Genomic DNA, 144,179 nt, shown 5'->3' on the forward strand with positions numbered 1-144,179 from the left:
GCCTGAGAAAACAATGGAAGGCGGCGGGAGAGTGGGGATGTCCCCTCCTACTGCTTGTAAAAGCAGTCTAGGGGCTAATTAGCCACTAGGATTGCTTTTACATGTAACCTGAAAAAAAAAAAACGATACCAAGATGATACCTAAACCTACAGGCATCATTCCGGTATAACCACTCATACCAGTACGTTGCTGGTCCTTGTTGGGCATATATTGTAATGTTCTTTTTTCATGCAGATTCCTCCATTCACATCGATCAATGTGAAATCTAAAAAGTGTGCGGTATGCCCACCATTTGAATACCGCCCTGCATCCACCTACTTCTAATGATGGGCATACATGCAATGTTCTTTTTTTTTCCTTCAGCCCATGGACTGAATGAAATAATAGGACCTTACAGATTCCCCCATTCACATCGATCAATGTGGATGAAGAAATTCCTGCCAAGAAAAGTGAAAAAAATATATGCGGAAGCATAGGGTCAATTCGTCCTCTGTTGATCCCAGTCCCTATGCTTCGGCATATATGCTTTTTTTTTTAACTGTGATGGTGAAATCACCTCCTACAGTGCTGGAGTCACTGATCTACGTATTGTGAGAGCAAACCCTGTTGCTGTCAAAATAAAAAAAATCAATGCTGCAGCTGAATGGCGTTACAATAAAACACAGTAACAATACAACATTGCAGTATAATAGAATACGGTACAGTAAAACAGTAGAATGGCGTACCTGCAAATGAAACAATGGTTAACAATAAAAAAACACAGTAACAATAAAAAAAAAATATTGATTTGATTGTGAAAGAAAAATACAAAGTTTTTTCTTAAATTGTTTACAAAAGATAGAAAAAAAATAATCAACTCAACAAAAACAGGAACACAAACAATACATTAAGCACTCTTTAAAGAAAATACTGTATTAATGTAATGTACCCCATATCAAAGTAAAGTACATCAGGTTCGCATTACAGTTTGTCTCTTAAAAGCTTATCTTCTTTCAGCTGTCAGTTTGTAAACAAATTGGATCAACTGATGTAAGTGTATTGTACAGTATGATGGTTATCTCCATCTAGTGGCAATGTGCACAATACTTAGTTTAATATTATCCATGCACATGATAAACCTCCAGAAACCTGCAAGCGGAGCCTCAAAGTTTCAACTGCCTAGGGGCCTCCATAGAGTTTAATCAGCACTGTTGATATGTATAATGGAACCGGACAGGGATATCCCCTATTGCCTCTATTATTTATATTGTGTCTAGAGCCGCTGGCTGAAGCCATTCGTACTAACAAGGACATACATGGTATCTTAGTATCATAGTCTCTTTTTGCTGATGATATTCTGCTTATCCTTACAGAACCTCAGCTCCTAAACCTACATGGTCTTTTAGATAACTTCCATACCCTATCAGGTTATAAACAGAATACAATGAAAACAAAAGCCTTACCTATTCATATAGGCTCAACATAGCTTGCATGTCTATATGCCAAGTATCCTCATCAATGGTGCCAGCATACTAAGAAATAGCTACAGTAGGTACCCATATTATAGTTTCTTATTCAGCTCTATATAAGGCTAATGTCCCTCCCCTGTTCCAGGAAATTGATAAGTTGCTCAGACAATGGGATACATAATAGTTCCTTATTTAATAGGATTAACATTATATTAACATGTATGAGAAGTGGGAATTTGGTCTTCAACATCCCATGCCACTAACTATATGCACTAAAATGTGTGATACAATGGCTCCTCTTTTTGTGTTTTATACAGTATAAATAAAATATTAAAAAAATCTTGATGTTGTGGCACAAAACCCAAGATGTACTTTATGCTTACAATTTAAAGATGTAAGAAGTGTGCTGGAGATATGGACTAGAAAAAAAAAATCCTTATTTTACATTTTTTGGTAATGATCATTGATCCAACCCTTCTTAGTTTAAGTCATGCAGATTTTAACTCAAATTTTAGAAGTATTCCTAGACACTGCTCGCTATTTACTTGGATTGCTGTTTTCAAAAACACACACATCCTCATGACCATTGGAAGACTTATTCCTTGGAGCATATTACTGGGCCTTGTGGGATCACTCTTATTATGGTATGCCACCACCCTGTCCATTTGGCACTGTCCCCTGACATTTACCGTGGATCGGGTGGACTGACTGTTGGGTGGGGATAGAAGGGGCCCAGCTGTCATGGTAGACGTTGCTACCAATGACAAAGTTAGAGGAAGGCGGAGCGTTCTAAAAAATTAGGAGGAATAGGATAGTCACTCAGCATAACAGAATGTTCACTCAGCATCAGCATAGGCAGTCTTCAAGGGATCTCACATTCATAAAAAACTGTATCGGTTACATCAGCATCAGGTGCTGGGTAGCTGCTGATCCAAGACTGATTTTTATGAAGGTAAGCCGATCAACCGACTCTGTGGACAGGTGCACTCTGTGATCGGTTACAAAGCCTCCAGCAGCACTGAATGTGCATTCCAAAAGAACGCTGGATGCAGGACAGGCCAGTTGCTCAATTTCATACTGTGCAAGCTCTGGCCAGTGATCCATCCTCAAGACCCAGTAACCCAGTGTTTTTTCAGTTGGAAAGGTCTCCAAGTCTGATCTTGCCCCTAGGTATTCCTGCACCATGTAAATCAGACGCTGGTCATAGTTGCTGAAACCGATCAGACCTTGGGGCTGCGGACTAAAAACGGCCACCTTCTCCACCGCTCCTTCTGTGACTGTCCGAAGCCTCAGCAACACGTTGTCCAGGAGGACCAGGAAATCGTAACCTCCCAGACTCTGGAAACACATCGCACAAACCTTTCTGCAAGTCCTCCCAAAGATGTTTCATTCTCTGCTCCCTCTGCGAAGGCTGGATAAGTTCCACACACCTTACCCTTGTAACATGGATCAAGAAGGTTTGTCAGCCAGTAATAATCCTTCTCCTTGATACCACAAATCCGAGGGTCCTTTCGCAGGCTTTGCAGGATCAGGGAGGCCACGCAGCATAGGTTTGCTGAGGCATTCGGTCCGGAGTCCTCTGGGTCATTAAGGATGACATGATCTGCAGCCATCTCCTCCCAGCCACATACAAGTCCATGGGTTTCTTAAGACAGAATACGATCCCATGAAGACTGCTGCTGATGCTGAGTGCTAGACCTCACCTCCATGCTTACACAATCCCCATCCTCCTCCTCCTCCTTGTCTTCCTGTGAGATAGGCAGGCCGGGAGGAATACTGTCTGGATAAAGGGGGCCTTGAGAGGTAAGGAAGTCCTCCTCTTCCTCCCTCTGTTCTGCCTCAAGTGCCCTGTCCATTATTCCACGCAGCGTGTGCTCCAACAGGTAGACAAAAGGGACAGTATCACCCCTCGTGGGCTCCTCAAATGGTGACAGGACAGTGCATCCTTGATCTTGAGCCACTGGCGTGGAAAAGAAAGCCAAGCTTCCCTGACCCTGTCCTGGTGCCATTCTCGCACAGGTACACATTCATGGCCCTCTGCTGCATGTGCAACCTCTGCAGCATTGCCAATGTTGAGTTCAACCTGGTGGGCATGTCACAGATGAGGCAGTTCTTGGGCAGGTTGAATTCCTTTTGGAGGTCAGCCAGCAGAGCACTGGCATTATATGACCAGTAGAAATGCCCACAGACTTTCCTGGCCTGCCTCAGGAGATCCTGTAAGCCCGGGTACCTGCACAAGAACCGCTGCACCACCAAATTGAGGATGTGAGCCAAACAGGGCACATGGGTCAAGTGTCCCTGTCGGAGGGCAGAGAAGAGGTTGGTGCCATTGTTGCAAACAACCATTCCTTGCTGAATCTGGCTGGGCGTCAACCACCTCTGAGCATGCCCCTGCAGAGCTGACAGAATCTCTGCCCCAGTGTGGCTCCTGTTCCCTAAGCAGACCAACTCAAGCACCGCATGGCATCTTTTTGCTTGAGTGCTTGCGTAGCCCTTAGAACGCCTATGGAGCACCGTTGGTTCCGAGGACAAATCTGCACAGGAAGAGACCATAGAGGAAGAAGAAGAAGAGGGTTTGGAGGAGAGAGGTGTGGCAGAATCACCACAACCAGCATTTTGGAGGCATGGTGGCGGAACAAGCTCCAACAATGCTGCACCCTGTCCTGCATCCTTCCCAGCTGCCAGAAGAGTTACCCAGTGTGCCGTGAAAGACAGATAACCTCCCTGTCCATGCCTGCTGGACCATGAGTCAGCGGTAATATGCACCTTACTGCTGACCGCCCTGTCTTCCACATGCCGGTAGAGAGCTGGAATGGCCTTCCGAGAAAAAAAATGGTGTTTGGGAACCTGCCACAGATGTACTGCACATTCCACAAATTCTCGAAAGTGGGCAGAATCTACCAACTGAAAAGGCAGCAGTTGGAGTGTTAGCAATTTAGCTAAGCTAGCATTCAGCCGCTGGGCATGTGGATGGCTGGGACCAAATTTCTTTTGATGGTTTAGCAACTGGGGTAGGGAAATAGTCGATTGCCCACAAGTGCTTGGGACAATTAATTCTACACCTTCATTCCTCTCAGTGCAGGTTTCTGAAGGGACTCAAGGTATAGTGGGGTTAGAGATCCCAGCTGATGAGGAGAAAGGAGAGGTCCGCCTTGTTCTTTGGTGTGGGTCTTTTAACTACTGTTGCCAATGGACTCCATGAGAGCTTGACATATGTCTGGTCAAGCATGTGGTGCCCAAGCAGCAACGCTTGATACGCTTCAGACGTATGTTACAAACACCAACAGTGCGATCTGTAGCAGACGTCTCAAAAAAGGCCCACACCAAAGAACTTTTGGAAAAACATGCAGTCAGTAGCGCCCTGCACATGCGGAGCTCTGCAGTGAGATGCAGTTGGTTGGTTGCCCTTAAGCTGGCCCCTGGAGGGCATCCTGACTCATTGGAGATGTGCCTCCTCCTCTCTCCTATCAAGCACCCACATAGAGTTGGTGACCTCATCATCGCCTCCCTCCTCATCACTGGAGCAAACCTGGCAGTATGCTGCAGCTGGGGGAACATGACTGCCAGTTTCTTGTCCTTCTTGGGCTCCCCCTCTCCCTGGGCTCACGTTACTGCCTTCCTCAACCTGGGTACCATCATTGGAGCCTTCAAAGCGCTGCGCATCCTCTTGCAGCATGTACCCAACACTGTGGTCAAACAGTTCGGGCGACTCCTCCGCGTATAATGGTGGAGCTAGGGAAGGAGTAACTGATGACATTGAGCCGATGGAATAGGCCGCTTTGGCAGCTGCATTGGCAGCCAAAAAGTACTTTGAGCCTGGGTGACAGAAGATGAGGACTGGGGTGAAGACAGCTTTGTTATCCACTCTACCAATCCACTCTGCATGTTGTGGCTCAACATGGCTAGCTGTTGGAAAAAAGGAGAAGCGCACCCCACGGCCACATGCTGAGGATTCGCTATGTCCACGATGCTTTAAAATTGGAATAGCAAAACACCGCCTGAAGTTTAGTAGAAACAGTACACTAGTAATGGCCTGCAGTCAGGTATAGGCTTGGCCGAACTAGAATGCAGTGGATATATATATATATACTGTATATATATATATATATATATATATATATATATATATATATATATATATATATATATAAGCCTGTATATATTTTATGCACTGCAGATCACTGAGTTGCCTGCCTGAAAGTGTCTTTGAACACACACCCTACACCCTTCTAGTCTAGCCAAGCCTACAGTCATGTATAGGCTTGGCTAGACTAGAATGCAGTGGATATATATATATATATATATAGGGGACTGTATATATATTTTTATGCACTGCAAATCAGAGTCACCTGCCTGCCTGAAAGTGTCTTTGAACACGCACACCAGGGATGGCCTACAGTCAGGTATAGGCTTGGCTGGACTAGAATGCAGTGGATATATATTTTATGCAATGCAACTCACTGAGTCACCTGCCTGAAAGTGTCTTTGAATACGCACTCCAGGAATGGCATACAGTCAGGAATAGTCTTGGCCGGACTAGAATGCAATGGATATATATGTAGGAGTCTGTATATATATTTTATGCACTGCAGCTCACTGAGTCACCTGACTGAAAGTGTCTTTGAACATGCACTCCAGGAATGGCCTACAGTCAGGTATAGGCTTGACTGGACTAGAATGCAGTGGATATATATGTAGGAGACTATATATATATATTTTATGCACTGCAGATCACTCAGTCGCCTGCCTGAACGTGTCTTTGAACACGTACTCCATGAATGGCCTACAGTCAGGTATAGACTAGGCTAGACTATATATATATATATATATATATATATATATATATATATATATATATATATATATATATATATATATACAAACCAGTGGTTGGCACCATTTTGCCTTTAAAAGCCAGCAGCTGCAGTAGCACTTTGCTGTCTGATCTGCATGTCTATATCAAGTGTTCTGTACTCCTGTTAAACCTGCTACCAGTACCGACCCGGCTCCGCCTGGCTATTCGAACCTCTCCGATCCGACCCTTGGCTTGTTTGACCCTGCTCTTCTTCTACTGCCTACCCGCTACCAGACCCCTTGCCTGAACCTCTGACCACGTTTATACCCGGCTTGCCTCACCTAGCTCCTGCTGCCGTTGTTTCAGTACCCGCCAGCTCCAGGATCGCTGACCCTCCACTTCCGCAACAGCTGTCTCCAGCCATCCCTGAAGGATCATTGTCCTGTGCCTGACTGCTGCCACCACCCAGGCACTCCTACCTCACTGTGCTCCCGAGCTCGTTGTTCCCACTCCAGTGACTCCTGAGCCAGGGCTGTAAGAGAGGCCTCCTCCTGCAAATCCCTACACACTACACACAGCCAACATGCAGGCGGCCTTATATAGTGTGGGGCATGGACTTAACCCCCTGAGCCATAATTGGCCAAAGGCACCCTGCCTTTGGCCAATTTTGTCTCTCTTTGCTGACGGTGCTGTGATTGGCTAAAGCATGGGCAATCATCAGCCATCAATGCACTGTGATGACGCAGTGCATTATGGGGCGTGAGGCGCCCCTCAAATATGGCGCGAACGCCCCATAATGTTCGAAATTCGGCGAATGAACGAACAGCTGATGTTCGAGTCGATGTTCGACTCATCCCTAGTGCAGAACTGAAAATTTTTGTTTTGTTGATTCATTTTGGAATTAGTTTAGTTTCCCTTTAGTTTAGTTCCATTTAATTTAGTTTGGTTTATTAATTTTCTAATGAATTCTAAATTTTTAAATTTGTGTCAGTCGAAAAATTAACCGATTCTAATTCTGTGTGGAGAATAGCAGGTTGTTAAGGATCGGGCCAGGAAGCCGGCCACCGTGTCCTTAACAACTGATAAATCATCAACTGTCAGCGGGCTTCCTCACTGACAGCTGAAATGTAAACAAAAGAATGCTAACAATCAAAAGTGCAGAAAAAATTAAATTGCATGGGGGTCCCCCAAAAATACTTACCGGGCCCTTATTCTAGCATGCAGCTCAGCAGGCCAGAAAAAGGGGGGATAAACAAGCACCCCCCTCCTGAACCATACTAGACCACATTTCCCTAACATGGGGGGCCCTTATATCCCACCCCACATGTGAATGAGTATGGCCTACTCATTCACCATTGAAGTGTAAAAAGTAAATAAAATGAAAAATAGAGTTCCTTATTAAAAATAAATGAATAAATCTCCCCAAAGTAGATCCAATGTCAATCATGATGTTTACTGCTACCGCCGACCTGAACAACAACAAAAAAAACTCCAGGTCATCAGATGATTCCACCTCTTGTAATGTCATCTGACTGGGGCATGCTGGGTTGATAATGTCACATAGGGAGCAGGGTGAACTGTCAGATGGCAGAGCTAGCGGATGACAGGTGCCTTCATCAGGATCAGAGTTATTTTTTCTTTTTTTTGGGGGTTGGCAGTGGGGCAGGTGCTGTGATTGACGATGGATCTACACCAGGGGACATTTTAATAAAGGAATTATCAAAAACTTGTATTGTGTTTTCCCATGGATTTTTTTTTTTAAATAACGTGGGGTTCCCCCCAAAATACATAACAGACCCTTATTCTAGCATTTAGCCTGGCAGGCCAGGAAAGAGGGGGGACAAGTGAATGCCCTCCCTCCTGAACCATACCAGGCCACATGCCCTCAAGATGAGGAGGGTAATTTGGGGCAGGGAGCTTATCAGAATCTAGAAGCCCCCTTTAACAAGCCCCAGATCCCGCCCCCCATGTGAATGAGTAGGGGTGGTACATAGTACCCCTACTTTTTCACCAAGAATAGAAAAAATACTATCCCCCAGTGTAGATGAATCGTCAATCACGGCCACCGCCGCCCCGAAAAAAAGAAAAGAAAAAGCTCCAGTCCCGACCCTTCTGCTGTCTACCAACTCTGCCGTCTGACAGTTCGTAAATAGCTAAGGGGTGGGGCCACTCAGTGACATCACAGATCCAGCATCCCCCAGTCGATGACATTACAAGGGGTAAGGGGTCACCCAATGACATCATCGGATTTCATTGTATCATCAGTAGTGCATCGCAGAATGTACTCTTGTGGCTAACAGAAGCCAGTATCCGAAAAAGACTAGAAAAACGTAACCCAAATAATAAATCACCAGCAACAGATGACTTACACCCAAGAGTCCTCAAAAAACTCAAGTCAGGTTATAGCAAGATCACTATTGCTAATTTTTATGGACAGCATACTGACAGGAATGGTATCAGCTGATTGGCAAAAAGCCCACGTGGTACCAATATTTTAAAAAGGGCAGAAATATGTTCCTGGAAACTACAGGCCAGTAAGTCTAACATCGATAATATGTAAACTATTGGAGGGGATTATAAGGGACTAACAGCATCATTAGTAGTAATCAGCATTTGTTTATGAAAGGCCGTTCTTGCCAAACTAATCTGTTAACATTCTATGAGGAAGTGAGCTACTATCTAGATAAAGATAGGCCTGTGGATGGGGTGTATCTAGATTTTGCAAAAGTATTCAATGCAGTCCCACAAAAAATGCTTAATTTAATCTGTAGGGATGGACCTTAGGGTCTGTTCTTGGATAGAAAACTGGTTACACAGGGTTTGTCCAAAGGGTGGTGATAAATAGCGAGAACTCAAGCTGGACTGAAGTGGTAAGTGGGGTACCCCAAGGCTCTGTCCTGGGACCAATTCTGTTTAATTTATTCATAAATTACACAGAGGTTGGAATAAATGGCTCAATCTCAGTGTTTGCTGATGATACAAAAGTAAGTAGGGCAATAACTTCACAGCAGAATATAGAAACTTTACAAGAAAACCTAAATAAAATAATGGGGTGGGCAACTACATGGAAAATGAGGTTTAATGTTGAGAAATGTAAAGTAATGCACTTGGGCACTAAAAATAAGGATGCAATTTACTCCCTAGAGGGAGAATCTCTGGGGGAATCCAGGATGGAGAAAGATCTGGAGGTCCTAGTAGAAGACAGATTGGGCAATAGCATGCAAGCAGACTATTAGAATGCAAAGGGGATTTACTCCAGAGATAAAACTATAATCTTACCACTTTATAAAACTCTGGCCACATCTGGAGTTTTCTGCCCAGTTCTGGTCACCAATCCTCAGGAAGAATGCACTGGAACTGGAGAAAGTCCAGAGAATAAATACAAAAAATACTGTATTTATCGGCGTATAACACGCACAGGCGTATAACACGCACCCTAACTTTAAGAGGGAAGTTTCAGGGGAAAAAAAATTCCACAGCCCCCTGCGTATAACACGCAGGCACAGTTTAACCTTTATTTTCAGGGTAAAAAAGTGTTTGTTATACACCAAAAAATACAGTATATAAAAACAGATGCTTGAGTGGAGTTATGATAGCGATTTATAAATACCTCAATGGTGATCCCAGGAAAGAAAAAAAAACTATTTAGTCTCAAGGAGTGTAAAAAGACACGGGGCCACTCAATGAAATTGGAGAAGAAGCGGTTTAACCTTAAGCTGCGTAGGGGTTTTTCCCTGTCAAGGCAGTAGGAATGTGGAACACTCTTCCACAATCGGTGGTGCCAGCAGGAAGAATTGATTATTTAAAAGTGGTCTCTGCAGAGGATTCGCCGCAAGATCACTTTTATCAACGGCGGGAGAGGGCACCCCTCCCGCCGTGCTCCGGTGCCTATTATGAAGGCTTATATGCAAATAATCGGCCATAAAATGGGAATGGGGTTCCAGGTAATGCCCTGAGGGACATATATCAATGCAATTTTTTTATTTTTAAATGATCATATTTTTTTTCAGGAGCAGTGATTTTAACCACTTCCGGACCGCCCGTCGTCGTTATACGGCAGTACTTTGAAGAGGAATACTGTTATGTTAGCAGCTAGCTACCATAACCCTGGTATCCTCTTCTTTAGCGGGCGGTCCGCTTTCGCATAAAAGTGGTCTCTGCAGCGGTTTGAACACTACACCAGTACTGTTAAATGATAGTATATTACATTGTAAATAAACTGCATCTACAATACTATAATTTTCCATGTTGATTATGTGTGTGGTATGTGTGTTGGGTGATTGGAGGACACAACCTTGTCATTGTTTAACCTTTAACTCCCTGGGCGTGAGTTATTTTTTACTTGGGAGCTGAGTTTTTTTTTTCGGGGGGGGGGGGGGGGGAATAAGTGATTTTGAAAGGAATCACTATTGTTGTTTGGTGTGAGATTTCTGAGTACACTGTATCATTATATTGAGAAACAATAATAACATGCACTTATGAATATCTTATTTGTTTTGGTCCTGCACTAAGCCCAAGATATGTTGTGATCACCTTATGGGTTTGCTAAACTGCAATACTCACTAAGGCCCCTTTCACACTGAGGAGTTTTTCAGGTGTTACAGAGCTAAAAATAGCGCTGCTATACTGCCTGAAAAACTCCTGCTCAGCCTTCTCAATGTGAAAGTCCAAGGGCTTTCACACTGAGGCGATGCGCTGGCAGGAGAGAAAAAAATCTCCTGCAATCAGCATTTTTGGAGCGGTGAGAGCAGCGGTATGTATGTAAGCCTTCACCGCTCCTTCCTATTTAAAACAATGGGAAACCGCGGTAATACCGCCCGCAATGCGCCTCTGCAGAGGTGCATTGCGGGCGGTATTAACCCTTTATCGGCCGCTAGCGGGGGTTAATACCGCACCGCTAGTGGCTAAATCCTGCGGCAATTCCGACGCTATAGCGCTGCTATTTTAAGCGCTGCTATACCGCCACTGCGCCTCCCGGCCCAGTGTGAAAGGGGCCTAAACGCTCACCTATCCACACACCTGCACACAGATCAAACTGCTCTCCTGATTTCAGTATCTGGTATACTCACACAATGAGGTAAACATTATTTCTGCATTAGCTTGATCAATCTCTCAGTGATGAGCTGAAAATGATATTTATCAAATATGTGTAACTGCTATGAGAGTACAGTTACTACATCATAAGGTAAGAGGTCATGTTAGGGGTTAGGTTAAGGTTAATAATTAGGGTTAAGTGCTAGGATGAAGGTTAAAGACTATGGCCCAGATTCTCATACATTCGCGCTGCTCCTGGGCAGCGTAATGTATGAGCTCTACGTTACACCGCCGCAGGTCTACAGGTTTAAATCCTGATTCTCAGAACACTTACCTGTAAACTTGCGGCGGTGTATCGTTAGATTGCTCGGTGCAAGCCCGCCCAATTCAAATGGGGCGGGCACCATTTAAATTAGGCGCGCTCCCGCGCCGAGCGTACTGCGCATGCTCCGTCGGGTAAATTACCCGACGTGCATTGCGCTAAATGACGTCGCCCCGACGTCATTTGCCTAGATGTATACGTAAATGGCGTCCAGCGCCATTCACGGACGTCTTACGCAAACGACATAATTTTGATTCAATTCGACGCGGGAACGACGGCCATAGTTAACATTGGTTGCCCCTGCTAATAGCAGGGGCAACCTTACGCGTCGGGTACGCTATGCAAACGACGTTAATTCGCTGCGTCGACCTTGCGTATGTTCGGGAATCGCCGTACTTACCTCATTTGCATAGACGACGGGGAAAAGCGACGATGCGACACCTAGCGGCGGGAAAAAAAATAACTTTTAAGATCTGACAGCGTAACAGCCTTACGCTTGTCAGATCTAATGGGTACCTATGCGCAACTGATTCTAAGAATCAGTCGGATAGATACCCGGGGCCAGATGAGGAGTTACGACGGCGCTAATGGTGTTGCGCCGTCGTAACGCCTTCGAGAATCTGGGCCTTTGCTTTTGATATTAGGTGTTATGTTAGGGGATAAGGTTAAGGGTTAACAGTTAGTTTGAACAATAAAGGTTAGATTTAAGAGTCAGGATATGGGTTACGAGTCAGGTTAAGTGAAAGGGGTGCCAAAATTGTAATGACGCATACTTTGCTTTCTATGGAGACCCCTTGTCAAGTTTCAGAATAGTTAGTGAGTAAATAATTTAAAAAAGACACAAAATGGAAATGAAGAGGAAATTACCTTTGTGGAGTTTTTTTTTTTTTTGTAAGGCCCCGTACACACGAGAGGATCGATCCGCTGAAATTGATCCGCGGATCGGTTTCAGCGTATAGATCCGCTGGTGTGTATGATCCAGCGGATATTTATCCGCGGATATATTTCGGGCCGACCGATTTCCAGCGGATAAAAATTTCTTAGCATGCTAAGAAATCTATCCGCTGGAATCGGCTCCAGCGGATCGATCCGGTGGTCTGTACAGATGAAGTCACATGTTGACGATACGCGTCGGGATTGGAGGGCTTGACACACTCCAGCATCCGACCACTGGATATACGAGTTCGCCACTCGTCGGATTGATGCAGCAATTTCGATTTTAAATGTGAGTTTTTAAGTGCTTTTAAAATAAACTTTTCACGTCTGACTGGGCTACGCTGTGGTTGTCTATTCCACTTCCCCCCATGTATGACTGCCACATCTGAGTGTCCGGACTGAGCCACAGATAGAGGGGAAGTGTTGGAGGCACAGATTTATTGCGAGTCCGCACTCGTGGAGGAAGGTCTTTTATGTTATATTGTTCATGTGAGTGCATCACAACCTGGGCATTCCTGGGGGGTTTTTGTTTATTGTTGATGATATCACACGATCAGGCTTGTCCTTCTCTCTTACCCCACATACACTACCGAGATCCTCATACATAACAAGAGCCGATTCGTGAACCATTGGGGACATGGGACTCCTAACCCTGGAGAATCAGTAAGGGAGAGGAAGGAGGGACTGACGAGCTCGGCGTTCGTGGATAAGAGCCCCAGTTTTTTCACCTACATGTGAGTGCATCTCCACTGGTTTAAATCAGAAGACATTGCTACCCCTCTCTGTGACGTTATCACACCATTTGGTTTCTACCCCTTTTTACTTTTTCATGTAATACACTTTATGGAGACCCGTATGTGATATCCAACAACGGACCACACCCATCAGGATCAGGCTGATTTAATCCAGCTTGCCAGATTAGAGGTGAGCTGCTGGGATCACTAGAGGTGCATATATGAGATCTTGGTTACGGCTCACTCTCTATCTTTCACCCTTTTTGGATACAAGGCCTCCTTCTTCTGAAATACTTTGACCCTTATTTTTATTTTTATTTTTATATTTATTTTTATTTCTATTTTTATATTTTATTTTTATTGTTGTGTTTTTCAACATTTTTCACTTCACAACGTTATTGATTGGATTAAGTATTGATGAACTGCACCCCTACATGGTTGGATTTTGTTGTACCTGGACCTCTTCAGCACCGTGCCCTGGATTAAGGACTATTCAACAATATTGTTTACTGGTATATTAGTGTCACTCCCCTTTTTTGGACTTTCCCCACCCATTTTTTGTACTTGTATATGTATGTGGTTATATGCACACACACATTAATTTGTATAACACTTTACAGCGCAAATATTTCACTTGTTACAGACTCACCGGATCGATCCGTCCGATTCCCTCCCTCGAATGCGTCGTAATGATTCGACGCATGCGTGGATATCCTTATATGACAGCGTCGCGCACGTCGCCGCGTCATCATCGCGGCGACGGCGCGACACGTCACCGCGGACGGAATTCCGCGGGGATTTTGATCTCCTAGTTAGTACAACCAGGAGATCAAAATCCGCCAGAGGATTTATCCGCGGATACGGTCCGGAGGACCGTTTCCGCGGATAAATCCTCTCATGTGTACCCGGCATTACAGTATGTTAAGCTCTATTCTATTTGAAGTATGCGTTAAATTTGCTGACGTTTTTATCTAAGATAACGTAGTTCTTTCTTATTTACTGTGGGAAGACTGAAGGGACGTGTATCAAGTTTGTTGCACAGCAAGGCAATGCTAAAGAGGAAAAGAGAAATGGGACAGATTTATTATAATTATTCAGTTTTATTCATAAATTCCTCCTGCCATTGCACTAAAGTAGCACTGTGACAGAATAAAACTGTCTCTTAATTAGGTTTTGTGTGAAAATCTGTTTCATCTTGATGAACATCTGTCTCTACTCCTGTTGCAGACATGTACAACTCTGTCTTACTGGCTGTCCAGGATTCCAGATGCCGAGGTCTCAAATACACTGAAAAGCCTTATAGGCTTTGTTGATTTATAGATTTGGTTTTCATTTAACTTTGTTGCTGAATAGCTTGAGAGATAAAATCCAACACTCAAATGGCTACTGCTAATAGTATTAAAAATGAGGATATTGAAAATAGGTTGTTCATATTTTGGGTCTCTTTGAGAAGGTGGAGGTTGGCCAACCCCAATGACTTGGTGGAGCAGTGGCTTATTTACATCTTTGTCAAAACAGCTTTTCCATCACTATTTGCTATGGCATGTGCACACTATATACCCATGCAACCTTTACCCCCTGGGGGTCCCCCTAGATGAATTCTGGCATGAGTGTTGAATTAAAAGAACATAGAAATACTAAGGCTGGCTGGAGACAGGAAGGAGAATATGTTTATTGGTGCCAAGCTGTCCCTCTATCTAGACTTCCTAGCAGAGTTGCAATTAAAGAGGGCCACATTTACTGTTCAAAGATTCCTTACACACCTCCACCTGGCCTATGCAATGCTCTAACCTGCTAGACTCAGAATCATTGAAGGTGCTCAGTACCAAATCTTTGAATCAGCAGTTGATGCCTCAGCTTAGCTTAACCTCAGCTAACCAAACTTACAAGATCATTGCAATCCACCTGCAGTGGGCCACCTTTATTCTGCTGAAGGGTCTATACACTTTAATTGCAATTATTGTTGCAGGACCAGGGAGCATACTTTTTTTTACGTCTTCTGTGTAATGTGACATATATTTACCTGCTGAAGTGGACCTTTTTACCTATTTGACCTTTTCTTCACAAGTTGTTCATATCGATTACAAAATCCTTTTAACACCACTTTCTCTGGTGAAATACTGGACTGTTTCCACTCATATTTTTCCAGGCACTGTTGTGCCCTTTCTGTGATTTCTTATTATTTTTAAAATAGACTGATCTTCCTAAGAATAACAGTTGAAATATTTTTGGTTGCAGCATACTTACCACTTTAAGTGGAGGTTCACCCTAAAAACGAATTGTTAACATTCGAGCCAGCATAGTAAGGGCATATACTTTCGGCAGGTTTGTTTTTTTTCTCTGTACTTACCTTTATATTCTGATTTGGTCCAGGGCTTCCGCGTTCTGATGACTCCGGGACTGAGCATTCCTATCCCTGCCTCAGGGTTCCGATGACTGCGGGACTGGGCATTCCTATGCTTCGGTTCGATGATTGACGGCTTGTGAAACAGGTGACCTGTCGCACAACGCGCGTCACCAGATTTACGGAAATAGCCCGCCGTTTAGAGCTGACTGCGCAGGCGCTGTATAGTGCCGACTCACAGCTCGGCTATTTCCCGACATCTGGTGACGCACGTTGTGCGACAGGTCACCTGTTTCACAAGCCGTCAATCATCGAACGGAAGGATAGGAACGCCCAGTCCCACAGTCATCGAAACCAAAATCGCTCAAGCCCGGGGAACAAGAGGGACAAATGGAAGGCCTCCAATAGTGTAGTACATAAATAAACAGGGCATTTATTGAAAAACAGTTGCGCTTACATGAAAATCGATAAAAACGAGCATAAAATTGAACAGTGGTGTCCACAGCGCCTTCTCATGTCACTCCTGGTGTACGTCTGTCCACGGCCAATCCCTGTACAGACATATACCAGAAGTGACGTGAGAAGGCGCTGTGGACGCCACTGTTCAATTATATGCTCATTTTTATCGATTTTCATGTAAGCGCAACTGTTTTTCAATAGATGCCCTGTTTATTTACGTACTACACTATTGGAGGCCTTCCATTTGTCCCTCTTGTTCCCCGGGCTTGAGCGATTTAGGTACTCTGTTAAGGGACCAGTGTTCCATCTGCCTTCACCAGGGGATATCGAGGAGATTGATGTGTGGTGGTATTTCACATTGATTGCTGATTTTAGCCCTCATTGAGGTGAGAGTTCTGGGAGACCAGACTGCTGTCTTTGGTGGAGTTTCATTCCTCTTGGGATTAATGGACACCTCACATTAGGAGTTTATCTGCACTTTAATCTTTTGGACTTTGTCACTCTTATTTTCCAGTAGAATCAATTGATTTATTTTGATCACCCTTTTCACTTGCTTTATACACCTATCTATGTGTCTTGAGATATATCATTTTTTATGTATTATTAATTTTTCTGCGCAATAACCCATTCACCATTGCTTTATTTTTGTTGTTGTGTACACACTTCATTGTTATTTCTGCAATTATTCACTCTGTCTATATAGGAAGACGTCACTGAGTAGCGCAGAAGCCTTTTCACATGTATATGTTAATACACAGCTCTTTGAATTTCCAGGAGATGGACTTTTTTTTGTACTGTAGTATATGTAATTACTGTGGTGTATATTCATCCTCCTTACTCTAGGAATGTTCTCTGCTTTTTGTTGACATACTTACTTGACAAGCTTGAGGTACCTCTCAGTCCACAGGATGACTTCAATTGTGTATTAGACGAGGAGAAGTCAACCCTTAGGCCCCATACACACGAGACGATTTATCCGCGGACCGTATCCGCGGATGAATCCTCTCGAGGATTTACGCGGATTTCCATGCGATGGAGTGTACTCACCATCAAATCGAAATCCGCGCCGAAATCCTCTGGCGATGACGTGTCGCGCCGTTGCCGCGATTATGATGCGGCGACGTGCGCGACGCTGTCATATAAGGAATTCCACGCATGCGTCGAATCATTACGACGCATGCAGGGGATCCCTTCGGACGGATGGATCCGGTGAGTCTGTACAGCCGCTGGTCTGGATTCCAGCGGATAGATTTGATAGCATGTCATCAAATATTTATCCGCTGGAAATCCATCCCAGGGGATAAATATCCGCGGAAACAGATCCGCTGGAGTGTACACACCATAGGATCTATCCGCTGAAACCCATTCGCTGGGATTTTTCAGCAGATGGATTCTATCGTGTGTATGGGGCCTTAGCCTCTGGTTCATAGGCAGCAAGACCATACTAGCTAGATTCTTTAGAGAGGTGGGGAGGATGGATCCATGGAGGGATCTATACCCCAATAAGACAATTCCCACATTTCTCTAAAATACAAATGCCGCTCTCAAAGGTTGATTTGTGCATTCGATCATCTGGGATGGTCCCCCTGGTTAGCTGAGTGTCCCATGAGAAAGGATGTGTTTTTGACCATTTCCCCTCTTGTATCCTGCCTACAAGTTCAATCATATAGTACCCTTGTTTTCAGTGCTTTTTGGCTCCACCACATTCCCATCCATGATTCAATTTTGTATGTGAATAGAGAGTCCTCAGATGTCCCTCTTTGCTTTGATGCATTTAAGTCTTATCTGAGAAGTCAGTTTTTTATGAAACGAATGCTGTCAATTTGCAACGACTTAGGGAGAGCAAAAATAGCGTAGCAGGTGCATCAACCTGATGGGGGAATGGGGGGGGGGGGAAGGTTAGGAGGTAAAGTGGAACTAAATATAAAATAATAATAGTGCAGCGCAAAACAAACAAATTTAAACTATACATACAGAAAGTTAAAACATATGATATATGATATATAATTAAAAATTATATAATAGAGTCCATATAAAGTGCTCAAGTGCAAAAAGATGATCCAAATCGGAATAGAATAGTGCAAAAATCCAAAGGGTGATATCCAGAAGGAACCTCCACCAAATAGCAGGAATGGCCTCTCACCTTACAACTTCGACCTGCAATAGGTCACAAAGCATAATCAGAGAACCACCTGTTCTCAGAGGACAGCAAGCAATGCAGCAGTAGAACCACGATATCAGTCAGACTCAGGATCAGGACATGGCAATCAGGGCATAAAAAACAAAGGAGAGGAAATCTAGTGCTCTCTGAAGCCAAAATACATTTATTTAAGAATAAAAAACGAATACACTCACTGTATAAGCACTCTCAAACGAGTGCAGCGAAACAGCATAAAACATCCATAAGAGCATGGGTTTCAGTCTAGGTCGGCGATCGCGGGTGACGTCACATGTGGCCCCTTCCCCTCGTACGACGTTACGTCCCTATGAGCGGGACTTCATCAGCGTGGGGTGAAAAAAGGCAGCATGCAAACGTCCCGCTGTCTAGGTATAAGAAGCCTGTGGCTGCCATGACACACCCACTAGTAATCAAGCCCTCCCATCAATCCTAATTAGACAACAAAGACTGTCAGCAAAGGAAGGCACAAACTGCACCATGATGGAAAAAAGTGACAGATTCGATCATAATGGGAAAAAGGAAACACATTCGATCGGAATACTATTAAAGGGCCGACTCCTAAATACCAAAAGTTATATATATGCAATAAGGATAGAAATCCTCAAAGGCAAAAAAGACCCCTTTAAAAAGAAATCTTACATAAAAAATATAAATGACGTCAGCCACGATCGCACACCCAAATTACATAAAATACATCAAAAACACATATGTAAATCCTTATATATTAACCCATTAAGGTCTCGAAAAGGAACACTACATGTAACAGATAGATACTGGACATAAATGTTAAGAATATTAAAAATAAAAATATTAATAATAAAAATATATATATATATAAAATATAATATATACAAAATATAATTAAAAATATTTAAAAATATTAAAAAATATACAGATACATAAGAAAGGGGGGATTATCTATTGGAAATGAAACAATTAAGGTCAAACTCTACATTTAAACCAGCTGGCGAGGATACTTTAGTCTCATATATCCAATAAGACTCACGCCGACTCAATTGGCGGATGTAATGTCCCCCTCGCCAATGTTTTGTAACTTTTTCAATGCCCCAGAATTTTAACCCTTTGGGATTCCTCTGGTGACACTGCCTAAAGTGTTTAGATACACTGTGACTCCTAATACCCCTTTTGATATTGCTGATATGTTCCCCCACTCTCACATGCAATGCCCGTGACGTGCGACCCACATACTGCAAGCCACACTCACACTCAAGCATATAAACTACGCCGATAGTATCGCACGTAATTAATTGCTTGATGGGATACTCTAACTGGGTCACATTGGAACAGAAAGACTTCCGTTTCTTAATATGCTGTTTGACATGCTTGCAGGTCGCACAGCGACCGCAAGCATAAAATCCAGATAGGAAGTCAAAAAGTTTTGGCTGTGCAACAACTGGCGGGTCAATTACACCAGGGGCTAGACTATCCCTCAGAGAGGGGGCTTTTCTATAGATGAATTGTGGCCGATCCGGAAGGGCCGGACCCAAAACAACATCGCCCTTCAAGATGGGCCAGTGTTTGGCCACTATTTTTTCAAATTTCTTATACTGAATGTTATAGTCAAGCACCATTTTGAAGTTAGATGGCTCCTTATCAGTAATGGGTGGTTTGTCAGCTACAATAACACTCCTCTCTAACAGCCTAACTTTTTCAATTTCTTGCATAATCAAGGGGCGAGAGTAACCTTTAGACACAAATCGATTAGATAATTCCTGCGACTGGGCCAGATAATCCGACTCCAGGGTGCAATTCCTGCGGAGCCTCACAAACTGGCCTTGCGGGATATTGCATAGCCACAAACGATGGTGACAACTTGACAAAGTAATATATCCATTACGATCAACTGTTTTAAAATAATTTTTGGTTAAAAGCACATTATCTGACTTGAATATCTCAAGGTCAAGGAAGTTTATCTTATCATGGGAGACTGTCCAAGTTAAAACTATATTCTTGGTATTAGAATTCAGTTTATCCATAAATAATTGTAATGAGGGCAGGTCAATCAATGTACCTACGGTAACACCGCAACTGGTGCGGTCTATCTTGGAAAACAACGTCAAGCTCCCAGTGCGCCATAAAGAGATTGGCCACACTGGGAGCGAAACGGGCTCCCATAGCAACTCCACATTGCTGAAGAAAGAATTCTTTATTAAACCAAAAATAATTTCTTAACAAACAAAATTTAAGGCAATCCAGCAAGAACTGCACATGATCGTAGCTAAGGTCGGAGGACTCTAACGCCCAACGAACCGAAGTCAAGGCTGCTTCGTGATCGATGATGGTATAGAGCGACCCTACATCTGCAGTCACAAGAATGGTATTGGGAGTGCAGGGGATAGTATCCAACATCTGAATGATCTGTTTAGTATCCCTGAGGTAAGCAGGCAACCTACATACAAGGGGTTGTAGAAAAACATCAAGATATTGTCCCAGTCGGGAACTGACGGAATCTATGCCGTTTACAATAGGGCGGCCAGGAGGCCTTTCAGCATCCTTATGTAATTTCGGTAGAAAGTAGATAATGGGAGTCCGGCAGTAAAAAGGATCTAAATAAGAGGCCTCCTTACTGTTCAGAACACCCTTACCCTTACCCACTTCCACCAAAGAATGCAGCTCATTTTTATACATCACCATAGGATCACCCCGCAATACAGAATAAGTACTACGGTCGCTCAAAAGTCTGCTCATCTCCTCAAAATAATAAGCCTTACTGAGCACAACAAGCCCCCCCCCTTATCAGCGGGACGAATCACTATATCATTCCATTTTTCTAGTGATAAAATTCCACGCTTAATACATTGAGAATCTTTCACTCTCTTGATGTTGAGACTTTCCAAATCTTTACACACCATATTGCGAAAGACATCAAGATGCCTAGTATCTGTATATTGTGGGTTAAAAGTAGAGCGGTTCCTAAGATTCGAATGACCCGGAGTAATCCCAGAGGAATTCCTCTCTATTGGATTAGACAAGAAATACTTTTTCATATTCAGACTTCTGGTGTACTTTTGTACATTGACATAAGTCTGAAATTTGTTCATATTCCGGATCGGGGCAAATTTTAAGCCTCTATCTAAAACTCTAGTTTCATCATCGGTCAAAGGAACTCCGCTAAGGTTAAAAATTCCAGTACCTATCAGGACCTTGGCCTTTTGGGCTCTTCTACCGCCTCTGACCCCTCTAGATTTTTTCTCTTTAGGGTGGATTTCCCCCTTGGGGTCTGACTTGGAGGAGGAGGACCGTTCTCCCCCCAATCCCCTATCCAAGGAGGTGGGTAAGGCGGAGGTCCCCTCCAAGGGGTCCTCCCCTGCCCTAAAAAATGCTGATTGGTAGGTGGAGGTCCTTCCCAATAGTTCTGCAAAGGTGCATAGTAATTATAGGTGGGCAGAGGTGGGGCCCCCCCTGGGACGCCACCCCTCCCACCACCCTGTCCGTTCCCCCTGTTAGAGACTGAGCTAGAGTGGAACTAAACTCTCACAATCAACAATAATTATTTTAATATTTATGCATCTAGCTTTAGTAAAGAGATAGGAAACTATATTATATTTCCTTTTTCTTTTCTTGTGTTGCTTACTGGTTTCGGGAATAGGCCAAAATAATGTCATACAACCCAGGAGTCTTCATGGGCATTTTTTTTCTTGCATCTGGAGGAGAGGAGGGGGTACTTTCTCAGCTCAACACCCCCTTCTGCAGTAGTGGGATAACAAACTGAAGCCCATGTAAATAGCATGGTAAGAAAATGAAAACAGATTGATAAAGTAATGAATTTATTAGTTGCTCTACAAGCTGTGTAAATAGGAAGTAGGAAAGTAGTTATTAGGAAGTAGGAAACATCAATTTGAATCATGCAAGGTGTCGTTTCAAATGTAGAAAGACATGTTATTCATAAAATATAACAAAAATTCCACGGTGATCAACCACGTTTCTTATGGGAAAATAGAACAATGAATCTGACTGGTCACCATAGCTAAATGTTCTATAAAAAATAAAAATTGCAAGAATATTTGGTACAATTTGTCTAATATTCTTCTTGTCCATTGACATTATAAAAGATTATGGCCCGGATTCAGATACATTTTCGTATCTATCGGCGGGCGTAACATATCTCAGATACATTACGCCGCCGTAACTTAGGGCGCAAGTTCTGTATTCAGAAAGAACTTGCGCCCTAAGTTACGGCGGCGTAGTGTAAATGTGTCAGCGTAAGCCCGCCTAATTCAAATGTGGATGATGTGGGCGTGTTTTATTTAAATTACTTGTGACCCCATGTAATTGACGTTTCTTACGAACGGCGCATGCGCCGTCCATGAATGTTTCCAAGTGCGCATGCTCCAAATTATGCCGCAAACTGTCAATGCTTTCGACGTGAATGTAACTTACGTACAGCCCTATTCACGAACGACTTACGCAAACTACGTACAATACAACGCTGTTCGTTCGTTTCCGATGTCCATACCTAACATGACTAACAGAAGTCATTCGACGCATGCGAGGGACGGCGGGCGCTCGGACATGTACGGTAGGTCTGTACTGACGACCGTACATGTCCGAGCGGGCAGGATTCCAGCGGACGGTTTTAAAACACGTCCAGGAATATTTGTCCGCTGGGAAAAGGCCCGGCGGGCAAATGTTTGCTGGAATTCGGCCCGCTCGCGTCCACACACGACCGAACATGTATGCTGAAACTGGCCCGCGGACCAATTTCAGCATACATGTTTGGTCGTGTGTACGGGGCCTAAGTTGTACGTACGGCGTAAAGTTAAGCCCCATAAAGGAGGTGTAACTCAGCAGCATCCATGCAAAGGGCTGCACCAGGGAACACAAGCCCGCATATTTTACGTAGTTTACGTTGGACGTGAATATGACTAGGCGTAGGTTACGTTCACGCCATAGGCAGTGATCCAGCGTATCTTAGGCAGTTGTTCTGACGTGATTGTGAGCATGCGCACTGGGATGCGTCCACGGGACGGCGCATGCGCCGTTCGTTATACGTATCTGTCTGGCGCTCGGCCCATCATTTGCATGGGGTCACGCCTCATTTGCATGGCTCACGCCCACTTCCACCTACGCCGGCTTACGCCTAGGAAACCCAGCGCAGTTTTGGGAGGAAGTGCTTTGTGAATTCCATGCTTGCCTCTCTGCGCTGCGTCGGCATAGCGTAAAGGAGATACGCTACGGCAGGCATAAATGTGCGCCAGTGTCTGTGAATCCGGGCCATAGTATTCTATATTTTTTTGGGAATAACTATGTATATCTAATTATAGCTAGTGTTGAGTTAACTGGTTGAGGAAAGCTGAGAACTGATCTGTTGATGATTTGGCTGTTGAAATTATCCATAACAATTTTGGTGATTTTTTTGCTAAAGGGTTTATTATCTCTGTAGTTCCTGGTGGTCTTTTGCAGGCTCTCGTATAATGACTTGTATGCTCTCTTATATGCACCTGTGTCTGCCACAGGTTTTGTGTCATCATACAAAATCATCACATAAAAGTATATAAGGAAACAGTGGACACCATTTTCTTATTTTACTGGTTTACTGGTTCTAAACTCTCATTGCCATCAACTGTTACAATACACGAGGCTGCTTTCACTCAGTGACATAATGTAATCTCTCTCATTTATCACAATCAGTCCAATAACATGAATTTGTCTTAATATAAGGCCTCAGGTCCCGTACACACGTCCGAGAAACTCGACGAGCAAAACACATAGTTTTGCTCGTCGAATTTCTTGTGAAGCCGCCGAGGATCTCGGCGAGCCAAGTTTCCTCATTGACTAACGAGGAAATAGAGAACATGTTCTCTATTTGGCCCGACGAGATCCTCGTCGGTTTCCTCGGCCAAAAGTGTAAACACGACCGGGTTTCTCGGCTGAATACGGCTCCGATCAAGTTTCTGGCTGAATTCTGCCGAGAAACTCGGTCATGTGTACGGGGCCTAACACTCACTGGTCACTGTTATCTGTTAGAAATACTTCTCAGTTCTTTTCACTCACTGGGTGTTGGTGTGTAGGGATGAGCTTCATGTTCGAGTCAAATCCATGTTCGACCCGAACATTGTATGTTTGACCGTTCGTGGAATTACGAACGTTGCGGGCCGTTTGCGCCAAATTTGAGTGTCGTGTCACGGCCCATACTTCACTGCGGCATCGCAGTGCATTGCTGGCTGATGATTGGCCAAGCATGCACTATGACCCGCATGCTTGGCCAATCACAGCGCGCAAAAAACAGAGAGCCAAAATTGGCCAAAGCCAGGGTGGCTTTGGCCGATTATGGCTCAGGGGGTTTAGTACACGCCCCACACTATAAAAGACTGCCTGCAGGTCGGCCTTGTGTAGTGTGTTGCGATGGTGGTTAGAGAGAGTGTCATTTTTTGTAGGTAGATAGAGCAGGCAGGCTAGTCAGTTAAAGTTACAGTGTGTAGAGGATATATATGCATCCCAGGTGTTGTATATATATTTATACACTGTATAGTTTAGCTAGATCCGCTCTTCCTAATTTACTGGCATGCAGGTGATTGTGCTAGCTGCAGTATTCTCACATGGTGTATTGCCTGTGCCCTCTGTAGTTTGCACCTAAAGCTACGTAGTGTGTACTGCCTGTGTCCTCTGCAGTGTGCACCTAAAGCTACGTGGTGTGTGTACTGCATTTGATCTCTGCAGTTTGCACCTAAAGCTACGTGGTTTGTACTGCCCGTGTCCTCTGCAGTTTGCACCTAAAACTACTTGGTGTGTACTGCCTGTGTCCTCTGCAGTTTGCACCTAAAGCTACTTGGTGTGTACTGCCTGTGTCCTCTGCAGTTTGCACCTAAAGCTACTTGGTGTGTACTGCCCGTGTCCTCTGCAGTTTGCACCTAAAGCTACTTGGTGTGTACTGCCTGTGTCCTCTGCAGTGTGCACCTAAAGCTACGTAGTGGGTACTGCCTGTGTCCTCTGCAGTGTGCACCTAAAGCTATGTAGTGTGTACTGCCTGTGTCCTCTGCAGTGTGCACCTAAAGCTACGTGGTGTGTACTGCCCGTGTCCTCTACAGTTTGCACCTAAAGCTACTTGGTGTGTACTGCCCGTGTCCTCTGCAGTTTGCATTTAAAGCTATGTAGTGTGTACTGCCTGTGTCCTCTGCAGTGTGCACCTAAAGCTACGTGGTGTGTGTACTGCCTTTGTCCTCTGCAGGCCATTCGTATGTCTGGAAGGACAACAAGGAGAGGCAGAGAGTCACAAGCCGATAAAAGAGGGCAAGCAGGCTCTGCGTCTAGAGGCAACAGTGCTGGTCGTGGACACGGTGCATCCTTATCAGCACAAGCTGCTGCAGCGCCGAAAGAAGTTCTCTCCCAGCCATCCACATGCCCAACGGTTGAATGCTAGCTTAGCTAAATTATGAAAGGAGTGGTACTACTGCACTACCAAAATATAACTAATTATAAGAAAAAACCAACAAAAATAAATGAATGATAAAAGCTGCGTATCAAAAAGGTGAACAAAACCGAAAATTATATGAAATGAATAAGAGATAGCGCTAATATCAACTAGTGCTGATTATATACAGTATAGTGTGTGATAATAATTCAATTCCAGTGAATAATGAAAATATTATAAGTATGAAACAACAACACCTAAGAGATATATACTCTCTCTAATGATAATAGACAGTGAGTTTGTGATGGGTTAAAGAAACTGATCCCATATGCAGCCCTCAAACCCCTCAGCTGATGTCTCCTTCCCACTGCTTCTCATTAGACAACGACCTTCTTAAGCAATTCAGTCAGAAACACTCCAATGAATATGTAAAAGAAAAAAGACAGAGGACAAGCCTCATAGTACAGTACTGTATGGCCAGAAGGGTGAACAAGATACTACACCGACGGTGTATAAACTCACACATCCGCCGATAAACACAGGCTCAGAGTCAGAAAAGTTGCCGCTCAGTGCGATGGTCTCCTCACAAGGATTGTAGTCCCGTCACATAGGCTCCTCCCCCACGCGTAACGCCACTCGTCACGTGGCTTAGTCATGGGTCTCCATGTGACTGTGAGAACGGCTGAGCTATTTAACAGAGCCGCTGCGTGTCATTTCAACAGGAAGTGAAACCAAGAAGGGAGCTGACATCTACATCATTGCTGGCAAACAACTCAGGCACTATGCAAGAAACAAAGCAGCTCACATGCCCGTTACATATACAATAGTGTACAATACCATGGTTTAATACAAAAAGATATAAAATAAGTTAAAAAGCATATGTTAAATTACACCATATCTGCTGTTTACTCAATTTAATTATATCACAAGGAAAAACGTATTTAAAAACTCAGAGAGATCCCTGCCATTATTTATTTTAATTACACATCGCCCCCTTCTTGTGATTTATAGGTACTCCATACACATAAAATGCATCTTCCACAGATTAATACATCTTGAAGGGGTGTGTGAGAATTGCAGCTACATAGTAAAATATCCGCATCACCACCTAGAAACAGGGTGCGAATATATAAAATTATATATATATTAATATATAAATAAAAATGATCTTGCTCAGAACATATATATAATTAAAATTAAAAAAATTCCAATTCTTATGATTGTATATATACTTCATCATGCTCACTATGTAGGCACGACTATAGGCACCTAAAAAACCAAAAAAAATGCCCATTCAAGATGTAATAATGGTAATAATACAACCAAGAATACAAAAAGATTAGACCCATCAATCTGTTGTAAAATAAGATCTAAAAATTCCCTCAAATTAAAAATCCGAAATAAAACAATTCAAATCAAATTCTACATTGAGCCCATTGGGCACTAAGGAACCCATTTCATGTATCCACCTAGATTCACTTTTACTAAGTTCACGGACTTTATGGCTACCTCTCCAGTGAGGGTTATATTTCTCGATAGCCCAAAACATTAAATGTTTAGGATCTTGATTGTGACACAATGCAAAATGACGAGACACATTATGGTCGGGATACCCCTTTTCAATATTTTGAACGTGTTCTCTTATGCGTTTCCACATTGGTCTTTTAGTGCGCCCTATATATTGCAGTAAACAAGAACACTGCAACACATAAACCACACCCTCAGTACGACATGTAATGAGATCTTTGATCTCATATTATTTTTGAGTTACGTTGGACACAAACTTGGAACATTTTTGGCCATTGAGGTTCGTATTTTTGCAAGCGTAGCACCGTTTGCAAGGAAAAAATCCCTTTGCCTGATAAAAAGTTAATTGATTTTGTTTTGTTGGGGGATCGGGAACATTTTTCGCTATCAAGTCCCTTAAAGTAGGGGCTCTCCTGTATACTATCTTTGGAATACTTGGCAAAATACCTTGTAGCTGCCTATCGGCTTGTAGTATCGGCCAATGCGTTCTGAATATCTTTTCCAACTTTTTGTGCTGGACACTATAGTTCAAAATAATGGGTAATTCCTATCCAACTCCATTATTTTTGATCTTATCCTGTATCAGGGATTCCCTAGGTGTATCATATACTTTTGTGATTTGGGTTTGTATAAAATCTTCATCATACCCCTTGTTCACAAATCTCTTACCCAGCATATTTGCTTGTTCTACAAAGACATTAGCATCAGAGCAATTTCTCCGAATTCTTATCATTTGCCCTTTGGGGATGTTGATCAACCAAGGATCATGATGGCAGCTATCTGTAGGTATATAGCTGTTTCTTTCTACTGGTTTGAAGTATGTTTTTGTTGTTATTTTTTGTGGTTCCAAAGTAATTTCCAAATCCAGAAATTGAATCGATTTGTCACTAATTTCATACGTAAGTTTAATATTCTTCTGATTCTGGTTCAATTTATCCAGGAATTGTATAAGGGAGGCCTCATCACCTTTCCAGATGATGATACAATCATCAATGTACCTTCTGTACAAAACTAGGTGATGCGGCATGTTTTCATAGACAGCCGTTTCCTCCCATTCCGACATATATACATTTGCGACACTTGGCGCGTATTTTGCGCCCATCCCTATTTCATTTAATTGCCGGTAAAAATCAGACTTATACCAGAAATAGTTATGTTGAAGGCCGTAGGCCAAGCACCTCAAAACAAACCGTTTCTGTTTCGAAATTAAAGAACCATACTTATTTAAGGCCCATTTAGTTGCCCCGATTGCCTCTTCATGATTGATTATAGTGTAAAGTGATGCCACGTCAGCTGTGGCTAACAAATACTTCTCCTGTACATTTATCACTATTTTATCAAGAATTTGAATGAGGTGCTTCGTATCTCTTAAATAAGCCCTTGTTGAAGGGACTAGGGGCTGGATAAACTTATCCACATACTCTCCCAATCGGGAGTTTATTGATTGTATCCCATTTATGATGGGTCTACCCGGTGGTCTAATTGGATCCTTGTGTATTTTGGGTATGGTGTATATGATTGGGACCCTACATACTTCTGGAATAAGGTATTTTTCTTCTCTTTTATTGAGAATACCTCTTTCTCTTCCTCGATAGATAAGTTCCCAAAGTTCCTCCTTATATTCCCTTGTAGGGTTTCCCCTGAGCTTGATATATGTATTGACGTCACTGAGCTGATTCTCCAGTTCTTCATAATAGTATTTCCTTGATAGTACTACAATGGCCCCCCCCTTATCTGCCGGCCTAATGATAATTTGTTTGTTCTCCTCAAGCTCTTTAATCCCCTTATGGATAGCTTTTGGATCCGGGATTTTTTTGATTTTCAATTGATCCAGATCTCTAAGGACCATTTTGTTAAAAACCTCTATATGCTGGTTATTCTTTACTTGAGGATTGAATAGAGGCAACAGTGCTGGTCGTGGACACGGTGCATCCTTATCAGCACAAGCTGCTGCAGCGCCGAAAGAAGTTCTCTCCCAGCCATCCACATGCCCAACGGTTGAATGCTAGCTTAGCTAAATTGCTTGCACTTCAACTGCTGCCTTTTCAGTTGGTAGATTCTGCCCCCTTCCGTGAGTTTGTGGAATGTGCGGTACCTCTCACGGAAGGCGATTCCGGCTCTCTGCCGGCATGTGGAAGGCAATGTCCATGCCTCGCTGGACAGGGCGGTCAGTGGTAAGGTGCATATTACATTTTCACTTTAAGCATCATTAAAATCACTGCTCCAGAAAAAACGACAGTTTTTAATACTTTTTTTTCCATTGATACATGTTCCCTGGGGCAAGACCCGGGTTCTCAATCCGGTTTTTCGACAATAACTTGCATATTAGGCTTTAAAATGAGCACTTTTGAATTCGAACGTTCAAGTCCCATTGACGTCAATGGGGTTCTAAATGTTCACGCGAACGTTCGGTCCGTTCGAAGGTTCTGGAGCGAACTGAACGGGGGGGTGTTCGGCTCATCCCTATTGGTGTGTTAGGCCTCGTACACACGACAGAGTTTCTCGGCAGAATTCAGCGAGAAACTCGGTCAGAGCCTGATTCTGCCGAGAAACTCTGTCGTCTGTACACTTTTGGCCCGATGGAGCCGCCGAGGAACTCGTCGAGAAAATAGAGAACATGTTCTCTATTTTCTCGTTGTTCTATGGGAGAAGGCGGCCCACCGAGCTCCTCGGCGGCTTCATCCCTGAACTCGACGAGGAACTCGATGTGTTTGGCACGTCGAGTTCCTCGGCCGTGTGTACGGGGCCTTATAGGCAGCTATGAGGCCAGAGCTAAGAGATTCAGGGCTAGCTTCTTGTTTGTCCTTTGCATAATACAGCAACCTTGAGCACTAAATAAGCTACTCTCAAAATATGTTCAAAAGTGACTAAGCGATTTTTAATAATTTACTACTGTTGCTGACTGACAAAGACTGTCATTTTTGTGTTCAACACCTACATTATCTGACTTTAAGGCCTCCTTCACACAGGTGATTATGTGCATACAGCAGATTCAAGCTGCAAGAATCAGCAAATTCTTGTTACTGGGATCACAGGTGTGTGCAAAAAGCTGCAGCCACTCAGCCAGTACAAAGCAAAGACAGGCTTAGAGGACCTGTCACTGTTCACGGCGCAACTAACCTGCAGTGAAGGACAAATGTCCAACACTGGATGTATCTGTCAGCATCCAGGTTCTTGTTTTTTAAATTTCCTTCAGACAAGATCAGTTGATTAAGCAAGCAGAGCTTTAGCTTATATACTAAGCGAAGTGAATATTTACTTTACAAAATGAACTTTCACTTTAAATATGCATTGGGGCAAAAGTGTTCTGATCTCACTTGTTCTGCTTACAGAGATTGCTTGTTAAAGAACTGCTCTGTGTACAATTTAGATTAAATGTAGCATTGTGGGCCAATAACAAGCTGCATCAATCTGTGGTTGATATATACAGTATTAGTGAATAACATTTGTATTCTCTCCCCCACTGCTAAATATTGTTTGTGACCCTTTTTTAATTTGCACTTTTGTAACAGTTGGATTTTCAGGAAGGCTTGCGAGGGTCAGGTGGGCAAACTTTTTGACTCGAGGGCCGCAATGGGTTCATATATTGGACCCGGGGGCCGGACCAAAAGTAGATGGATGGTGTGTATGTGTGAATTAATATAAATTTAATTTAAATTTGTAACATTACATTTTTAGATTAATTTAAGGTAGAAAAGCATAAAAAAAGTTATTTTACAAAACTGCAATTGATGGCACAGTGGCTGCATTTGATGGCATGGCACAGTGGTGACAATTGATGGCACAGTGGCTGCGTTTGATGGCATGGCACAGTGGCTGCATTTGGCATGGCACATTGGTGACAATTGATGGCACAGTGATTGCTTTTGATGGCATGGCACAGTGGTGACAATTGATGGCACAGTGGCTGCGTTTGATGGCATGACACAGTGGCTGCATTTGGCATGGCACAGTGGTGACAATTGATGGCACAGTGATTTAAAATTATTCTTTTTGGCCTCTCTTACCGTAACCATATCCTGCTGTTGGCGCGCTGTGTGATCACGTGACCGCCATTGTTATCCGCAGCCAGCTCCTTTTTCTGTGTCTCCCTGTGGCAGTGACGTAGGTGGCCCTGCCCTCTCAGAGGAATTCCCCAATCCCCCGGGGCGAGAGGCGGCCAGAGGCGGAGCACCCGCAGCCTATCTGCACTCGCCTCGCTCCAGCCCCCTCGAAGCATAGGCCGCAAAGCCGCGGCCTCAATTAGTGGCGATCGCGGCACGAGGAGATTGCGGGTGGGGGCCAGGTTAAAAGTTCCGCTGGGCCGTAATTTGCCCATTCCTGGACTAAACTCTTCTTCTAGAGGCCAAACAGTACTCATACACAATGTTTTAGCAAGATTTGCCTTACAAAAAATATGTGAAGACAACAATCTCTGGAAAATTATTTATAATAAAAAATGTTGTGAGATAAGGAGTAGAGAAGGGGCTTTGGAATGGGGATCAAAGTGTCCCAGAGATGAGAATGGTCATAAAAATATTAAATAGTGATTTAAGCACTTCAGCTCCGGAAGAATTGACCCCCTTTTCTGACTAGAGCACCTTTCGTGATCCGGCACTGCGTCACTTTAACTGACAATTGCGCAATTTTTACTTTTTGCTATAATAAATATCCCCCAAAAATATAAATATATAAAAAAAACACCTTTTTCCCTCATTTTAGGCCGATATGTATTCTCTTACATATTTTTGGTAAAAAAATTGCAATAAGCATATATTGATTGGTTTGCGCAAAAGTTATAGGGCCAGTTTCAGAAAGAATCGCCTATCTTTAGACGGGCTTAGCGTATCTCAGATACACTACACCGCCATAACTTAGAGCGGCAGGTCCCGTATTCAGAAAGAACTTGCGCTCTAAGTTACGGTGGCGTAGTGTAAATGGGCCGGCGTAAGCCCACATAATTCAAACTAGGCTGGTAGTGGGCGTGTTGTATGTAAATGATTCCTGACCCCACGTAAATGACGCGCTTTACGAACGGCGCATCCGCACGCATGCTCAGTATCACGTCGAATTTTCTCTGTAAATTACGCCCGCTCAATGCTTAGTCGACGTGAACATAACCTACGCCCAGCCCCATTCACGGACGACTTACGCAAACAAAGTAAAACGTGTAAAATTCGACGCTGTTCCGACTTCCATACTTAACATTGGCTGCGCCTCATATAGCAGGGGTAACTTTACATCGGTCAGACGCCTTACGTAAACTACATATATTGATACGCCGGGCGCAACTACGTCCGTGAATCGGCGTATCTTACTCATTTGCATATTTTTTAATGGGAACGCAGAATGCGTCCAACGTAACTATGCGCCCACGATATGCCGGCATAGGCAAGTTACATCGGACGGCTGAAGCCATGTTTTCAGGCGTATCTAGCTTTCTGAATCGTTGTAAAGATGCGACGGCGCACATTTGAAATTACGGCGCCATATCTGGAGATACGCCGCTGTATCTCCTTTATGAATCTGGCCCCTAGTGTCTACAAAATAGGGGATAGATTTATGGCATTTTTATTTTTTATTAATAATCTGCGATTTTTATCATGACTGCGACATTGCGGTGTTCACATCGGACACTTTTGACACTATTTTGGGACCACTATCATTTATACAGCGATCAGAGCTATAAAAATGCACTTATTACTGTGTGAATGACACTGGCCAGACGAGTCTGCTCTCACTCCCAGGGCGAGAACTGGTGCTAGTAGTAATCGGTGCACGCTCCTAGCAGTAGGACGTGTGGCTCCTAGCTCCAGACAGACAGGGTACTCCCAGCTCCCTGCTCCAGAACCCTGGACTAGTGCACTTTCCTTCCTTTTTCCTCCATCTTCCTTCGCAGAACCATCAGGCCACCACAAGGTAAGGGCTGCCTCTCTGGTCAATCCACCCCCGGGACAGTTTGCGGCCATCCTTTTCGGCCCAGCATAGCGACCAGATCATCATCCCTCCTCACCTCCCCCAGTCATATCCCCCAACCTGAGGGTGCTTGTCAGCCTCCACACGCCCCATCTAAGTACTAGCCGCCCCCGGTAGCTGCAGGCGTGCGTTTTTAGGACAGGCCGTGGCTGCGGCCCTCATCCAGCCCATCCACTGCTACGTCCATCCAGTGGCCCCATTGCAGGGTCGGTACTCCCCAGCTGCCCAGCGAACTGCCGCCAAGCGGGACAAACAGCCCCCATGATAGTTTCTGCGGCTGTCCTTTTGGGCACCAGTTCTCAAAAAGGATATCGGAGAACTGGAGAAAGTGCAGAGAAGAGCAACCAAACTGATAAGAGGCATGGAGGAGCTCAGCTATGAGGAAAGATTAGAAGAACTAAATCTATTCACTCTTGAGAAGATGAGAATTAGGGGGGATATGATCAACATGTACAAATATATAAGAGGTCCATACAGTGTACTTGGTGTTGAGTTATTCACTTTACGGTCAACACTGAGGACAAGGGGGCACTCTTTACGTCTAGAGGAAAAGAGATTTCACCTCCAAATACGGAAAGGTTTTTTCACAGTAAGAGCTGTGAAAATGTGGAACAGACTCCCTCCAGAGGTGGTTCTGGCCAGCTCAGTAGATTGCTTTAAGAAAGGCCTGGATTCTTTCCTAAATGTACATAAAATAACTGAGTACTAAGATTTGTAGGTAAAGTTGATCCAGGGTAAATCCGATTGCCTCTCGGGGGATCAGGAGGGAATTTTTTCCCCTGCTGTAGCAAATTGGATCATGCTCTGCTGGGGTTTTTTGCCTTCCTCTGGATCAACTGTGGGTATGGAGTTGGGTGTATGGGATTGTATTGTGTTTTTTTATTTTGTTTGTTTATTTTTTTGTGGTTGAACTGGATGGACTTGTGTCTTTTTTCAACCTGACTAACTATGTAACTAACTATGTAACTACGTCCTGTTTAGGACAGGCCGTGGCTGCGGCCTAGCGGAGAATCATCCAGGCACTCCTAATACTTCCCAATACCCCCTCACTCCCTGTGCCCCAGAGCCTCCTCCACCTAACGACCTGACGCACCCAGCTGCACAGGCCCCGACTCGGGCCTAGTCCCGGCCGGCGGCCATTCTTTGCTACACCCTGGAAACAGGGCATCCCTGTTTCACTTACCCCCACTCCCCTTCTGCAGCCAAAAACAGTAGCACCTACCTGTGAAAGTAAACAAACACAGTGGAGAGTCTACCTTCCCCCCCTCTCCCCCCTTTCTGCCCCCCCATCCGCATCTACTCTTCAGCTGTGACCACACCGCAAGACGCTCGGCAGAGAACACAGGACATAGGATCCATAATCATTAGCATTAACAGGTAATAAACCCGGGAACCACCCCATTTAGTAGTTGATCCAGGGCTCACCCGATCGCCCTCGAGGGATCAGGAAGGAATTTTTTTCCCTGTCGCTGCAGATTGGACATTGCACGGCTTGGGTTTTTCGCCTTCCTCTGGATCAACAGTGAGGGATGGCTTAGTTAGTCGGGGACCCACCTATAATTTTTCTCTCTCATCGTCATTGATTACCTCCGCGATCAACACTTAACCCCCATCCTCAGCATTTTGGCGATCATGGCTATTTTGCAATATTCTGCAAAAAACATCAGGGGTCTAAGGACATCCGCCTCACTTTTACCGGCCGTCACCAAAAAGGTTCTTAGAAATGAGCAACTGTTAAGAATTGTTCGACGATCAACAGTCAAAAATTGCACGGCTACACTGCAGCCAAAGCATATATCATGCGCATTGCTCAATACCAGATCGGTAGTAAAACACTGACAAGAAATCCATGATTTCATCTTACAACATGACATAGCCAGCTTTCTGTGATGAAGAGGCAGTCTAACAGCCGACTGTAACACCATTCTAGGAGAACTGGTGCCAGAGAATTATTGCATTCTAACAGAAAACAGAGTGGGGCAAAGAGGTGGAGGCCTGGCAGTGATCCATAAGACTCACCTCTCGATCACTAAACCAGACCTTCAGACCTCACTTCCATTTATGGAAACCCTCACTCTTCAACTGCAAACAAATCCCCAAGACACCGTTCACATACTACTCTGCTATAGACCAGCTGGGCCAAAAACGCAGCTCCTCACATCTTTGACAGAATTCATCTCAACCTATACCCTAAACATTAAACACCTCCTGCTGTTAGGGGACTTCAATCTTTGGGCCAACTCCTCACAGGACCCCTTCGCCGATGCCTGCATTGACCACTTGGAAGGATTAGGTCTGCAGCAACTAGTATGTGGGACCACACATGCTTCAGGTCACACACTCAATCTCATTTTCAGACAAGATTTAGAAATTAACATACTGGAAAATGAGCCTCTACCATGGACAGATCACCATGCAATCAAATTCACAATTACTAGAAATGTCCCCTCAAAAAAAACAATAAAACCGGTGACAACACACTGGACTAGATCTCAGAAGAAGCTCCACTCCCAACTCTTCAAAACTATACTAGGGAACAAAATAAAAACAATCCAACAACATCAAACAGTGACAAAAACACTTTATGGCACCAGCCAAGCAGATTCTGTCTGGAAAAAAGCGCCCAGAGGCGATTCAGTTCGCATGCGTTGCACTATACAAGTCATTCATTCATTCATGCCATCAACAAAGCGTTACTACAGACAGCAGACATAGTAGTGCCAAAACACAAAACGTGCATCCGGAAAAACAATTCCAGATCCTTTAACGACGAGCTCACGCTATTGAAGCAAGAGCGTAGGAGAGCGGAAGCAGCCTGGAAAAGAAGCTCCACTGAGGAAAAATACCATAAAGAAATCTTTAACCACTTAAGCCCCGGACCAATATGCTGGCTAAAGACCCAAGGGGTTTTTACAGTTCGGGACTGCGTCGCTTTAACAGACAATTGCGCGGTCGTGCGACGTGGCTCCCAAACAAAATTGGCGTCCTTTTTTCCCCACAAATAGAGCTTTCTTTTGGTGGTATTTGATCACCTCTGCGGTTTTTATTTTTTGCGCTATAAACAAAAATAGAGCGACAATTTTGAAAAAAATGCAATATTTTTTACTTTTTGCTGTAATAAATATCCCCCAAAAACATATATAAAAAAAAAATGTTCCTCAGTTTAGGCCGATACGTATTCTTCTACCTATTTTTGGTAAAAAAAAATCGCAATAATCGTTTATCGGTTGGTTTGCGCAAAATTTATAGCGTTTACAAAATAGGGGATAGTTTATTTTTTTTTTTTTTTTTTTTTTTACTAGTAATGGCGGCGATCAGCGATTTTTTTCGTGACTGCGACATTATGGCGGACACTTCGGACAATTTTGACACATTTTTGGGACCATTGTCTTTTTCACAGCAAAAAATGCATTTAAATTGCATTGTTTATTGTGAAAATGACAGTTGCAGTTTGGGAGTTAAACACAGGGGGCGCTGTAACATTTAGGGATCACTGTGTATGTGTTTACTAGTGTAGGGGGGTGTGGCTGTAGGAATGACGTCATCGATCGAGTCTCCCCTATAAAGGGGATCACCCGATCGATGCGCCGCCACAGTGAAGCACGGGGAACACACACACGGCTCTCCCCGTTCTTCAGCTCCGGGGAACGATCGCAACGGAGTGGCTATAAACAAATAGCCTCGCCGTCGTCCCGGATCGCCCCCCGAGCGGACCCGACCTCCGCATGTACCGGGGGGGTCCTGAACGGACCCCCCACCCACGTCTAGCAGAGGACGTACAGGTACGTGATTGTGCCTGTCCGTGCCATTCTGCCGACGTAAATGTACATGAGGAGGTCGGGAAGTGGTTAAAGCCAAAAAAGATAATTTTTCCAATATCATCGCAAATGCCCTTAACCGCCCCCGCAAACTCTTTAATTTGGTCACTTGGTCCATGAACCTAGTTTGCCTAGAGGCCCCGAATTTTGAATCACAAGAATTTGGAAAATAATTATCAGTTTATTTCATTAATAAAATTGACAAAATCAGTGAAACTATTCAGCAAAGTATAACCTCCATCGACCCCCCCTCTAAATCACAAAGCCAATACCCACATAAATTTGCGGCAATCAACTAATTTCACTTTAAAGCCCATCTCCATCGATACCACTAAAAATATCATCAGTACTCTGTCATGTGTCATGTGGAGTCCCTCAGGGATCCCCTTTGTCGCCTGTATTGTTCAATATTTATCTCCGCCCTCTTTTTGAAATCATCAGTAACCAGAAGTCACTTTACCACTCTTATGCAGATGACACAACTGTATTTTTGCATCTGCAATAAAAAGGATCATTATCTCGGACTAGAGAAATGCCTTACTTTGATAGAAAATTGGATGATGAAGAGTTACCTTAAACTCAACGGTTCAAAAACAGAACTTCTCCTGTTTCACGCCAACCAAAAGAGATGTCCCGCAACAACATGGACACCCCCGCCCATTCTGGAAAAAACCACCCCCCCTAGCACCAAAGTCAAAAGTCTCTGAGTCATTTTTGACACCCACATGACAATGGATGCACAAATCATATCATATATGTGAGTTATTAAATCTTAAATATAAAGTTACTGGTTAACACAGGGGATCGCACCATCTGCTGCACCTGCTACATAGACTCATTCCCTTTATCCCGAAAGAAGACATAGCAGTCGTGGTGGGAACAATTATCAACTCCAGACTTGACTATGCAAATGCCCTTTATCTCGGACTCCCACAGTACCAAATCACTCGTCTGCAAGTCGTTCAAAATACGGCCGCTCGACTTGTGACTGGGAAAAAACATGGGAATCAATCTCACCTTCACTGAGATCCTTTCAGTGGTTGCCAGTAAAAGACAGAATCACTTTCAAGGCACTCTGTCTGACGCATAAGTGTGTTCAAGGAAATGCCCCCCAATATCTATGAGAAAAATTAAAAGCTCACAACCCCAATCGCATTCTGCAATCCACCAATCAAAATCTACTCCAGATACCCAAAGCCAGATACAAGTCCAAAGGAGAACGAAGATTTGCAGTCCAAGGACCTAGACTATGGAACGCTCTACCAACCAGCATCCGCTCGGAGGTGAATTACCTGGTTTTCAGGAAAAGAATCAAAACCCATCTTTTCTGAAGGCAAAAGTTCTGTTAGGGAAAGGATACCAAGCACCCAGAGGCAATTCAGTTCGCAGGCGTTGCGCTATATACATTTTTCACTTACTCACTCACTCACTGGCAGGGAAGGAGTTAAACACTAGGGGGCGATCAAGGGGTTAAGTGTGTCCTAGGGAGTGATTATAACTGTAGGGGGGATGGTCTCACAACAACATGACAGAGATCACTGTTCCCGATGACAAGGAGCAGTAGATCTCTGTCATGTTGCTAGGCAGAACAGGGAAATGCCTTGTTTAGATAGGCATCTCCTGTTCTGCTGCTCCATGAAACAATTGCGGGCCCCTGGCAGACATCGAGTCTGCAGGACCTGCGGCCACGTGGCAGATGTGCACGCCCACAATGCCGTGATTTAAAGGGGACATTCAGGTACGCCCATTTGCCCACCGCTGCTATTGTGCCGATGTATATCGGCGTGCAGTGGTTGGCAAGTGGTTAAAAAGCTAATGTCCAAATTTAGTCTATTCAGTCTGTCCACTCCCTTATTTACATCCCATAAGTCAGAATTACGTTTCCTGCTGATTAAAGTGATATTAAAGTCTTGGGTTTTATTTGTTTAAAAATAAGTTATGCTTACCTGCTCTGTGCAGTGGTTTTGCACAGAGCAGCCCCGATCCCTTGCTCGTGCTCCTGCCCCCCCCTCTTGGTGAGTGCCACCACAGCAAGCAACATGTGTGTCCATTCAGATAGGAGCCACAATTTGGACCTGCCCCTCTCTCTCCTCATTGGCTCACTGACTTTCCCAGACAGCCGAGGCTTTTGTGCAACATCGCTGGATCGAGAGGGGGCTCGGGTAAGTATTAGGGTGGCTGCTGCACACAGAAGGTTTCTCATATTAATGCATATAATCTGCCTAGAACCACTTTAATTTATGTTTGCGGTGGTATCCTGAATGCCAGCATTTAGGGACATTGGGAGATTTATTTCAGTGCTTTGATTATCTTTACCTATTCTAATTCTGGATTGCATGTGGTTACTTTTTTTTTTTTTTGTTTGTTTTTCTGTTAATTTTGTAGGACAGTTTTTCTTTTGGATTACAAGGCAGTGTTTATGCTTGTACTGTACTATTGGTTTCATTGCTATAACCTTTATACTGGATCGATTCTGCTAGTGTGCAGTTTGTCATCCCTAATGGATGACACTGTGATATCTATCTAGGAAGCTGAAATATGTGCCTAAATAGTACAGTTTTAGTTTGGTTGTAGAATGAAACGTAATAAGCATTTTTCGGAATTATTAAGAAACATATTTGTTTGATTTTCTTCCCCATCTGCCTACATGATGAAAAATGTGTAATTATAAAGATAAGTATATATGGCTTTTGTTGTATGCTGTTAAGGACATAACTCTATAGATACAACAATATCAAAATGTAACTGTTAGCGCAAACAAAAAAATAATAATATTATGCTCATGACGTAACAGTCTTGTTGCAAGTGCACTAATACAACTACAATCACCCTAAGCTTAGTGTCTATCACAAAATCCTAACTTGTGCAGAGCCCTTGAGCCCAGAAGCTGTGCAGCTCTAATTTATTAACTACATATTAATGTGCATTTGACAATTGATTTTTGGATAATCCGTACCCACTTTCGAAATATCATATTCATGAGTCTAAGCACTCTTTGTACATAAAATGCTACTTTGCTTTGTATTTTCAACCTGTTCTATTTGATTAGAATTAAACTGTAATTGACATGGAAATAAGGTAATTTTCCATAAACACTATCTGCTTTTTATTTAAATGCAGTCACTCTTTATTTAACACAGAGATAAACAATACTGCTGATTTTCTTTAGACCAGACTTTTTTTTTTTCAGAAGAAAAACTGTTTGGTTTTTGAAATTGTCAACAGACTTACACAGCAATGTAATCTCCAAATACATCAGATGTGAATACAATTATTTGATGCACATTCACAATAATTACACTCTTACCTAATTTTACATACCTGCATATTTTAAGTAAATTGAAGTGTCTTAATCAAAGCATGGAAGTTATTAAATATGTTAATCTTTAAAGTTTATAGTAATTTCAGTCATTTTTTTATTAATTTGACACAGATACACTTACAATTCTAATGTTCCAAGCCAGCAACACTTTCAATGCAATTAAAAATGGTTATGAAAGTGTGTGGGCTCCTTTTGTGAGGGAAGAAATCATTCTCCTGATTAACATGCAAACGAGCTCATGCTGACAAAATAGATTGGGGTTTTAAAACCCCAATTACTTTAGTGTGATTATCTATTTACTAGTACACAGGCTGTTTTAATTTCTGATAAAATACATACAGTGCTTACATTTCAAGGCCAGTGATTTTTGTTGCATTTATTTGGAAATCTATTTTTAAGCATTTCTGCCTAAGTAACTGTATTCAGTAACACTGAGCATGTGCTTGAGACGCATGGCATAAAACAGGCCTCTCCTATCCAAATATTTGCTAAGAAGTCCAACCTGAAAAAGCCTAATATAAAATACAATTTTGTTTTTTAAAGCAGCCAATTGATATTTGTTTGTTTATTTTAATCTGAATCTATTTGCCTGAAATAAATTTGTTCATGGGCAAACATATTATTTGAGATTTTGCGATATGCAGCTTTGCATTGTTTCTTAAACTTAATTTTTTGATGAAATATGATAAATTGTACCATTTTTCTTTAAACAAATAATAAGGACAATTCCCAAGTCTAAGTAGCCAGCATTGATTTATGCTCGCTACAGTCTGCTCATGTACACATTTTTTTTCTGCAGACTTCTAAAGAAAATTATAATGCATTAATGACAGGAACCACAGTAATGGAAAAAGGTCACCATCTCTTGAACACCTTCTGTTTTAAACCATTATACATAAAGACATTTGAGAAAGCAAAAAATTAAAAGCCAGCCTTTGTGCAACCCATTACTGAAATATTATAGAAGAATAATCTATGTAAAATGTAGTGGAATAACAGATTCTTTTGGATCTAAATTAACTGCAGCCATAGAAACACTTTTATACATGTTATAGTCCTGCATGTTGATGCAATTATTAAAAGAACACCTGACATGTCAAACTTATTTAATTGAATTAACAAGGGTTGAAATGAGGTTTTTCCAATTTGAAGTTGTGAATAACACTAGCAATCCCAGGTGCATTATGTCCAAGCAGGGTTTCCTTAGGACTGACTGACAATTTGTAACCTTTACACTATAATTAAATGTCAAATACACATAATATTCTGTGTATGTTACATAGATAGATAAATAGATAAAAGGTATTCTGCAACATATATACAATAGTGAAAAGGGTAGAGTATATACAGAATCTCACAAAAGTGAGTACACCCCACACATTTTGATAAATATTTTATTATATCTTTTCATGTGACAACACTGAAGAAATCACACTTTGCTACAGTGTAAAGTAGTGAGTGTACAGCTTGTATAACAGGGTAAAGTTGCTGTCCCCTCAAAATAACTCAACACACAGCCATTGATGTCTAAGCAGCTGACAACATAAGTGAGTACACCCCTAAGTAAAAATGTACAAATTGGGCCCAAAGTGTCAATATTTTGTGTGGCCACCATTATTTTCCAGCACTGCCTTAACCCTCTTGGGCATGAAGTTCACCAGAGCTTCACCTGAGCTTCACAGGTTGCCACTGGAGTCCTCTTCCACTCCTCCATGATGACATCATGGAGCTGGTGGATGTTAGAGACCTTGTGCTCCTCCACCTTCTATTTGAGGATGCCTCACAGATGCTCAATAGGGTTTAGGTCTTGAGACATGCTTACATCAGAGTCTGCACAGACCCCCCTTACATCAGAGTCTGCACAGACCCCCCTTACATCAGAGTCCGCACAGGCCCCCCCTTACATCAGAGTCTGCACAGACCCCCCATACAGCAGAGTCCACACGAACCCCCCTTACATCAGAGTCCACACAGACCCCCCTTAAATCAGAGTCCACGCAGACCCCTTTACATCAGAGTTCGCACAGACCCCCTTTACATCAGAGTCCACACAGACACCCTCACATCAGAGTCTGCACAGACCACCCTTACATTAAAGTCTGCACAGGCCCCCCTTGCATCAGAGTCCACAGAGACCCCCCTTACATCTGAGTCTGCACAAACACCCATATTTTTAACAGAGTCAGCACAGGCCCATTCTTACATCGGAGTCCACACAGACCCCCCTTACATCAGAGTCTGCACAGACTCCCCTTGCATCAGGGTCCACAGAGCCCCCCATTACATTAGAGTTCACAGAGCCCCCCTTACTTTAGAGTCTGTAGAGCCCCCCTTACATCAAAGTCCACACAGACCCCCCTTACATTCTGCAAAATTCACACTTACTGTAAGGGGGAGCTCTGTGTACTTCAATGTAAACAGGAACCCTTATTGAAGGGGAGATCTGATCTAAAGTGGTGTTCTGAAAACCCTGATTTAAGGGGGAATGCTGTGGACTCTGGTGTAAGGGGAAACTCTGATGTAAGAGAGTCTCTGCTCACCAAAGCCCCCCTCTTGCAGAGAGGCACAAAGCCCATGCAGCGCAGTGTTAGCCCTGTGCAGGCCGCGGTCGCTGCTTACCTCCTGCTGTGTGGTCTGGTTATTAGCAAATGACCTATGGCCAGTCCAGGCCTGCTCCCCAAGAACCCCAGAGTCTATGCAAGGTTCCACTATTTTGCAGCTGGCATTCCTGGGAGACAGGATCCACAATAGGCTATAGACTCTGGAGGCTATCCAGGGACATGCAAACTGGCAAACTGGATCCACAAGACTGTAGACATAGATGAACTGAAAACAACTAATGGGAAAAGGTCTGTCTGCCCTTCCAAAAAGATGGCTTTAGCTTCAAATTTGTTCCTTAAACAGGTAAAATTGTCATTTGTGTGTGACATATTACTGAGGGACAGTGGTTGACTCCAAAGTGCCCCTGTTTGCTATAGCTGTCAATACATTTCTTTAACTAGTTCAAGACTCTGGACATGCTGCCTATGCCTAAAAAGTCATAATAGCACAGATCCAATCTTTCTGCCCTGCTGCTGGGAACCCCACTCCGCAGCAAGACACAGCTCTGATTCATCAAACTGTGTACACAGAGCAGCTCTGGCAGCTGCTGATGTGAATTAAAGCACTTTTCAGATGTGAAATAGAAAGATACAAAGCAACATAGTTACTTTTGTAACTATTCTGATTATTCATCTGCAGATCAAAGGGATGAACTTCGATCTTCAGATGATGTCAGTTAAAGTGATCTAACAATTAATTTATTTTACAATAAAATATTCCTTTGTTTAACCCCTTTTAGATGTTTTTTTTATTTAAAATATTTAAAGTGCCATCATCCATTTACAGAAATAGAATGGACAATGTCATTTAAACAGTGTGGCCCAGATTCACAAAGCACTTACGCCGACGTATAAAAGTGCAAATGTGCGCCAGCGTATGTGTGCGCCAGACCCACAAACCAACATGCGCCTAAAAACAGGCTACACCCTACGCCGACTTAGCTTGCACACGTCAGCGTAGGGTGGGCGCACATATGGGCTGGGCGCATGGTGCTGCTCCCATTGATTAGCCATTCAAACATGCAAATGAGGGAAATACGCCGATTCACAAACGTGTGTGTGCCCGACGCATGCTATGCGAGATGCGCGTAAGTTGTACGTCCGGCGTAAAGTTATTCCCCATAAATCAGGTGCAACCCGGCAACAGACATGCACAGGTCTGCACCAGGGAACACAAGCCGGCGTATTGTGCGTTAGACGTGTGTCTGGCTGGGCGTACGTTATGTTCACGCTGTACGCAGTGATCCGGTGTAGCTTAGGCAGTTGTGCCGGTGTGGTTGTGAGCAGGCGCAGGGGGTGCTGTGCATGCGTCCACGTCAGGGCGCATGCGCAGTTCGTGATACGTACCTGTCTGGCGCTTGGCCCATCATTTACATGGGGTCACGCCTCATTTGCACAGGTTCATGCCCACTTCCACCTACGCCGGCGTGAGCCTTCGAAACTCACGCCACGCTGGCGCAGCGTTGGGAGCACTGGCTTGCTGAATGCAATGCTTGCCTCTCCGCGCTGCGTTGGCGTAGCGTACAGTGTTTACTCTACGGCGGCGTAATGTGCGCCTTGCTCTCTGTGAATCTGGGCCTGTGTGTTTAGTATAACTTTAATATTTAAACTTTTTTGTTCTTGTTTGTTTTTCGTTCATTCTTGTTACCAGATCTGTTCCAGTCTCTTGTGTCTTGACCCGGCTTCACCCCTACCTGCCCTTGGACCTCCGCCTGCCTACCTGCAACCTTGGCTTGTGTTGACTCTGCTCCTGCCTTTTGCTCCTGTACAGTATGTGCACTTTAGGAACTAGCCTGCTCTGGTACATGTGTCTGAGAGGACCTTTACCACAATTGAGGGGGGAGAATTGTGACTGAGAAGCCTCATTTTAACGACCTAAGATGGAAGTGAGTGGTGCTTAGGTTGCATAGTGCTTGAAAAATTGTTTTGGGGGGGGTTGTTTTCAAAATATGTAATGAGGTACTGGGATAATAAAGGCAGATCTGGAATAAGATATAATTACTACAAACAGAAAACATTGAAAATACTAAGGCACGAGTTTCTGATTCTATGCCCTAAAGTAGCCAAAGTCTGCTAGTACCAAATCACCTAAACCCACCACATAATAGATCTGTAGTCAGTTTAGGTTGCCCAACCTGTGGCCCTCCAGCTGTTGCACAACTACAAGTCACATGAGGCATTGCAAGACTGACAGATACACACATGCTCCCAAGGGCAAAGGCATGATGAGACTTGTAGCTGGGCAACAGCTGGAGGGTGTTGGCTTTTAATTACGCAATCAAAATAAAAGTGTATGATTTCAGTAAAAACAATTATTGCATAGGTGTATATTTATAAAAAAAAATGTCTCATAACAATTTGTCATCTCCATCTAGTGGCTATAATGTGGTATTTTTCCGATTGCGGTATTTCAGGAAAAATATCACATAATGGCCAATAGACAAAGCTAACGATCATAGAAGTCAGCATGGTCAGAACGCACGATGCTTGGCAAATACTTGTCACATTTGTCCATTCTTTTTAATAAATAGGCCCCATAATGTTTCTTTAAGCAGTTAAGTAGGTTGCAGTTTAAGAGGGACAGACCAGGCAGGTGTTTACCAAAAATCTAAATTGAATTATATTATTTCACAGAACAACAGAAAAAGAAGAATCATACAGATTCAATTCAGACAATATAGGCCACAGTTTGAGAGAGTGGGGCCAGGGAGGTTTTAAGCAATAATCAAAACTATAGTATATTATTTCACAGAAAAAGGCATACATACTGTAGAGACTTCATGTAAGTCTTTAACCAATTTTACTAGGCAGCATTTTTATCAGAAGAGAGGCCAGTTAGATTGTAATCCAAAAATCGATAGTAGCGTATATTTATTTGGATGAAAGAAACAGCAAACTATTATTGTGACACTATGCACAATATTACTTAAAAGCTTTGATAAAGGATATACGGTACATCACTGTACAAGCTAAACATTGTGATTCTTGATATGCTCCAGAAACAAGCAATTTATTCAATTATTTTAATTTATATATGTAATACATAGTAATTTTAATGACATTACATCTTGTGTACTTAAATATCCAAATTTCTGAATAATATACAGATTTTTTTCAGATGTGGCACCTTTTCACCACCACAGAGCTGCTATGACAATATTTGCACAATATTTAGTCAATTTCCAGGGCCACATTTTAAACAATACGCACACTAACTAACTTTTAAATAAAACATCAACACAAGGCCTCGTACACACGATAGGTTAAACAGAGGACAACGGTCTGATGGACCGTTTTAATCGGTCAAAACCGATCGTGTGTGGGCCCCATAGGTTATTTAACCATCGGTTAAAAAAAATCCAACTTGCTTTGAATTTAACCGATGGGAAAAAACTATCGTTAGTAGGCACAACCATCGGTTAAAAATCAACGCATGCTCAGAATCAAGTCGACGCATTCTTGGAAGCATTGAACTTTGTTTTTTTCAGCACGTCGTTGTGTTTTACGTCACCGCGTTCTGACACGATCGTTTTTTTAACCAATGGTGTGTAGGCACGACAGACCATCAGTCAGCTTCATCAGTTAACCGATGAAAACGGTCCATCGGTCCGTTCTCATTGGATGGACTGAACGTGTGTACGCGGCATTAGAGTGTATTTTTTTTACTGGACAAAAAGCAGTATTATTGTGTTCACTGTTGAATAACTTGTATTAGGCCCTCTTTTAAAAAGGATCCTCACCAGCCACTTATTTAAAGAAAAAAAGAAAGAAATCAAAATAAATCAATCATACAATGTAATATATTCCCCGGAAAAATAAAGAAAAAAAAAACTAATATTTTTTGGTGCCCAGTATTTAAAATGATTCTAAAGCTTTCATTTTTTTTTTAAATATTAAACTTATCATACCTACCTACTTTGTGCAATGGTTTTGTAAAGAGCAGCCCTGATTCTCTTCTGAGGTTCCCCACCAGCGCTCCTGGCTCCTCCTCTTCTGTGAGTGTCCCATAGAAAGTTACTTTCTTTTTTTTTCAATTGTTTTTTACTGAGAAATATCGTTGGAACATAAAATACAACAGTGTCATTGCATGTTCTCAGAAATAATAGTTGTGAGTTTACAATAATTGCCTGATAGACAGTAACATGAAAAATCTAAAGGGCTAATTTTAAAGGCTTATATGCTTATATAAGTTATTGTCATAAAAAGTGTTTGGGGACCTGGGTCCTGCCCCAGGGGACATGTATCAATGCAAAACAAAAAGTTTTAAAAACTGCATTTTTTTCGGGAGCAGCAGTGATTTTAATAATGCAATAAAAGTAATAAATTCTTTTAAATTTTGTACCTAGGGGGTGTATAGTATGCCTGTAAAGTAGCGCTTGTTTCCCATGCTTAGAACTGTCCCTGCACAAAATAACATTTCTGAAGGAAAAAAAACATTTAAAAGTACTCGCGGCTATAATGAATTGTCGGCTCCCGGCAATACAGAGAAAAGTCATTGAAAGTCATTGATAAAAAAAATTGTGTGGGGCCCCCCCTCCCAAATTCAATTACCAGGCCCTTCAGGTCTGGTATGGATGTTAAGGGGAACTCAGTGCCAAATTTAAAAAAAAAATAGCGTGGAGTTCCCCCCAAAAATCCATACCAGACCCTTTATCCGAGCACGCAACCTGGCAGGCCGCAGGAAAAAAGGGGGATGAGAGCGACCCCCTGAACTATACCAGGCCACATGCCCTCAACATGGGGAGGATGCTTTGGGGTTATGTGACCCCTCAAAGCACCATGTCCCCATGTTGATGGGGACAAGGTCCTCATCCCCACAACCCTTGCCCGGTGGTTGTGGGGGTCTACGAGCAGGGGGCTTATCGGAATCTGGAAGACCCCTTTAACAAAGGGGACCCCCAGATCCCGCCCCCCCATGTGAATTGGTAGGGGATACATTGTACCCCTACCATTTCACAAAGAAAGTGTAAAAAATTGTAAAAAAAACCACACAAACACCGTTGGGACAAGTCCTTTATTAAAAATAAAAAAATAAAATAAAAAAAGATTCTAGCGGTTGTAATCCACTCTCGGTCTCCACTCCAAGAGAGAAGACCATCCATTGCTGGAGCCTGGAGAGGAGATCATCCATCGCAGGATACGACAGCATTGGAGTGGATTACCACCGCTGGAATATTTTTTTAATTTTTTTATTTTTCATAGAGGACTTATCCCAAAGGTGTCTGTGTGTTTTTAAAAAAATGTTACACTTTCTTTGTGAAATGGTAGGGGTACAATGTACCCCTTACCAATTCACATGGGGGGTCGGGATCTGGGGGTTCCCTTTGTTAAAGGGGTCTTCCATATTCCAATAAGCCCCCCGCCCGCAGACCCCTACAACCACCGGGCAAGGGTTGTGGGGATGAGGCCATTGTCCCCATCAACATGGGGACATGGTGCTTTGAGGGGTCACAAACCTGTGAATCATCCTCCTCATGTTGAGGGCATGTGGCCTGGTACGGCTCAGGAGGGGGCGCTCTCTCATCCCCCCTCTTTTCCTGTGGCCTGCCAGGTTGCGTTTGGATAAAGAGTCTTGTTTGGATATTTGGGGGGAACCCCACGTCATTTTTTTTTATATTTGACACAGGGTTCCCCTTAATATTCATACCAGACCTGAAGGGCCTGGTAATTGAATTTGGGGGAACCCCCACAAATGTTTTTTTTTATCAATGACTTTCAATGACTTTTCTCTGTATTGCCGGGAGACGGGAATTCATTATAGCCTCGAGTACTTTTAAATTACTTTTTTTCCTTCAGAAATTTACATTTTGTGCAGGGACAGTTCTAATCACGGGAAACAAGCGCTACTTTAAAAAAAAGCTAGGGAGCATACACATGACCGGGATTCCCGGCCAAATGCTCTCCTGGCAGTTTTCCTGCCGGGAAAACCGGTCGTGTGTACAAGGTTTGAAGACTTTAGAACCACTTTAAATCGGTTTGCCCTATACACAGTAAGACCCCACTACCCATTGCAAAATCTAGAAATCAACATTAGAGAGCAATATGTTCACAGAAAAAGTTCTCCAAAATATTTTGTGCACATATGCCTAGTATTTAATCTCTTTTACTATGCCCCACATTGAACAGGGCCCCCACCAAACATTTTAAAATAAATAAATATAAATTGTTGTGTTATTTTGCTAAAATAAATAAATAAATGCTGTAGTGCCTATGTGCAAAGTATTTAATCATTCGTAGCAGGCCACATTTTCAACAGGGCCCCCACCATCCATGTTAAAGCTGAATTCCAGGAATTCAGCTCCTTTGTAAAATGTAAAGGCACAATATGAGTTAAGTCCAAAGAGGTGCATGACATGCCGTGGGCATAGCTCTGTTATTTACATCATATGTTTCATTGCACGTTTTATTGCATGGAAGATGACTATAGTTGTATTTCCCAGAACCCGATGCTGATGCTTCAGGTCTAAGTATCTTCAATATTAGAGTTGGTGCAACTGCTATTCCACCACTCCCCTCCTGCCCAATCACAGAAGCCTTTATATTATGTGAACTCATTTACCAAATACAAAGGCTTCTCTGAATGGGCAGCAGAGGGGAGGGGTGGACATAGCTGCTCTTTGTGCCGCTATATCCTCTCTCACAGCGCTGAGTGTCAGACTATGCTCCAGCACAGCCATAAACCTGTACTTGCTTAGGCATTGCAGCATGAATGAGTCCATCCATTAAAAACAATTCTGGTGGCGGATAAACTTAGAGTCTTAGATGTCTAATGCCGCGTACACACCATCACTTTATGTGATGAAAAAAAAAGACGTTTTGAAAAACGTCAATTAAAATGACCGTGTGTGGGGGAAAACTTTGTTTTATGTCTTGTGAAAAACGACAAAAAAAATTGAAGCATGCTTCAATTTTTTGTGTCGTTTTTCAAAACGTCATTTTTTGTGTCAATTAAAATGATAGTGTGTGGGCAAAACGACGTTTTTAAACCCGCGCATGCTCAGAAGCAAGTTATGAAGCTAGTTTCAATGGAAAAGAGTGCTGAACGTAACCGCGCTTTTCTAGAGCATTTTGAAAAAATGATGGTGTGTAGGCAACGTCGTTTTTGAAAATGAAGTTTCAAAAACGTTGTTTTATTTCATGATTTAAAACGTCGTTTTTTTTCATCACATAAAGTGATGGTATGTACGCGGCATTAGATATCAACGAGGACAATGTTGTCCTTAACAATCCCATTCCACCCATGTACAACTCACAGTGTTTGGGAGGGGTGAATCATACCCCTGAAATCCTGCCCCATGTTCTCTTCCTCTTCACCACTGGTGACTTGTGCTGCCTCACAGGGATGAAGTCAGGATAAAGCAATCGCTGAGACAGTAGGAAATCCCTTGCTTACCTCCAGTGTCCGGTCTATTACACCACACAGTGTTTGCTTTAGCAGGAACACCATGATCATCGCTTCACCGTTTTAATTGCCTCTTCACATGGTGGCAGTCCTTGTTTCATATTCTAACAAGTACTAATTTTTTACATACTGATACGTCCCACATACTCTTTGGTTAAGTTCCTCCAGGTGGGCATATCAAGGTTAAAAAAAAGGGGGAAGATAGTGACAAAGGGATGGGGCAGACAGAGATCTCCACCTATAAAAGGAATTTACTTTATTGCCTAAATATAATATACAAAAATGGCATAGAGATAATGTGCAGAGTATATAGAATTAAAAGACATTAAGAACAAGGTGGCCATGAGTGTGCACACCCACAAGACAGAGAAGTCACACAATATTTACCCTAAGTTGCCTCTAATGTCACAAATATGACACATAGAGGAGGCACCATTGGCAGGATCAAGGGAGAGAGCTACACGAATGGTCTTAATGGGTGCCGGCCGTTGGCTAAAACATGCAGACATCCTGTAGACCTCGTTGCCTCGGAGCCTGAGAACCTCCAAAAATTGTTTCCTAGTACATTAATCGTACATAAAGTGTATGTTACAATATCTTCAGACGTTTGAACTAAACCCTATATGCAAGGGATCAGGAGGGAAGAGAACGGAGGAAATAATCATGTGGTGACGTTTACGAAGTACTGGCCACAACAGACCCACTGTAGAGACTCATTTGTCTCAAAACCCAGGATCTACCGAGCTGTCAGGTTTGTTTAACAGTATAACAAGTCCATTTATAGAAGACCCCCACAGGAATCTTATATCAGAGGGCAGGCATGAAAAGTCCCAAGCTGCTAGTATGGCAATATAGTATACAGAAAAGTGCCAGTGTTCTGGTTGAATAGTCACATAATAGCTAATATTATAGCCTTATTTGATAGTAATCCATACAATGATTAAGAATATAGCAGATTATCTCCAAACATCAATAGATGTTGTTACTCACAGTGAGTTAGAAATGTGGGGGAAACAACTGCGCTAGCTAACAAACAAACACAAAAGGAAATATAGCAGGTAGCACACAAACAAAAGCAAATAAGGAACAAAAAGTGCAGCGCTAAATACAATTGATCTGTGAAAATGCTGCCAAAATCACATGACATGCAAAAGTGAAATCCCAGGAGGGGTATAGAAGGAACTATAAGGTGTTGTGAAAGGAAAACAAAATCACACTGCATGGGAGCAGTGCTGCATAAAGTCCATAGGTGTGCTTCCAAACAGGTAAGTGAAAACACTACACAGGTGCAGTGAACAATGTGGATAGTTCATAGATATGCTTCCCAATAAAATGAATGAAACACTTCACAAATTATGTCAATTCAGATGAATGAAGACAATGGTCATGGCTTGTCTGCAGTAATCTTCAAATTAACATGTAAAGAAAATGGGTACTCTTACCAGCTCCGGTGGACTTACATGTTAGTATTAACAGCAAGTCAGATAAAGCATGGTGGTTTCAGCAGACCCTGGGCTCTGTGCGGATGGCTCTGTAGAGATGGACACCCCGGCTTGGATGGTGGAACTAATCTGGTCAGATACCTCTCCTCAGAAACAGGACTCCGAATGGATAAGGCCAATGGTAACATAGCCAGGCTCATAAATCAGCACAACATGTGTGGGGGCGAGCAGGAGTGTCAGGACGCCCACTAACACACAGCTCCTTTATCCTTTTTAGCTCTCTATCTGCAAAGTAGAGAGTGTCCTGACACTCCCACTCGCCCCCTCAAGAGGCTTTCTCCACACCAGGAAGAAAGCCACGCATTACTGTGTGTAGTTACAGAGAGAAGAACAGGAAGTGTTTCTCAGAAGAAATAAGAACATTTAAAAGCAAAATTAAAGAATGAGGTAAGTGAAGGATAGGGATGAGCTTCGCGTTCGATACGAACGTATGTTCGACTCGAACATCGGTCGTTCGATCGTTCGTCGAAAATTCGAACAAAACGGGTGGTTCGCGCCAAATTCGAGTGACGCAAAACGTCCCATAATTCACTGCGGCGTTGAGCGCTGATGATTGGCCAAGCATGCTGTATGTCCCGCATGCTTGGCCAATCACAGAGCGCAAAAAACAAAGAGCCATAATTGGCCAAAGCCAGGGTGGCTTTGGCCAATTATGGCTCAGGGGGTTTAGTACACGCCCCACACTATAAAAGGCAGCCTGCAAGGCAGCCTCGTGTAGTGTGTTCCTGTTTTTCGAAAGAGAAGATCAGTCAGACAGTTAGAGAGAGAGAGATAGATAGAGACACAGTGTCTTTTCTACCAGATAGATAGATAGATAGAGCAGGAAGGCTAGTCAGTATAGTTAAATTTACAGTTTGTAGAGAATATATCTACATCCCTAGGAGTTGTACATATATTTATAAACTGTATAGCATAGCTAGATCTGCTATTAGTATTTGTCAGGCAGGAGATTGTGCTTGATGCAGTGCTCTAACGTGTTGTCTTGCCTGCATAGTCTTTAGTTTAAACATAGTACCTAAACATAGTACTCAGTCAGTGTTAGTGGATGTGTGCTATTTAATTGCACATACACGCATTAGCTGTTACTGCACGTGTGCTATTTATTTGCACAGAAATGCAGTCGCTGTTAATGCACGTGTGCTATTTAATTGCACATAAACGCAGTCGCTCTTACTGCGCGTGTGCTGTTTAATAGCAACTAAACGCATTTGCTGTAACTGCGCATGTGCTGTTTAATAGCACCTAAACGCAGTTGGTGTGACTGCACGTTTGCTGTTTAATAGCACCTAAACGCAGTTGGTGTGACTGCACGTTTGCTGTCAAATAGCACCTAAACGCAGTTGGTCTGACTGCACGTTTGCTGTTTAATAGCACCTAAACGCAGTTGGTGTGACTGCACGTTTGCTGTTAAATAACACCTAAACGTAGTTGGTCTGATTGCACGTTTGCTGTTTAATAGCACCTAAACGCAGTTGGTGTGACTGCACGTTTTCTGTTTTATAGCACCTAAACGTAGTTGGTCTGACTGCACGTTTGCTGTTTTATAGTAGGATGGCAGGGTGCTGGAAGTGAGGATTGCTGGGAGCAGGAATGGCAGGGTGCTGGAAGTGAGGATTGCTGGGAGCAGGAATGGCAGGGTGCTGGAAGTGAGGATTGCTGGGAGCAGGAATGGCAGGGTGCTGGAAGTGAGGATTGCTGGGCGCAGGAATGGCAGGGTGCTGGAAGTGAGGATTGCAGGAGAAGTTTGGTTTGTGGAGAAAGCAGCAACTTTGAAGGTATTTTTATTTTGTTTTTGAGCAGCCATTAAAAAGGTCAGGGCAAGCACAAAGGGGGTGGGGTCAGGGGAGGAGCCAAGGGGGCGGCAAAATAAGGTTTTGCCTAGGGTGTCAAAAATCCTTGCACCAGCCCTGAACATGTGCCACTACTATAGACACCCAGCAGGTGTGATATTTAAAGGAATTTTTCAATTATTTTTTTTCACTTTAAGCATCATTAAAATCGCTGCTCCAGAAAAAATGACAGTTTTTAAAACTTTTTTTTCCATTGATACATGTTCCCTGGTTCAAGACCCGGGTTCTGAAAGACGTTTTCCAACATTACATTTAATATTGGTCTTTAAAATGAGCGTTTTTGAATTCGAACGTTAGAGTCCCATAGACTTCAATGGGGTTCTAAATGTTCGCGCGAACGATCGTACTGTTCGACGGTTCTGGTGCGAACCGAACGTGGGTATGTTTGGCTCATCTCTAGTGAAGGAGGACTGCACTAAGGTAAATGAAGCTATTTAGGGGAAACATTTTTTTCTTACAACCCCTTTAACTCTTATGATCAAATGTTCTTATAGCTATTTTTCTCCTTGGACCAAATGTTAGGGGATGTTGGATTCACCCAATGAAAGGCAACAAGGAAACTACTGTACTATACACATATTACAAACATTACAGGTATTATTTGTTATGCTTGCATGAATGTTGAGACATTTGCAAAGCAATTTTTTTATATGCAAACTTTGGCAGTAAAATTGGGGTAACCCCCACAAAAAAAAAAACGTTTCTAGAGTTCCCAGCAGAGAAAAAATCCTGCTTAGTTCTCTTGTTTATGAGGGGGCTTGGAAGCTATTTTCACTATAGTTAACATTGTCTGTACTGTGCAGGCAGATATCATCATCAGTTGTACTAGATTTAAAAAATGTCTGTTCTGACAAAGGGTTAAAAATTTCAAAGTTAGGAGTCTCAATTGTATGTTAATGACAAATGGACTCAGCCAATCCCCATCCTTTCTATTAGATAGATATATCACAAATAACTAGTTAAAGAATGTTGCACACAGTCATAGAACCTTGCCCTTATGCCGCGTACACACAATCATTTTTCGGCTTGTAAAAAACAACGTTTTTCAGCCTCTCGAAAAAACGAAGTTTTTTCCAACTTCATCATTAAAACGACGTTGCCCACACACGATCGTGGAAAAAAAAATGCTGTAGCAAAGCGCGGTGACGTACAACACGTACAACAACACTATAAAGGGGAAGTTCCATGCGGATGACGCCACCCTTGAGGCTGCTTTTTCTGATTGTGTGTTTGTAAACGACGATGAATGTGCTTACTCCATTACGAACGGTAGTTTTACCAGAACGAGCTCTCCCGTCTCATAACTTGCTTCTGAGCAAGCGCGGGTTTTTCACGTCATTAAAGCCCACACATGATCATTTTTTACAACCCGAAAAACGACATTCTTTAAAACGTTGTTAAAAATTAGAGCATGTTCGAATTTTTTTTTTTGCCGTTTTTCAGAACCCGAAAAATGCTCTGAAGCTCACACACGATCATTTTAAATGACACTTTTAAAAAACAACATTTTTTACAACCCGAAAAATGATCGTGTGTACGCAGCATTAGAAACATCTAAAAGGTCAGAATATGTTTTTCATTTGTTTTAGGTATGCTATATGAATACTCATAACAAACATATTGTAGATATTTCCCAAATGTGACTGCAATTGTGGAAATACACCTTAAATATTTCCCTAATGTCATAGACAATGTAGAACATACTGTTTGTGTGTCTGTGGCTGCATGTAAATTTAGAGAGATATTTCTTTTTTAGCAATAGGCACGGAGCACCAGCATGAACATTTACTTTCCTTGCCTTCTGTAAGCTTTCCTTAACTACTCCATATGTTGCAACATACAATAAGAATAGGCTCTTGGGAATTCTGACATTTATAGAAAGAGGGCTAGCACAAGAGAAAACACCTATTATTGCAGTTTTAATACCACCAGACCACAGATCAAAGGCTAGAAAATGCATGATTGATAATTTGTTGCTTTCACTGCAAACTAACATATTAGGCGTCTCCATAAACTGCGAGCAACTAGAATTTGAGTTGAACTCATGGTCAAACCATACTAGAAGCTCATAGCTGCTACACATCTGTGCACATAGTTTCCATCTTTAACTAATATGTGTAGCTACTGTATCCTTATACATTTAACAAGCTGAGGAAAGGATTACAGAGCAGGTTAGATAGTATCAGAAAAGTCTTGGAAATATGCAGAATGGCACATGGGGAAAAATATCTGCACACAGGCATAGAATGGCACATAGCCGAACATACGTGCGCACATATGTGCATACATATGTCACTAATGCTGGTGCCAAACAGCCTATTTAAACTGATCAGTTACATGCAACCAATGCTGTCTTGTCTTCAGCAGTAGTACGGGGATACCACATGTGTAAGTCTTTTTGGAAGCCTAGCCGTGTACGGGTTTCCCGAACACCAATGATTGCCTTCAGTTTTCAAAGGGCATAAATTGCTCATTTCACTTCCTAATTAGCTATCACAGTTTCGGAGGCCCTGATATGCCAAGATAGCAACCCCCCCCCCCCCCAATTATTCATTTTTTTTGGAAAGTAGACACCCCAAGGAATTTGATAATAAATGTGAATATTTTTCAGATCTAATTTTTTGTCTAAAGGTTTTGTAAACTAAGAGAAACAAAATGCATAATCATTGTATTTTGTGCTCCTCTACATGGCTAGACTGCCAAAAAATCTTTGACACGTGGTATCCGCTTACTCAGGAGAAGCAGCAGAATGTATTTTTGGGTGTAATTTTACATATACCCATGGCATGTTTGAGCAATATATCATATAGGTGACAACATTTTGTAAAAATGTTTTTTAGTCATTTGCCAACTTGTGGCAAAAAATATTATCTTCCATGGATTCAACATGGCTCTCAGTAAATAGCGTGGGGTGTCTATTTTCCAAAAATGGGTCATTTTGGGTGTGTTTTGAACTATCCTGGTATTTTCACAGCCTTCAAAACTGTGATAGGTAGCCAGGAAGTATAATGAAGAAATAACTCCCTTTAAAAGCCTGAAGGTGCTTATTGGACTTTGGGGTCCTGTATGTGGTTAGACTGCCAAAAAGTCTTACATGTGGTATCCTTATACTCAGGAGAAGTAACAGAATGTGTTTTGGGGTGTAATTCCACATATACACATGGCATGTGTGAGAAATATATCCTTTCAGGGAGTACTTTGTGCAAACAGCTTTTTTTGTCATTTTCCTGAAAACTGGTGTCAAAAAATAAAATCTTCTATGCACTCAACATGCCTCTCAGCAAATACCTTAGGGTGTCTACTTTCCAAAAGGGGTGTTTGGGGGGGGGGGTGTTTGAACTGTCCTGGCATTTTATACCCAACATTAGACAGACATAACTGCCACACATAACTGTAAGGTATCTGTAGTAGGTAGTGTCCAAAGTGGAGCTTGTGTGCTGAAGATTCCGACGAAAACGTCAGGCAGGTCAAATCAGCAACCGATCAGGCAAAGTGGTACAAAATCTAAATCCAAAGAATGGTCAGACAGGCGGAGGTCATACACGGCCTGGTGATGAAGTACCAAATCAGCAGGCTGGAGAATGGTCAATAATTAAGGCAGAGGTTCAATACATGGTAGTCCAAATCACAGAGTTATCGATATACCCAGGGAGCAAGTCCAAACAAACAGGCACTGAGTAACAGGAAGTGCTGCTATTTATGGGCTGCTTGATTGTACATTGTCCACAGCTGTCAGCAGGTGGGGCTAGTGAGTCCAAGGCAATGCATCAAGCTGGGAGAACATTGCAATAAGTCCAGAGCTCCTCCATGTCACAACAGGTAAGACTGCAGCTGTGGGACCAGGAACACCCCAGTTTGAAGACACCCAGGTACATGGCAATCACTTACTCTTCTAACCACTTGAGGATCAAGCCTTTTCTGACATTTTTTGTTTACATGAAAAAATATTTATTTGAACCCCCAAACATTATATATATATTTTTTAAAACATTTTTTGTGCACACTGAAAATTTTTGTTTTGGAATTTAGTTTTCGTCCGAAAAATACATTTATTTAGTTACTCCTGAAATTCATTTTTATTTATTTAATTTCATAAAAAAATGCATTTGTCTGATCCGAAAATCCGAATTAATTAAGGTTGAATCTGTCAATTGAAGGCTTATGGTGTCTGTCGAATGTTCTAAGAAGATTATACGAAGCAGCTAAACTGTACAACAGGGGTGGCCAACCAGTGGCCCGGGGCCACATGTGGCACGCAGAGCCCTCTGATGTGGCCTGCGACCACCTTATCTGGAATGGCGGGTTGGCAAGCAAAGAACGCAGGTTGCCAACCTGCCATACCACAGCATCAGAGTTGTGATGTAAAGCTGTTGGCAGAGTAAGAAAGCGGCTGCAGAGCAGAGCCCCATAAGCCGATGCTTCCTCTACAGCACCAGCTTTTTCCACAGGCGGAGTCTATTACAAAGTTCAGCTAACCCGCAGGATAGACACAGCTGCACTCGTGGTATGGGTAAACTGCAGCAAATCAGTGTGAAAGCCCTTTTCACATGATCAGCCCGACCAAATGGGACCCTCAATTCATCTCTACAGAGTGACAGATGTCCGTTTACGCCCGCCCACCTCCAATCCGAAAAACATTTGTCCCCTTCCATCTGGGCGGATGGGAGGGCCTACAGAGTAGCCGTGACCCATCATCCATCCACTCCGCTCATTGTGGCCCGCGACTGATTACCAAGTTGCTTAAGTGGCCCTCGCTCTTCAAAAGGTTGGGCACCCCTGCTGTACAACGTTGAAATCTTACATCTCTGGTTGAATGCTCTGCCCACAAACTAGTAGAATTCTAATGTTGTATGACTAGTAATAATTATATTTATTAATTATTATTACTAGTCAGCCAACATTAGAATTCTTCTATAGTCTATGGGCGGAGTATTTGACCATACATATCTGCTTGTTGCAATCGTATGTTTTTAGCTGCTTCGTCTAAACTTCATGTCTCTATAATGTCAAATCTTTTCTCTCTATGTCGAATAATCTTGGACTAATAGAGTTAGGTTAGGCATATTCAAACACAGGTTCGATAGACACCGATTGTTACTGTCATGTCGAATCTTCTATCTGTATCGAACTGTTATTGCAACTAAACAAAAATAAAGCATTTTTTATGTCAGATCTTCTGGATATCGTATTCTGTGCATTTGTTATCGTTTGTTAAAACGAACGTGAAAATCCCAAAAATTCGGACGAAAATGAATTCGGACAAAATCGAATGCACATGTCTATAAAATGGTGGGTGTTGCAATTTTATGTCACAAAGTATTAGCACTGCAGTTTTTTGAATGCAAATTTTTGTTAAAAAACAGACTTTTTAAAATTGTAATGCACAAAAACTATTTAGCCGGATTCAGAAAGACTTACGACGGCATATCAGTAGATACGCCGTCGTAAGTCCGAATGCGCGTCGTCGTATATTTAAGCGTATTCTGGAAACCAGATACGCTTAAATTTGGCCAAGATACGACCGACATAAGTCTCCTATGCCGTCGTATCTTATGTGCATATTTACGCTGGCCGCTAGGGGCGTGTTCGTGGATTTATGCGGCGAATATGTAAATGAGCAAGATGCGCCGATTCACGAACGTACGTACGCCCGTCGCAGTAAGCTATGCCGTTTACGTAAGACATACACCGGCGTAAACATAATCCACCAAAAAGATGGCGCAGCCCATGCAAGGTATGGACGATGGAACAGCCGTCGTATTTTACGTCGTTTGCGTAAGCGTACTTGAATGGGGCTGGGCATAGGTTACGTTCACTTTGAAAGCATTGAGCCGACGTCGTTACATAGGGGGTATTTGCGACGTGATTCTGAGCATGCGTGCGCATGCGCCGTACGAACGGCCCTCATTTACATGGGGTCACGGTTAATTTAAATGTAGCCCGCCCACTACATGCCTACTTTGAATTAGGCGGGGTTACGCCGGCCCATTTGCGCTACGCCGACGTAACTTACGGAGCAAGTGCTTTGTGAATACTGTACTTGCCTCACTATGTTACGTCGGCGTAGTGCAAATGGGATGCGTTACGCCGGCTAAAAGATACGCCATTGTATCTGAATCTGGCTAATAAAGATTATCTAATGCCAAGTAAATAGATACCAAACATGACATGCTTTCAAACTGTGCACGCCAGCGCAACGGTAACAAACTACGTACATTTTGAATATCCATAGGCGATGCTTTAAAATCCTTTACAGGTTTACTCAATAAAGTTTTATTGAAGTGAAATTTGAGCATAACAACTATACATACATTTTCTGTTGTATATAACGTATCAATAAGTATATAAAATTACAAGAATATGCAATAGACTGTAGACATTTTGATATTGATGTGAATTTTCTTTTCGTTCATATGGTATTCTAACAGACATCTTCAACCTTACAGGTCTCCCTGGCCACAATGACCAGACTCCCAACATAGCGTAGGTGTTGTTCATATAATGTTTTTAAACTTTAAAAACTGTTATGCCAACTGTAAAAGTTCTATTTTTATGCAACCTCTCAAAGTTGCGGAAGGTAGATAAAGGAAATAGCAGGTATAAAAGAAAGCCCAACAAAATCCAAAAAGTTGGCAAGAACCAGACCGCTCCCTATGTATTGTAAGGGAATTAAATTCTTCAGAATATTTTAATATGACCCATACTCTCCATATTGTATTAAATGTCTCTGTTGTTTTAGTAGCTATGGCCCTAGTTTCCTCCATGCCATAAATGTTGTTCACATTAAAGGCCATTATTTAATTGTGTGTGTGATTGTAGTTTTACAGGTTACCACTTTAGATTTACACAGGAGGTCTATTGCTAGAATTACTGCACTCGATCTGATGTGCACGGTGCTACCTCACATGCATGGTGCAATTGCTGTTTACATACTAACACAAGATCTATTTGTGGGTTTGCCTGTGAATATAAGCATGGGGGGACGGTGTTGCCCTAAGAAATTTGTATTATTATTTATTTGGTTAACCCATCCCCATTTTTAAAATGGAAAAGCATCTGATCACACTGATCTTTGTGTGATCATATGCTTTCCCAATTTAGAAATGGTGCTGTTTATATCCAGGGGAGGGGGGTCCCCTCCCACTGGTTGTAAAATCAATTTAGTGGCTAATTAGCCACTAGGATTGCTTTTACATAAAAGCTGACTGCCAACTGAAAAAACTTACCAAGATAATGCCTTCACTAGCAGGCATCATCCTGGTATAATCACTCAAAGTCCAGCAACGTACCAGTGGTCCATGTTGGGCAATGTGTAATGTAATAAAAAAGAGAACTTCTGCCAGAAAAAGGCTGTGGCATCCACCCACTTCTAATGATGTTCATACATGCGATGTTTTTTTTTGTTGAGTCCGTAGACTGAATGAAAAAAATAAATCCTAACAGATTCCTACATTCACATCGATCAATGTGGATGAAGAAATCTCTGCCAAAAAAGTGATTTTTTTTTTTAACTGCAGATGGAAAATCTCCTTCTACAGTGCTGCAATCACTGATGTATGTATTCTGAAAGCACACCCTGCTTCTGGCAGAATAAACATATCAGTGCTGCAGCTGAATAGCATTCTTGTAAAGCAAACAGCGGTTAACAATAAAACACAGTAATGCCCTGTACACACGATCGGTTCATCTGATAAAAACGGACCGATGGACCGTTTTCATCAGACGAACTGATCGTGTGTGGGCCCCATCATTTTTTTTCCCATCGGTGAAAAAAATAGAACCTGTTTTAAATTTTTCGTATGGTTAAAAAAACGAAAGAAAAAAACGATTGTCTGTGGGGAATTCCATTGGTCAAAAATCCACGCATGCTCAGAATCAAGTCAACGCATGCTCGGAAGCATTGAACTTAATTTTTCTCTGCACGTCATTGTGTTTTACGTCATCGCGTTGGACACGATTATATTTTTAACCGATGGTGTGTAGGCAAGACTGATGAAAGTCAGCTTCATCGGATATCTGATGAAAAAATCCGTCGGTTCGTTTTCATCAGACAAACTGATTGTGTGTACAGGGCATTAGAACTTTACATTAACTCAATAAAAAAAACAACTATGCTTGTTATTTTCTTTTATTTTTTAACTTTTTTTGTAATTTATAAACTGTAAACTTTCTAGGCTAAGGTCTCTTAATATGCAATAGCCAGTTTCCTGACTATCTAACATATTTTGAGACCCTGTGTGACTGTGCAATGCTATACTAATATTCCACTACTGTGTGTTGGCAAAAAAAGCAGAGACAATGTTGAACAGGACAGGAGGAAAAAAAAAAGCCAGTGTCTCTTCTTAATTTGTGTCTGCTACAGACACAACATCTTTTTTGGGTCAGGATACCAGGAATGGCATCCGGAAAATGTCTCTCATCTTCAGCATCTTGCTGAAATTTTAGGAAAGATCCACTTCTTCCTAATGCTTTGTGAAGTACAAAAGCATTGAACAAATTCAGTTTTAAATAAATATACAGACACTTTCTTGTACCAGCGTCTGGCTTTACGGGAAACCAAGTACTGCTTCATCGTTTAATCGTTGAAATCCACCCCTCCCATGTTAAGGTTGTAGTTGTGGACACAGAGGGTTTTTTCAACAACACCAACGCGCTATTCCTAACACACACATTCCTGTAGAGATGGCTGTATTTGTAAGTGGGTGCTGAAGCAACCACTGTCTGGAACCATGTGTAGTCAAAGAGAGTAATGTCACAGCAACCCAAGATCTGCCCATATATGAGGGATAACGCCATCTACGTGGACGAGTCTGTACATGGAGACACGGTGGGCTTAATATGACTGCAGCAGGTATAGAAGGATTCATTTTTGAGCCATCCAGGAAGTTGGGATTACTTTATTAATGGTCCCGACAGTGCTACACTTTCACCTGCTGAGCCTACATTGTCCCATACCGCACCATTGGGTCTGGACACCGCCGCTCACTATTTCAGGTACAGTAGTTGGTTTTGATCCTTTCTAGTCAGTGTCGGACTGTATCTCCATTTCCACATTTTGTACTCACAAGATTTTTCATATGAGACCACTCAAATTGAGCTAAAAAGAACCGTGACCGCACTGCTCCCTATCTGTGACCCCTGATGACGGCTAAACACCAAAAATGCATCGGGTACTAGGGAACAACCTTTTTAGGAGAGTCTTGATGTCATTGTTTTACATGTGCTGTTTTGTACTGTATATGTTGTATATTTACATACAAAAAAATAGGCGCTCAACCCCAAACGTTGTCAGTGCAAACACAAAGGGTGCATAAATATAAATCAAAACCATAAATGGTGATAGAAAACCATACACAAATAGAGTATATAAATGTACACCTTGTGCCGAATGATTCAAAAAGCAATGTGTGGAAAAAATTTGTCCCAATCAATATATGAATAAAATTGGCAATGGATAATGGAATATTGAAAGTCCCAAAGGAAACAATATGAACCGAAAAATTCCTGACAGTCAGACGCTTCCAAGCAATAGTTCATTAATTGTTGCAATTTTCAAACCGACATCTTGAGGTAATTTGAATTTTTACATTCAATCGAAATAATGAAAATACTGACTCTTACCGAATTGTTGGATCCCAGTATTAAAGAGGTCAGAAAGGTATGTGCATCAGCCTGCCGGCCCCGATGTAGAATCACTTAACTTGGGGAGGGGTGCTTCTATCTTGCAGGAAGAAGGAAAAAACTTCAACTATTTTTCCTGGCTGTATAGCACAGAAGACGGTAGTCAGATTCAGCTCGAAAGATGTCGGACACTAGTTTCTGAATACATAGACTCAGCAGGAACGGAAGGAAAAAAGATCCTCATAGTGTAGTAAATCCAAAAATGTATTAAAAATCACTTAAAACATCACAGCAAGTAATCATCCATGTAACAATCCACTTTAAAAAAATCCACTTAGAAAAATCACAGCAAATCACTTCACCCAAAAATATTTTCAAATTTGCCGCGTCGTATCTTTAGTTTGAATTCTCAAACCAAGATATGACGGCTTTAGGCTTCGATCTGACAGGCGTGCGGCTTTGTACGCCTTCGGATCGTAGGTGTAATACTTCGGCGCCCGCTGGGTGGAGTTCGCGTCGTTTTCCGCGTCGGGTATGCTAATTAGCTGTTTACGGAGATCCACGAAGGTACGCGCGTTCGTCGCATTCTCTTAAGTCATCGCTAGTCGGCTTTTCCCGGCGGATAGTTATGGCTGCTATTTCATGGCTTAGATTTAGACTGCCCATGTTAAAGTATGGCCGTCGTTCCCACGTCGAATTTTAATTTTTTTTTTTGCGTAAGTTGTCCGTGAATAGGAATGGATGTAACGCACGTCGCCGTTCAAAAGATTACGTTGCGCGACGTCATTTCGCGCAAAGCACGGCGGGAAATTTCAAAACGGAGCATGCACAGTACGTTCGGTGCGGGAACGCGCCTAATTTAAATGATACACGCCCCATTTGAATTAGGCAGGCTTGCGCCAGACGCATTTACGCTACGCCGCCGCAAGTTTACAGGCAAGTGCTTTGTGAATCAAGCACTAGCGCTTAAAACTTGCGGCGGTGTAACGTAAATGGGATACATTAGACCGCCGCAAATGTACCTGAATCTGGCCCAGTATTCTTAATGATGCCTCACCAAAGATCTATACAGGGGAATCAGGACCTCCTTCCTCCTGCTGTTGATCCCTCTTGTGATGCATCTTAAAATTATATTTGCTTTTCCCACCCCCTGGTCACACTGTTTGCTCATTTTGCAATCATCTAAACTAAGTGCCCCTATTTTTTTTTTGTTTCTGTAGTGCTAGCTAACACCGTACACCAATGTTGTACTCTCTCAGGAGATTCTTTTTCTCTGAGTGCATTATTTTACATTTAGAAACATTGAGCTGCAGTCTCCACTGCTTTGACCAATCTTGCAGCAATGCCAAATCATGTTCCATGTTACAGACAGCCCCAGGGATATCAATCCTATTACACACCTTTGTGTCATCAGACATATCTTACCCAACAAACCTTTAGTTATATCACTTATATATAGATTAACCACTTAAGACCTTTAGGCAGGTAAAGGACCCGGCCAGTTTTTGCGATTCGACACTGCGTCGCTTTAACTGACAATTGCGCGGTCAGGCTCCCAAACAAAATTGGCTTTTTTCCCCCACAAATAGAGCTTTATTTTGGTGGTATTTAATCACCTCTGCTTTTTTTTTTTTTTGCGCCATAAACAAAAATATAGCGCCAATTTTGAAAAAAATTCTATATTTTTTACTTTTTGCTATAATAAATATCCCCCAAAAATATATAACATTTTTATTTTTTTCCTCAGTTTAGGCCGATATGTATTCTTCTACCTATTTGTTGGTTTGCGCAAAATTTTATAGCGTTTACAAAATAGGGGATAGTTTTATTGCATTTTTATAAAAAAAAATGTTTTACTACTAATGGCGGCGATCAGCATTTTTTTCATGACTGCGACATTATGGCGGACACATCGGACAATTTTGACACATTTTTGGGACCATTGTCATTTTCACCGCAAAAAAATGCATTAAAAATGCATTGTTTACTGTGAAAATGACAATTGCAGTTTGGGAGTTAACCACTATGGGGCGCTGAAGGGGTTAAGTGTGACATCATCTGTGTTTCTAACTTTAGGGGGGTGGGGCTGGACGTGTGATGTCATTGATCGTGTTTCCTTATATTAGGGAACACACGATCAATGACAGCGCCACAGTGAAGAACGGGGAAGCTGTGTTTACACACAGCTCTCCCCGTTCTTCAGCTCCGGGGACCGATCACGGAACTCCAGCGGCGATCAGGTCCACTGGTCCCGCGGCCGCGATCACGGAGCTTCGGACCGGGTCGCACGGCTGGGCACTTAAAGAGGACGTACAGGTACGTGCTTGTGCCCAGTCGTGCCATTCTGCCGACGCATATCTGCAGAGGCCGTCCCTAAGTGGTTAAATAGAACAGGACCCAGTATAGAGCCTTGTGGTACACCACTAGTGACTGTTCTCCGTTCTGAGTGAACCCAAATTATAACCACATTCTGGTATCTATCGCTAAGGCCCCGTACACACGACCGGATCTGTCCGCTGGGATTTATTCGTGGATCAGTTCCAGCAGATAGATCCGGTCATGTGTAGGGCCTAGCGGACATTTCCCAGCGGATAAAAATCCAGCCGACGGATTCCCAGCGGATAAAAATTTCTTAGCATGCTAAGAAATCTATCCGCTGGAATCCAGTCCCTCTGACTTATCCGGTCGTCTGTACAGACTCACCGGATAAGTCCGCCCGATCCCCATCCCTCGAATGTGTCGAAGTGATTCGACGCATGCGTGGAAGTATTTACCTTCCACGTCGCCGCATCATCGTCGCGGCACGTCACCGCGGATGTTTTCCGCTGGGATTTTGATCTGATGGTGTGTACAAGCCATCAGATCAAAATCCGGAGGAGGAATGTCCGCTGGAAACGGTCCGGCGGACCGTTTCCAGCAGATATCCTCTCGTCTGTATGAGGCCTAAGACAACTGCATATCCACTGGACTCCCCAAGGGTTAAGTCCTAGCTTGTACAATTTTTGTATTAGATCATTATGTGCCACTGTATCAAATGCCTTGCTAAAATTAAGATATGCTACGCTATATAGTATATTTCATTCTGTTAGCCACAATGGTAGATCCAGTGACATGTTACTAACAATGCGGTCGTGGTTGTTATACCCATCTTTTTCCTGTGAGAAGACTGAGGAGAAAAAAGTATTTTCTGTAACCATCTTCCCTTTCTCATTCTTAATGGGGCCTATGTGTTCTGACTTTGTCTTTTTACTGTTAATATATTTAAAAATGTTTTGGGATGTTTTTACCCTCCTTTGCTATGTGTCTCTCATAGTCTTTTTTAGCCACTCTAATTGCAATCTTACACTTCTTATTGCATTCCTTGTAATGTTGGAATGCTGATAGTGACCCCTCCACTTTATATGACATTTTACATTATGGTTCAGCCACCCAGGCTTAGCTTTTGTTCTTCTAAATGTATTACCCATTGAGTTGCCCTCATGATTTTTCTTTTTAATATGTTCCTAAAGCACTTTATGTTCAATGTTTTAAGCATTTTGTCCCACTTAAAATTCTGTAGCATTAAGCACAGTTTAAAAAGTTTGCGCTTTTGAAATTGAGTGATTTTGTACTACCCTCATGCCTCCCTTTCCTATGATTTATTCTAAATGTAATAGTCATGTGGTCGCTATTTCCCAAGTTGTTCTGTAATTCCACATCTGCAATCAGATCTGTATCATTTGTAATAACTAGATCGAGCAATGCATAATTTCTAGTTGGTAAATCCACTAATTGGGACATGAAGTTGTCCTGTAAGACATTTAAGAAATGGCGGGCCTTTAATGAGTGGGCTGTTCCTTCCATCCAGTCAATGTCGGGATAGTTGAAGTCCTCCATCACAATAACATTTCCCTGCCTTGCTGCCACCTCTAACTGTGAAAGGAGATCCAACTCCACCTCTTTCTTCAGCTTAACATACCTGTAACATACCCCTACTATTATTTATGGCTTACTTACTATTGGAGTTCCACCCATACGGACCCCACCTCCCCCCTTGCCCCATCACTGATGTCATTCCTCTTTTCTATCTGTTAATCATTCCTGATATATAGACACACCCCTCCCCCTCTTTTACCATCCCTGTCCCTCTGATACAAGGAATACCCATGGATATTTGCCAGGCAGCCAGCCAGCCTGCACCAAAAGCAGATTGAATTAGCTCGGGTGCGGATATCACTGGATCCCTGGACAGGTAAGTGTCCTTATATTAAAAATCAGCAGCGACAGAACTTGAAGCTGTTAACTTTATTTTTTGGGGGAGACTGAAGCTCCTCTTCAATATTTTTACCTCCTGTGGCTGTGCACGGCCTCCTTCACACGATCCCTGTCTGAGGCTTTCTGTGTCCACCTCTGTATGTGTGGTGGGGGGGCCACCAATCTGTCCACTTCTTGGTTCGGGACTGTAGGAGGTAGGTACTGGGTCTCTCGCCTTGACAAATGTTGTGTTGTGTTCTTTTGATTTTAAAGATGTTTTCATATGTTTATTATCTGTAAAACCAATTGACTCTCTGTTTTGTATTTTGTGCTAGAGCTGGTCTATATCTTCTTTGGTGGTCTCAAACAATCCCCTGAGGAAGCCATCACTGACGAAACATGTTGAGATACAACATCAAATTGTGACCGGCAACCCACTCTATTCAATATGTATATACTCTATAAACCATTTTAATTGAACCCTTTGTTAATGTCTTTGTATTAATAAATATATATTTTTTATATATAACTTTTTTATGTACCAATTATTTCAAGCACCACTACAATCCCAGGTCCTCCTCTTTTGCTTTTTTTCATACAATGTATTTTCTCCACGAGCAAAAGACAAAGAGTGCTTAATCGAGCATTATGACTGGCTTTATAGTTTCTGTTATACTTAGGCATATGTAGGTTGTAAGCTTTAGAATGAGGATTTATATTCTATCATTTTGCATACTCCTTCTGTATATTGTATTTGACATCTTTTAAATATGTTGTGTTTTTTAGTTTATTTTACAAGATCCTTGTTATCACTGTAACCATATGAGAATTGAAATGATTAGGTTGATTATAATACATATTCTATCTAGTCCTTTAAAAAACTGAAATTCATTAAAAAAGACCCTGAAGGTGAAACATCACATACAGGCATAATTTGTGATGCAAATTATTTCATCATTTTGCACAGGAGCTTTGACACACACTTTTGCACAGTTTCTGCTGGGAAAAGAGAAAATAACCTATACTAATACAGAACAAAAAATAAATAAAAAATTATACAACTTTTCATAAAATTAAAACATAAATTCAATAGGACATTTTAAGAATATACTAACTATAGATAGAAAAGATATTTATTTATTTTTGCTTCAACAGTATATTTACATAACATAAATATACAGAATTACCTGGAACCTAGTATGTTCCTGGGAAACATTATTTTTTTTTATTTTTTTGAGAAGCCTTTGTGGCAAAAACATAACTTTCACTCAAGATGCACACTTTGTAAAATTGGAATCTGTTAAAAAAAATCTGTGAATTCTTAGACCCCTTTCACACTGGGGTGTTTTTCAGTCGCTTTGGGCTAAAAATAGCACCTGTAAAGCACCTACCCTGCAGTCCCAGTGTGAAAGGCATAGTGCTTTCACACTGAGGCGTTGCGCTGGCAGGACATTAAAAAAAAGTCTTTGGAGCGGTGAAGGAGTGGTGTACACATCGCTCCTCCACCGCTCCTGCCTATTGAAATCAATGGGCACCACTGCCGAAGCGCCTGCAAAGCACTTCGGCAGGGGCGCTACACAGGCACATTTAACCCTTTATTCGGCCACTAGCGGGGGTTAAAAGTGCCCCACTAGTGGCTGAATAACGCAGCTAAAATTATGGTAAAGCACCGATAAAACTAGCAGCGTTTTACCGCCAACGCCCGCCCACCCCATTGTGAAAAGGGTCTTAGTGAAAGTTGTGTGACTCATAAGTAAAAAACATTTCTAAATAAGCCTCTAAGTGTCAGCAACACTCAAAATATTCAGTATTAGTAAAAATCAGTGACCACACTACCAGCAAATCCTTTATGTAGCAACAGTACAAACAACAAGCTAGTAGAAGAGCTATAGGCACAGGAGATTTTTTCCATCAAATTTGAAATGATGTATGTCTCCTCATAGAGGGGATTTCCCTACTCTGCACCTAGGCAGAGTGAGAGGGCATGCCCATCTGTGCCTCAACCATGCCTCATTCATGCTCATCTGTGCCTCATCCGTGCCTCATTTATGCCCATATTTGCCTAATTCATGCCCATCTGTGTCTCATCCATGCCTCATCCATACCTCATTAATGCCCATCTGTGCCTCATCCATGCCTCATTCATGCCCATATGTGCCTCAATTATGCCCATCTGTGCCTCAACAATGCCTCATCTGTGCCTCATTAATGCCCATCTATGCCTCAGCCTTGCCTCATCCGTGCCTCATCCATGACCATCTGTGTCTTATCCATGCCCATATATGCCTCAATCATGGCCATCTGTGCCTCATCTATGCCCATATGTGCCTCAATTATGCCCACCTGTGCCTCATCCATGCCTCATTCATGCTCATCTGGGCCTCACCCATGCCCATCTGTGCCTTATTGATGCCCAAATGTGCCTCAATTATACCCAACTGTGCCTCATCCATGCCTCATTCCTGCCTCATTCATGCCCAACCGTGCCTTATCCATGCTGCCTCATTTATGCCCATCTATGCCTCATCCATGCCAGTCTGTGCCTCATCCACAACTCCTCCATGCCTGATTTATGCCCGTCTGTGCCTCATCCATGCCTCATCTGTGCCTCATTCATGCCCACATGTGCCTCGTATGTTCCTAGAGAACCTGACGGTGCCCCTGAATGTTGGGCCTCTGTATGTGGCCAGGCTGTATAAAAGTCTCACACATGTGGTATTGCCATAGTCAGGACTCAGGATGAGTAGCAGAATGTATTTTGGGGTGTAATTTGTGGTATGCACATGCTGTGTCTTAGAAATATTTTATAAATGGACAACTTTGTGTAAAAAAAAATGTGTTTTAATTTTCTTTCCACATTTTCCATAAACTTGTGGTGGGGTGTTTGCTTTCAAAAATTGGGTCATTGTGTGGGTGTTTTCATTGTCCTGGTGGTCCAGGGCCTTCAAATGTGTAATAGGTTGTCAGGAAATTATATGTGTAATTTATGTTCCTAGAACGCTTGGAGGTGCTACTTGTACAACTTCAATAAACTCACCATGCCTCCTACTAAATACCTTGGAATGTCTACTTTCTGAAAAGGGGTAATTTGTACTAACCTAAATAAGTATATATTATTTGTGAAAGTTATAGAGTCTACAAGCTATGATGGCAGTTATTGAAAACTGATCACACCTGATGTACTGACGGCTTTGAGACTCAGCCAGGAAGGCTTGTCAGGCCGCGTACACACGGTCGGTCAAAACCGATGAAAACGGACTGAAGGACCGTTTCATCGGTCCAAACCGATCGTGTGTGGGCCCCACCGGTCAGTTATCCTTCGGTCAAGAAAAAGAGAACTTGCTTTAAAATTTAACCGATGGACTGATAACCGATAGGTTAAAACCGATGGTTAGTATGCAAAAGCATCGGTTAAAAACCTGCGCATGCTCAGAATCAAGTCGACGCATGCTTGGAAGCATTGAACTTCGTTTTTTTCTGCACGTCGTTGTGTTTTACGTCACCGCGTTCTGACACAATCGTTTTTTTAACTGATGGTGTGTAGGCACATCAGACCATCAGTCAGCTTCATCAGTTAACTGATGACAACGGTCCTTCGGACCGTTCTCATCGGATGGACCGACCGTGTGTACGCGGCCTCAGAGTCTCAAGAAATGAGGCCATCAATGTGTGATCAATTTTTAATGATTGCTACCATAGCTTGTAAACTCTATAACTTTCACACAGACCAAATAATATATACTTATTTAGGTTATTTTTATCAAAGATATGTAGTAGTATAACTTTTGGCCAAAATGTATAAAAAAAAATACTAAATGTGCTACAACTTTATAACCGAAACAAAGAAAAATTAATTTCTTTACAAAAATGTCAGTCTTTTTTTATTTATAGCGCAAAAAATAAAAAACCCAGTGGTGATTAAATACCACCAAAATAAAGCTCTATTTGTGTGAAAAAAGGAAACAAATATAACCAATTCCCACCCAAGGACGTCATATGAGGTCCTAGACTTTCAGTGGTGATATCTGAAAGATGCCTGCAGCTACAGGCATCATTCAGATATTCATCTCTTCAGCCGGCGATCCTGTGCACCATAAGAATGATCATTGATCGTTCTTATAGACGACGGGAGGGGACGTCCCCCCTCCCGCCGCCATCTGGTGCTTCTCCGGGCTCTCCCATGCCATCGGAGACCCGGAGAAACGATTTGCCGGCGTCGGATGGGAGGCATAGAGATGACTGGTGACCAGATGGTCACCAGTCATCTCTATGATCGTCGGAGGCCTGGCGCGATGTTATGACGTCATGCCCGGGTACCAGTAAACAAAGCCGTAATCGTGGCTAAAAGCATTAGATCCGTGATTTTTTTTTCACGATCTCATGCTTTCCAGCCTGGAGGAGAGATGTGGGGTCTTATTGACCCCGCATCTCTCCATAAAGAGCACCTGTCACAAGCCATTCCTATTACAAGGGATGTTTACATTCCTTGTAATAGGAATAAAAGTGATAAAAAAAAATGTAAAAAAAGTGCAAAAATAAAATAAATTAAGTAAAAAAAAAAAGAAAATAATAAAAAAAAATGTAAACGCCCCTGTCCCCGGTAGTTCGCGCTCAGAAGAGAACACACACGTAAGTCCCGCCCACATATGTAAACACTGTTCAAACCATACATGTGAGGTATCGCCGCGTGTGTTACAGCGCCAAGAACAATTCTAGCACCAGATCTCCTCTGTAACTCTAAACTGGTAACCTGTAAAAAAAAAATAAGCAACGCCTATGGAGATTTTTAAGTACTGAAGTTTGGCGCCATTCCACGAGTGTGCGCAATTTTTACTGAAACTGGTCGGCGGACCAGTTTCAGCGGACATGTCCGGTCGTGTGTACGAGGGCTTAAAGAAGATTTTCACCCTCCCGTCCCTATTTTTTTTTTTTTAAACCCCCACTTACCTGGTGGTGAGTTCTGCTAAGTTTAGATACTCACCCACCCAGTGGATCCAGCTGAGACCCTTTTCTCTTCTGGCAGAGCTTTGTCCCTCGCTGACATGTTAATGTGGGGTCATTGATAGTTGGTGTTCAGCCAGCTTGCTTCCCTATAACGTAACATTAGGCCACCTTCTTCTTGTTTCCTCAATAAAAGGCCTAGGCAAATGATGTGCACTGTCCTCCCTTTGTCTCCTGGGATACGTATGTCACATGTTCCAGGAGTCAAAGGGAACGAATCCTTCCATATACACAAGCCACACTCATTTTGCTACATTTGCCAAGCAACTAGAGTAGTACGCCACTGTGTGTGTTTTTTTTTTATTAAAGCGGTGGTTCCCCCTTAAAAACAACTTTTTTTTATTCCACTGGCCCCCCACATTACAATCGAATTAAGGCTATTATTTTTTTTTGTCTGCTGTACATACCTTGATACAGCATCTTCACCCGTGCATCCGGGTTGCGAGTCCCGCGGGAGTGGGCGTTCCTCACATGTGTTTGATTGACGTTTTTCGGAAAAACGAGCTCCCCCCTGTCGCGTAAGCCGCGTCACGGTTGGCGAAAGGAGCCGAACGGCGAGTCGGCGCTATACTGCGCATGCGCATCGCCGTTCGGCTCCTTTCGCCAATCGTGACACGGCTTACGCGACAGGGGGGAGCTCGTTTTTCCGAAAAACGTCAATCAAACACATGTGAGGAACGCCCACTCCCGCGGGACTCGCAACCCGGATGCACGGGTGAAGATGCTGTATCAAGGTATGTACAGCAGACAAAAAAAAATAATAGCCTTAATTCGATTGTAATGTGGGGGGCCAGTGGAATAAAAAAAAGTTGTTTTTAAGGGGGAACCACCGCTTTAACTTCTGTTAAAATGTAATTGAACTCTTAAAAAAAAAATACTCAATCAATAAAGGACTTAATTTAAAGTGTAATTAAACAAACTAAAAAAAAAAGCTGACCATATTGGTGTTTTCTGTCATAAAACCTTCTTCCTGCCTTTCAGCATGTGCAGCTCACTGTATTTTTATGACACTGCTCTGTGCCGTAATGATGTGACTCTGGTGCACATGAGATGGAATAACATAACTGTAGCCCAGCTAACCAAGTGGCAGAAGAGTAGGAACCTGGAAGGAAGGCCAAGAAAAGATGACAGCACCGTGACCAATGGTAGCACTGGCAGCACAGTGCTGGAAGGAATCCCTAGCCAGGTAAGTCTGCCATATTGTGCTAATATGCTGTGCATACTAGCACATTATGGTTAAAAGCTCCTGGGGCCTAACAGAGAGAAATTTTAGAAGAGGTCTAATTTAATTTTAAAAATGAAAACAAATAGGTCTCTGACTATGTATCCACGGCAAATTTAAAATGTGTTGTTTAATGTAATGCTTACTGGTTTTACAAACATTAGAAGAAACTTTCTTCCTAATATCCTATCCACCAAGGACTGGTGAAATAATAATACATCATTGTTCACGTTACTTCATTTTTCCATTTACTGATTAGGATAAACAGTACTCAAAATGTAATTTACAGATGTCTACATTTACCTAACAACTACACAGATATGGTTTACCATATGCACATTGGCAGAATGCTGCTTTTAAAGCTCATATAAATATATACACATTTAGGGCCAGATTCACATAGAAATGCGTTACGCTGCGGCGGCGTAACGTATTCCCATTTACGTTACGCCGCCGCAAGTTTACAGCGTAAGTGCATGATTCACAAAGCACTTACCTGTAAACTCGCGGCGGCGTAGCGTAAATCCGCCCGGTGCAAGCCCGCCTAATTCAAATGGGGCGGAGACCATTTAAATTAGGCGCGTTCCCGCGCCGAACGTACTGCGCATGCTTTGTCCCTAAAATTTCCCAACGTGCATTGCAATAAATGACGTCGCAAGGACGTCATTGGTTTCGACGTTAACGTAAATGGCGTCCAGTGCCATTCATGGACGACTTACGCAAACGACGTGAAATTAAAAAATTTGACGCGGGAACGACAGCCATACTTAACATTGGTTAGTCCACCTAGAGGGCAACCTTAGTTTTTCGCAACGTATCTCTACGGAAACTACGTAAATTTAGAGCGACGGGAAAAGCGGACGTTCATGAATCAGCGTAACTAGTCATTTGCATATTCTACGCCACCTAGCGGCCGGCCTAGAATTTCAGCCTAAGATCCGATGGTTTAAGTCACTTACACCTGTCGGATCTTAGGGCTATCTATGCGTAACTGATTCTATTAATTAGCCGCATAGATACGACAATCGTATCTCAGAGATACGACGGCGTATCAGGAGATACGCCGTCGTATCTCTTTTGTGAATCTGGCCCTTAGTATATACAAGTCCATTTTATTCTGCATGCAAAAACATATTCTTATATCTGATTCTTCTTATAATCATAAATCACTGTAAGATAGTTAATTATAATAACACTGAACATTTTCATTAGAGGAAGTCCTTTAGCGGAAGGTGACCTTATAACTGTAACTTTTAGCAAAGTTTCCCACTATGTGTGTAAGTACATCTAAACATAGGTGCTGGCACACATTAACTTAAATGAAGACTGAATTAATCTCTGCATGAGCCATTCTAATGTTATGTACTAGTATAATGTGCTCATTGATTGCAAAACTAAAGACATTCTGGTTGTTAAATTAATGAATACATTAACTTGCAGTAAATCAAATCACTATGATGTATTCCTATTTGTGTGCATGTCTGTGAGTTGGAATAATCATGAAGAGCAAGCATAAAATGACCTGGATACAATATATAAAAATAACACCAGAATGTGTTGCCAGAAAATTCTAAAACTATTTGTAACATGAGAATGCCTTATGCCTATAGATAGTTAGTAGTGTTGCTCACGAATATTCGTATTGCGAATATTCGGCTCGAATATGGCATATTCGAGTATTCGCGATATATTTCGAATTTCGCGGTGAATATTCGCTATTCCGAATATTCAAATTTTTTCAATTTTATTTTTAGAACAGATCACATCCTAGAGACGTCTAAAAGCATTGCTGGTATGATTAGAGACCTTGGGCCGAGTAGCTGAAGCGATCATTTTATCTTGCCGAAAAATCGCAATGCGATTATTCGGCAATCGGAATATCGCGCGATTATTTTATTCGCCCTATCTTCCGCATCAGAGCGATTTTTGCAGTTTCATTTTTTTTCATTTTCAGTTTCATTTCATTTCAGTTGTCGAAATTCCGCAATAAATTATCACGAATATTCTGAGCCAATCAGAGTGCTCCTACAGCATTTGTCGAAATTCCGCAATAAATATCGCATTCGCATTTTGCGAAATTTCGATAAAATATCACGAATATTCTGAGCCAATCAGAGTGCTCCTTCCGCATTTGTCGAAATTTCGCAATTATGTTCGCATTCGCAATAGCGAAATTTCGCAATCATTTAATTTAGATAAAATATCACGAATATTCGAATTTAGCGAATATATCTCGAATATTCGACTATATATTTGAGATATATCGCGAAATCGAATATGGCGTATTCTGCTCAACACTAAGTTAGTTAGTATTAAAAAAAAATAGCATTATACAATAACTATGATAACAAAACAATAATTATCCATTAAAAGCACCAGTGCAAAATAATTATTTTTTTTATAGATTTCACAACTAGTTATGTAAACAGTTCATTCCTAATTTATAAATACAACTTATAACTACTACTACCGGTACTACTACTACAACTAATGAAAATAATATTAATAGTAATAATAATAATAATAATAATATCAATATTTTTTTTTATTTTTTTTGGGCTTTAGCAATGTGTCCATGTTTATTGGGTTAAACCTGTAAATACAAACTTTTTTTTTAAAGCATGCATGTCATTTGTCTGTTAAATTGCACATACAGAGGCCTTTTTATATGCAGTTTATCAGTATTGTGTAGCTTGACAGCTAAGTGGGAATGGAAACAGTGCCATCATGTGATACTTTTTAGTGCATTCCATTTATTAAACATCGCTGTGTTGTTGGCACATATTCAGCTATTCACGTTGCAAGTACAAAAATGAGAATGCAAGCATAAACAGAGAAAAAAAAAACTTTAACAAATCAATATGTATCTAAAAATGACAAAAGTTACAAAGAATGATATATAGTGAGACTGATTTACTAAAGGCAAATAAACTATTGACTTTGCAAAGGAAAGTTGCACTTTGCAAAGGAATTTTTTCCCACAGATTAGGGAATTAATTGTTCGATCACATGCAAGCAAAAATGCTGTTTTTCCCTGCATGTGATTGAGTATTATTTGCACAGTTACGTTTCACTGTATTCACCAAGCTATGAAAAAAATCCTCTCGCAAAATGCAACCTCCCTTTCAAAGTTAACAGCCTTTTTACTTTTTGTATATCTATCATGCAGTGTTGTACAGTGTAATGTACTTTCTTTCTCATAATATTTGAATTTTATATAAATAAATTGTACATGTTTCACATGAAATCATGTACAGTAAAACCTTGGTTTGAGAGTAACTTGGTTTGAGAGCATTTTTCAAGACAAGCAAACATTTTAAATAAATTTTGACTTGATATACAAGCGATGTCTTGCAATAAAAGTATTGTCATGTCACAACTGAGGAGAAAAGAGAAAAAAGGCACCTCTAAGTGTAGCAATATGGTTACATTTAATGAAGGTACAACATTTGGCAAACTCACGGTTGATGATTAAAAGAGGAACATCTAAGTATGCAGGCATCCGGGGTAAAGCTGTCCACATAGATTGTCTTCCTCACCTCCATCGATATCTTCCCTTCCACTCTGTGCTCCATGAGCTGTTCAAGCCTCGCTTCCAGATCGCTCTACTGCAGGGTAGTCTTCCCGATCATGATTGCTGACTGACAGCGGTGAGAGTGGGCGGTGAGGAGGATGGTCTATGTCACAGGTGTCAAGGCCCACGTGCCGAATCCGGCCCTCCAAGCCATTTCATGTGGCCCTCGCACCTCTCCTGCAGCTGCAGGAGAGCTCCAGCCCTCCTCTGGTCCTCCTTCAGACCCTTACGTTCTGCTTTTAAACAATGCATCCAGCTTCTTCCCAGAAGCAGCATAAGGAAAGGGGGTGCACTGTGATGTAAGGGAGAGTGGGGGACTCAACTTCTGATGGTGGGGTGGCTCTTGACATCTAATATAAGGGGAAGGGGATGCGCTGGACATCTAATCTTACAGATACAACCAGCCCTTTTGAGGGCAATAATAATGCTGATGCGGCCCACAATGAAATTGAGTTTGACACCCCTGGTCTGTGTGGACAGCTTTTCCCCCGAATCCCTGCATACTTAGAGGTGCCTCTTTTAATCATCAACCATGTGAGTTGCTAAATGTTGTACCTTCATTAAATGTAACCATATTGCCACATTCAGAGGATCCTCTCTTCTCTTTTATACTCTGTAGCTCCTGCTGGCTTTTGCTTCTAATCCCCTTGTGGGTGCTTCCATTTGTGGATGGACATTTTATGGTTACACAACCTAGTCACAGTGCTAAAATCTTTTTATATGGACTATAAACTGAAGGACTTATGAATAAGTGGTTGTGGAATGAATCATTTGAGTTTCCATTAATTCTTATGGGGAAATTTGCTTTGATATACAAGTGCTTTGGATGAGCTTAAGTATAGAGAATTATCCACCAGAGTTTTTAACCACATAGCGAACGCCGCACGCACTTTTACGTTGACACAATGGCACAGGCAGGCAAATGGGCATACCTGTATGTCCCTTTAAATTTGCCGCCCAGCGTGAGTGCGCTCGCGGGTCCCGGGAACTCAATGTTCCCGGGCAGCCCGCGATTGCGGTCGGCAAAGGCAGAACAGGGGGATGCCTTTGTAAACAAGGCATTCCCCTGTTCTGCCTAGTGACATGTCACTGATCTACTGTTCCCTGTGATCGGGAACAGTGATCAGTGACGTATCACTGGTAGATCCTCCCCCTAACAGTTAGAATCACTCCCTAGGACACACTTAACTCCTTCAGCGCCACCTAGTGGTTAACCCCTTCACTGCCAGTGTCACTTTCATAGTAACCAGTGCATTTTTATAGCAAAATGATGTGTCCACCATAAAGTCGCATTCACAATAAAAATCACAGATCGACTCCATAACTAGTAAAAAAAATAAGAATAAAGATGTCATAAAACTATCCCCTATTTTGTAGACGTTATAACTTTTGCGCAAACCAATCAATATACGCTTTACCAAAAATATGTAGAAGAATACATATCGGCCTAAACTGAGAAAAAAATTGCTTTAAAAAAAAAGAAATTGGGATATTTAGTATAGCAAAAAGTACAAAATATTGCTTTTTTTCTAAAATTGGCGCTCTATTTTTGTTTATAGCGCAAAAAACAAAATCTGCAGAGGTGATCAATTACCACCAAAAGTAAGCTCTATTTGTGGGAAAAAAAGGACGTAAATTTTGTTTTGGAGCCACGTTGCTCGACCGCGCAATTGTCAAGCAGTGCAGTGCCAAATCGCAAAAAGTGGCCTGATCTTTGGCCAGCCAAATGGTCCTGGACTTAAGTGGTTAAGGAATAGATACAAATCATATTGGTGTACCACATATAACAAACTACATAAAATGTAAAGAGCAAGTTTGGTCAGACTGTCCCAATAAATGTATTTCATTACACTCCTGGGCAGCACACAAAAGAGATTAGATTCACTAAAGACTCATTCCTTTTTGTCAATACATAGGTTTTTCCTGTTTCTTGAAGCATGGCACAGGAACAGAAAGAGTTCTTCCAGAAAGTGTTCTTCCAGAAAGTGTTCTTCCAGAAAGTGTTCTTCCAGAAAGTGTTCTTCCAGAAAGTGTTCTTCCAGAAAGTAAGAACTGACGGTCCTTAACAGAACTAACATATGCTTTAGTTTAATAATGCACTTCACTACTCATCTCACTTATACTTTTCTGCTTTTAGCCATGATTTGACCAACAGAAAATGTTTTCAAGCAAGACACAACCAGATCTTCAAATCTTATGGCAGTGGCTCAGCATTTGTCTGACCAAACTGTTGTAGACTTTAGATGTTGGTAGTGTAATATGGAGCTCTATAGCAAAGGGAAGCAAGAAGCCTGAAGGCTTGGTTATGTCTGGATTACCAACAGGACTGGCCAATGCAAGTACCGTATTTATCGCGGTATAACGCCCTCCCGCGTATACCGCGCACCCCTAAAGTGGCCCCCAATCCTGTGGAAAAAAACGTTTTTTTGTTTTTTGTACTTACAGTTTTGGTGTCTTGCGCAGCGTCCATCGGCGGCCTCGTCGGGTCCGGCGTCCTTCTGCGGCTTCGGGTGTCCTCTTCGGCGGGTCCGGCGTCCTTCTGCGGCGGGTCCGGTGTCCTCTTCGGCGGGTCCGGTGTCCTCTTCGGCGGGTCCGGCGTCCTTCTGCAGCGTCCTCGCGTCCTTCCCACCACGAGTTTGAATACTGCGCCGGCATATACCGAGCGCAGTACACTCGTGAATCTTCGGGCAGGCTCGGCAACTGTCGCGCTGACGTCCTGTACGTCAGTGCGAGAGGCGCCGAGACTGCCCGAAGATTAACGAGTGTACTGCGCTCGGTATATGCCGGCGCAGTATTCAAACTCGTGGCGGGAAAGCGGGTATCGGCGTATATCGCGCACCCACGATTTTGCCCTGATTTTCAGGGCAAAATAGTGAGCGGTATACGCCGGTAAATACAGTATGTCTTTGAAATCTTTATTAAGGGTAATAGCAAGAGCTTTGGGCTGGGTATTACTTTGAGAAGAGGATACTTCAGGATTTCTATATAACTGTCAACATAAATGGCAGATTGGTTTTATTTGTAATCATGGTGAAGCAAACACTTCAGGTCTTAATATATGCCTGACATTAAGAGTATGTCTGATCAAGACACAGCATGGGTTTTTTTTTTTTTTTTACAATTTTGGTACAGTTAACACCAGTGCATAATGAAAGTTAAGACTTTCAAAAGCTTGATCATAGGAAATGGTTTCACATGAAACAAAAAAAGAACATGCTTGTACCCATGAGACTTGACACCTTACTAGAGTAGCAGCATATTAATTCTTTTAAATATGTTATCCTATTGCCAATACACAGCAGGGTTCTGCTGTGTGTAGTGGTAAGAGGTTAGGACTGCGATATGTCTTTACTCCAGTTTTTTTTTAAACCTGGCATGTGATTTTTAGTATTTAGCTGTGCTTATACTTTTCCAACTTACCAAAATGAAGTAAATGATGTTCTGTAATAAAAATCAATATTTAAATATTGTTCACTTCTTTTAAAGCAGGTAAAAATGAAATATTTTGTTCTACAGGAACAATGATTTCCATCTTTGATTAGAGTTGATCGAACCCGAACTGTAAAGTTCGGGTTCGGTACGGACTTTGGGTTTTTCCCCAACCCGGACCCGAACCCGAATAATTGCTGAAAGTTTGGGTCCGGGTTCGGAGTTCGGGGGAAAAAAAATGCGCGGATGTCCCCCCAAATTCAATAACCAGACCCTTTAGGTCTGGTATGGATATTAAGGGGAACCCCGCCGTCAATTTAAAAAAAAAATGACGTAGGGTTCCCCCTAAATATCCATAACCAGACCCTTCAGACCCCCCCCTGTGTGAAATGGTAATGGGGTACACTGTACCCCTGCCATTTCACGAAGGAAGTGTAAATAGTAGTTTTCAGAAAAAACACACACACACACACCGTAGAACAAATTACTTTATTAATTAAACCAAATAAAAATCCAGTGGTGAGAATAGACGATCGATGCTGCTCGCTACTCCATCGAGATCACCCGACGCTGAATAGAGACAACGATGGAGTAGCGAGCAGCATCGATCGTTTTTTTTTTCACCGCTGGATTTTTATTTGGTTTAATTAATAAAGTAATTTGTTCTATGGTGTGTGTGTTTTTTTTTCTGCGGCCGGCCAGGTCAACGTGCTCGGATAAGGGGTCTGGTGTGGATTTTAGGGGGAACTCCACGGCATTTTTTTTTTAAATTTGGGGTGGAGTTCCCCTTAAAATCCACACCAGACCTGAAGGGTCTGGTTATGGATATTTAGGGGGTACCCTACGTCATTTTTAAAAAAAATTGATGGCGGGGTTCCCCTTAATATCCATACCAGACCTAAAGGGTCTGGTTATTGAATTTGGGGGGACCTCCGCGCATTTTTTTTTTACTAAAAGTCTGTGTCCCATTGACTTCAATTGGGTTCGGAGTTCGGGTTCAGGTTCCCAAACCCGAACTTTTTTTTTAAAGTTCGGGTTCAGGTCCGAACCTGAACATCCAGGTGTCCACTCAACTCTATCCTTGATACTAATCATTACAGACTGAAACATTTCATTACATCATCAAGATGGAATACTGTTCTACAGCAACACTTGTTTCTTCCTTGCAAAATGCTGACCATTCACACAGCCTTGATCTTTGAGGAGTTATGTTTACAGTCAGTTCCACATACTGTATATGTTATCTATTCCATTTGACACCCCCCAATCCTCTCCCAGATGACTACATATGTTTTTATTACTGAAATAGGACGAGATCCAAAAACAACACTCACTCTGAAAGAGAGTGATCACATTTTTTATTTTAAAACATGTCAAACAGGGATCAGGATTTACAATTTTAGCCATATGGTAGAGTACCTTCAATTCTTCAAAATCTTTTCCCTCAAACGTTCTCCCACCCAGTACTGGAGTGACAAGCGTACATATACCGTGGGAGTGCCCGGTACTTAGTGATTTCTCAGATAAAGTAGCAAAAAACATAATCAAATTAGCAAACGTGCATAAGAGAGGCAATTTGGCCACATTGTTCTTGAATCAGATACCCATACCTTAACGGGTTAATAAAGGAAAAAAAATGTCTTTAGAATAAAAAACATGTCATACTTACCTCCACTGTGCAGTTCGTTTTGCACAGAGTGGCCCCGATCCACGTCTTCTGGGGTCCCTCGGTGGCTGTCTCTGTTCCTCCCCGCAAGAACTTACCACATTCATGCGAGAGCTCGCATGGTGATGAGTCCTTGCGGGCTCTGTGTTCACTGTATCACTCGGCCCCACCCCTCAGTGCACCGCGTTACTGGATGTGATTGAGAGCAGCGCCAGCCAATGGCTGTGCTGCTCTCAATCCATCCGTTCTAGCCAATCAGCGACCAGGCAGAGCGGCGAAGAGGATCTCGGGACCGAGCGCAGGACTTTCGAGGGGTCAGGTAAGTAAAACGGGGGCTTCTTTAAAACCACTAGAAGAAAACATTATTTATACATTCAATAAATGCAGCATGGGTCTGTACCCCTGTGTTGGAAAAAAACCTAAACTCTACCCATAAGTTTATGGTGCACAAAAATAAAGTGTTCAAAATCATGGAAAATGTTGCCGCTGTAAGGTATCACAAGAGAGAAAATTTTCATATAACCCTGTTTTATTGGTATTATATTATGCAATCCTAGGAACCCCCCTTATATCAGTACCTCCCCCCCCCTCTTACCTTAGTGTATTCTTTCTGCGGAAGGTGGACTCTGGTCAACAGAGTCCCCCCACCCCACAAGTTTCGAGTTCATGGTGTCCTTTTTGATGATTGACCACTTGTAACTGTAATTTACTTTTATATAGAGAAAGCCCTATGTGCTTTCATATATGTCTTATCTATATATAATGCACTCTTCAAATGTGCTTTAAAATACATGGTTTCTGTTTCATGAACAAGAAATGCATGCTGTTGAGCTGTTATAATAATGCTATGGGGCTGGTATGAATTTCTTTCCAGGGCTGGTTTTATTCCCAGTCTGGCCCTGAGTAGAAGTTTCTAAACCTATTCAGTGACATTTTTTCTTATCTTTATGGAATTGGCTCATATTAAACTTTCCCAGCTTGTTTTGTACTCCTCTATTACAAGTCTTGATAGCGTGTCATTGTGTCATGTGTTATCTAATGTGCGTTTAAAATAAAGTAATAAAACATGAAATAAATTGCTTGTATGATATGCAGCGAGCAAGTGGCACACTGTATGCAATACAGTGATATCTGATGGCTCATTCTTACAGCTGAGTCGAACCCCTCTCACTTAACAAATGGTTATGCCTTAGGTAGTCTTTTACTACTAATAAATCTGTAACATTTTAAAATAATGAAACTCATTGTTTCAAATTACTTTTATTGCCTTTATGAACCTAAAGGGGTTGTGTTTGTTAAATCTAGTCTTGCACACTATTTTATTTATTTTAGAGGCTGACTCTGCTTCCAAACCATTTGCTTCTTTTTAAGGATATCATTTGCAACTAGCTTTTTCCTAGGATTAACATATATGATTCAATTATAATTTTTAGGAGATGACATCATGAAAGGTGGAACTGTACTGTGGTTTTATGTTTGGGTTTACCACAGCCCATACTTACCCGAGGTCTACTATTAGGGAGAGTAGCAGAAAACACACAATTATAGTTGTATTTCTTTGATTTCTAATATAGCCCATAATGTCTCCTTAGTATTCTGTATTGTGTGTCTTAAAAACATTGATTTTTTAGAGGAAGGGGTGGGCAAATACAATTCTTCCTTTTCCTGTCAATTTTTAGCAGGTCTGCCCACTCAGTTGTACATTGCTTTTACTTGAAAATACAGTTAATTAAAAATATTCCTATTTTCTGTAGCCTCTGGGAACAAAATATACAGTGGATATAACATGTCTACACAACTCAATTAAACAACAAACTGAAATCTTTTAGGTGGGGGGGGGAGTTAAAATAAAAAATAAAAATAATAATATGGTTGCATAAGTGTGCACGCCCTTAAACTAATACTTTGTTGAAGCACCTTTTGGTATTATTACAGCACTCAGTCTTTTGGGGTATACTTCCAAGTGGGTATGGTGTTCTTTTGGTAATGCACAGTGTTGTTTTTGCACCAAACACAAATTTTGGAATTATGGCCAAAAATTTCTACATTTTTTATCAGAAGCACATGCTTTTGGGAGACTTCAGGTGTGTTTTTGCAAAATTTAGCCAGGCTTGGATGTGTTTCTTGATAAGAAAAGGCATATGAACAACACGGGAGATTGTTGTCACATGTACTTGCCAGGTATTCCTGCAGCTTCTTTAATGTTGCTGTAGGCCTCTTGGCAGCCTTCCTGACCAATTTTCTTCTTGTCTTTTCAGTAATTTTAAAGGGACGTCCAGTTCTTGGTATTGTCACTGTTGTGCCATATTTTCTCCACTTGATAATAGCTGTCTTCACTGTGGAATATCTAATGCCTTACAAATAGGGTTGAGCGAACCTGAACTGTTGGATTTTTGGATTTTTGGTACCCGGTCCCGAAACTGAACAGTTTGCTGTAAGTTCAGATTCGGGTTCGGTGTTCGGCAATGTTTATGGCGCGCTGCAGGGCAGCCAATCAACATTCGTTTAACTTGTCGTGTGACCTAGAAGGCATCAGAGCCATGCCTACTAATGATATGGCTGTGATTGGCCAGTGCAGCATGTGACCCGCCTCTATATAAGCTAGAGGCGCACAGCACGTCACTCTGCTTTAGATAGTGTAGGGAAAGGCTGGCGCTGCTGCTGCTCTGAGGGAGACTTTTTTCCGAAGTTCGGCCGAACCCGTACATCCAGGTGTCCGCTCAACTCTACTTACAAATTCTTTTGTACCCATTTCCTGACTGATGCCCTTTAACAATGAGATCCCTCTGATGCTTTGGAAGCTCTCCATTTATTCCTAAAGAAGACATAGCAGTCGTGGTGGGAACAATTGTTAACTCCAGACTTAACTTTGCAAATGCCCTCTACCTCGGACTCCCAAAGTACCAAATCACTCGCCTGCAGGTCGTTCAGAATACGGCCGTGGTACTTGTGACTGGGAAAAAACCTTGGAAATCAATCTCACCCTCACTGAGAAGCCTTCACTGGCTGCCAGTGAAAGACAGAATCACTTTCAAAGCACTCTGTCTGTCTGACGCATAAATGTATTTTGGGAAATGCCCCCAAATATCTAGGCGAAAAACTAAAGGCTTACAACCCCAATCGAGTTCTGCGATCCTCCAACCAAAATCTACTCCAAATCCCCAAAACCAGATACAAGTCCAAAGGAGAAAGAAGATTTGCTGTCCAAGGCCCTCGACTTTGGAACACTTTACCAACCTCCATTCGGTTGGAGGAGAACCACTTGGCCTTTAGGAGAAAGACCAAAACCCATCTCTTTTGAGGTCAAATGAGAAATGGTCAACCAAGCGCCCAGAGGCGATTCAGTTCGCATGTGCAGCGCTATATAAGTTTTTCACTCACTCACTAACTCTTTGAGGACCATGGCTTTTGCTGTAGGATACAACTAAGAACATTTCAGGAATTACCTACTAGAACAGCTGAACTTTATTTGGGGTTAATCAGAGGCACTTTAAATGATGGCAGGTGTGCACTAACTCCTATTTAACATGAGTTTGAATGTAATTGCTTAATTCTAAACACAGCTACATCCCCAATTATATAAGGGTGTGCACACTTATGCAACCACATAATTGTATTTGTTATTTTTACTTCTTCGCCACGAAAATATTTCAGTTTGTTTTTCCATTGAGTTGTTCAGTTTATAGGTCACATTAAAGGTGCAAAAAAATTCTAAAATGATTAATCTTTGTCTCATTTTTTTACATCACAGAAACCTGACATTTTAACAAGGGTGTGTAGACTTTGTATATCCACTGTAGCTAAGTATCACTGCTGTGTGTTCATCTACTGGTGTATTGTGTTGTGTAGAGGGCTTTTGTTTTAAGACTGAAGTCCATAAGAACAGTTTTGGGGAATGTTAGTCATAAACTCTCAATTTTAAATCACAGTGTTTCAAGTTTTAAATCTTCAAATACATTTTACATTTTAGAAACAAAATATCTGAAATTCAATAACAATATTATTACATTTTTTAATAAGTGATGATAAATATTTACTACTGTTGACATCTCAGGTGGTATTACCATCTGCTGTGAAATAGGAGATGCCTATTGGACAATCTGAAGTCACAGATTAGCATAGCTCAGCATGATTAATTTACATAATTTAGTAGCAAAATGATTAACCACATTCTGTTTATGCTAATCCCTGTTACTTAAATGGCTGAGGCAAGAAACATCGTTTACATCAAAGAACATAGCCCTTTCAACCCATAGCTGTGTTATGTTTGACTTAATTGTTAGCATATACACAGCATGTAAGTCACTTTTATCAGAACTGCTTAGAATAGTTTACAGAATCTTGCAACATTTCATTAGGCTTTTACATTTTAAATAAGATCTTACTGGATTTTATGGTAAGCTTTGCTATGTCTTTCCCTGACCTAGACTCTGTACACAAAATAGAAGTATGATATATCCATCAAAGAATGTGCACTTGCAGGGGTTTTATGATTCCTTAGCATAAGAATTCTGAACTCCTTATTTTTGTTGGTTGGTACTTCTCAATATACTATATGCCGTATGTTCCAAAGTGATGGTGCTGGTATCATGACATTGTTGAAGGAGGATAGTTTGAAGTGACTGTACCAACTGACACCAGAAACCATACAGCCACAAGTGGAAGTTCTGCTAACAGTAGACTATGGCATTTTAAGATTGGTAGAGCTCTGTTCTACACTTAATGGGTAACTGCACTTTTGTAAAAAAAAATAAAAAAAAATATTATTAATAGCATATACAATTGCTACACACGCCATGTTGTAATGTTAAAAATGACCTTCCATTTTCATTCTGAAAGCCACTGCACTGCCACCTGGAGGCCTTCTGTACATCATTAGTCTACAGAACACCCTCATAAATATTTATTTATTTTTGCTTGTGTGATTGGCTCACGGATTTTTCCAGAAGTCTGTACTAAGATATAAGTCAAGTTTTAGGCATTCCCTGCAAAGTAAATTTCAGTTTTGATGAGATATTTCCCAATGGTTATGCATGGTTATGGAGATACTAAACACATAGCTTTTTTTCTATTAAAAAACTGTGTGTACAAGATGAATACAATGAACCAGACAGTCCTATTCAGATTCAGTCTGCAAAGGACATGGTGAAACAAACAGTTATTTCTTCAGGGAAACAAAAGGTTGAAAACTGCTACAGAGTTTGTTAAATGCCCTGTAATGTATATTGATCGCCCAAATGTGAATGTTTTTTTGTTTGTTTTTTAAACAAAAGTGGAGTTACTCATTAGGTTAACAGAATAATACAATACAATTTGGTAAATACAGTTAAGAAAGATGTTATGCATTGAACTTCTGATTCTCACTAAAAGTATAGGACAATGGCCTCGTACACACGACCGTTTTCCTCGACAGAATCCATTAAGTAACTTGGAAAACGGTTGTGTGTATGTTTTTCGTCGAGAAAACTGTCGTGGAACTCGACAAGAAAAAAAGAGAACAAGTTCTCTTGTTCCTCATCGGGAGTCTCAATTTCCTCGTCGTGTTTCTCATCGGGCTGGTTTACGGCGAGAAACACGTTCATGTGTATGCTTAGAAACCCACGCATGCTCAGAATAAAGTATGAGACGGGAGCGCACCTTTGGTAAAAGTAGCGTTCTTAATGGAGATAGCACATTCGTCACGCTGTAACAGACTGAAAAGCGTGAATCGTCTCTCACCAAACTTTTACTTAACATGCAGTAACATGAGATTAGTAAAAGCAGCCCCAAGGGTGGCACCAGTGGAATCAAACTTCCCCTTTATAGTGATGTCGTACGTGTTGTACGTCACCGCGTTTGAGAATGACAAGATTTTGTCTTGACAGTGTGTCCGCAAAGAAATCTTGTCAAGATTCTCGTCAAGCCTAACAGGCAACTCGTCGAGGAAAACGATGTTTCATTTACGACGAGTTCCTCGGTCGTGTGTACGAGGCCAATGGGGAAAATTAAGAAACACATTTTTTTTAACTTCATTTTTTTTAATTAGTTTAAAAAAAGAATTGACAAAACATGAGTTAAAGTACACAATGTACAAGAAAGATAACCATGAGCATGGAAACAAGTACATTTTGAAGAAAACGCACATTCTTAGGAAGAGCAATGTATACAATGTAAAACGAGCTACGGACAGAAAGGTAAGATTAAAAGGGAGCAAAGGCAGGAATGGAGTCAGAAATATATAACTATATTAGTCAACAAGCAACTCAGTATTGGCAGACCTCTGCTGTTTCAGTGAGAAGTGATAAGATAGATCATCCAGGATAAATGGTTATTTGAAGTCTTTAGGACTTCTAGGGTCAATTAGCCAGTGTTGTCACAGTGTTGGCATAGAATTTTGGTAATTGGAGATATGTTCCTGTGAAAGCATATTCAAGCTGGCAGTTTTCATTTAGTATAGAGATGAATTTCTCTATAGAAGGGGGGTATAAACATTTCTATTTTCTGGCAATGGCCAGTTGAATTGCTATGAAGATGTGAGTCACAATAGTTTTCAAATTAGGAGGCCAGAGTTGTAAATCCATGCCTAATAGTACAGATAGTGGGTGGGAGAGAAGGCTTTATGTGTTAAAGAGGTGATAAAGTGAGCTACATCCATCCAGAATTTAGAAATTTTGGTACAACTCCAACAAATGTGGAAGAAGGAGCCATATTCACTACATTCTTTCTAACAATTTGGAGAGACAGATAGGTAGATGTGGGCTAATTTATCAGGGGTTAAATACCAATTATGAAAAAAATGCACAGCTTCTTAGTGAGCTATACAGTGAGAAACTTTAAGTGTTGATGTAAGGGCTAGACATCATTGTTCTGTTTTATAAGTCAGGTTGATCCATTGTTCCCATTTTTACATGGGTGAGGTCTTGACATGAGGGAGTAAGCAAATGTTTATATATAAAGGCTATGCCTTTAATGTGTGGTCGTGGAGTATTGTAGAACTGTATTAAGTCTTGGAGCAAGGGGAATTGGGAGAGTTAGACCCAGTTCAAATCGGATCTGAGCTGGAGGAACATGCAGAGATGTCTAGCATTTAGATAATATTTCTGCCACAGTTGTTGGAAGGTGGTTAGGGAGCTAACTGTGTATAATTCTCTAATGGTTTTTATGCCTGCGTTAGGCCAGGAGAGGAAGGAGGTGTGAGGGATTAGAAGATCCAGAGTTGGAAAGCTTTTTCAGACTCTACTGTAGTTGAGGCTGTGATAGTGTCCAGAAAGGATTTGGTGGGTTGTAGTTGTAATAGTAGAACATTAAGAAAGTTTAGAGGTTGATGCCAAGGCTGTTTATCTGAAGCCACTTGGAAGTTGTTTTGGGTTCCTCCAGAATTTGGCTTGGTCCAATATCACCGCTCTGTAATAGGCTAAGACATCTGGGACACCTAGACAAAAAACATGTTTAGTCAAGGTGCATAAGGAATGCCTTTTAACATGAGGACGTTTCCCTTTTCATATGAAGGTGATGAGGTTGGCTTGAATTTTGGCCAGTTGGGCAGGTAGAATGGGTACAGAAATTGTTCTATAAGGTTAAAAAAAAACATTTTTATAAAGGCCATATGGCCAGCCCAGGAAGCACAAGTGTCTTGTAGTCCCTGCAAAATGTGTAAGAGTATGGAGAGAAAGATTTGAGAGGAGGGTCAGACAAGTTGGATGCTCAAATGCTGCGGGATGGAGTTAGGAGCCAATGAGAAAGATATAGGGCCAGATTCACAAACAGCGGCGCAAATTAAGTTACTCAAAACGTATGTCATTTAAGTTCCAGCGCCTTAATTTTTTGTCGTAAGTGCCGTATCCACAGCGCATTTGCGGCCCGAATTGCGCAAGCGTAACTTAAATCCCGAGGCGTAAGGCGGGGTTATTGCAAGTGGGAAGGAAGTGGGCGTGCTCCATTGTAATGAGCCGTGACCCCATGCAAATGAAGGGCCGGCCGTACTGCGCATGCGCGCACGAGTCAGCACCTCACTGGGCATGTGCAGAACTTGGTGCAATCAGTGAGATAGGAAAAAGGCCAAGCGTACTTAGTTTGAGAATCGCCCTGTGTATAAATAGCCCCAGACAAACACACTTCCCTTGCAAAAGTACATCCCTGTGTTCCCCTTTCCTAGAGCAAGTTGCTTCTGCTCTGTCGTCTGTTGGTGTGTGTTGGTGAGTTTCGTGTTAGTTAAAAGATTTGGAGGAGTAGTAGAGTGTAGTAGTTGTGTGTTTTTGCTGATTGTATTTTCTGTTTGTTTTTTCTGATTGTTTTTTTTCTGAGTGTATTTTCTGTGTGTTTTTTCGGAGTTTGTTTTTGAATTTGTAGTAGCTGTCTGCTTGTGTGGTTTGATTTTTGTGTTTGTTTGTTGTGTGAGATTTTTTGTTTTTTTGTTGTGTTTGTTTTTTTTGTTGTTGCTGAGTGGTGGGTATTATGGCACCGAAGCGTAGGAAGCTCAATTTTTCGAGCATAGAGAAGCAGATTCTTGCTAGGGGCATCGCCCAATATGGGCGTTATTTACATGGCCCTGTGAGCCGGGAACACCCCCCCGGCCAGGAGGAAAGCGATCATCCAGAAAATTACGGATCAGATCAATGCGACAGGGGGGGGGAGACGAGGACCCCCGGTGGGATACAAAAGAAGATCAACGATCTTAAGAGCCTGGTCCGTGAGAAGATGGCCAAGATCAATGCCCATGCCAGGGGCACTGGAGGAGGCGCACCCTGCCCCATCAGGCTGAGTGAGGAGGAATGGGCAGTGGCCCGGTGTTTCCTCCCACAGCAGGTGGTGGGCCTGCCTGGCTATCAATCTGATTCTCCTGTGAGGACAGGTAAGTTTTGGCTTTTTCTATCTGGTGATTAGCATGTGTGGGTGGGGGAAGGGAAGATGTGCCAAGTGTGTGGATCCTCCAACCTGTGATTGTTTTGTGTCCTCCACAGATGGCCAGGAGATTGCTGGCCCATCAGGCCAGGAGGTTGCTGGCCCATCAGGCCAGGATGCACCATCCCCTGGACAAGAGGCTGCTGAGGAGTCCCAAAAAGGGCAGGAGTCCCTAGGGGAGGGGAGTGGCCACACCTCCCCTCATGAGGAGGTTGAGGGGGGAGGAGGATCAGGGGGTGGAGGATGAAGATATGGAGATTGCCAGGCAAGTCCTTTTGGCCTTGGATTGACCCTTGAGGCTACCCCTGAGGCTGGCAGCAGTCAGGCCACCATCAGGGGTAGCCCCTCCCACTCCTCCCCCAACAGGCCTCAACCCACAAGGGTCTCTCTCTCCCCTCCTCCCAGGCCAAAAGACTCGGCTGCAGGCAGGATGGCGACCCATGAGACCAGGGGGGTGGCCAAGCGTCTGTCGGCCAGTCTGCAGAGGGACAATGCCCGGCAGACCCACAATCTGAGCCAGATGGAGGACAGCCTGGGTTCAATGAAGGAGTCACTCACTGATGTGGCCACAAACTCATGCATTTGTGACCTGCAGACCGCCACAACAGGCGTGGCCCAGGAGGTGAGTGCCCTGACCCAGGCTGTCCAGGACAATACCCGGGCTGGCCAGGCCAATACGGCTGCCCTCACAATCTGTCTGACCAGGATAGCAGTGGCCTTGGAGGGCAGGCCAGCAAGAGGACAGTCACCAGGGGAGGCTCCTCCTTCCCCTGCTCACACCCCCCCAGGATGATCCTCCTTCCCCTGCTCACACCCCCCCAGGATGAGCCTCCTTCCCCTGCTCACCCCCCCCAGGAGGATCCTCCTTCCCCTGCTCACCCCCCCCCAGGAGGCTCCCCTGGTTGGCCGTGGCCATGCCCGTGGGCGGCCCAGGCGTAGCTTACGCCGCCGCCATTAATTTTGGGGTACTTTTGATTTTTTATTTGCATTATTTTTTTTGGTATACTGTACTTATGATTTGTTTAATGTGTGTGAATGATGTATGAATGTGGGGGTGGCATTCCTGATTAAATAAGGGTGTCACCCTCAGTTTTGGTGGAGTAGGGATCCCCAGGACCAGGGAGAAGTGATCCCAGGTCCATGTGAATGGTGTATGAATGCACAGTGACATAATTGGAGCCGTGGTGTGGCGTTACTGCTCCCAAGTACCTTTGGGGGGGGTACTTGGATCTAATCCAATTAGATGTGCATGTGATGTGTCTGTGCTAGGGACCACAGTGGTGTGCATTCATGCATTCTCATTGTGACATAATTAATGTGTGTGTTTACTGTGCAAAGATGCATTCTGCGAGGTGTCTCCTGACTGCTGTTCCCTCAGAAGAGGGGGTACCCTCGGTTACTAAAGTCACTAGTCTAGCTATGCGCATGGATGCCCCTGGCATGTTGGCATACAGATTGTTGTCCTGCAAGTGTGTGTGCTCAGCTCTTCCTTAATGGTGTTGCTTTAGCTGACATTTACACGGCAGGTGTAAAGTTAGGGCTGCTTTTATAAAGTGTAATTTTACACCATGAAACTAACAGAAGCGCACAGGGCGTAATCTACGCCGCACACACTTAATTTTGTGGATCGCTTTATCTCCCTCATTTGCATCTTTGCCTATCAAAACAGCGGTGTGTCTAGCGTATTTTGCGTTCGAAGAAGCGCCGGTGTAATTTTTTTAGGTAGGACGGAAAAAACTGGATTTCAGGCGTAACTCGTTTTGAGGATCAGGCGCAAAAATATGCGCGGCGCATTTTTCAACTACGCCGCGCATCTCAAATTAAGTCGGCGCAAGTGCTTTGTGAATCTGGCCCATAGTGTCAGTAATAGCAGTTCTTATTAAGTGGGGTAGACAAATACCCAGAATGGAGGATTTGGTGTAATTAACTTTATATAGGGAGATTCGACTAAACTGGTCAAGTAAATTTAAAAGGGAAGGGAGTTAAAATGATCTGTGAGTGAGATTATGACATTGTCAGCATAGAGGCCAATGTTATGGGTTACAATACCCACTGATATACATGCAGTTGAAGGGTTAGTAAGGATGGTTTAAGAAAGGGCTTAATCACCCGGGCAAAAATCAGGGGGGCGGGGGGTACATCTGTCTAGTGCCATTGGTGATATTGAAAGAGTCAGCGAGAATTCCTGAAGTCTAGATCTTGGCACTGGGGTTAGAATAGAGACTTAGTATGGAATTTAATACATTACTGGTGAATCCAAATTTGTGTAGTACAGCTTTGAAATATTGCCAATGTACTCAGTTAAACGCCTTCTTTGCATCCAGAGAAAAGAGGAGAGATGTTCAATGATGTTTGACCCATTACAAGAGAAGGGTCGGGGGCGTGGCCGGAATGGCGGACTAAGCAGATGTGCTAGCTGAGCTCTGCTGGGGACTGATCCGAATTTTGATCCGTATCTGGGTAGACACTGAACTTTTACAGACCTTCAGCCCCTGCATGCCTTCTAGAACCCCTGGGGGCCCGAGGCGGGGCAAGAAGCTGAAGTTCCCACCGGGTACCGTGGCTGAAGAAAATCTGGTCTCTGAACAGCGGGACACGGCAGTGCGCCTACACAATATGGCGTCGCAGACGGACCAGGTAGGGAGTGTGGAAGCCTCCCCGCCCGGCATTCCCGAGGTGATGGCGGCTATTACATCCTGCCAGGCAGCTATCTCCACCTGCCAGACAACACTTACCTCAAATATTGAAGCTGTTCAGCTAGATGTGGGATTGCTGAGGCAGGAGTTGGATAAAATCCGCTCCAGGAATCACAAAGGCCGAGCAGCGTGTTGGGGATGTGGAGGATACTGTGACCAGCCATGAGGCCTCTATCCTGACACTACAGACTATGGTGCTGACGTGGATTTCGACGAAACATATGTCGGCGGCTAAGTTCTGACTACCCTGTCCACAGATGATCCCGTTGCTTGATATTGCAAGCAAGACCCAGGACATCTAAACCACTTGGTACCAGCATGGCAGAGCAAAGTCCATTACCCTAGGGGTGACACGCATGCAGTCCCAGTGCCGGGTAGGCACTTACTCAAGTAAGAGGCCAATCAGCCTGTTTTTATTTTATGCTTTTAATAAACGATAATATACTATGAGACCCCTTTTGTTTTCTGTGGTTGGATCTATTGGATACCATTATTGAAGGCATCGTTCCAGATTCTGATGTATAGTGTGCAGGCACTTAAACCTGCTCAGCGTATTAGACCAACTTTTTCATTAAAGTGGTCCATACATTTTGGTAAGCACATTCTATATTAGGAGCACTTCGGGTGAAGTCTAATGGATGGTGAAGGCTGCTTTATCACCTGGATACTATTTGCATGATCACTAATAGAAGAATCTTTACTTGGATTTTCCTTATGAACTGTTTCATTCAAGAATCACTATTATTGTGCTCATTTTTCATTTTTTATTTAATATCACAGATCTCTTTTTTGGACTTTTTGTGTTATATTAAGCTATTAATCTAGATGGAAGAGTAATCATTTGTTGTATCAATTTCATAGTGGAGTGTTTAACTTTAGTATTTACACCCTGTTGTCTAGATTCACTACAGCACGTGTATTTCTTATATCAGGATTTTTGTGCATTCACGCTAGGTGATTCACATAATAGCGCCCTCACCCACACCTATACCACTATTGCACAGTATATCTATATATATTTGTATTTTGAGGAGCAGCTTATTAATAATATTATATATTATTTTATCACTTTTGTAATTTTTAATTTATGTAAACCACGTTGGCACGGAAAACACCATACTTCTATTAAAGACAAATAGACTGTTCACTCTGCAAAGTGGTGTTGCACTCTGGAAGGGAAATTTCCCCAGAGATTAGTGAATGTAGTAAAGCTTCACATTGCAAAGATTACCCAATTATGTGCAAGGGAAATTAAAATAAGGTATTTCTGATTGCACATAAATGGATAATGGAAGTCATCAGAGCTTCACCTCATTCACTAAGCACTGAGAATAATTCCCTTTCCCAAGCGCAAATGTACTTGCAAACTGAACTGTCTATGTGTCTAGTACATCAACCCTAGTGTCTCTGGAAATGTTTCCTCCCACAGCCCCCATATACCTTCTACCTCCATAACTGGGACATTCACTTTGAAAGTTAACATGCATACTCATTTTAACATTTAAAACTCTTTCACTGGTTGAAAATAAATATGTTAGCCCTTTAATAACCATAGTCTGGGCACAGGTGTACTTCAATATGTTTTTTTTCAAAAAGGAAACATTTTAGAACATTAATATTTCACTACCCTGATGTAAAGCACTGCGCAAACTGTTGGTGCTATTTAAATCCTGTATAATAAAAATAATAATAATACAATGCATTGCATGTATTTGTAATATTGGAAGTGGAGGCAGCACACATATCTGTGGTAAGGGAAATGTAACTGTAAAAGAAGCTTAGGAGGCATGTAAATTAATTCTGACCCTTGAAGAAGCATTTGGTCAAACGTATCTTTTACAATCAAGGTCAAGTGTTAATGGCTCTAGCACTGTACATTAGAAATGTGTTAATACAATACATAGCACTCCCCTGACAACTGAAGAAGTACAGCTACCGTGGTGTATTTCCAAGCTATTCAGATACCTAGAAGGACTTCTCATTTACTGTTTCATGGTTAAAATTATGATCACCGCTCCAAACTAAAACTATACTGATTATCATGGTACATTTAAACTTATTGTTTAATGGTTATATGATACTGCCTTTTGGCAGTGCTCTTTTTTTTAGCTTACCTAGAACATAACAATATCCAGTACATTATCTTTGATTTAAACACTTTTTTTTTAACAGGAAGAATAGTTTATAAAACATATTTGTAAATTCTTAGTTTCCAATCTGCCCCCATGTCCGCAGACCCCCACAACCACTGACCATAATTGTGGGCTCCCCATCAACATGGGGACAAGGTGCCTTGGGGGGCCTGGTATGGTTCAGGAGGTGCGGGCACTTGCTCATCCCCTCCCTTTCCTGACCTGTCAGTCTGCATGCCCAGATAAGGGACTGGTATGGATTTTGGGGGGACCCCATGCAATTTTTATTTTTTATTTAGGCATGGGGGGTGCCTCAAAATCCATACCAGACCTGAATGGCCTGGTATGGGTTGAGGGGGGACCCCATGCCCTATTTTTCGCAACTTTTTAATTGTCTGAAATTTTTTTTTTTACATTTAAATGACAGCAGTGAACCCCGCTAACAGCTCATGATTCATCGGTTGTTAAGGACGCGGCAACCGCCCGCTCCTTAACCACTTAAGCCCCGGACCATTTTGTTGCTAAATGCCCAGGCCAGGTTCTGCGATTCGGCACTGCGTCGCTTTAACAGACAATTGCGCGGTCGTGCGACATGGCTCACAAACAAAATTGGCGTCCTTTTTTCCCCACAAATAGAGCTTTCTTTTGGTGGTATTTGATCACCTCTGCGAGTTTTTATTGCTTGCGCTATAAACAAAAAAAGAGCGACAATTTTGAAAAAAAAAACAATATTTTTTACTGTAATAAATATCCCCCAAAAACATATATAAACATTTTTTTTTCCTCAGTTTAGGCCGATATGTATTCTTCTACCTATTTTTGGTAAAAAAAATCGCAATAAGTGTTTATCGATTGGTTTGCGCAAAATTTATAGCGTTTACAAAATAGGGGATAGTTTTATTGCATTTTTATTAATTTTTTTTTTTACTACTATTGGCAGCGATCAGCGATTTTTTTCGTGACTGCGACATTATGGCGGACACTTCGGACAATTTTGACACATTTTTGGGACCATTGTCATTTTCACAGCAAAAAATTCATTTAAATTGCATTGTTTATTGTGAAAATGACAGTTGCAGTTTGGGAGTTAACCACAGGGGGCGCTGTAGGAGTTAGGGTTCACCTCGTGTGTGTTAACAATTGTAGGGGGGTGTGGCTGTAGGACTGACGTCATCGATCGAGTCTCCCTATAAAAGGGATCACTCGATCGATGCAGCCGCCACAGTGAAGCACGGGGAAGCCGTGTTTACATACGGCTCTCCCCGTTCTTCAGCTCCGGGGAGCGATCGCAACGGAGCGGCTATAAACGAATAGCCGTGCCGTCGTCCCGGATCGCTCACCGAGGTAAGCCGCCCGCAGCGGAGGGGGTCCCGATCGGACCCCCGACCCGCGGAAAGGCGGGGACCTATATATATACGCCCATCTGCCTGTCCGTGCCATTTTGCGGACGTAAATAGTCGTGTTGTTTAGTGGTTGTTAAGAACGCAGATGTCCACCCGCTTCTTAAAAATGTCTATTTATTAATGTTAACAAATTTGCCGGCTAGTGTCAGGCATTAGATTTATAAAATAACTCATGTTATTTTAGTAGTTTTTTTTGTGAATGCCAAAAAGTTTTTTGAAAAATGCTGAGCAGTATTTTACCGCATATTTTAAGGGGAACAATAACCCTTTTTGAATAGACCAACATGCCATGCAGTCATGTTACTTAAATTGGTAATAAACTCAAAACCCCAACTTGTATATATTGCAGCTTACCAATCATTACATGTGGTGGCTTCCTGTTTTAACCTGGCGATCCAGCCAGTAACACACCTTCTGTTTTGAAGGCAACAAAGCAGCATTGTCAGTCTAGGGAAGGGTAATGTTAGAATCACTAGTGGATTTGTAAACCTTAAACACATTGAAGCCAAACTCCAGCTAACCCTTTATCACTTTACAAGCTGTTAAAGACAAAGTTGTGTTCCTTTTGGGATAAAAGTTTTACATAAACAAATAAAAGCTGATCATTGTAAGCACCCTTGGCAGTGTTAAAGGGGTTGTCTCAACCCTCTAACTGCTACATCTGCAGGACAGCTTGTTGTGTTGAGAAACAACAAGCTTCCTTTCAGGTGGAAAGAAAGAAAGAAAGAAAGAAAGAAAGAAAGAAAGAAAGAAAGAAAGAAAGAAAGAAAGAAAGAAAGAAAGAAAGAAAGAAAGAAAGAAAGAAAGAAAGAAAATGAATGCCGCCATCATATCTAAGAATTTGTAAGCTGTAATATAATACATTATTGCTTTTGGGTTTAATATTGCTTTAATTCCTGCATAGATGTATACTATTTAGCATATACATCAAGCATGTATTTCAGTTCATACACTTTTTTTGTTTAAATCTTCAGTGTTGCTAAATGTTTTTAAAAAGATAGAACATTTGTACTTTGCAATTACAATATAATAATCTGAAAATTGGCAGGTTTAGTTATAAGAACCTCTCTTCCACCCACTGATAGTAATCAAACTTATTACAGGGTTAACTTCTTCTACCTCTCAGTCAGCAGAAAGTCTTCACCTTGGAAGAAGTTCACATTTTGATCCATACCCAGAAAGAAGGAGTATTTACCAAAGGCCACAATGAAGCAATCGCATGCTTGGAAGGTGATTATCAGAGAATGGGGGTGCTGAGTAACAGTCTCATTAACCTCCCTGGCGGTATGATTCTGTCTGGAATTACTTACCAAAAGCGGTACAATTATTTTGCAAGGAAATTTGGCGTTTTATACTGTAGGTCTGTAATTTTTAGGAATAACTCATTTAAATCTGACCAAACGAGAGTCTTGTAGGCATCCTGGGTATGATTTTTTTTTAAAACAAAATTATAAATTATAATATAATAAATAATTATAAATAATTATAACAAATAATAATATAATTATAATAAAAATTATTCAATAATGTAATCAACTCAAAATCACTGAAATTTGCTCAGTTGCAGAATTGTCGCTGTCATTACTTTTATTTTTTTATGACGTATTTCCCCACAAATCGCTATCGCACAATTCTGCAAGTGATTATAATTTATGATCGCTGTTTTCTAGCTGATCTAAAAAACATTTTTGACATAAAGGGACACTTTTGGACAATCTACAGTTTTTCAGGCAGAAAGAATAGTTTTTATTTTATAAAAGAACATGTAGGGCACTGGGCAGACCACTAGGGACAAGGGGGGTGTGTATTTTTTACATACAGTACTGTAATCTATAAGATTACAGTATACTGTGTGTATTGTGTTTATTTACTTTTTTTAATTTGGCGCCGTTCTCCGCCCCCGTGCGTCGTAACGTCACAGGGAACGGAGATCGGCGGCACACGTGGACACTGTGAATCGAGCGAGGAGGACCCGCTCGCTCACACAGCGGGGAGACATTGCAGGATCCAGGGACAAGGTGAGTAACTTGTCTGTGGATGCTGCGAGCAGGTAAGCCGCGCCGCTGCACACTCTGCACAGCTACCCCGAGCGTGACTCGGGGATACCGATCGCAGCATGAAAAACCCACCCCGAGTCACGCTCGGGGATACCGCCAGGCAGGTTAAATGTATACTGAGAAGCAGTTTTATTATACAGTAGAAAGATAAAAAATAAGAAGAAAAAACAAAACAAAAAAAAATAAAAAACATAGTTACATAATAAGTCTGGTTGAAAAAAAAAAAAAAAATTCATCTAATTCAACCAATAAAAAGGGACATTTTTTTTATACAATCCTACAGCATATACACAATCCCATACCCACAGTTGACATGTCCACAGCTCTTACTGTGAAGAAGCCTTTTTTCATTTGGAGATTGGGCAGTTATTTAGGAAAGGTTAATCCACTTTGCACTGAAAGTGCACTTGGAAGTGCAGTCGCTGTATATCTGAGGGGGATATGCAAGGGAAACAAAAAATTGCATTTTAGCTTGTGCATTATTGGATAAAAAAAATCAGCAGAGCGTCCCCTCATTTCAGAGCTTCCCCTTAGATCTACAGCAATCTACAATGACTGCACTTACAAATGCACTATTAAGTGTACTTGAAGTGCACTGGTAGTGCATAGTGGATTTGCCTTTAGTAAATAACCCCCTAAATCTCTTGTCTTCCAGATGTTAGGAGTGCCCCCTTGTCCTCTGAGATTACCTTAAAGTGAATAAGTCATAAAGGCCTTCTGCACTGTATGTCCAGCTCCTGGAGGTGCAAATAGACCTTCTATTAGGTTTCCCTTAGGTTTTACAACATGCTGGTATATATAACGTTTTTGTGAGAAATTTTTCACATTCAAATTAATAAATGTTGTTTGTGGTGATGCACTTGGCCGGTGCCCTTTTCTTATTCTTTCTGTATATGTATTCAATATTACTACAATCTGAAGAGGGTTGCAAGGCTGTGAGTGGATTTCTAGGCACAGAATTGATTTGATAGGTCAGCAAGCCTTTGCAAGATCGTTCCCAACTGTTTATGATAAAATTATCATATATAAATTATCATATCAATTCAATGTATTAATCATAATGCTTTCATCGAGTAAGAAAGTATGATTTCCCCTGTGATGCAAAAATAGACACAGTCATCTAGGGGAAGAGAGGGTTGGTTTGCTTTACTTTGGACCAAAACTGTAGAACTTATGACAGTTTGTCTTTTTTTAACAAGATAACTTTGAAACAACTATGATACTATAAATTACACCATCTTATTACCTAGATAAGGCGACTTCCATCACAGGTATTTTTTATATAAAATATAGTAGAAGGGTGTTGGACTGTGTTAGGCATGAACAGAAGCACTGAAATAAAGAGTCACTGACAGCTTTTGTTAGCTGAGTAAATTAATACTGCAGGTTTTTGATAGTTCAGATCTCTTCTTCCAGCACCTGATTTGTATTGAAAGCTTGCAGTTTTAATCTGCAAATTAGATAATGGAAGAATATTAAATAATTAATTTGCCTGTGTGAAATAAATACATTTATTGGATACCATTGTTATATCATTTTTAATCTTTATTTTAGCATTTCTTATAGAGTCTGGAATGATTAAAAGAATTGTGTCCCGTTCAGGAGATTGCCCCAGGGATATCACAGAAAGTAAGGCCCCGTACACACGTCCGAGAAACTCGACGGGCAAAACACATCGTTTTGCTCGTCGAGTTCCATGTGAAGCCGCCAAGGATCTCGGCGAGCCAAGTTTCCTTGTTGACTAACGAGGAAATAGAGAACATGTTCTCTATTTGGCCCGACGAGATCCTCGTCGGTTTCCTCGGCCGAAAGTGTACACACGGCCGGGTTTCTCGGCAGAATACGGCTCCGATCGAGTTTCTGGCTGAATTCTACCGTGAAACTCGGTCGTGTGTACGGGGCCTGAGAGGAAATCCTCTATTAGACAGCTGCCACTAAAATAGGTGTCCATGTTTGATGATTTCTCCTCTATTCATTAAAAAAAATTCACATCTGTTGACACATCAGAGCAAATGTCTTAAGCATCTCACAGATGACTCTTTTTTTTTCTTTGTTTAACCACTTAGCGACCCTTTAAATTTAAATTTTCCGCCCAGCATGCCTCGTGAGTGCGCCCGTGGGTCCCGGGAACTCGATGTTCCCGGGCGGCCCACGATTGCGGTCGACAAAGGCAGAAAAGGGGGATGCCTTTGTAAACAAGGCATTCCCCTGATCTGCCTAGTGACATGTCACTGATCGAATGTTCCCTGTGATCGGGAACAGTAATCAGTGATGTGTCTTTAGTAGCTCCTCCCCCTAACAGTTAGAATAACTCCCTAGGACACACTGAACCCCTTCAGTGCCACCTAGTGGTTAACCCCTTCACTGCCAGTGTCATTTTCACATTAATCAGTGCATTTTTACAGCACTGATCGCTGTAAAAATGACAATGGTCCCAAAAATGTGTCAAAAGTGTCCGATGTGTCCCCCATAAAGTCGCAGTCATGATAAAAATCTCAGATTGCCTGCATTACTAGTAAAACATATATATAATAAAAATGCCATAAAACTAACCCCCTATTTTGTAGACGCTATAAACCAACCAATATATGCTTATTGTGATTTTTTTACCAAAAATATGTATAAGAATACATATCAGCCTAAACTGATAATAAATTAGCTTTTTTTAAAAAAAATGGGGGTATTTATTATAGCAAAAAGTACAAAATATTGCTTAGTTCTTTTGTCGCTTTATTTGTTTATAGCGCAAAAAAAAAAAAAAACTGCAGAGGTGATCAAATACCACCAAACAAAAGCTCTATTTGTGGAAAAAAAAGGGCGTCAATTTTGTTTGGGAGCCACGTCGCACAACCGTGCAATTGTCAGTTAAAGCAACACAGTGCCGAATCGCAAAAAGTCCTCTGGTCTTTGGCCAGCCAAATGGTCCGGGGCTTAAGTGGTTAACCAATGGGTTAAACATAAAATCAATGTGGATCAGGGAACCCTGCCCACTAAACTATTACATTCCGACAGTGAGGAGACTACCCTTTTCATCATAATACACTGATCAGCACTGCTGGATGTAACCTGTGATGCTGATCAAGCTGGAAAAATCCAGCAGGCTGGTTGTACAGAAGTCGATCGATAGATCGGCATCTGTACAACCAGTCTGCCCATACTTGGATCAAAATTTGGCCAGTCCCTGCTGAACCGGCTGAAATTCGACTCATGTATGGCTATCTTCAAATAATTTTGGCATAATATATTTCATTAAATATGAACTTTCTAAAGTGGTTGCATTTTAGAGTAAGCTACACAGTTAAAGACCAATCCTGGAATTTGAATATACCTGTATTGTATTGAATCGTATGCAGAATAAAGGTGTACACTTTGTGTGTGATATTTATTCAGTTGATGAGAAAAATCTCTCTCACCATATCCCCAGATAAATTCTTTTTTCATAAATAGACCCTTTATATATGTCTCACTCTCTTCATACAATAGGCATGAAATTTGCCTTTACTATACTTATATAATGAATGGGCTTCTCCAAGCATAAAGTCAATGGAATTGGAGTTTTAACATGTTTTGTGAAGTCACAAAGGAAATATGCTGCTGTGCTGTATCGAAGTTCACCTTTAATTATATTTTCACCTTTGATAATATGAACTCTTTTATAGCATACATTTTATCATACAATTAAACTGTATATCAGATATGTCATATATTTTGTTACTACACATTACCACGAATGAAAGGGACCAGATATAAATAGACTTAGATACTGCAAGTGTTTTGGTGACTATGTTACAATTTAATCATAACAGAATAAAGCAAAGAATTAGATTGATAAAAATAGTAAACTTTTAGAAATGTACACCAACCTCGACATCTTTTTTGCAAGGACTTTAACAGATTCCTACCTCATTCTCTCATGGAGATATTAAAAACAATATTTCTGAGTTTCAGAGGAGTATAAAGTCAGTGGAAAGATTGTCAATTAGTGAAATAAACCAGCCACGTGTTATTTACTTGACCAATGTCTAATCTACCTCTTGTAGGTAGAGATAGCTCCTGACGAAGCAAAATAGCGAAACGTGTTGACTCACAGGGGCTCACTGCTGTCCATTTGGTGTCAACCTTCTGTTCACATTATAGTTTTATTTATCTTTCTGTGTTCAATGTATGTTTTTTTTTAACTCTTTCTATACTTGATCTGTTTGTAAGTGATTTGTTATTAATAAAATAATGTTTTTTTTATTATACTCTCGTCCATCTTGCCTACAAAGTGTGACCCAGAGTCTTTCACAAACTCGATCCTATACGGATGTGGCTTTAGGAGTGTTGTTCTATTTTTTGCTAGGTAGAGATAGCATACCATAATATTTCCTTTCATCCCCCCCCCCCCCTCAAGTTTGTTAAAAAATACATTTGGTTTTATTATTAATTACTGTCCAGTCTAGATGCCCCCCCCCTATTTAAATTACCCTGTCTATGGTTAAAGGATATGATCACATTTTGGAACGCGTTACATGTTACACCCATGTTTGAGCACAGCACAGCTTCGGGGGTTCAAACTGTTTGCTTGATGCCAGAAAGTCCAAGAAGCAACAGGTAAAGTGTGGTACCTGATTCTTGTGACCATTAGCTTGGATGATGGTATGCCTAAGCCATGGAAAAATAGTAGAATGAGGAGCTGGATTCCCTTTTTGTGGACAAGAAGGAATGACAAAAAAGAGAATCAGTTTTTCTAATGGATGTAGTGGTTGTGATGTAAACTTGCACTGTCTGAAATAACACAATTGAGGCACATCTCTTTCTAGTAAACTGGAGACAGACAGTGGGACAGAAGAACACTGATGAAAGTTGAGGTGAAAGTTTAAGTGTACCCTAGGAGGGGAGAAAGCTCTAGGCCTCAATACTGACCCTTGACAGTGTTAAGGACTAAATGCTGTTCTAGGCCATTTTCTAAAAGGCCAGAATTAGTCCCACAGAGAACTTCCTGTGGTGAAATCTTCTTTCCTCCCTACCAAGTGCAATATGCTTTCTACTGTATGTGAGGTGAGTAGACTTGCTATCATGAAGATCAATTAATGAGGCTTGGCTCACATATGAGCTGCATCCGTCGCACAGCAGGGGTCCGGTGCATGCTGGTTCAGCGCTTCAGGTCCAATTTTAGCCCAAATTTGAACCTGAAATGGACCAAAAAAACACACATTTTCCCTGCAAAAAGCACTGGAACTACTGCAGAGATATGTGAACCGGCTTCATAGAGAGCCAGTCACATTCTCTTGCTATGCAAATTGGACGCGGGGAAACCCACATCCAATTCACATAGGTGTGAACCCAGCCTCAGAGATGCCCCTGTTCTTAATAACCTAGGCTTAAACATCCACCCTGTTAAAGCAAGGGACCAGGAAGCAGGGTTGTAAACCAATCCTTTGCACAAGTGATCAGGACACTCTGAAAGAGTGGGGCATCCATTATTGGGCATCCATGGGGCATCTAATATTATTACTATACTACAGGATTTATATAGCACTTAGGCCCCGTACACACGACCGAGTTTCTCGGCAGAATTCAGCCAGAAACTCGGTTCAGAGCTGAATTCTGCCGAGAAACCCAGCCGTGTGTACACTTTCGGCCGAGGAAGCCGACGAGGACCTCGGCGAGGTAATAGAGAACATGTTCTCTATTTCCTCGTTGTTCAATGGCAAATTTTGGCTCGCCGAGATCCTCGGCGGCTTCACAAGGAACTCGACGGGCAAAACGATGTGTTTTGCCCGTCGAGTTCCTCGGACGTGTGTACGGGGCCTAACAGTTTGCACAGTGTTTTACAATATGAGGGCAGATAGCACAGTTACAGTACAATTCAATACAGGAGGGATCAGGGGGCCCTGCTCGTTAGAACTTACAATCTAGAAGGGAGGGTCAAGTGAAACAAAAGGTAACAACTGTGGGGGTGGATGAGCTGATGGAAAAAAAATTAAATACAGTTGTTAGGTGTGGGTAGGATGGGCTTCTCTGAAGAAGAGGGTTTTCAGAGATCATCGAAAAGCTAATTGAGTAGGAGATAATCGGACAGCTTGGGGTAAGGAGTTCCATAGGAGGGAAAAGGCTCTGGAAAAGTCCTGGAGGTGAGCATGGGAAGAGGTGATGACAGCAGGAGGTCTTGAGAGGATTGAAGAGAATGATTAGGTTGGTATTTTGAGACAAGGCTAGTGATGTAGCTGGGGGGGGAGAGATGACCAGGGAGTGAATTAAGAGATTTGTTGTGGATGATGAGGAGGTTGAGGCAGCAAGATTTGAACAGGGATTGAACGTGGGGCTGAAAGGAGAGTTTAGAATCCAGGACTACACCTAGGACCTTGGCACGCGGAAATGGGCTTATAGATGTTGTGCCATCGATTTTAAAAGAGAGACCAGGGGAAGGGGCACATGGGGGACGAAAAATCTATTAGGAGTTTTCTCAGGCTGGAGAGCTACATTCACCTGGGCCAGCCTGGAGCGATAAGAATCTGTGGAGGAGACAAGGTTTTCTCAATGCTACAAAGCCTCCAGAGCATCATTTTTTTTGCTAGAGGATCTCTGTACCTGTTGACAAACCTGTTCAGTTTATTATTGAACATGGGAGTCTAGAGGTCCACATGTGACACAAGTACTGGAGCACCTCCAAGTGTAGGGACCATTCCCCTGGGTCAAGGCTTTGCTGGCTGAGAAAGTTTGTTTGCCAGCTGTCCATGCCTGGAATATACATTACTTGTAGCCCCTGGTTTTAATCAAAAAGTTCAAATAAAATATTCAATGCTTGTTAATATTAAATTAAAAATCACACGCCACCATCACTACCAACATCTACCCTATGCTTTGACCTAAATCAATTGGGTAAAATTGCACCTATCTCTTTAGGAGAAAATATACCTTGATGTAACATACAGCTGGGATCCCCTCACAGTTCCATTGGACAATATATGCAATCCCAAAATTCCAGAGGTAGCGCTCAGAAATAAAGACATTTTAAACCATCATAGTGCTTTCTGTATTAAACCACAAATGTATTCAGAAACAAAAATAAAAATGCACTCACATAGTTATGTGCGCAAAGACTGGTGCACTGCAGATATAAACCATTCACGGTTCCTTAGGCCACCACAGGAGGAGATATAGATAGAGGTTACAGCTTGGGGATATACAATATTCAACATGTACATATTCTTATTATTGTCCCCTTTAAAACTAGGGTCTGCTGTGTGTGGCTAACAGTATTCCACAGCATTACCTTCCACCCTACTCCAAGATTGCATCTTACGTCAAAGGCTCTGCCCTGAACACCTGGAAAATCATTAGGGAATCAAAGACAATATCTCACCAGAGGTGTGGATTTTTATAAGCTAGCTCATTTATTAAAGAGAAGGCAGCTTTTTAGGCCATGAATAAGCACTAAGTGTGAAACGCGTCGGCAGTTTTTGATTTCTGCTGTGTATTTGCGTGTTTGCTTATGTTCCTTTAATAAAGACAACTCAAGAGTTCTTTGGTGTGCGGCCGTCCATCCGTCCTTTGCTACTTTCCATTGCCTAGTGCATTGCCAGCACCCACATCCACCTGGACTTATCCACAATTGCACTTGGGATTTCCCTGGAGCGGTGAACCCCACCTCGCTCAGCTTTTTAATTATAACAACAACAAATAAAATATACACATGTGTATATGTATATCAATGTTTTTCACTATTAAAAAGAATCTGCCAAAAGAAAACAGAAACACAGAAATATGCAGCACTGTTTATGTTTTCATTTCAAACATGGAAACAAAACCAGAAACATCCCTCCTAACTACTTTCCCCTAAGTCAATGCCGTCCACATGCCACCTCACCTCCCCACCAACCATAGTACATTCCCTCCTCAGCCACCCCACCACCCTTCATCCTTCCTCTGCCGCAAGAGCATCCTCTTTTTCAATTCACTTTAACTCTCCGTTCACTTCCTACTCACCTCCCAACTGCAGCAAATCTCTCACTAGCCACCCAAATTCTGATCACAGTGCATCCCTTCTAGGCCACCCAACATCCCCCCCACCTTTACTGCATTCCTCCTATCAACTTCCCAACACACTCCAGGTCACAGCACATCCCTTCCGACAACATTATGCATCACTCACAGTGCATCCAACCCTGGCTACGTCACAACTTTCCTTTCCTAGTCATTTTCGGTATTCTGCTTACAGTACATCTCTCCCTAGGAATCTAAATAAACCCCCCACACTCACAGTTCCTTTCTCCACCTTCTACTGCCCCCCAATGCCTGAACGTCCGCTGTAACAATTAGCTCTGCTCCACAAATTTGGCTATTCTGGAACCGTCACACTTTTATTAGCATACTGTATGTAAAAAAAAAAATCAGAAACACAGTATTATGCTTATACTTAGAAACAATGTTTAGCACCTAACTAGTCTAACGGTTTTTAGATATTATTTCAGCTATACAATTTCTTAGTCTATTATTGTTGACTTCAAATTTCCAATATATGGATCTAATCACTGGCTTTAAAAGCTACCCTTTTCATAATTACACCTTTTAATTTCTTATAAGTGCAGCTTATGCTATAGAATTGAAGATGCTTATACAACGTTCTTTGCCCTTTTGACACTCAATCATTTAAATGGTTTGTAAGATACTTAATTACAAAATGCCATGATCACTATTCATCTCATCATTTGATATTTAATGTCAAGTGAATTGCTTCCCTGGAGTGTAGTGTGTTTCACAGATCAATAATTTTTGTTGGAACATGAAGAAGATTTTTTTTTAAAACCACTCAAACATATAGAGAAAATTAGCACCCAACTATTGCAGCGTAGTAGCATCATAACATTTGTTGGAACTGTGACTTTTAGGAAAAAAAATCAATAAAATATAATAAAATAAAAAGGGTTATAATGAACTAGTCCAAGTTACAATGAATTGTATTATACTGCTTGTTTTAAACAAAAATACCTTTTATAATTAAATATCTATTATTACAAAATACATACCATCTCAAATCCTCCAAGGCTCTTAAAGCGGAGGTTCACCCAAAAAACAAGTATATAACATTACATTCAGTATACCTCAAACATGTACAGTATGCCGTTTTTTTTTTTTGGGGGTGTACATACAGTATTATCGGTATTTTCCTCCCGGCTTCCAGGTACTCGCTCCCGCGGGAGTGGGCGTTCCTGTGCAGTGCTACAATGTCATCTGGGACTTCGCCCATATGTTTGACGTGCCTGAGAAAAACTCCCTCGGCAAATAAGGCGCGCCACGACTTTCCGTAAGTAGCCGAACCGCGAGTCGGCTCTATACGGCGCCTGCGCACCGACTAGGAGCCGTTTAGAGCTGACTGCACAGGCACCGTATAGAGCCGACTCGCGGTTCAGCTACTTTCGGAAATTCGTGACGTGCCTTATCCGCTGGGGGGAGTTTTTCTCAGGCACGTCAATCATATGGGCGAAGTCCCAGATGACATTGCGGCACTGCACAGGAACGCCCACTCCCGCGGGAGCGAGTACCCAGAAGCCTGGAGGAAAATACAGATAATACCGTATGTACACCCCCAAAAAAAAAAAAAACGGCATACTGTACATGTTTGAGATATACTGAATGTAATGTTATATACTTATTTTTTGGGTGAACCTCTGCTTTAAGCTGTTGTTTTTAGCCAGATCAAGTGACAATGTCATGTTTATGGGTGCCACATACATCACTGTTGGGCCATTGTCAGTTGCTCTGTCATTTGACTGGACAAGTTAGACACCCAATTCAAGTTCATGGAATGTTTGGCAGGACTCTAAAGACTGTTTGTTCTTAGTTTGAATCATGTCTGCATGTCTATGCGCTCTGGCTAGCTTAACAAAGAGACATTACTCCAGTAACAATAAACCTGAGGAACTATTGTTACGTGTTTTAAAATTAAGGGACAAAACTAAAACTATAATTTTTTACCACATCCAGCCCGCAGGGATCTCTCTTATTCTGAATGGACGTCATATGATGTCTTCCTGATCAAGTGCCTTGCACGCACCCCATTGAGAGTGCTGCGGCTGATCTGATTACAGTTATTGGTACCTCTGTGATTGATCACAGTAATCACATGGTATAGGGCCAATTACAGCAGTCATACTCAGATGCTCAGATACTCAGAATGAGTAGCAGAATGTGTTTTGGATTCTAATTCTAAATATTCCCATGTTGTATGTGAGAAATATCTTATTAAATTGACAAGCCTGTGTAAAAAAATAATAATTACATTTTCAGTATGTATTTAAAAGACACCCCGTGCCTCTAAGAAAATTCCTTGGGTTGTTTACCCTCCAAAATGTGGTCATTTTATGGGGGTTTCTACTGTCCCAGTGCTTCAGAGTTTCCAAAAATGGGATCGGTAGTCAGGAAATTAGATGCAAAAATTAAGGCCCTTAAAAAGCCTGAACGTGCTCCTTGCATTTTGGGCCCCTGTGTGTGGCCAGGTTGTGAAAAAGGCTCACATATGTGGTATCCTCTTACTCAGAAGGAGTAGCAAAATGTGTTTTAGAGTGTAATTCTAAGTATGCCTATGATGTGTGCTAGAAATATCTTATTAATTGACAACTTTGTGTAAAATAATATATTTTCATTTTATTTTCTGCATTTTCCTCTTAGAAAATACCCTGGCTTGTTTGCCTTATAAAATTGGATAATTTTGTGGATATTTCTACTGTCCTAGTGCTCCAGGGCCTCCAAAATTGTGATAGGTCATGTATGCTCCTTGAAAGCCCAGATGTGTTTGTTTTGGGCCCCTCTCTGCATCTAGGCTGTAAACAATTCTCACTAATGTGGTATCCCCATACTCAGGAAGGCACATCAAAACATGTTTTGAGGTGTATATATAGGTATTCCTATCCTGTGTGTGAGACAACTTGAAATTGCAATTTTGTGGAAAAAAAATTACTTAAAGGAGTTGTAAAGGAAAATGTTTTTTCAACTTAATGCAATCTATGCATTAAGGTGAAAAAACATCTGATGCTGTGCCCCCCCCCCCCGAGCCCCCGTTATACTTACGTGACCTCTCGAAAGTCCCACGTGCGGTCCCGATATCCTCTTCGCCGCTCAGCCTGGCCGCTGATTGGCTAGAGCGGATGGATTGAGAGCAGCGCAGCCATTGGCTGGCGCTGCTGTCAATCACATCCAGTGATGTGGCACGCCGAGGGGCAGGGCCGAGTGATACAGTGAGCAGCTATGGCCGCTCGCTGTATCGCGGGAGCGCGCCCGCAATTAAATAGCCTAAAGTTTTAAAACTTAGAACCTTATAATATTCCCACTGAAGACCAAGATCCTAAATAAAGTATAGACAATCAGCCATAACAATGTTTTTGGAAGAAAGAAGATTTTCATAAAACACATGGCTTAGAGGGGAGAATGTAAGCAATTTGCTGTTGTACAGACTGCAAGACGTTTGAGTCTAGATAGAATAATGAGTGTTGAGTGAAATTAACTCTTTCAGTGAGATCTACTACAACTATTCCTCTCATAGTAAGTAACAGACCCCAATATATAAATATTGCCCAATTTCCATATTTATGATCAAACTATAAATCTACACTAAGGGCCAGACTCTCGTAGACTGGCTTAAAAATGCGACGGCGTAACGTATCTCATTTACATTACGCCGCCGCAAGTTTTACGGGCAAGTGCTTGATTCACAAAGCACTTGCCTGTAAATGGCGTCCAGCCCTATTCACGGATGACTTACGCAAACGACGTGAATTTTTAAATTTCGTCGCGGGAACGACGGCCATACTTAACATTGGTTGCCCCTCATATAGCAGGGGCAACTTTACGCATCGCAAATCGTACGTAAACGTCGTATCTTCACTGCGTTGGCCGGTCGTACGTTCGAGAATTCGCGTATTTTGCTAATTTGCATACTGGATCGGGAAAACGACAGAGGCGACACCTAGCGGCGAAAAAAAAAATTGCATTTAAGATCCGACAGCCAAAGAACCTTAAGCCTGTCGGATCTAATGGTTATCTATGCGTAACTGATTCAAAGAATCAGCCGCATAGATACGACGGCCCAGATTAGGACTTACGACGGTGCACATTGCGCTGCGCCGTCGTAGGCCCTTTGAGAATCTGGGCCTAAGAACCTAGCAAGTTGCCTGATTTTACACTCTCCAGTGATAGTAAATAAACCCCATTGAGTACTTAAAAGTGCCTGTATTTTCAATTTTCACAATTTTCATGTTTCATGTTTCCACCAGATTCCACCAATTTATAGGATAATAAAATAGACATTAAAAGACTAGAACAAAACTTGTGAGAACTGTCAAATGTACAGAATACAGAGGAAGAGGTATTGTAATATGGTGTTATAAACACGAGACCTTGGAAAAATATAAAAAATGATGGAATCTAAATATGCTCAACTCAGGAATAGAAATAGTACGCTTAACTTTTATACAATATAGAAAAGAATATTTAAAAAAGAAATAGAGGAAAAAGAGAAGCAAACTAATAATTTTGGAACCTTATAAACAGACCTGTGGTTACATTATAATTGTAATACTATATGAAGCCTGTTGGAAAATTGTTGGACATGAAAAATTAACTTTATAGGCATACCCATTAGGGCTGTGCAAATTAACTTTTAATTAATCGATTAATCTTTAATTTTTTTGATCGATCAAAATCTTTTTGATTGATTAAAATTCTTTTGATTGGTACTCACCTCTCCGCCGGCTTCTGGGCCTTCAGGGAGTTCTGTCAGAGATCCAGTAACGTCACGGACACCGGCGGGGCTTGCCATGTCCATCTGAAGGACTCCTTTGCTGTGCCTTCATATCTGCATGCCAGCGGGACCTTACTATCTGCCACACACAAGGGCTGTTAAACTTCCCTCTATCACTTCCCTCTATCAACCTGGGATTCTACAACCATCCACTGGGAGTTGTGATAGTTCCCTTCATGGGACATCTACATGCCGATGGACTGATGTTAACCTCTCCTCATCTGGATTCAGCAGTGGTATCGTTGTACACATTTTTATACCAGTATCATACTTAGCTACATGTTGTTATGACTGCTTTTGGTACCGTTTGGTATTACTCGCACCATTTTTACAGTTTATGTAGCTACATCGATTTTATTTCCAGTGCAATATTTATTTGGTTACCTACTTGAAGACTATAAACGTTTTAATGCTATTTCCATCGAGCGCTGCCTTTGTGTGTTTTTTGTATCCTGCTATCCATTTTTCCAGTGGTTGGTAGCTGCACTGGGAATCAGCCTGCAAGGAGATCAGCTAAAAGTAGTTGGATCTGTATGTGCGTTATAATTAATCGAAATTAGTCGATTAATCAATTAAAAAAACAAACGATTAATCGAACAGAACATTTTTGATCAGTAACAGCCCTAATACCCATACAACTTATTGAAAATATAATATATTTTATTTAAACATGGTTAAAACAGCATGTGCATACATATAATTAAACATTCTAGTAGTTGACCTAAATAGCACTCATACCACCAATGATACCAATTGTTACCAATTATGTAGAGTAAAAAAATCTAAATTAAATATATGGATGTTCAAAATTTTTGATACGGTTTGTGGTTGAGGCATGATAAAGGTATCTCTACATGTTTTACGCATCAGCGCTTCTTCAGGAGCTTGAGAATAATGCTAGAATCAAGGTGGTATTAAAATTCTAGGCAGATAACATAGCATAACAATCCCATGGCTATCCAGACATCTCAATCAATAATGAGAGAATATATATCAATAGGTCTGCATAGAAGTCTCAAAAATATCAAAAACACTCAAACTTGACAGCGGTTATCGTAGCGCGACCATTCAAATGACCAGAGTCATATACAGTAATAAGAAAAAGATTCAAAACAGTAGATTATTTATGATATCATAATTAATAAGTATCCAATGGCCAAAGCCAGGAGAAAATCATAAGTATCCAATGGCCAAAACCATAAGTATCCAATGGCCAAAACCTGCTAGAGTCCAATAGCCTTCAAGCTACTATCAACCATAGTAGTAGCAACTACCGCTGTCCATGAGTTCTAAAAGAAAATGAGAAGCAAACTAAAAATTTTGGAACCTTGTAAAAAGACCTGTGGTTACATTATAATTGTAATGCTACACAAAGCCTGAGTTTTTGTATTCCTAAGCAGACAACTTGATATTAAATGTACTTATTATTTTCCTCATACAAGCAGTAAAATCAACATCTTGAAAAACATGTTAACATTCTGTTCTACATCTGAACAATCTCCATCCCCTGACTGACTGAAAGTGTTTAAATCAGCTCAGTGTATTATTTTGTGGCATCTTTATTTATTTACTTGTACTTCAATAAAATGGTTCATTGACCATTCACATCTTCAGGAGAAAAGTTTCATTATGCTTTGTGTCAATTGTGTCAATCAGCATTACACCTACTGTGCTCCAAGATGAATTTAGAAGGCAGAAATCAACTAGGCACAAATGAATGAACAGACAAGATTTACTACAAAAGCAGTGATCAAAGCAAAGTCTCCTGGGATTCTGTAACAACTCAGTAAACTAAAATATTTCTTCAGTTATTGATAGTAATAAAGTTGAATAGTCAAAATGCAGCCACTGTTTTCCTTTACAGTAAACAGAATATATTGAAAGTAAACATTACTATTTTCCTAAATGTGCTGAAACAGACACCATTGAAACAGAGTTAATAAAAAATTGATACAACTAATTTAAAGCTGGACATACATTTTACAATCGATTTGTACAATCTATGTGAAACATCCTCTATGTTTGCCAAAACAACCGTTACTAAACAATCTCTTAAATCAGGTAGTACCTTGCAAAATATAGTTATTGCTAAATTGCTAAGAGACTCTAAATCAGGTTACATAGTCAATCTGGTTAAAAAAAAAAGGAACAATGGCATCCAGTTCAGCCAACAGACATTCAGACTGTAAATTCAAGATGTGGCCATTTAAAGCCCAACTTTAGGCTTAAGCCAACCATAGATGGTTTGAAATTCAGCCGCTTCAGCAGGGACTGGTCGAATTTCAATCCATCTACAGCTGTTCTTGCTTGACAGAAGTCAATCTATTGACTGATTAGTGGGCTTCAGACAATCGGCTGCATCTCTGACCAGTGTATTCTCAGTGTAGAAGTCCCCAAAGGTTAGAATACAACAGCCAGTTGGATTCCTCCATTTTAGGTATTTCTTGCACACTTTGGGATGTAGGACTGGCATTTTGGCTAACGCCTACTGTAAAGGGCCCATTGCTTGTTTTCCAAATTCACCTTAGGCCTTGTACACACGACCAAACATGTCCGCTGAAACTGGTCCGTCGGACCAGTTTCCGCGGACATGTCCGACTGTGTGTAGGGCCTACTGGACAGTTTTCCGGCCTAGCAGACAGGTTTCCAGCGGACAAAAGTTTCTTAGCATGCTAAGAAACTTGTCCGCTGGAAGCCTGTCTTTTAGCCAGGTACCAATAGGATCCCCTGAAGGAGCTTTTGGCGAAACGTGTAGTGATCCATTGGTGCTGATACTGTGATTCCAGTAGTTTGGCCTCCAGTCAGAAGGGATCTTCTTGGACTACATTGATACCATTCTATGAGCCATCTATGTGGTTTTCCATGTTCAGCCTCCCTATATACATATGGAACAGTGTACCAATAAGACATGTCTACTTACTCTTTTTTATCATATGTTTTAAACGTGATTCAATAAATTTAGATTTATTAATTATAATGATGGAACCATTTTCTTTCCTAGTGGCAACCTTAAAAGTCAGTTTTCTATTTTTCCCTTTTTTCTGTGCTTATGAGTGGCACTGGATCGGTAAGTTGGTGAGTCTGCCAAATTTGTAAAGACAACTGTCCATTTAATAATAATTAATTGTAAATATCCTCAAATCCCAAGAATTGTGTTGATTGAAGATAAAATAAGACTTGAGTATGCAGATGATTTACATACAATATACTAAAATCGCTTTGTGCGTTTACCAAATATTCATTAGCCCTAAATGAAAGAATAATCTTTCTTCAGCTTGGTGGATATTATTAGAGCATTTTGCTATTTCCAATACAAAATATGCCATATGAAACCCAACTTTTATCCATTAGACAACAATTAGTAATCTCCTGGGGCTGTTCTAATGCTTTACAAAAAGAACTTACTAAATCCATAGGGTAATGTCCATTCCTTCTAAATCAGTGGTTTACTAAGTACCCCCAGCTTGACATGTAGTTGTATTTCTAGTTCTTCACCATTGGGGGCAGTAGTATATGGTGCTCTCTGCTACATATCAATGTGTTGCATTAAAGGGGCATTTCTGTGGTGCCAATATATAATTCAATACCCCTATAAATAACCAATAGCAAGTGAGTTGTGCTAACTACTATAGTGTTATATTTGTTTATATAACACCTCTGTGATTTAGTAAAGTACCTAAAATGTGTAAAACACAAATTTAATAATGTTCGATGGCATGAGAGCCAATTTAAAGTATTGATCTCATTATAAAGTACATGCTGTTAGCTCCTGTAACAAAATGACTGGACAGTTAATATATAACAGTTTCTGGAATATCTTGTGTCTTTTAAACCCCGGGGAGTACAAAATACAGCCATATGGGCATTTGGAACAACCTGTAGCCAAGGATAACCTTTTATGAGTATCACTTGAGTAATTACTGTCTAGGTCCATTAAACTGGAGTGATCTTTCTTTCCTGAGTAAGGAGAATTCTTAGAAAATAACTTGCCATAAAGAAAATAGAAAAAAATATGATCTATGGGATTGCAGTGCTTTAGAAAATAGTAATATTCTGTGTTGTAACAAAATAATTTATACACCGAAATACATTATTTGCTTGAGATTTAAGGTACCATTTGCATAACTTTTGATTGACCCAAAATGAGAAGAACACTGTTAAAATGACACTTGTAATTAGGATTTCCCTGTAACAGCCAGAGACTGACAGCTCCTCAAACTATTATTTGAGAATTGCTCACCATCATCACAGAGTCAGATTAGCATTTCAACATTTTGCAATCCAATTTGCTCACAGCTGTCTTTTCTTCCTGTATTTTTGTGGTCTGTGTTTTGCTAAATTTAATTCTAGGCTAGTGGTGTATGTAACTAAGGGAGCATATGTGGAATACATGGAAGCAGTTCTAGGTACCACTACACAAGAACAGCTCAATTCTTACATTGTGTAAATCAGAAGAATGCAACACAATGGGAGGGCGATTATAATATGCCTAATTAATCAAACTTCCTGAAAGAATGGTCTTAGACAGCTGAAGTAGCCTCTTAGTAACCAATTAGATGTATGTGCACTGAAAAATGGTAGTTGAAAGTTTAATTTGGTTGCTATGACGCCATAAAGACTGACTGAGACATATCTTCTTTCATAGGTATTAAGATATATATATATATATTAGGACACCTGCCTTTACACGCACATGAACTTTAATGAAATCCCAGTCTTAGTCCGTAGGGTTCAATATTGCGTTGGCCCATCCTTTGCAGCTATAACAGCTTCAACTCTTCTGGGAAGGCTGTCCAAAATGTTTAGGAGTGCGTCTATGGGAATGTTTCACTATTCTTCCAGAAGCACATTTGTGAGGTCAGGCACTGATGTGGACAAGAAGGCCTATCTCACAGTCTCCGCTCTAATTTGAGTCAAGTTCCTCCACCCCAAACTCGCTCATCCATGTCTTTATGGACCTTGTTTTGTGCACTGGTGTTTCCACAATGTTGGGAGCATGAAATTGTCCGTAATGTCTTGGTATGCTGACCCCTTAAAGTGGGGGTCCACCCTAAAAAAAAATAGCCAAAAAGGCTCAATAAAATTATTCTTACCAGAAATTGCTGTTACTAGGCAGATCGTCCTAATCTGCCTCTTTCTCGTCCGCAGTGAGGTTCTGTTCTCCTCCTCACGTTGCCTCCTGGGAAATGGAGGTGCGCTGCCTTCTTGGACACACAGGACGGTGTGAAAAGAAGGGAATAGCAGGTGTTGGCACCTACTAATGTATATAAAGAATAAATAATAAATAAAGATGCAATAATGTAGTGAATAAATAAATAAAGATGCAATAATGTGGTATTAGGTAATAAACCCTCACTCCTATAAGTGCACGTGTTGTGTTTGTATAGAAGTACACAAGTGCATATATGAAAAATGAAAAATCACGGCGGTTGGTAAATCCACAGAATCATACACATATAGACAAGTGATTTAAAAAAAAACAAAAAAAAGAAAAAAATGAAAACAAAAAAAATATATATAAAAATAATCAGTCCATGTGTCTTTAAGGTGCTATATAATTGCTAGTTGAATAGTTTGTGCTGCAATATAAAGTGCTAAATAGTCCATGCAAAAAGGTGCTACGTGCCACACTTGATAATCTATTAGGGTGTTCCACTCTGTGCCCCCTTCCTCCGTGCTCTGGTATGGCCCGCACTCACCAGATCAAGACCCCCTCCTGGGGTAGCAAGCTTTCACAATGTTTGCCCTGTGCTGCACTCTGGCAAATCTTTATCCCCCTGTATGGCTCTGTCCAGTTTCCGCTCAAAGAGAAAAGGATGCCCACATAGTGTAATACCGTAATGTAAACATATTTTTATTGCTTAAAAAACACTAGGTACTCACATTTAAAACTTTTAAAACAGGCGTTGTATTGGATCATGGAAGTGTATGTAGACTGCATACTCAGTAGGAAACTGGAAGTGAAGCCGCAAGGCGATGGGACCTGAGAATGGCGGCACCGGGACCTGGTCCGATGGATGGATCGCGGGCAACCTGGACAGGTAAGTGTGCTTATTAAAAGTCAGCAGCTACAGTGTTTGTAGCCGCTGACTTTTATTTTTATTTTTTTACCACCAGGCCTCCACTTTAAGAGTTACCTTCATTGGAACTAAGGAGCCAAGTCCAACCCCTGAAAAACAGCCCCACAACATAATCCACCGTCCACCAAATAATTTGGACCAGTGCATAAAGGTCCATAAAGACATGGATGAGCGAGTTTGGGGTGAAGGAACTTGACTGGCCTGCACAGAGTCGTGACCTCAACTTGATAGAACACCTTTGGGATGAATTATAGTGGAGACTGCAAGCCACGACTGCTTGTGGTCTTTGGTGAACTTCAGATTGGAACATTACTTCCATCAGAGCTTTCCATTTGACTTTGCCTTTCTATTAATACATTTTCCTTTTTTTATTCCTCTCGACACATTCTTCTGATAATTTCTAGGGATGGGCTTCATGTCAATGCTGTGTTTGAACACTAACTGATCAAGATTTGTTAAATGACCAAACTAAATGACCAGATTTGACCTGTTTACCAATCCGAACCTCTAGCTACTACTATTGCTGCAACCAGAGATTAATAATTTAAAGGGGTTGTAAAGGTACAATTTGTTTTTCCTAAATAGCTTCCTTTACCTCAGTGCAGTTCTCCTTCACTTACCTCATCCTTCGATTTTTGTTTAAATGTCCTAATTTCTTCTGAGAAATCCTCACTTCCTATTCTTCTGTCTGTAACTCCACACAGTAATGCGAGGCTTTCTCCCTGGTGTGGAGTGTCGTGCTCGCCCCCTCCCTTGGACTACAGGAGAGTCAGGACACTCTCTACGTTGCAGATAGAGAAAGGAGCTGTGTGTTATTGGGCATCCTGACTCTCCTGTAGTCCAAGGGAGGGGGTGAGCACGACACTCCACACCAGGAAGAAAGCCTTGCATTACTGTGTGGAGTTACAGACAGAAGAACAGGAAGTGAGGATTTCTCAGAAGAAATAAGGACATTTAAAAGCAAAATCAAAGGATGAGGTAATTGAAGGAGGACTGCACTAAGGTAAAGGAAGCTATTTAGGAAACATTTTTTACCTTTACAACCCCTTTAATGGCAGTATTACTACTAATAAATAATTACCTGGCCTGCGCACCAGCTTGCTTCACATAGTAAACAAGGCTGTGGGAATCTTGAGTGATGCCATTGACCCAATATGGTCATGACTATATCTGGTCAATTACATCTGCCAGTATCACTGCCCGGCTTGTTGACGTTCAGTACTGGGAAGGGAACTGTCATTTGCGGTGAGAATCAAACAGAAGAGGATCATTGTGTGTGAGCCATCGTGTTTGTGTTGACACAGGGCATAATTCATCATGGTTGAAGACGGATCTATATCACTGGATGATGTAACTGATGATTGACACTGCGGGCCATGTTTTTTCTTTTTTTTTTATAAAATGCTTTCTTTTTTAAAGAATAGGTATTTTAGATTATTTACTGTGTTTTTACAAGAAAGAAACGACAAAATGTTCAACAACTGCCAGCCTTTACACATTAAAGATATCATACACATCTCAGCTTACTACTTAATTGACAGTTTAATGATACCTGTTGTAAGTGATCAAAATGTGTTGTTACAGCATGTCTGTCAGATAAACAGAAATAAACATAAAGGTCCATTATTTGTCAAACTCTGTTTACAGGTTTATCCTGTAAGATATCTCCTTTTCATTCCTACATGATCTTACAGTACAGTGATACCTCGGTTCACAAACACTTCTGTTAACGAACAACTCGGTTCGCGAACAGAAAAGTTCACATACATTTGGTTCACAAACACGACTTGCGGCCATCTTCCCTGATCTGACACGTGGTCGCGACCTCCTGTAGGCGACATAGCGGTCACAGAAAGAGACTGAAATTTTACTGTGAAGACACTTACAGTATTGAGAAGCTTTTTGGTGTGCTTTTTAGCACATACTGTACTGTACTGTACATCCCTGTTCACACTTGCTGTAAAGCTTTTTATCACATACTGTACTGTACCGAACATCCAGTATGGCTCCAAAGAAAATGTATAGCAAGCATGGTGGTAAGAAGAAATTGCGGAGCAGTAATTAAGGTGACAAGAATGTGCAGAGCGGTAATGCAGGTGACAATAACCGCCTCGCACCCACCTTCCTCCATGCCAGAAGTCGTCTTAAGCAAGGTTAGTGTTCTCTCTCTACATACAGTACTGTACTGTACTTTGTTTCATATTTTTGTGGTTCAAAAACAAAAAAAGTTCAGAACATTAAAAAGTTACCTGATTTACATTGGGAACATTTTCCTTGGTTTGTGACATATTCGGTTCGCGACCAGAGTCATGGAACAAATTAAGTTTGTGAACTGGGGTATCACTGTATATTATTGTTCATACCCACACTTAACATGCCAGGATAGATTAATTGCAAAGTTCCTCTTTGCCATGAAAATGAACTTAATCCCATAAAAAAATTCCACTGCATTTGTGAAGAAGGCTTCAGTGTGCCCAAGAAAGTCCAGCAAGCGCCAGGACCGTCTCCTAAAGAGGATTCAGCTGCGGGATCAGAGTGCCACCAGTGCAGAGCTTGCTCAGGAATGGCAGCAGTCAGGTGTGAGCGCATCTGCACACACAGTGAGGCAAAGACTTTTGGAAGATGGCCTGGTGTCAAGAAGGGCAGCAAAGAAGCCACTTCTCTCCAAAAAAAACATCAAAAACATCAGGGACAGATTGATCTTCTGCAGAAAATATGGTGAATGGACTGCTGAGGACTGGGGCAAAGTCATATTCTCCGATGAAGCCTATTTCCGATTGTTTGGGGCATCAGGAAAAAGGCTTGTCCGGAGAAGAAAAGGTGAGCGCTACCATCAGTCCTGTGTCATGCCAACAGTAAAGCATCCTGAGACCATTCATGTGTGGGGTTGCTTCTCATCCAAGGGAGTGGGCTCACTCACAATTTTGCTCAAAAACACAGCCATGAATAAAGAATGGTACCAAAACACCCTCCAACTGCAACTTCTTCCAACAATCCAACAACAGTTTGGTAAAGAACAATGCATTTTCCAGCAGGATGGAGCACCGTGCCATAAGGCAAAAGTGATAACTAAGTGGCTCGGGGACCAAAACGTTGACATTTTGGGTCCATGGCCTGGAAACTCCCCAGATCTTAATCCCATTGAGAACTTGTGGTCAATCCTCAAGAAGCGGGTGGACAAACAAAAACCCACTAATTCTGACAAACTCCAAGAAGTGATTATGAAAGAATTGGTTACTATCAGTCAGGAATTGGCCCAGAAGTTGATTGAGAGCATGCCCAGTCAATTGCAGAGGTCCTGAAAAAGAAGGGCCAACACTGCAAATACTGACTCGTTGCATAAATGTCATGTAATTGTCAATAAAAGCCTTTGAAACATATGAAGTGCGTGTAATTATATTTCACTACATCACAGAAACAACTGAAACAAAGATCTAAAAGCAGTTTAGCAGCAAACTTTGTGAAAACTAATATTTGTGTCATTCTCAAAACTTTTGGCCACAACTGTAGATAGACTGGTGCAAGACAGACAGGATTGACTTGTCAGGCTCTACTAGACTTCAACAAAATGTTGGTCATCTGCACACAGACAACTACTTCATGAATGTGAATAAGCTAAAGTAGAGTAAAAGATGGCTTCAGCTCGTGCTCTCACCAAGGAATAGTTACAGCCAAATGATCCAAATATGCAAATATATTCCTAAACTAAATTCAATTTTTCAGTATGTTTGCCAGCATGTCTCACTGTATACAGATTTCTAAAGGCAGTTTTTTCAAGGTTGCAAAGTTTATTACTTTGAGATCAACAAGGCAGCAGGACCACATGGGGTGGCACTGAGGGTGATGTGCTTATCAGTTAGCAGAGGTTGTTACCAACATTTATAATCTGTCATTGCGACAAGCTGCTGTCCCTACCTGTTTAAAATTCACTAATATTGTTCCTCTAAGCAAAAAATCGGCAGTAGTATGTCTGAATGATTACTACCCAGTTGCTTTAACTTCAGTGATTATGAAGTGCTTTGAGTGGCTTGTACTATCACACATCAAGGCCAGCATATCCACTTATCTTTATAAACATCAGTTCGCTTACCGAGTGAACAGATCTACTGACTATTGCATTGTATACAGCCTTGACCCATCTTGAGCACTCGGACGCTTATGTTAAACTGTTATTTATTGATTTTAGTTCTACCTTCGATACAATAATTCCCCATAAACTGGTGTACAATTTAAAAAATCTGGGCCTAGGTACCATATTCTGTTCATGAATAATATATTTCTTAACAACCAGACAACAAACTGTGAGAATAGGGAAATGTTTTGTCTCCACATCTCCACACTTATTTTGAACACAGGAGTACCACTGGGCTATGTGCTCAGTTCAACCCTGTTTACACAATATTGCATTCCTATTCATGCCTCTAAGGCCGCGTACACACGGTCGAACATGTCCGCTGAAACTGGTCCGCGGACCAGTTTCCGCTGACATGTCCGACCGTGTGTACGGCCTAGCGGACAGGTTTCCAGCGGACAAAAGTTTCTTAGCAAGCTAAGAAACTTGTCCGCTGGAAACATGTCCGTCGGACATGTCCGATGGTTAGTAAACTTAATCGGACATGTCCGCTGGTTATGACGTGTAACCAGCGTCCCGAAATCCCGCGCATGCGTCGAATTGATTCGACGCATGCGTGGAAGCATTGCACTTCCGTGTTTGAGAACGTCGGTTTCTTCTATGTCACCGCGTTCTCTGTCCGCAGGGATTTTGGTCTGATGGTGTGTACACACATTAGACCAAAAGCTCCCAGAAGACATGTCCGATGAAAACGGTCCGCGGACCGTTTTCATCGGACATGTCTCCTCGTGTGTACGGGGCCTAATACTATAGCGAAATTCTCAAATAATACAACTCCGAACAGACTTATACATGACAATGAGGAGAACCTAATAAAGAGGAAGTTCAACACCTTGTTGAGTGGTGTACAGACAACTTGATACTAACTGCTACAATAACTAAGAAGATAATAGTAGACTACAGGAGATCCAGGAAGACCACCCAATTCCCTCTGCATATAAATGTAGTGGAGGTGGAGACTGTGTATAATATCAAATTCTTTAGAGTTTCTATAAGTGCAGCAAATGTGGGGGTGGTCAAACTCTTAACAGTATGAGGGGCTTAATGGACATGGTTAAACAAAACCCAGGGTTCCTTGTACCTATAAAATATGCTTTGATTGCTGTGTCAAAGGTTTAAGTCTCACGGACACATACAAACCCCAGCACAACCATTTAAAAAAAAAAAAGAATAAAAAGCTTCCAATACAAATGGTTTTACATAAACTGTGATAGTGTGCGTTACACAAAGTGTGGAAGGATTCAGAAATGCATTACGTCAGGGTCATCTTCATAGCATCATGGGCCCCTGGGCAAAGAACTGCTCTGGGGCCCCTATAACAATGACAATGCAGGTAAACAGACATCAAGTAGGTAGGAGGCAGACTGTCTCTCCTGTGTATCTATCACTCTCAGTGCCACCATGGGGCCCCCAATTTTGGGGCAGCATGGGCTCAAGGTCCAGCTGCTTTGGGGAAAGTTCAGGGGCCCCCTATGCAGCTGGGGCCCCTGGGCAGTGCCCAGGTGTGCCCTCTCATTAAGACAGCCCTGCATTATGTACAGAGTGCAGTGTTCAGGAGTGTGCTATGTACAGAGTGCAGGGTTCAGGAGTGTGCTATGTACAGAGTGCAGTGTTCAGGAGTGTGCTATGTACAGAGTGTAGGGTTCAGGAGTGTGCGATGTATAGAGTGCGGGGTTAAGGAGTGTGCTATGTACAGAGTGCAGGGTTCAGGAGTGCGTTATATACAGAGTGCAGGAGAGTGCTAGGAACAGTGTATGGTTCTGAAGTACGTTATGTACAGAGTGCAGGAGGGTGCTAGGCACAGTGTATGGTTCTGGAGTACATGAATGTGATATGCCAGTTGCACTGTAGAAGACAAAATAAAATCTTTCCCATGTAGTAGTGATCGACCGATATCTTTTTTTGGTGCCGATACAATACCAATATGTTGGCCAACTCTCCTGCAGATAGATGATATTTTTTGCCGATATTCTGTACATTTGAAAAAATAAATTACACTGTCATTTAATTTATTTATTTTTGTATCACTGTTATTGCTGTCACAAGGAATGTAAACATCCCTTGTGACAGTAATAGGCATGTAACAGGTACTCTTTATGGAAAGATCAGGGGGTCTATAATACCCCAAAACCCTCCTCTGCACTTCAAAGTATTCAAAACATCAAGATTAGCATTTTTGAATACTTTATTTTTTAAAACTGGCGCCTTTAAGATGCCAGTAATGCAGGAAGTGATGTCATGACATCACTTCCAGATTACTAGATCCGAGACCCAAATGTAGCATCGGCTTTGTTCGGGTCTTCGGCCAGCTGGCGGACATTCCTACTGGTTGCTTGGGCCTCCCGATGGAATGGGAGAGCCCGGGCGAGATGCGGTAGGCGGTAGGAGGGGGGAATGTCCCCTCCCGCTGCTTGTAATAACAGCCGAGCGGCTGCGGAGCCGCATCAGTTGTTATTGCAATAAGGCCAACTGTTCGCTCTAAAGAACGGTACCAGTAACGGTACAGCTAACGGTACAGCTGCATGCATCACCACGGTAAAACCCCTTGAATCAATATCTGTAATATCGGTCAGTTTTTTTACTGATACTGGTGCTTCTAAAAAAGTGAATATTAGCCGCACTGATAATCAGTCGATCCCTACCATGTAGTTACAACAGCACAGTGGTTTATAGGCAGCATGAGCAAAGATGTAACTCACCCTGGATATAGTGTGTTTATTCACTTTCATTGGAAAAAGATACAGAGGAATCAAGATTCACGCAAAGGTTACCCTATCAGATCATAGGTCAACCCACATTACCTTGATCTAGCATAAATATGGAATCTCAGTATAAGCTACCTTTTCACCCAACAGGGCATATTAAAGTAGTTGTAAACCCTCTCCTATAACCAGTGAAGTGAATAGCCTCAGATGATACACAGAGATGAAACACATCTCTCTACATAAGTTTTATATTTATATCTGCAGTCTTTCCTTTTCTATATTCTATAGAAATTGCACATCATGTTACAAATATTTCTTCCTGTTCCACCACTGAGTGTGGAGTCTGGGCATACACTGTGTGTGAGCTGATTGGAGGAAAGGCACACACCCCCACTCCACATAGGCAGTGGAACAAAGAAACTTGCAGAGCTGTAGTCTGAATAGACAAGCTCTCTGCTAATCTATTTCTAAGTTCCTTCCCCACACAAATTTCAAGCTGATTTTATCTTATGTGCCAGAGAGCTTGGATAGAGTCAAGTAAACACTACGGATACCGTATACAGTACAGTATGTACAGTATGTGCCCAGGTCAGATTTCCTAAATGGGGATTACAACCACTTTAATGAGGGGAAAGTCAATAATAAACCTGCCAAACCTCCTACGCCTCCTTCTCAGGGAACCTTATGCTAAGAAGATATAAAATGGCTACAGTATATGGGCCTCTTTTCTTGAAACACTAATTGTGTGTTCATGCACACAATGTGGAAATGTTACAGCAAAGCCTTATCCTAATTTAAGATGCACTGTTAAGACAGCTAAACCTATTGAATGGGCTGTCGACACACGTTCATGCCCAAAGAAATTGACACAGACCTTTTTTTAATGTAGCACATTGCAAGGCATAGCATTTGCATCATGGTGCATTAGCTATAGGTGAGCGCTTACCACTACTGTAGTGGGGTGCCATTAAAAATGACTAGCATCACAACACAATGCACCACAGAATATGCATTGTTATTAGGTATTTGTAACAAGGAGACATAAATGGGAATTTATCTCCTAAAGGAATCTTAGGCCTCCTGACATGATGTATGAGGGGTAGAAGAGCATCAGCTAATACCTCCTGGAGAGTTGCAAATTAAAATGACTGATTTCCTGAATTACAGCAACATCAAAGGCGGGGCCAGCTGTTACTGGAAGATGACCTGGGTCAAAGCAGTGGTTCATGGACTAATGCTGCCACCTGTTACTGAAATATACTTCCTGGAAGATGTTTGGGGGAAGAATATAGGGCCAGATTCACATATAACTGCAGCGGTGTAACGTATCGTCTATACATTACACTGCCGCAAGTTTTCAGCGCAAGTGCCTGATTCACCAAGCACTTGCGTGTAAACTTACAGCGGTGTAACGTAAAGGCGTCCGGCGCAAGCCCGTCTAATTCAAATGGGGCGTGTACCATTTAAATTAGGCGCGCTCCCGCGGCGGACGTACTGCGCATGCTCCGTTTTGAAATTCCCGCCGTGCTTTGCGCGAAGTGACGTCATTTTTTTGAATGGCGACGTGCGTAACGTACTTTCGTATTCCCGGACGTCTTAAGCAAAAAAAAAAAAATTTGAAATTCGATGCAGGAACGACGGCCATACTTTAACATGGCTCGTCTAAATTTAAGCCATGTTAAAGCAGCCGTAACTTTTGCGACGGGAAAAAACAACTAGCGGCGACATAACGAACGCGAAAACCTTCGTGGATCGCCGTAAAAGCTCATTTGCATACCCGACGCTGGAAAACAACGCGAACTCCACCCAGCGGCGGCCGAAGTATTGCAGCCTAAGATCCGAAGGCGTACGAAGCCGTAAGCCTGTCGGATCTTAGCCAAAAGCCGTCATATCTTGTTTTTGAATCACAAATTAAGATACGACGCGGCAAATTTGAAAATACGCCGGAGTATCGGTAGATACTTCGGCGTATTTCTTCTGTGAATCTGGCCCATAGTTCCTGGTGATTAGGAAGGACGGCCTCTTATGAAGTCTCATTGGTCAGAGGACTACACGCATGGGCAGAGGGTGTTTGTGTGGGTTGCGTCTGAAAATGCTATACAAGGTAATGGCTAGCTAGAGTTTTTCCTCTTTTTCTTTGAGCCCAGCCAGCATACAGAACCCAAAAGGAAGGATTTACGGTATCGTATCACCCCCTCCTTTTTTTGTTTTATATGCTCTGTATTATTCTATTAGTGTTGTATATTAGTTTTCTACTTTCTTTGAAAATAAACCAGACATTTGCTTCTTTGAGCATTGGGTATTTTTTGATAGCTAACATTGTTATTGTATCATTATCATTAATGTTATCAGAGCTTTGATAGACTGGCTAACTATAGGAATAGACAAGATATATATAATAGGTATAAGGCGGCTGGGCCTAAAAGACGACCCCCTAATATTCAATTCAAAACGGTGGTTTTGTGTTCTACTCACCGTATAGGACGACCCCCTTCTGAGACGACCCCCTTGTGCGGTAATAGCGTTTTTACGAAGAGGCCACAGCCTGCCGGGTGCTCTGTAATGCTGTATGTTAATCAGATATTGCGCCGCTCAGCCAATCCCGGCAGGCAATGCACTCTGTTGATGACTACAGAGCATGCTAAGCCTGCTCGGATTGGAGTAACAACCTCTGCCAATCCAAGCAGGCTGCATAATGTAGCCTGCTCGGATATGCAGAGGTTGTTACTCCAATCCGAGCAGGCTTAGCAGGCTCTAGTCATCAACAGAGTGCGAATCGCCGACTGGGATTTGCTGAGCGGCGCATATACTAACTACATACAGCTTTACAGAGCACCCGGCGGGCTAATATCAATCGAGAAGCTGCTTCACCCAGCGTATAAGACGACTTTTTGGCTGTGTAATTCCGGTGTAAAAGGTTGTCTTATATGCCGAAACATATGGTACATATTTATAATAAATAGGGAAAATCCAAACCACCACATATTTATTTAATTTAACACCCCAGATGGCCTATGGTTATAAGACTGTATGCTTGAAATATGCTGCTGTCTTTACCCTCTAGTCCCTGGATAAAACCAACAAGGACTAAAGGGGGGCTAAATTGTGGTGACACACAGAATTTTATTCAGTTGCAGTAAATGTTTTCTTGAGTGATAATAAAACCTCTCTGGAACAGTTCTTAACCAATTATTATTTCAAACATCAGTGTGTTATGCCATAGAACTGATTACTGAGGTGACATCCTTCTGCAACTTTTAGTTGTAGTTTTCAAACATATTAAAAATTCTGTCCCTGTCCATTTTGGCCTTATATTGGAAAACAAAAAACTTTAAACACAGTGAATAAAAGGAATAAAAAAAATGAGATGACAGGTGGGAGTATGTTAACGTAGGGACGTAGAGATTGGGGTTGATTTACTAAAGGCAAGTAGCTGTGCACTATGCAAGGGAAGTTGCTCTTTGAAAAGGAGTTTGTCCAGAGCCTAGTAAATGTGGTGAAATTTCACATTTGAAAGAATACCCAATCATAAAAAAAAATGAAAAAAACAAACATATTTTTGCATATACATATTTGGATGATAAAAGTCAGCAAAACTTAACCTCATTCACTAAGCTTTGTCAAAAAAATTACTTGCAAAGTACAACCTCCCTTGCAAAGTGAAACGCCTATTGCCTTTAGTAAATCAATCCCATTCTGGCGCTAATCCCTTCCTTATTACAGCTCCCAATTTTTAGTCACCTCCTCAAAATGGACATACATGTTGCTGGCAACCTGCATGATTAGCCACTGACAGGCTGGAAAAAAAACCCAGCTTTCTTTCCAGAGCCTATTCTTGTACCATAAACACATAGAAGGAGGAAGAGAGAGAGAGAGGAGTGTGAAAATGAGAAACAGAGGGAGGAAGAAAAGTAGATGTAAGAGGTGGAAGCCCTTCTTCAAATTTTTCACCTACTACCTTCATGTGGTAAAACCACTATCTCTCTTTTTTTTTTACAACTTATTAACCCAATGTGAAAAATGTCAGGTAGCCTATGGTTGTATGATTCTACACTTATTTTTGTTGCTGCTCCCTACCCTTACCCCTAACCATAGGATTACTGTCCTCCATTTGCTACTGGCTGCCCTTCCCCTGTGTTGTGGCCCTGTCTATAATTAAAAAATAAATAAAAATAAGCTATAAATAGAGAGATAAATAAAAAAAAATGGCCGTTGGGTGCCTGGGAGAAGAAATAATATGTTTTTTCAAAGAAGAGGAATTGCAGATGAGCCTGGCCCCTGTGTGCATAAGTGTCTGGGCAACCAATGCATCAATACAAAAAAAATGGGAAAAAATAACAAATAAATGCACATGAAAATAAATATAATGGGCTTTTCAAAGAATAGTGCATATGCATGGCCTCCTCAACAGCAATGTCAGGCTGTATCCCAAGCCACCTTTGTGCCACTCTTTTAAACATTTTGTCATTACCAGCTCTCCTCCAGAGAACAAAAGGATAGAGATGCACATGCAGGCAAAAATGGAGCACTCCAACAATTTCATCTCTTATGAGGGTAGACAGTTTAAAGGGGTTGATAGGAAGGGGGGTCCAAATGGATTCATAATTAAGATAATTAAATAGATAGGATAATTAAAGTAAAACTAAACACACACTGTATAATTGCCATTGTCCCTTCTATTTCTGTATATAGATGATGGCACTGTAATTATTTTATTAAAAAAAAAACATCTACAGGAACTCACAAAAGTGAGTACACCCCTCACATTTTTGTAAATTTTTTATTATATATTTTCATGTGACAACACTGAAGAAATGACACTTTGCTACAATGTAAAGTAGTGTGTGTACAGCTTGTATAACAGTGAAAATGTGTGGTCCCTTCAAAATAACTCAACACACACTCATTAACCACTTAAGCCCCGGACCTTTATGCAGATAAAGGCCCAGGCCAGGTTTTGCGATTCGGCACTGCGTCGCTTCAACAGACAATTGCGCGGTCGTGCGACGTGGCTCCCAAACAAAATTGGCGTCATTTTTTCCCACAAATAGAGCTTTCTTTTGGTGGTATTTGATTACCTCTGCGGTTTTTATTTTTTTGCGCTATAAACAAAAATAGAGCGACAATTTTGAAAAAAATGCAATATTTTTTACTTTTTGCTATAATAAATATCCCCCAAAAACATATATAACATTTTTTTTCCCTCAGTTTAGGCCGATACGTATACTTCTACCTATTTTTGATAAAAAAAATCGCAATAAGCGTTTATCGATTGGTTTGCGCAAAATTTATAGCGTTTACAAGATAGGGGATAGTTTTATAATTTTTTTTTTTACTACTAATGGCGATCAGCGTTTTTTTTCATGACTGCGACATTATGGCGGACACTTCGGACAATTTTGACACATTTTTGGGACCATTGTCATTTTCACAGCAATAAATGCCTTTCAATTGCATTGTTTATTGTGAAAATGACAATTGCAGTTTGGGAGTTAACCACAGGGGGCACTGAAGGAGTTAGGGTTCACCTAGTGTGTGTTTACAACTGTAGGGGGGTGTGGCTGTAGGTCTGACGTCATCGATCGAGTCACCCTATAAAAGGATGACTCGATCGATGCAGCCGCCACAGTGAAGCACGAGGAAGCCGTGTTTACATACGGCTCTCCCCGTTCTTCAGCTCCAGTGAGCAATCGCGAGGGGGCGACTAGAAACGAATAGCCGCGGCCTCGTCCCGGATCGCTCCCCGCGGGTTTCCGACCGCCGCATGTACCGGGGGGGTCCCGGTCGGACCCCCGACCCCGGGAAAGGCGGGGACATACATGTACGCCCATATGCCTGTATGTGCCATTCTGTGGATGTACATATACATGCGGCGGGCGTTAACCGGTTAATGTCCAAACCACTGGCAACAAAAGTGAGTATACCCCTAAGTGAAAAATTAGGCCCAATTAGCTATTTTTAATCTCCACTGGATACTGCAAAATAAAGGTATTAAACTGTGATTTTTTTCATTTAAGACAAAAGGCTGAACTTAGCTCACACTAATTATTGCAGGGTGAAAATGTAAGTGTTAGGGTGGACTTCCACTTTAAGTGTTATGGCAGAATTGGTGAAAAAGGAGAAATATGGTGCCCAAAAAATTTGGGTATATTGGAGCTAATACTTCAGCCAGTCATGCTACTTGAAAAAAGTCAACTGATATCAAATAGTGGGTTGAGGTGCTGCTGCTGTCTGAAATTCCTTAGCCAAAAATATGCTGCCAAACTAGTGACAGAGAATGTCCCCTAAAACCATGCTGTAAATACAATGTATTCTAGGCATCCTAGACATGTCATTTGAAAAATGTGTGTACCTTTGATGTCACCCTTGAAGCAGCGTGATGAGATTCTGTCCTGACTGCTTTTGTTTTTTTACATTGGCACAGGCTACTGGCAGTGTTTAGCTTCCTATTTCTTTATACCTGCAATAGCTCACCATTTAGCCTTGAAAATGGTCAAAATGCAGTATCAAAATTCACCTACCTCACTATAAACTTTAATGGGAATCAGTAAGTTTTGGGTTTGTGAATTTTAAAGATTTGATAAACCCCCTGTGAGTCACACCCAGGCAGTTTTGAGAATCTCTTTGCCTGACCTAGATGGCATTCATCACATGTACTTAAAAACAGTGCGATAATTCATACACTATATCGTATTTCTTTACACTCTTTATGAACTAGGACAGCCCCAGAATAGAGTGGACTTAGAACAGGTAAATATAGTCCATTCCATAGTCTGTAGTTCTTTTTAAACTATTTATTAGTAATCTGGGAGATGAAACAAAGAGCAAACTTTCCATTTTTGCTGATGACAAAAAATGATGTAAAAATACATCTTACCAAAATGGCAAATGGACAAAATTATATTTCAGGTGAGGTTAGACACAAGGCTTGAGAAATAACATTATGTCCTATACATTAAATACAATACAGTAAGGCAAAGCAGAAATTATATGACTTGGAAATATTGATTAAAAATACAGAGAAACTTGTCTTCAGAAGAGAGCTGAGAACAATGAAGAAGGGCCTGCTACATACACCTGTTTGGTAACAGCAACCATAAATTATTATTTCTATACTGCACAGCAATCATGTAATTAAGGGATAAATTTGTCACAAATTATTGGAAAAAGCATTCTTTTGTATTAAATTAGCTAAGTCTTGCCATCGCCAATCTAAGTAATTCCAGAGCGTCAACCCTATTATGTCATATGTATTATACCTAATGATTTCTTGTTCTTAGTCCTGGTTCTGGTCAGATGACTGTTGTATAGAAAATTATGTTAACACTAGCCTGAACCTCTAAAGGTACAAGGAAAAAGTGCAGAAGTAAAAGTTTATATCTGCAAAATTGCTAGTTGTCCCTCCCAGGACAAATAAAGAAGCTAGAATGTTTTAAAAGTACAGTTATCCTTTAGCGATCATTCACTTTAAATTGTTTGAAATATAGTGTGTGCCCTAAAACCAGCTCACTTCATTTCTTTTGAAATGAAGCAATGCAACAAAAACATGAAAGATGTAAAATACTGATTAGTTGGACTACGTTGCATTTGAATGTTTATTTTTCATCCATGTAATGGTTAAAAAGTAATTCATTATTTTAACAGAATTCTCAAGTTCCTTTCAGTATTATTATTGGCTTGGTAGACAATCATGTCATTCTTAAAATTATGCTTAAAATTTCCCATTGACTAGACTGGTGCTTAATACAAAACTGAAAAACAGCTGTCTTTAACTTTAACTGCCACTTATAGACCGGTTTATTACTTTTGCAGGGACATTGGTTTAGTGTGTAAAGATTGATGTGGAATCAAATGCCATTGTAGAATTCAGTACTAAAAAAAATACTGAGCTTACCTTAAAATTTAGAAAATATTTGAAAATTGCAACATCATTAAATAGGTATATTTTATTTAAAATACAATAGCGTTTTAAATTACACCTACAGTACACTTACAGTGCCGTATTAATGTGTATTTAAAAAGTAAACATGATTATAAATGCAATAATCTAAATTCTACATGAAACAGCCAACTATATCATAAGATCTATTTTAAATACAGGACGATAACAATAATGGCCCAGATTCAGGTAGATTTGCCCTTTAGTTACACCTGTGAAGAGCAGCTGATTTGCTCTGCGCTGGGGCAAATTGGAAAGATTGCCACCTGATTCAGGATTCCTTTTGTCTGCTAATTTGCTCCTTTGTAAGGCAAAAATCAGGGCATAAGGCAGCGCAAGTGAAAGTGGGTGTGCCCTATGCAAATGAATCTTTTTTCCACTCAGCAGTGGTTTGCGCCTATTTTCAGGGCAAATTTTGCCCACCTGCTTGCACTGAGCAAATAAATAGGGGCAGACCTGCGCAGGTCCTGTGCAAAATGACATCCTGCTTGTTCCCCCCTCCCCCTGAGCAAGGTAATTTGCCCTTTGCTGCGAGATGGCACCTCCCGGCCCAAAAAAAAAGAGGAAGGCTAATTTTGTGGCAGCGGAGATGGAGATCATGCTGGAGGCACTGACGCGCCATACTGCTGTTCTGTATGGCGCTGAACGCTAAAATACTACCATAGCCCAAAGGAGGGCAATATTTGAGGGCGATAACCTTAGACATCAATGCCCTGGGCTTTGAGGACCGGACTTGATGGACATCCAAAAAAGTTCACGGACATGCGGCGTCGCGTCCGGGACAAAATTGTCCTCATTAAAAAGCTACAGCAGGGGCACCGGAGGAGGACCAGCCTGTTCTGTGCGATTCAATCCCGGAGGAGGAGGTCATCTCTCAGTCTAGCGCTGGAGCAGGTGGAGGGACTGCCAGGCTATGACTCCACTGTTGGGGACTGGTAAGTTTTTTGTTTCTCATATCTGCTGTGTATCATGGGAGGGGTAGAAGTGAACATATGTGGGGGGGTAGAAGGGAACATGTAACAAGTTTTTGTTTCTCATATCTGCTGTGTATCATGGGAGGGGGTAGAAGTGAACATATGAGGGGGTAGAAGGGAACATGTAACAAGTTTTTGTTTCTCATATCTGCTGTGCATCATGGGAGGGGGGTTGAAGGGAACATATGATAAGTGTGTTTGCTCCAGCAACATTTTTGTTTTGTGTCATCCACAGATGCTTGATGATGAGGCTGGGCCGTCGTCGGCTGTAGGGCGACCCACGCCATCCCCAGAACATCATGGGTGCAGTCAGGCCTCTGCAGATCCTGGGCATGTTGGTGGAGGAGGATATCGGCCAGAGTCCATCTAGGGAGGAGGAAGTGGTGGAGGAGGCCGTTATCCTCAATCTGGAGGAAGCAGTGTCCCTCCAGGAGGATCCCACCAACCCTGAGCGAACCCACCACCCCCCCCCCCCCCGACCATAACATCATCCCCCTCCAGGGCAAGCCCCCTCCAGTGTCCTCCCTCCAGTGTCCCTCCCTCCAGTGTTCCCCCCCTCCATTGTCACTCCCCTCCTGTGTGACCCCCTCCCCTTCTGCTCCCTCAGTTCGGTGCCCCAGCCTCTCCTCCAAGGAAGGCTCTTTCTAAAACTAGGGGTGTACCCTCCAGCCTCCGTGAGGGTCTGCAGGAGGAGCAGGCCCGGCAGACCCAGCATATAGGGAGATGGTGGGAGACCTGAGGGCGGGGTGCGGGACAGCCTGGCATCCTCCTCCTCCTCTGTCCAGCAGGCCCTCACCCACCATGCTGACCGGGGGGGACCGACAGAATGAGACCCTGGAGGATGTTAGTGGCAACTGCGCAGCCATTGTGACCTGTCTGGTTGAACAGCAGGATGCCACTGCATTATTAACTTCGGAGGTGAGCAGGTTGGCAGGTGCGGTGGAGGCCAACACTGCTGCTGTACGGGAGGAGGGGAGACTTACCCGACGGCCAGTTGAGGATCACCACCACATGCAGATGAGGATGTTGGGACAGACCAACACCGTCCTCAACCACCTGGCCAACGCCATGGAGGGCTTGCAGGCACCACCTGCCAGGTGAGATGAAGTAGGGTGATGCTCCCCCCCCCTCCATCCCCACCCCATGCTCCACCAGGGAGGAGCCAGAGCCGGGGCACCCTTGGGCCAAGGATGTCCAAAAGAAAAAAATAATTTTATGACCATTTTTTTTTTTTTTTGGTGGCTCAGATATGAGCTTGTTTTTTGGTTATGCTCAGATTTTGAGTTTTTTTTTTATTGAGCTCAGATTATGAGCTTTTTTTTATTTTGTAGCTGCCCCTGGCATGTTGGCACACAGATGTGAGATCCAGAAAGTGTGGGTGCTCTGCTTGTTCAGCTCGTCCGTCTTGGTGCTGCTGTAGTTGCTCTCCAGCTGACCTGTGGCCATCTGTTGCTAACTTGCCCCTGCTTTTATAAAGTGCAAATTTGCCCCGGCCAAACAGCTTGCGCGCTTTGGGCGCAAAATGCACCTCACACGCACAAGTTTATGAATCAGTGGCAGTTCCTCATTTCCATATTTGCTGAGGGAAAACCATGAGAGCGCAAGTTGCTCCCTGAGCAAAATTGCCCTTTAATTGCGCCGGGGCAGAGAAACTGCCTCCGTGCAAAAATGCCACATTTCAGGCTTAGCTTGCTTTCTGGGTCACCTGCAAATTTGCCTGGCGCAAATCTGTACTTGCGGGGCGCAAATCGCACTTGCTCCCACGCAAGTCGTACCTGAATCTGGGCCAATGATAATTGTCAATGATAATTGTAATTTAGATATGGTCGGGAATCAGATGGAGAAAGAAAATGCAGTAAAAATCACACCTTTTAAAAAATTGTAAAATTGGTACAAATAGTAAAAAATAGTCAAACATAGCTGGGGTTAGGTAACCAAGGCAAAACAAGCCAGTATATCAGGAAGCGAGAGATCAGCGTAGTCAGAGCAGCAGACATGATCAGGAGCCAGAAGAGATGTTAGCCAGCCAAGTCTTCAACAGGACACAACAGAGAGTCTCTAGATATGTTTGACCAAGGCGAAGACACGGAAGAAATGAACCAGGCAGTTTAAATAGCCAGAAGACTGTAGGCTGGACTGATGAGCAGGAAATGATGAGGACAGGACACTGTAAAATGATGGTGCTGGCAATTAACCAACAGCTGAGCAACCTGAGCACTGAGAAGGTAGGCTGAGCCCAGCCCTGACAGATATACAGTATTTAACAGTGTGGTGCAGAGAGCAGGTAATACAGATGGATGAGATGATAAGAGGGGAACATGCTTTGTAAGACCAAAACTAGTTTCCACAAGTAATCCAGCATATACTGTATTTCTCAATAACACATTATATATGTCACTTACATGCCCTTGAGCCAAAGTGATGAGTGAAATAAAAAACACCAGAAAAAGGAAAACATTTATTACTTACAGTATGAGCTCTGACAATTTATGTTGAAGAGGAACTTCACACTCCCCCCATTATATTTTGTATCTGCTTATCTGATGATGGGTTGTTCTCAATTCAGATGTTCACCCACCCAGTGGATCCAGTTTTGTCTTGCTAAGATCCTCTTCTCTGCAGCTCCGATCCTGCACAACCATGTCCCCCTGTGCTTTCATTTGGAGGATGCCAGCTCTTTTGGGCTTAGGCAAGGCCTCCCGATGTTGTGCCATTTAACCCACCCCCTCCTCATTTTGTGAATGTAATGTAAAACTTTGTGCTCCCAATGCATCCTGGTATATGCACGTCACGTTCAATTAATTACGGAATTAATTCACTGCAATTATTACGGAAAATTAAGAATCTTTTCACTCAGCACAACCGTATGATCTTAGTTCATGGACTTATCCACTCTAGGTTAGATTGTTCTAATGTTTTCTTTCTAGGGCTCCCACAGAAGTGGATAAAACGATTGCAGATTACACAGAATCATGCTGCAAGACTAGTCACAAACTGCCGAAGGCGGAATCACATCTCCCCGGTGCTTAAGATTCCACACTGGCTCCCGATAGCAAAACGGGTTGAGTTCAAGGCACTCTGTCTGGTGTTTCGGGCCTATTGGCAACTAGGTCCGATGTACTTATCGAATATGACACAACACTACTGTCCACCCAGAGAGCTTCGCTCTACTGACGCCCTGTTAGCAATTATTCAATCTAGTCGATCAGCTTCAAAAGGTGGCCGCCGGCTCCAAACAATGGGGAACTCTCTTTGGAACCAGCTCCCTCATCAGCTCCAAGCATCCTCCTCCTTGATGGCCTTCCGTAAGGGCTTGAAAACACTTCTTTTTTCACAAGCCTACAGATAGAGACTTGGCCTTCCAAGCCCTTAGCAGGACGCTGCCTTAATCCCAGGCTGCGGTCCATAGTCAGGGAGTAGGGATAGGCTTTTTGTGCCCTGACACCCCCCCTTCTTTTTATATTTCTGTTTATTTATTGTCTGTTCCCCTCTTTTACTTCAATGTCCTAGTTTCTTCTTTTTGCTCTTGGGAACTGGATACCCCCAGCTTGTTGGTAAGCGATTATACGCGAGTTTCACAACTCGCATTCAGGGCTCTATAAGTATTTATTCTAATCCAATCCAATGCAATAGTGGTCTGAAAAATGTGGGCCTGCAGAACTTGCAAAACTAGAAGTGCCAGCATGCCCAGGCATGCTGGAAGTTGTAGTTCTGCAACATCTTTTTTACTTAAGAGTTTTTATTAGATTATAATAGATCAATACAAAATGCACAAAATGAGCATACTGTAGACATGACAGGTAGGTTGAGGGATATCGTAAAGTACAGACATCTGTGAAATACATCCGATAAAATAACAGATAACAGATAAAACACTCGTGAGTTAGTAACAAAAATCCACAGCAACCATAGTCATGGCATCAGTCAGTGTAATTAGCAGTGCAAGAAGCAAAATATACAAAATTAACACTTAAAAAGAAAAGGAGAAGAAGAGAGAAAAAAATAAAAAAAATAAAGAAGAATGAAATTTTGACAAAAATGACAGTCAAATGTCGTAGCTAACAGCGGATATAGCTAAATGAGAAGAAAAAAAAAAAAAAAATTATCAAAGAACACTATATACCGAGAAAATCAGATTAGCTGGCATCTGAGATTCGGTACAAAAACCAGGGGTCCCATTTAGCTTTGTGAAGAGGCATGGTGTCTCTAAGTGTATGATGGATCTTCTCTGTAAGCATAATTTGGTCAACCCTAGATATAACCTGCGCAAAAGGGACCGAGGAAGACTTCCAATGGAGCGCAATCGTCCACTGTACTGCCACGCATATAGTGTGCAAGAGGCGCAACAGGGGTTTAGGGGTATCGGGGATTTTCTCAAACAGCAGACAATGAGTGTGTGTCAGAACCATGCTACTCCCAGCGAGTTTATCCAGCAAATCCAAAACCGCCCTCCAGGTGGGACGCAACCTCTCACATTCCCAAAATAGATGTAGAAAGGTCCCTTGTACAGGACAGCCTCGGAAACATAGTGGGGAGCATTGAGGAAAAATCCTGCTCAAACGAAGAGGGGTGAGGTACCACCGGGTAAACAGCTTGATGGCCGTCTCCCTAACTGATAAGGAGACGGAACACTTCCTCATATTTTGCCAGCAAGCATCCCAATTTTTATGTTCATAGTCCAGGCTCAACTCTTGACTCCATTGGGACATATGTTTTAAAATAGAGTCACCCGCGCTTCCCCCCAGTGAGCCGTAGAGTATAGAAATAAGCCCCCTCTGCCTTGGGGAGGTGGCACACAATGTTTCAAATGCCGTATTGGTGTCTGAGGGCGTAGTCGCATAGTGTGTCTGAAAGAAATGGCGGACCTGCAAATATCTATAGTGCTCCCTTAAAGGGATGTCCTTCGTTATACGAAGCTGAGAGAAAGGAATGAAACTTCCATCATGCTGCAGGTCGGCCAAAGCCGTCAGCCCACCATTTGTCCACCACTCGTAGCAAGCAGGCGTGTGAAAGGCTGTAGGAAACCTGGGGTCTCCTAAAAAGGATGCCCCAGGGGGGAACCTAGAGGCAAGGGCCAAGCGGGGGCTAAACTTCTCCCACATCCCCAATTCCTGGGCTACCACTTGATTTTTCTCTTTTAATAAAGAGGCACAGTGCTTTGAGGACCACAAAAGTCCCGGCAGGTGAAAGGGTTTAATGGAGTCCCTCTCAAATCGAACCCAAGGGACCCTAGGGTGTCTAATGCTCCACTGGGCCATCTGGGAGAGTCTGCTCGCCAGGAAATAGAACCAAAGTTGGGGAACTCCCAACCCCCCCTGTCTATATGGTCTATAGAGGACTTGTCTAGAGAACCTAGCTGGCTTATTATTCCAAATAAATCTATTCAGGAGGGCTTGTAACTTCAGGAGGAAGGTCTTCGAAACAGTCCCCGGGAGGGCCCTAAAAAGGTACAGGAGTTTTGGCAAGAATGTCATCTTACTGGCAGTTATCCTCCCTAAGAACGAAATCCTATATTTGGCCCAAGATTGTAGCAGCTGCTTAAGTTGAGACACTAATGGGAGGTAGTTAAGGGAGAAAAGCTGGGAAAAGTCTCCCGGCAGCTTTACACCTAAATAGGGGATAGCTGATTTTGCCCACTGAAACTGGAATGTTTGCCTAAGATTCTCCAACTCGGCTGGGGGGAAGCCAATAGGCAGAGCCACAGATTTCGCGACATTCACCGCGAGGCCGGAGACCTCCGCAAAAGAGGCCAGGGTGTGCAGAAGGTTAGGCAAAGACACCAAAGGATTAGTTAGAAAAAGGAGTACATCATCGGCATACATGCACAATTTGTACATAGAAGAAGATTTACTATAACCAACTATATCTGGGTGTCTGAGAATGGCAATGGCCAGTGGTTCGATTGCCAGGGCAAAAATAAGTGGGGATAAGGGGCACCCCTGCCTCGTCCCCCTTCCGAGCCCGAAAAACCCAGAGCTACAGCCCGGGATTTTGATACGGGTACTAGGGTTTTGGTAAAGAGCATGAAATGAGTGCAAAAAATCCCCCCCTATGCCGTATCTCCGCAGCAACAGGGACACATAACTCCAGGACACACTGTCGAATGCCTTATTGATATCCAACCCTAACAAAAACAGCTTACGGGAGAATAAATTTGCGTCTTGAATGACATCAGCTGCAAGGCGGATATTATCGGTAATAAATCTATGGGGAATGAAACCTGACTGGAAGGGGGAGATTAAGGAAGAAATCACACCCCCAACCTGTCCGCCAGGATTCGGCTAAAAATTTTCAAATCATTATTAATAACAGAGATAGGGCGGTAATTCTGTGGCAGGGAGTGATCCTTATTGGGCTTGGGGATAAGGGACATGTTGGCCAGGAGCATCTCCTCAGGGAATGAGCCACCCTGGAGTACATAATTAAATAGGGTAACCAGCCTGGGGGCAAGCTGAGAGGCAAATTTTTTAAAATAAATAGCCGAAAAGCCATCAGGGCCAGGGGAGGAGCCATTTTTAAGGCTCTTAATAACAGCTAAAACCTCAGTCACTGAGATGGGGAGGTTAAGCTTATCCGACTGAGTCTTGGAAAGGGATGGGAGGGGAATATTATCAAACTCTTCAAGAGAGGCCTGAGAAGGCCTCGATTGGGATTCTCCGAGCAGGGAAGAATAGTAATCCTTAAAGATTTTTAACACTTCTTGAGGGTGTGAGGTCAGTTGACCTGCAGGAGACTTAATTTTATAAACGTGTGGAGGGCGGAGAGACTGGTTCAGCTTCCTAGCGAACATCGTGGACGAGGTATTACTATGAAGCAGAAAACGGGCCTTGGACCATCTCAGCGCCTTCTCCACCTTAGTAGAGAGCAACGCATCTAATTCTAAACGCTTTTGGTCAATGGAGCGTCTCGTGGAGTCCAGCAGCAAAGATACAGGGTTCCTATACAGGCGATCCAGCTCATCAGTGAGCCTGAGTATATCAGATTTATTCTGTTTGCTGCGGGCCGCCGCAAGGCTAATCAATTTGCCCCTAAGCACTGCTTTGTGAGCAACCCAAACAGTAGCCGCCGGGGTCTCAGGAAGAGAGTTAAGGGCAAAGTAATCCTCAATGGCTCGGACCAACTCAGACTCAACCACATGATCAGAGAGAAGAGCCTCATTAATTCTCCACATGTAAGGGGAGGGGGATCGAGGCACAAAATTAGTAGAAAATGAGACTATGTTATGATCCGACCAGACACAGCTATGTATGGACGAGTCTTGGGAGTTAGCAAGGATAGCAGGAGTAGCAAAGACATAATCCAACCTAGAATAACTGCCATGTGGGTGGGAATAGAACGTGTATTCTCGGGCACCCACATTGTGAGCCCTCCACGAGTCCACCAGTTGAAGGTCGCGTAGACCGTTAGTCAAAGATCTGGGGAAGGCACCAGAGGCAACCGAGCCCAAAGATCTGTCTAAAGCAGGGTTGGCTACCAGGTTAAGGTCACCCCCAACTATCATGTGTGGTGAGAGAAACTTAGATAAAATTTCAAAAAAGTGAGCAAAGAATGGGGCTTGAGATTCATTGGGGGCATATACACTAGCGATAGTGGTTTCTCTGTTCTGGACCACTCCTTTAATAATCACAAAACGGCTTTCCCTATCTTTGTAGACCCTCTGTACGTCCATAGGAAATGAGTTATGCAAGAATATGGCAGCGCCCCTACTTTTAGAGGTATGAAGTGTAAAAAAGGTCTGTGAGAAGGCCCTGTTAAAATATTGCGGGTGTGAGGAGTGGGAAAAGTGGGTCTCCTGTAGTAACAGGACTTTGGCATTAAGAGATTTATACTGCGAAAAGGCTTTCTTCCGTTTGGAGGGAGAATTAAATCCCTTTACATTATGTGATATGAAAACAGCCATCAGGGACTGGGGAAAAAAAGGGCCAATACAATTTATAGAAAAAAAAGCCTCCTGTGAAGGAGCGCCGCCATATCCATATTGCAACCTGTGAAAACATCAGTAAAAAGTCTGTAGAACCCACCGAACCCCCTCCACTCAAACAAGCATCAGCCCTTAAGGGGACAGTGTAACACCATAGAGCATTAGAACCACATAAGTGACATTTGAAAAAAATAAAAATAAAAAAAGGAACATAAACAAAAATAAGAAAGAGTCACTGAGATGAGAAAAAAAAAGAAGTAAAAAGACTTGAGCAGAAAAGTAAGATAAGGGATCAGGAAAACATTCAAGTCCTGATAATTGAAATGTATCACCGAGGTACAGAGACCTCAAACCCAGCAGGAGTGCAAAAAAGAACCAAAAGCCCAAACTAAAAAACGGGCAACCAGTACCATACCCAGGGGGGGTAAAGTGAACATAGCACCACATAGCTGGGGCGAGTCGCATCATGCGACACCAAGGGACAGCGGCCGAACATTAGAGAGGCTTCAACGTATAGTAGAATATCTTGTCGCGTCGTCCAAGTTCATGGAAGAGTTGTTGGTATATATGAAGAAAAAGGCTTATCTCGCCATCAGGCTTGGGGTAAGGCGTCATCGTAGCGAATCCTCCGTCTGTCACGTCTCGTAGGCGGTGTGTGCCAAATTTGCGAAGGTCTGGGAGTCAGCGGGAGGCGACGTATAGCTGCAGCATCCAGGAGACCCAATTTAACTAAGATCTCCTGACCCTCCAGGATGTTAGTGGCCGTATAGGTTGAACCGTTATGAGGGATTTGTAGCTTAAAGGGGAACCCCCACCGATAACGGATCCTGGCATCTTGAAGGGGGCCTGTGATCTCTTTCATAGACCTGCGTCTATCCAGTGTGGCTGGAGAAATATCTGGATAAATCTGGATGGTGTAATTATCAAGAACAATCCTGGGAGCGTTCCGAGCTGCGTTCTGCAACATCTTAAGGGCAATATGTATTCGAACGTCCTTAGGCCTTAAGGACCCTGAAGTCAGGACGTTCGCATACGTCCTATGTCAACAACATGTTAATTATGCTAAATAGCAAGGAAAGTGCCAAAATACACATTTACCAACCAGGGTGTCTGCAGCTGTCCAGGCATGCTGGGAGTTGTAGTTTTGCAAGAGCTGGAGACACACTGTTTGGGAAATACTAATATCTGATCTTATATCCTAACTTTTAAACTAGTCTAAAATGCACTTAAAGATAATGAAAAAACAGTGGTGAAATTACTTACATTAATCAGCAGTTTTTCCTCACTGGATGAAAAGTTACTCCCCACCATCTTCGCTTCGCAGTGCAGCACAAAATCGCGATCCGAAATTCGACTGGCAATGATCCAGGAAATGATCTCCGTTTTCGCGTGTTATTCGCGCGCCTGTGCATGCACGGACGAGAATTTCGCAATCATTTTCGCATTTGCAATAGCGAAATTTCGCAATATTGTTTTTTCGATAAAATATCACGAATATTCGATTTTGGCGAATATTTCTCGAATATTCTACTATATATTCGTGATATATCGCGAAATCGAATATGGCGTATTCCACTCAACACTACTGGTTATTTATTACCTAGATAGCTAGTACTGTAACCTGGGAGTAAAATGAGAGAGTCACATGTTGGCCCATGTCTGCATTTAGCATGTATTTCACTTCACTTCAGTGGGTGTACAAAGGGTGGTGGAGCTTTCTGTGAAACTGTGAAAATGGGGAGTACACTTTTCCCAGAGACTGGTATTACTAGAATAAATTATTTTACAAAAGGGCTGGATGCATTACTAAAAGCAAAAACTTGAATTACTAACATTTATAAGAAATAATGCTATAGAATGTTGATTCTGGGAGTTATCTTAATATCCTTGGACAGCAGGAAGGAATTTTTCTGTTAGAGAAAATTGGAAAATGCAAGTAAGTAGGATGCACTCACAAGACTACAACATTAAATCACTTCGCCTTCTGCCTGTCCGGTTCCTTATTTACTCATAGGCTGTCAAAGGTCCCAGTTTCAGTAAAGGTGGGGTAAGGGTTGCAGGCTTGTCACCCTTCTAGTGTTCATTATTTAGAACCATTAATATGTCTCAGACTGTCCCTTGAAATCCATTCACA

The sequence above is a fragment of the Rana temporaria genome, chromosome 3 (assembly GCF_905171775.1).
Source record: "Rana temporaria chromosome 3, aRanTem1.1, whole genome shotgun sequence".
Taxonomy (NCBI): domain Eukaryota; kingdom Metazoa; phylum Chordata; class Amphibia; order Anura; family Ranidae; genus Rana; species Rana temporaria.